Below are 111340 nucleotides of genomic sequence, written 5' to 3' on the forward strand. Positions count from 1 at the left end.
GGGTGTTCCCCAGCTCCCAGGCAGCAGCAAGGATGCCGAGGGGAGGGCTGGGGGCTTTGGAGACGTTGGCTTTTGGGGGGGCTGGCCCAGCCCACAGGCAGCACACAGGAACCACAAGGTCAGGGAGAGAAACGGGACCCAGGCCAAGAACGGCCTGAGCCCAGTCAAGGCCTGAGCCAATACAACAGTGCCTACAGGTGGGAATTGTGAACTCACACACACACACACTCACATGAAATGCAGACGTGTACACATGTAACCACACATGCACACACACACTCAGATGCAGAATTACAACGATTCTCTTCCACCCTAATTTAGGGCAAACGTTTGTTCTTGGCTGCGCATGGCTTGTCTGACAAAGGGCTCTCTGTGGGTGGTGGCTCGGGGGTGGGGGGGGGGGGGGGGGGGGTGTCTGAGAGACAGCACACGCAAGCAAGCACACCTCACGCCCCCTGCTGGAAGGGCTGGCAGACCTGCCCAGGTGTGTGTGACCGTCGCCCCCTAGTGGCTGCAGGCAGCCCTGCCACAGCCGTGGCGCCCGGAGATGCGCCAGTCTTGGGCGGTCGTGGCACCTCGTCAGAGCGGCAGGTTGGGAAGCGCGCTGCCTCCATCCTGCCTTGGGCAGTGCGTCCCCAGCACTGCGTGGTCTTGCTGAGATGGTGCCTCCTCCGCCAGACGCCCGTGTGGATTCCCCGGCCGTGGGCGATGCAACACGTGGGCCCTGCGCCGGCACCCCCAGCACTGGCCTTCGGCAGACACCACTCCTCAGCCCTCGCAGGGCTGGCTCGGTGCGGCGTGGGAGCAGAGCGGGGCGTGGAGCTGTGCCCAGGCACTGAAGGCGGGGCTGTGTTGTGAGCACCAGCGGCTGCTGCCGGAGGTGCGTGGGGGTGGGGGGTGGTGGCTGGGCCCAGCACGCCCGCGGACGCTCCCCCATGCACAGTTCTTAGGCAGCTGAGTGGGCTGCCCTCAGCCACCTCTCGGGTTATTTCTTTTTGGGAAAGAAGCTAAATCTTTTCTCTTTGTCTTTCTTGGCCAGGCTGACGTCCGTGGCGGAGCTGGAGGGCAGAGGCAGGCTCAGTGCCTTGGCTTTCACGCTTTGGGCTTCCGTTATTGCTGTGCTGAGTCCCTGCAGCCATGTGTGCAGCTCCTCCTGTCGGACAGAGACCGAGAGAGAGCGTCCCTCAGTCACCACCCCGGGACAGCGGTTTCTGAGCCTCCAGCCACCCCAGCGCTCGCCCCAAAGAGTCCCATGCCTTACGGGGGGGCAGGAGTCACTCCTGTGTCTAACCCAGCTTGTTCTCTCACCCAGCATTCCTCCCGCAGGCGGTGGCTAATGCATTATTGACGTTATCACCTCAGAGTCTGTCATAGGTTCACCCAAGCACCGGTAAACAGTAGGGCTGGAGTCTTCTGCCCAAGGGAGTTGGGCACCTGACGGCCATTGCATTTCAAAGGGATTTGGCCCACTTATTCCCATGGGCTGTTCTGAACCTCCCAGCCTCTAAGGCCCAGCTTCTCAAAGGTATTTAGACACCTAAATCAATGGGAATTGGGCACGTAAAGACCTAGGAGGATCTCACTCAGGGCTCACTGTGTCCCAAACTCCAGCACTGCCCAATGGGGCAGGGAGCGAAGGAGGACATTGTATTCTACTACATCTGCAATCCCGTGGGGGGAGGGGGGCAGTTATGGAGGCAGAAGACGGCTACCCTAAGGGGGCCAGAATGCCAGGGCTAGTCACCCCATGGCAAGAAGCCCAGCAAAGTGGAGAGATGGGCTGCTGGGCTGATCTGATGCCCCGGGACAGATGCGGGGGAGCGATCAGACCTGTTCAGAAATCGGAATGTCTGTCCCAGGGCAGAGTCCAATGTGGGGTGGTACCGAGAAAGCTGGATCAGCCCAGCTTGATGGAACGGAAAGTACAGACATGTCTGAACAGTTCCATTTGCAAGTGAGTTCCACCTTAATCTGTGTCTGGCTGAGTTGATGCAGTGCATCATGGGAGCTGTAGTTCAGGTGTCTCATGCCGACACTCTCCCCTGTGGGCTGGGCTCCCAAACCAGCTTATATATCCCATGATGCACTGTGGTCTTCTGTCTTGCTGAGCTGCCACAGTGCATTATGGGAAGCGTAGTCTGGCCTGGGAACGTGTCCCATAGGGGAGAACGAGGGTGTGAGGCAGCTGAATTACAGTTCCCACAATGCACCAAGGTGGCTCAGCCAGATGCAGATGCAGGACCCCTTTCGGCAGAATTAACATAATCCTCACGGAAAACGGTGAGTCTGCGGAGTCTCCATAGCCCCCAGAGGAATGATGGCGAGGCACGCAGGAGGCAGAGGGAGAAGGCAAGCAGCTTCCACTGCCGCTGGCTCTGCAGCTGTATAGGCAGGAGCTGGGTGAGCCAGACACTGCTGGGTTCCAAGTGAAAGTCAGGGGCAGCTCACGTGGAGCAAGCCAGTGCCGCTGCAGAGCTACGCAGCCAGGTCTGGAAATGAGATGGTGATGCAGGGGCCTTTGCTCCTCATGCCACTCACAACCTGACTGCCCCTAGCTCTCTGGAGAGACCCATCCTCAGTCCAGCTGGGGGCATGGCAGACTATCTCCCAGCATGCTTTGCCCCAGCCTAGGCCTACATCATAGCTACCCTGTAGGACTATGTCTCCAGAACACTCTCTCTGCTAGTGGTTTCCCCTTTCTTTGTGCCACCCCCAGGCCAGGAAGCTCTCGTGACAGCCTCTGTCCCCATCTATGCAGCCAGGCCTGAATCCCTGCTCACTGAGACGTTCCAGCCTCCCACGTCCTCTCCAGCCCCGAATGGCCCACACAGGCACCAACCTCGTCCTTGCCATGGAAGAGCCACTCGCTGCCATTGCCGAGCCTGGAAAGCAGAGGGGAGATTCCCGGTCATTCAGACGCCCACTTAAATATACACCTTAATTAACTGATTTAAGGCCAGCATCTAGTTGTCTCAGGGCTCCAGACGCTGTGCCCCAGGGCTTCTGACCCCCCCAGCAGCAGCTCCCCACCCCTCCTAGATCTCCCACCCCACAGCGGTCCCCGCGCCAGGCGGCCCCTCGCCAGGCAGGCCCAGCACGTACTTTTGGAAGCAGTTGCTGGGGGGTGCTCAACGTCAGCTCCACCCCAGGCTCCGCCCCCACTCCACCCCCCTCCCTCAAGCCCCCACCGCCACCCTGCCTCTTCCCACCCTGTTCTGCCCCCTGCCCTGAGCATCCCCCGCCCTCGCTCTTCCCCCTCTCTCCCAGCATCTCCTGCACACAGCTGAACAGCTGATCACTGGTGGGCAGGAGGCACTGGGGCGGGGGAGGGGGAGAGCTGATCAGCGGGGCTGCCGTGGGTGCCAAGCACCCACTATTTTCTTCCAGCCCCAGAACACCTACGAAGTCGGTGCCTATGTTTGGAAGCCAGCGTTAATTTTAAGGGGCTTATTTCTGATGCGGCCAAGCCGTGGCTGGAGCCCGAGGGGGACTCCCCGCCAGCAGGTCACCGGCAGAACACCAGGACAAAAAGCCACACTCGCCGGCTGCGGCGCGGGGGGGCAATGGGCCGTGGGCAGAGCCTGCACCAAGAGTGGGCACAGAGAAGGCAGGACCACGATCCTGATGGCAGCAAAGGGACAGGCATGAAGGGGTTAAGGTGGTGGAGGGGACTGGGTTTAGGGCTTGGCCCAGCAATTATCATGATCTCAATGTCCTCCATCCAACACTGCTTGGCTGCCCCACCTGCAGGGGGTGGCCTGGAACGCCTCCTCATTCAGTGCCGAAACAGCGCCTCCCTCTGGGCCCCCTGCCAGATGCACCGGGCACTCTGCTCCGCTGAGGTGCTCCCTGTGAACCCCATGACCTCATGGGATGGCTTAGGTGCTAGCCAATCTTGCCCCTCACGGTTGGCGTGGGTCCCCTCCCCCCACTGAGTGTGACGTGGCTATTGGGTCCCAGGTCCCAGCTGTGGGAGGTTTAGGTGCTGTGATGTACCCGGCGCTGGCTTGCGGGGGGCTCCCAGGGCAGGCTGGCTGCAGAGTCTGGCCCCAGGGCTCTGTCTGCACCTCACCTCAGCTTGAAGACGTGCTTCTTCTTCTTGTAGCCAATGGCTACATCGCAGAGGGCGTTCCTCAGCTGGAAGGGCTCCTCCCCGTGGTAAGGCACTCCCAAGGCTAAGCTCTTGGCATCCTTGTAGAAGGCCAGCTCGCTGCTCCGGAGCACGCAGTACAGCGTGTTCCAGGACCTGTGTGACAGGCGTGAGGACACACATGTTACTCCAGCTCCATAACCCAAACGCACCTCACGCACCATCAGAGCCTGGAACCTGCAAGCCCCGGTGCCTGCTACATGTTGGCTGAGGTGACTTTCCTAGCACCCAGAAGTGACTTGATTGTGGGCTGTCGGGACCTATGTGGGAGGAGATTTCGGAGAGCGGGGAGGGGCTGGTGAATCTCAATGAATTCCAATGACTGGAAGCCGACGCCCGACAAATCCAGGCTAAAGGGAAGGCCCAGTTTTTTCACACGGAGGAGAAACTAACAGCTGACCCAGCCATGGGGCGGGTTCTCCGTCACTTGGGAGTCTGTAAATCCAGCCTGGTTTCTCGTGGTAAAAACTCCGCTCCAGCTCATCCAGGAGTGACAGGGTTAATACATTGGGTGGGGCTTTCTAGTCTGGTCCCTTCTATGTGCCAGGGGTCTCGGGCAGTTGGGTTGAAATGGTTTCTTCATAGATTTCCCAGGCCAGAAGAGACCATTGTGGTCATCTCATCTGACCTCCTGCGTAATACAGGCCAGAGAACGGCCCCAAAATAATTCCTAGACCAGAGTTTGTAGCGTGATGGTGAATCAATGGCCCTGGGTAAATTGTTCCAATGGTTAATTACTCTCACTGCTAAAACTGTACGTCCTATTTCCCATCTGAATTTGTCTAGCTTCAACTTCCAGCCATTGGATCTTGTTAGGCCTTTCTCTGCTAGATTGAAGAGACCATTATTAAATGTTTGTTCCCCACTTATAGTCTGTGATCCAGTCACCCCTTAACCTTCTCTTTGTTCAGCTAACTAGACTGAGCTCCTTGAGGCTCTCTCTGTAAGGCAGGTTTTCTAATCCTTCAACCATTCTCCTGGCTCTTCTCCGACCCTCTCCAATGTGGCTATGCTGTGGGGGAGAGTTGGCTCACGGTAGTCTAAGGAACTGCACCCGCGCCTACCAGGGCTGGGTCTGACATTGTCATCAGGGCCGCTCAGAGGCGGGGGGCAAGTGGGGCAATTTGCCCCAGGCCCCACAGGGGCCCCGCAAGCCCTGGCCCAGCGGCGGTCCGGGTCTTCGGTGGCATTTCGGCGGTGGGGGGCCCTTCAGTGCTGCCAAAGAGGCAGAGCGACTGAAGGGCTCCCCGCCGCCGAAATGCCGCCAAAGACCCGGACCACCGCCAGGTGAGTACAAGCTCCACAGCTCCCCCGCTTTGCTCCAGGCCCCCTGAATCCTCTGGGCAGCCCTGGATTGTCATCCAACCCATAGAGTCGGCTAAGGACTGTTGTGCCAGCCAGAGGGGCCGTGGTTCATGGTGTCGCATCAGGCATCGGGCTGCGGTGGTAAGTCTGTACTGAAGTGCAAGTTCTGAGGCCTTTTTCTTTAGTAAGCAGCAGCAGCTACCTTAGGACAGCAGCAGCGATGGGCCAAGAAGCAGAAAGTCACATCGTCCCCTTCCATCTAAATTGCATCAAAACAGTGTAATATCAGGCTGTTAAGAAGGCTCCTGTCCTAAAGCACCCACCATCACCAGCTAAAGAAACAGATCTTCAGATCTCTAAACAAAACTTTGATCTCCACATTCTGTCTGGCAAGAAACCACTTAGCAGCAGTTGTGGTTGTGAGATCTAAAAGTCTATTGTTTTGCCTTTGTGGTCCCCACTTCTCTATTGTTTATCTGTAGGGTCTGTCTGGTTCTTTGATTGTTTCTGTCTGGTGCATACCTAATTTTGCAAGATTTACATCAACTAAGGTGGTGGGGGCTGATTGGGTAAAGAATTGTTTTGTAATGGGCTGGGATCGGTGAAAAATACCGTTTTGTAGGACTTTCGTTTCAAATGATTGGGTAAGGTACAGCTAAGCAGGACTCACGGTATAAACTGGGGTCCAAAGGGAAGTTCTTTGAAACCTAACTCCAGGACACAGCCCAGGATCAGAGCTGCCGGACCCAACACCCTGCCAACCATAATCGTGCAGAAGCTGGAGTTCCCGGACGACCTGATTCTGACTGGCCAGCAGGAAAAGTTGGTCTGCCTTATTGGGAGTGGCGAGCATTGTATGCTCCGTGTGCGCATTCGGTTTTGGTGATTGGTAATAAATAGAGGATAAGGATATGACTGTGTAAGGCTCTTTCACTGGTAAAAGGCCCCGCAAACCCGCAGAAGAGTACGCCCTGAGCCCTAGGTGCCTTTCACCTGGAGTCCTAAGAACTGGGTGCCTAAATCAACTGGGTTACGCCTTGCGCCCGTAGAAGGATAAAGGTGGGTGCCGTAGAGTGTGCGGGTAACAGATTTATGGCGTCGTGGGAGGTCGAAGTGAGGCTCCGGGGCCGGGCTGGCTCCTGGGCAGCGTGGCATGCAGTGGCCTTCTGAGGAGGGTGGCAGAGAAGCCTTCACCCATGGGTCCCTCCCACAGAATCTGTATTTCCCTGCAGGCAACCTCCACACTGCTCTGAGAGGCCCTCCGCTGGGGTCGCTCCCCAGCCCAGCTGCCTGCAACCTCTCCCCACCTGGTCTTGCTGGGGAGCTGCCAATGCCTCTATGGGCCAGGTACAGCTGACCCCAGCCGAGCCAGAGCCATTCCCTATGGGATACGCCCTGCAAGGCGCGTGCCCGCCGTCCCCGTGCACCTGTTTGAAGCCTTCTTGCTAGGAGCCTCCAGGTCGTGTTTGCGGCCCAGGTAGCCCTCCATCTGGAGGCTGTGCGAGCGGTCCAGCTGCACGGGCAGTGTGGCGGTCTCGTTGCGCTCACTCACAGGCGTCTGGAGGGCTTTGAACAGCGGGTCCATGGCGGAGGGCTCCTTGTCGTCCGCTTTCGTCTTCATCTCGGGCTGCTTGGCCTCAGTTGGCTCCGCCGGGGCCTGGGCTGGGTCTGCTTTCTCCTCTTCCACCTGCTGTGATCACGGAGCACAGCATGTTACCCGAGAACAGAGTGGATCATGAATGCTGCTGGGCTGTCATGCTGCCCCTCGTCCGCTCTAGGAGAACGGACACCACTAGCAGAGCGGGGAGACGTTTTTGGGTAGGAAACCACAGAAACCGGCCACACGGAAACGTTTCACGGATTCGTGTCAGTGTTGTTGGCTTGGGGCAAAACCAAATGTCAGCCGAATTCCGGAAAATCGGAACTGTTTCATGTTGACCGTTTTGAAAGGAAACATTTCGATTGTTTTTCTGTTCAGACAGGACCTTGCCTTTCAGACGTCCCTGTCGTTTTATTTTAAAAATGTTTAAAACTTGTCCAATTCGTCAAGGTGAAAAGTTTTATTTGACCCAAAACCATGTTTTCCCCTTTTCCACTTTGACAAAAATTTTGAAAAGTGTCAGGTCAGCCCCAAACAAACGTTTTCTCTGATTTTTCAGAATTGTCAGTGAACCGAAAATCCACTGTTCACCCAGCTCTACCGCACGGGGGGAGCACAGCTTAGTGGTGAGAGCAGGGTGCACCTGCTCTTTTATTTCTATCTCAGCCACTGACTTACTGTGGGAGTTCGGTCAGCTCTGCCCAGTGTGTGCTCTCATGCCCACCTACGTGACTCTGTGGGCCAAGTCCCATTTCTGAAAGGGACTCAGGTGCGTAGGAGCTGAAACCCTGTTGACTTTCAATGAGGCGTTGGCTCCTAAGTGCACAGGTCCCCTTTGGAAAAGGAGAGGCCCCGTGCCTCTGCTTCCCTCATGAGTAGAATGGGGCTCTCGCCCCAGAGGAGATGGGGGTTGGAAGTTGCAAGTGTGAGTGAATGGAGGGGTGTAAGGCCTGTGGAAATGCATGGCTGGAAGGTGCTAGATATACATGTAAGCGTGAAGTGCCGTGTTAGTGCTCGGAAACTTCCAAAGTATATGCAGAGTCTGCAGCACCAAACCGAGATCCGTCCACTTGTCTTCTCTTTAAGGCACCACCTGGCTTAGTCCCACACTACCTCTCATCACGCATATGCTACTGCAGATGTCGAGTCCCTCCTCTGATTGGCCACTGTAGCCTTCATCACCCACTCGGTACATTTTCACAGATTCCTAGATTCTAAGGCCAGAAGGGCCCATTGTGATCATCTCATCTGACCTCCTGGATAACACAGACCAGAGACCTGCCCCCAGATCATTCCCAGAGCAGAGCTTGTAGAAAACCATCCGATCGTGATTTAAACATTGCCAGGGATGGAGACTCCACCGCGCCGCTGGGTAAATTGTTCCAATGGTTAATGACTCTCACTGTTAAACACTGACACCTTCTTTCCCAGCTGAATTTCTCTAGCTTCAGTTTCCAGCCACGGGATCATGTTACGCCTTTGTCTGCTAGATTGAAGAGTCCCTTATTAACTACTTGTTCCTAAGGGGATACTTAGGACTGTGATCAAGTCACCCCTTAACCTTCTCTTTGTGAAGCTAGATAGTTTGAGCTCCTTGAGTCAAAGGCAGGTTTTCTAATCCTTTAATCCAGAGGTCCCCAAACTTTTGAGAGTCATGCCCCCCTGACCCCTGTCTGTGCCCCCCCTGACTCCCTGAGGCCAGGGCCAGGAGCGGAGCCGTGCCTCCTGGGGGGCGGGGTAGGCAGGCAGACACGGATGGGGTAAGGAGGCTGAGACTGGTACTACAGCTGGGGGTGGGTATGGGGCTGGGAGGGGGCCAGGGGCTGGAGCAGAGCTGCAGCTGGACTGCAGTGGGGCCCAGCAGCCAGCCCGTGACCAGGTGCAGCTCCACTCCCGGCCTGGGCCCTGGGCCGGGAATTGAGCTGCGGCCAGCGGCCAAGGCTGGGGGTTGGCGCGACGCCAGGAACAGAGCTGCGCTGAGGCTGGGGATAGGGCCAGGAAGGGGGCCGGGAGCCGGAGATGCGGCTGGGGGTGGAACCGGAGTAGAGCTGAGGGTGGGGAGGGGCTGGGTAGCACTCACTCCCCGCCCCCTATGTGGGCTCCCCCGGATGTTCCTCCACGCCCCCTGCGGGGGGGGGGGGGACACACCCCACAGTCTGGGGCCCTCTGCTTTAATCATTCTCACATCTCTTCTCTGACCCCTCTAATTTATCAACATCCTTCTTGAATTGTGGGCACCAGAACTGGACCCAGGATTCCAGCCGCGGTCGCACCAGGGCCACATCCAAAGTAAAACAACCTCTCTGCTCCTAATTGCGTTTCCCCTGCTTGTGCGTCCCAGGATCGCATTAGCCCTTCTGACCGCAGTGTCGCACTGGGAGCTCACGTTCCGCCGATTACGCACCATGACCCCTAGATCTGTTTCAGAGTCACTGCTCCCCAGGATGGAGTCCCCCATCCCCGAGGTGTGGTCGACACTCTTTGCTCCTAGGAGTAAATCTTTACATTCGGCTGTACAGACAAACAAGCGCTTTGTCCCATGCTGCCCCTCCTGGTTGGGAGGAGCTCTCTGTAACCAGCCGCAAAGTTACCCCCTCAGTCTCCTTCACAACCCTCCTTAAAACTTCCCTTTGCAGCAATGCCGTGCCAAATAAAGGAGCTGGACAATGGCCAGGCCAGTGTGGACTGAGACCCAACGCAGTGACCGGCATTGTCTCACTGTTTCCTTGTGCTGCCCCGTCTGTCTCCCTCCAGCTCTTGTCTCAGATTTGGACTGTCAGGGCAGGGACCTGACTTGTGTGTGACGGAGTGTGCCTGGAGCATGGTGCGGGCTGCATTTTGTGCTGCAGCCTCTGACTTGGATTGGGACTCGTCAGTTGGGAGCGTCGCTGGAGCTTTTTTGTTCGTCCGTCGGAAAACCGACCCTTCCCACGGGAATGTGGCGGAGCGCGGCGGCATTTAGTTACGGACGGAAAAATGCGTTCTGGTAAGGTGGAAACGTCACTTCCGGATTGTTGATATTTCATTTCTGAGCAACTTTTGGGTTCTAAGCAAAGGCGCCGGCTCCGTGGGTGCTCCGGGGCTGGAGCCCCCATGAGAAAAACATAGTGGGTGCTCAGCACCCACCGGCACCCCTGCTGATCAGTTCCTCCCCCTTCCCCCCAGCACCTCCCGCCTGCTGGTGATCAGCTGTTCAGTGGCACTGGGGATAAGAAGGAGGAGTGGGGTCAGGAAGAGGCGGAGCGAGGGTGAAGCCTTGGAGAAAGGGGTGGAGTGGGGGTGGGGTCTGGGACGGAGCAGGGGTCGAGCGCCCCCAGGGAAACCAGAAAGTCGGTGCCTCTGGTTCTAAGTATGTGCTATATTGTACATGATAACATCCCATGAGTCGCTGAAAGTCCATGCAGTGCCCCGGGGTGGCAGCTGGGCCTAGCAATCCACCACCGGTGAAGGCACCCGCAGGCAATGAAATTGTTACACACGAATTAGCTGTAGAGTGCGGATGGTGATTGGCTGAGTTATTTCTGCTATCACAAGCTCTAGGCCCCTTGGCCTGGCACAGATACGTGCCTTCCTGTAGCTCTCCACCACCTGGGTGGTGCTTCCTAAACTCTGAATGGCTGCAGAGTTAACAATTGGATGGTAACAGCCTGAACCCCAGCGATGATTGAACCCGATGCGATTCTGAACCAAAAGAGACCTCAGCCAGGCCCGTAGCTGTTTCCACCTCATCACACTGACTCACCAGCTAGTCTAGGCTTCAGAGTGACACTCAGCCAGAGTGGGGGAGGGAATATCTTGTATGGGACCAACTTCTCTCAGTGAGAGAGACCAGCATTGGAGCTTCCACAGAGCTCTTCTTCAGTAGAAGTCGGTCCAATAAAAGATACCACCTCACCCACCTTGTCTCTCTCATATCCTGGGATCAGCAACAGACCAAGTGACAGTCCTGGACTCTTACTCTACAGATAAGCTAAAAAAGCCAGAATTGGAATGCAATGCTTTGATGGACCCACACCGACCTTTTTTCAGTAAACTTTGGTTTTGGAGGAAATTTCACAAGGTGTCGGCTTTCATGCCGATCCAGAACGAGAACAATTTTCAAACGGCTGGAATTCCCACGGGAGGGAAATTCGCCCCATTAGAAACGGTGACAAAGTTCCTCCTCTATCTTGGCGGGTCCTGCGCTTATTGGCGGATTTTCTTGCCTCAGAGATTCACCACGTGGGTTGGGGAACAGCCCAGAGGCCTTCCCCTCTGGAAGAATCCACAGTCCAGGTCAATTGGGAGGTTTGGGGGGAACCCGGGCCCGCCCTCTACTCCGGGTTCCAGCCCAGGGCCCAGTGGACTGCAGCTGTCTATAGTGCCTCCTGTAACAGCTGCATGACAGCTACAACTCCCTGGGCTACTTCCCCATGGCCTCCTCCAAACACCTTCCTTATTCTCACCACAGGACCTTCCTCCTGGTGTCTGATAACGCTTGTGCTCCTCAGTCCTCCAGCAGCACACCCTCTCAGCTCCTTGCGCCTCTTGCTCCCAGCTCCTCACACTCCCACCACAAACTGAAGTGAGCTCCTTTTTAAAACCCAGGTGCCCTGATTAGCCTGCCTTAATTGATTCTAGCAGCTTCTTCTTAATTGGCTCCAGGTGTCCTAATTAGCCTGCCTGCCTTAACAGGTTCTAGCAGGTTCCTGATTACTCTAGTGCAGCCCCTGCTCTGGTCACTCAGGGAACAGAAAACTACTCATCCAGTGACCAGTATATTTGCCCTCTACCAGACTCCTGTACCCCACTGGTCTGGGTCTGTCACAAGACTTAAAGGACGTGTCTGGATTATGCAAATTCCAAGTCTGGATGCGCTCTCAGAGTAGCCAGATTAGGGGCTCGGCCCCTAGTGGCGTGACGCTGGCTGAGAAGCCATCGCAGCGTGATCAAGGGCCCTCAGCTCTGACTGCCAGGCCCCGACCGGCCCATCGCTATGGGACAACAGCTGCTACACAGAAGCCTGGCAGAGGAAAGGGGCTGGACAGGACTTTCCCAGCTGGAGCACGTGGGTGAAAAGGGACAGAAACCGTATTTAAAAAGACGGCTTCTCTGAGCAAGGGGTGGGGGGTATGGCCACTGCCACATGCCAGGAGACTGAGCTGGAGAGAGAGAGAGAAGGCAGGACACGCCCAGCACAAACCTCAGACTCACAGCTCTGTAGCTCTAGTGCTTTGTTCAGAGTCAAGTGGCCGGTTCATCAACCCCTTGGCTCAGCCCGTGTCCCTCGTTGGCCTGCCACGCCGGCCCTGAAGGGCTCCCACGGCCAGCTGGGCACCAGGATGTGAGTCTAAAGGACTGAGGAGCTGGTTCCAGGGCCCAGCTGGCCAGGCTGTGCTGCCTGTGTGCCCAGGATGGGTGGCAGACCTGGGGCCGCCCCTGGGAGTGCCCCCAAGAGGCCCAGAGCTAGGCCAGTGACCTGGCCCCAGGGGGTGAGCAGTCCATGGTAACTGGTGGTTGGGTCCCACCACACCAGCCTGGGGTCTGGCCAGAGAGTGGGGCTGGGCCAGGTCGGGGGTCCTGGTCCATAAGTGGGACTCCTAGTTGCTATGGCAATATACCCATGAGAAGGGGAGGCAATTCCCAAGCCAGCACTCAGAGACAGGCCATGCCACATCCTGCTTGAAAACCAGCAGGGCGGGCAGTTGTGCGGAGCTGCAGAGCCAGACAGCGGTGCCAGGGCTGAGGAAGGAATGCTAGAAAACATGCCTGGCACTCTGCCAGCCTGGAGACCAGCAGGCACAGCCAAGGGCATGGAGCCCCCAGCCCGTCCACCTACCCCTGGAGCGACTCCCAGGGTGTTACTTCACCCAGAGCTCCTCAGCGCCAGAGGGCTGGGATGTGCCAGCTTGTCGGGACCCCCGTTGGCATGACTGGCAAAGAGGTGTCACGCTTTCATATTCAGCTGCAGCTAAGTCCCTTACAACCCTTCCCCAAGTCCACACGCTCCCTAACCTCGGCGGGTAACAACCCCCCCGGCCAGCTCCAATGTCAGAGCACAGCCCCAGGGACCCATGTAACCGCAGTGGGAATAACCTCCAGCTCTTCGGTTCCTGTCACCTACCCCTGGAGCTAGAGAAAGACTTCCTCTGCTGCTGGCAATGAACAGCTGATATCTGTTCACCTCCCCCATCCTCATGCAGGGATGGGTGTGAAGGAAATTCAACAACAGGACCTGGGGGGTCACCAATGCAGAGCTGAACAAGAGCTCGTGGAGGTGTGAACTCTGCCATTCATCTCAGGGAGGGGTTAACTCACATGCTCAGGGACAGTCTTTTAAGGGCTTGTCCACAGGGGACGTTGTACCAGTGTGACTGTAGGGCTTTCAGTTCACACCTTGTCTTATCCTGGCGTGACTCCTGGAATGGACACGTATCCCGGTACAAGGGGGCTTATGGCCTCATAGCATTCAGAGCCAGAAGGGACCATTGGGCCTTCCCGTCTGACCTCCTGTGTAGCCCAGGCCATCGATTTCCACCCCATGAGCCCTAGAACATTGTTACATTTTAGGACTAGGTGGGACTGAGGTGCTGCCAATGCCCGAGGCCCCTGCAATGGCAGGGAATGGATTAGGCAATCCAGGCCCAGCTGATCCCAGAGGTGACCTGTGTCCCATGCTGCAGAGGAGGGAGAACCCCCCCATGGTCCCCGCTGGTCTGACCTGGGGAAAATTTCTTTCCAGCCCCCATCTGGCCCCCAAGCACACAGGCAAGAACCAGGCAGCTAAGAAAGGACTCTCTGATCCCCCGCCCGTGGCTGGGGTCCCATCTCCAGCTGTGGCCAATCCCGGGTGCTTCAGGCCAGTTGTGCATCAGGGAAAAAACTCCCTCCTATCCTGATCCCTGGGACGCTTTGGAAGCAGATTAAGCTAAACTGTAAAGAGCCACTTTGATTACAGCCTAACCTGTCCCCTGCGGCATTACAGCTGTCGGGTGTGATTACACCGGTAAAACATTAACCTTTCCTGCCTAGCCACCGCGTCACCACTGTAACTTCCCCAAGACTGGCGGGGTGGTGGGGGGAGAGGAAGGAGTTGGTGTGTGCGCATGTGGCTGTGGGGCTGTCACACACTGACACAATTTGCCATGTGGGAAGGCTCATTTTGGGGCCACGCAGAGTCAGGAGCTCCCCGCAGTTACTCCCCCCCCCCCCCGAACCAAAAAAGAGCCCAGCTGAGCCTGTTCCCGGCTCACAAGGGGGTGCCAGGCCCTAGGAGGCCAGACGCGCTCAGCTCAGGATGATGGACGTCACTGTAGGGCGAGCAGTGTCCCATTCTGGGTATGCATGGGCGGAGCTTGGAAAGGCGTCTCCGCCCCCTTTCTGCCTCCCTTCTGGCCCCATGTGCTCTCTCTCTCTAAGCAGCCTCCTCTGACAATGGGGGGGAGGGGAGAAGTTTTTCTTTCTGGTCACGAATTAATGCACTGAGCTGATCAGACTCTAGGGCTGTGAGCCATGGGGGCTTCTTAACAGGTTCAGGCCACGTTCACCACCGCGCCTAATGCCCCGTTAGAGACTTAAAGGAAGGGTCTGGATTACGCAAGCACCCAACACCTCCCACGGCACGGCTCCTTCAGCCAGGAAGAGGGCGGTGAGCCCTGGGCACTGTATTGCTGGTACAGCCCCAGAACATCACGGCTGTTTATTGCTGCCAGTGCAATCGATCTGGGGCCTCGCTAAGGAGACGTGTGAGTTTAACTCACTCTCCCAGTCATGCAGGGAACCTGGAATGAGCTTCCTCTGTCATGCAAGAAGACTGGGCCTCACAGAGACACCTCTAGAGCACCTGCTGTGTCGCAGGGCCTGGGCGAAGGGGGTGGACGGGGTGAAAAAGTGGGTTGTAAACACCCAGAAAACAGGCCTTGGAGAGACTGGGTTGAGCTGCTGGAGACAGTTTGGTCTGTGGGTCTGAAAGGAGGGGTTGTGTGTGACCCTCTGAAAGAGAGACAGCAGCTTTTTGGGCACAGGGCTGGTGTGACTGGCTGGGGATTTTGACACAGGCACATGCTGGATGTTCCCACTGCTGTCCAGGGAGGCAGGACTCTCTGTATAGTCTTGTAAATAAACAGCTGACCCCCCGACTCTGGGCTGTCCATTCCTTAGCCAAACCCCGCCTCCTGGCCCTGATAACAGCCCACGCTTGACCCTTTAAAGAAAGGAGAACCCTTCCCAGAATGCACCTTGCCCCGGCAAACCCCTCCCACAATACACCTTGGCCAATACCCCCTACAGCATGGCGGTGACGCCATCCTGGTTCATGACACGCACACCCCCTGCAAAGCATGCGGACATTGGGGTGGGTCCTTGGCTGGCAACACTGCCAGTGCAGTTTATGGCCCCTAGAAATAGCCGGCCCTGTCGCAGCGGGAGTCCTGGGCTCCCCTGAGGTGCTTGGGCTGGGCGTGTATTGGGGTTAAAGGAGCCCACCTTTCATTTCGCAGCATAGCCCTCATTTACGGGTAGGGGAATGGGCCAGGGGCCGGCCCACCCTCTCTAGTGTGTCGTGTGGGTGAGAAGGGCTGGGGAGATGCTGCCTTGAGCCCGTTGCTGCCTGGGGGCTGCCATCACACTGGAAATGCTGCCCAGTGGGGCTCAGGCGTGGTGCCAGGGAGCAGCGGGGTTCTCCAGGTAGCTGGGAGTCCCGGGGAGAAGGTCCGGAGCGGCGAGGTAGGTGGAGGGACGCTCAGCAGCTACCCAAAGCTTGCTGGAAAGCACGCCCGGAGCCCGGCGCTTTGCCACGTTGGGACGCGCCTCCTGCTCAGAGGGGATACGTGGAAACCCGCTGCCCGTCACACAGCCCGACAGCCACAGCTCGACGCCTGACCAGAGACACGGTAGGAGGCGGCCTGGGGGTCGGGACCGGTTGGGGAACCCTCCACGTGGGGCTGAACCCAGCCAGGGTGATACCCACCAGATGTTGCTGCCAACTGATGGCTCCTTGGCAGTCAGTGAGAAAGGACGGGAGAGTGGGGCTTGGTTCTGCGCCAGCTGGGCAGGGTCTCAGGGGCTGCTGGCCCAGCAGAGTGAGGCAGGGAGGGAGGGAGCACTGGGGAACGAATCCCTCCTCCCTGGGAGCTGGGCCCCCTTGTGCCGGGCCGGTGGTCACAGCAAAGCGCTCGGTCTGTAGGGGGGCCGATCTGGCACCTTTCCCCAGCACTGAACAAACTTAAAACCCAGCGGCCACCAGGGCGGGGATGACAAGCTGAGCCCAAGTGCCAAAGTCACTTTGGAAAACGGGCTTTAGGGGCTTTGAAAAATCATCCCCCACAGCTCTCAGGAGGGTTAACGCTTGACAGAGGCGAGATGAACAGGGCCAGCTTGGCGCTAGCGGGTGCTAAGCCCAGGTGGGACCTCTGCCCCCGCAACCAAGTCAGCTGGGATTGATTTTTATTTATGCAAACAGAGGACAAAGGGTTTTCTCCTGGGCGCTAGCCACCATCTGCAAGCGACACTAGGAACAACCACCCAGCTAGGGGCAGGTAACGTGGGGGGGCTCCCCCCCCGGGCCGCCTGGACTCTCTAGCGCGTGCATCTTCCCGGGCCGATGTGAGCTTTCCTCAGTGTGGCTGCTCTGTAAAATGATGCCGTTGGAGTGTGTCCGATCAGGGCGGCGGCAGAGTCACCTACACCGGCCGTGGTACTGGGCTGGTGGGAAAAATATTCCCAGGCATTTTCCAAAGGGCCCAGGCTGGACTGTAGGGCTCCAAGCTGCTGGCTGATTCGATTGTAGCTTGTATGAGAATCATAGACTCATAGACTATCAGGGTTGGAAGGGACCTCAGGAGATCATCTAGTCCCACCCCCTGCTCAAAGCAGGGCCAATCCCCAGAAGAAACTGACTCCACCATGACGCTAAGGATGAGAACCGATCAGCTGCGTAGAACGGAGCAAGCTTTCCAGCCAGACGGGACCCGCCTAGCGGGCTCTACTGCACGGGGCTTAACAAGGCAGGCCCTGGTTTGGCCACGTGTTGTCCCCGTCCCCTGTAACGGCGAGCTGTCCGGGGCCAAAGTCCGAAAAGGGGAACTCTGCCTCCTCCTGGAATTGCTGCTGCCCATTGCGCTGGGTGGGGCGGGACAGCAATGGGGCGACCCACCATCGCAGAACACCGCCGGCTGGTGCTGGGGGCACTCGGGGCTGCCCAGGCCTGGCAGGGAAAGGGCCAGCTACCTGTAGAACAGGCACATGAGGTACCCAGGAGGACTCCACATTCCCAGCCAGCCAGGGCACTTGGGGGAGCCACCCCCCAGAGCCTTGCAGAGCTGGGGGTGGAGGACGGCCACCTGCCTAGGCCCTGTCCCAGTTGCAGCTCAGAGAATGCTCCCAGGCCGGAGTTGGGGTAAAGGGGGAAGTTGTACCGACGGGCCCGAGGGATAGGGTAGGGAGGGGGTTTACACCCACAGGGTGTTGTGGGGAGGTCTGTGTGTTGCAGGCTGCAGATCCCACTGCATAGACCAGGCCGCAGGGGTTCCCAGACTGGGCATGTGAAGAGGTGCCGAGGGGGTGCTGTCACCCTGACATAAGGCTAAATGGGGAGGAAGAGGGCGTGGGGCACTTTGGGGAGTCTGTCTGCACAGCTGCTGAACACTGGCCGACATGGCGAGGTGGTTACTGTGAAACAACTGCTGTGTCGTGGGCTCCACCAGCTGAGTGGGGAAACTGAGGCAGGGAACCTCCTTTCTGGGTCTGGGTTATTGTTTTAGGCTAGAGCTGGGCATTTCTTGCATTGCTAAGTGATGGGCGGCGGTGGCTTAGAAACCTGTGTGCAGCGTGTGGGTATATCTGTGTTCGTCACACCTAGCGCGTGCCCTTGGAGCGTTCACCTGGGCATGTCTGGGACCCTGGCTGTGCGCACTGCATGGGGCTCTGGCTTACGGCTGCTGTCCGCGTGGGCGCTTTGGGGGTGCAGGAGCTGGGCTGAGCCGCCGTGCTCCTGCTGGAGTCGGTGGGAGGAGGCTGGTGGCAGAACACTGGCAGTCCGTTTGCAGGGTGCGTGTGTGTGTGTGATCTTTGGCTCTGGAACTCACGAGCCCTAGAGGGGACCCTGCCAAGTCCCCCTGCTTTGGAAGGCACCTCCAGGGGCCAGGCAACGCGACGGGGCTCCGACGTGGGTGACTGTGGGCTGAGCAGGTCTTTGCAGGGACACCCTTCTGGCTCGGAGCTATAGCTGCTCCTGCAGTGCAACGGGGCAGCACCAAGCAGGGATCAGGGCTCCGTCGCCCCAGAGCCGGTCTGTGACCTGCCGGCTTCTTCTCCAGACTCTCAGCTCTCACAGAAGGAAGAAAAGGCCCCAGCTCTCAGTGCAGTGAAGAACATTTCCAAAACAGAACCCAATGTGACCGATGCAGCGACGCTGCCTGAGTCTGCAGAGAGCCTGAGCCCGTCACTCCCAGGGGGGAGCTGCCCTGGGCGTGACTGACACAGTATTAGCTCAAAGGACCCATGATGCTCATTGGATGCCTTGCTCCAGGGCTGGGGGGGCGGGGAAGGAGCAACTTTTCCCGGGGGGGGGGGACGGGGGACCAGCTCCAGGGTGAGGGTAGCATTCCTCAAGGAAGGGACCTGCTCCAGGGTGGGGGGGGACAGCATTTCTCAGGGGGCCTGCTCTGGGGTGAGGGTAGCATTCCTCGAGGAGGGGACCTGCTCTAGGGTGGGTGGGGGGGCAGCATTTCCCAGGGGAACCCTGCTCCAAGGTGGAGGGGCAGCACAGGGAGAGGGGAAGGAGGAGGCAGAGCAGGCCCCAAGCAGGGCACTGGCCTATGGGAGAAGCTATGGCAGATGGAGAGGCTCTAGTGTCCCCTGCAGCTCAGCAGGGCCCAGAGCATGACCCAAGGCCTGCATGACAGCAGAAAGCGCACGGGAGGCCTTAATGCCCAGGACAGCGAGTGTGCCCGGGACCTGAAGCAGATGAGGAAGCAGGGGCAACGTCTCAGGGCAGCAGTCGGAGCTGGCAGAGCTGGGCAAGGGGTGTGTGAGGGGAAGATTTTAGCAGGGCCAGAGCAGAGGCACGCAGGGAACTGGGGGCGAAGTGGTGCAGAAGAAGAGACCAGCACGCCGCAGGGACTGCAGCCAGTAGAAAAGGGAGCTGGAGCTGGGTTGGCGTCTACTCCAATCACTCAAAGAAACGCCCTCTGCAAGCAGATTAGCTGGAGGAAACGAGGGGGCCAGGGAGTCCCCGAGGTGCAGCAAGCTAGCGCCCAGGAAAGGGGTGAGATAAGGGCAGCGCTGGAGAGAAGATGACCAAAGAGGAGAAGGCAGGTAGGCAAGGAGAGCTAAGAATTGGGCCTGGTGCAAGAGGAGGAAGAAGATGCAGTGAGAGGAAGAGCAGGCTGATAGGCAGGAGCTGCTGGAGGCGGCGCCGAGGCCAAGCAGCACAAAGAGCCTTTGGCAGCTGATCCAAAGGTTGCCGAGCGTCTGATGAGCCGTCCGTGTCTCCCACCGACACCGGGGCGTGCACCGGGGAGCGCCAGTTCGGGGCTCTCTGCGGGGCCTGCCTTGGATGGGGCGTCATTCTTCCAAAGAAAATAACGGCAAGAGGTTAGAATTCCTGCAGGGGAATGAGCCGGAGTCTAGGCCCACTGCGTGGGGTGTCGGGAAACAGATTACCCCGCGTTCCTCTCCTCTGCTTCGCTGGTGCTGCTACGGAGTCGAGAGGTTTCCTGCGTCCCTGGAACCCGCCGGTCCAATGGGTTGTTGTGCTAGGAGAGCTGGGAGGAACATCCAGGTCGCTAACAGGTGTCGGAGGAAGTGACCCAATGTGCAGTGAGGTCCTCAGCGCTGGAGTCACAGCTCCAGCAGGGCTGGGCAGCCCGGAAACCTGAGCCCTGGAGGTGCTGGGAAAGGTGGGCCGGTGTATCACGGATTCTCCTAGAGCTCTGCCTGGAGAGGAGGACAGCAGAGTATCTCCCCTCTGCCTGCGTGTGACCCTGTGGCGCTGGGGGTGTCCTAGACACACAGGTCAGATCCTCCGCTGGGGTAGCTGGGCAGAGTGTCCCATGACGCCAGGGGTGCTACAGACAATTGGCACCACGGGCTGCCCCATGGAGACGCGGCCCCGAGTAGCTAAGGCACAGCCCACGGCCAGCGCACAAGGAGGGGGCAGGACCTGACCCGGATGTTGGGAGGCAGCTCCAGGAGACCTGCAAGCCCCAACTGCCCAGTCCAGGATCTATCGAGGTAGCTCTCAGGCCTCCCGGCAGTGGATGGGTTTAGCTGCTCACCCTCTGTGAGGCAGGGAACGCTACCCCCAATGACAGCTGGGTGCTGAGGCCCAGGGGCGGTTGATTTGCCCAAGGGCAGCCCAGCAGAGCCAGGACTAGGAGCCACTTCTCCTGAGCCCCTGGCCAGTTCCCTGTTCCATCTTTCCAGGCCTGCCTCACCCCCGGATGCACCTGAGGCTCTGCGGTGGGGCTGCCAGGTAAGCGAACCCCCTGTCCACACTGGGAGGAGGTCTGGCCTGAACCAGTGCCCAAGCCTCCTGTGAAGGTGACAGTGCAGACCTATACGCTGAGGAGGCCACAGCCCAGCCGCCCGGAGCAGGATTCCCAGGCCGTGAGCGGGAGCAGGGGGCCCTTCTCTTGGGTGCTGGTGGGGACCCTAAAACGCCTCTGCTGAGAGCAATCTTCCATGCGGGGCTAAGGAGCGTGTCTGCTATTTGGAGGGAGGCCCGGCTTCTGGAACAGGCCTTCTCCAGAGCGCCCCGGATCCCCGGCACAGGGGGAAGAACTGGACCTTCTTACAGCTACAGAGCCCCGGCTTCTCACGCAGGCTCTCGTGGGAGGGCCTAGCTAGCGTGTGCACAGGTGAACGGCTCCCCCAGTGCGGGATGCGATGAGGGAGGCCAGGGGCACTTGCTATGGGGTGGGTCCTGCTGACGGGCGTAGAGCAGATAGGAGGTCAGACTAGATGAGCACAGTTAGTCTCTGCACACCCATAGGGAACCGAGGGCCATGTGAGGCTCCCCCCTCCCTTCACCGTCCCAGCCCCGGTTGTGTCCACGTCCTCCTTAGGTTTCACGCACCCGCCCAGCTCCTCCTGCTGCCCCGTGGGCACTGGGGTGTGAGCCATGCAGCTTGGAAAGGGGGGTGGCTGGTGTCCAGACTGCCCAGAGCGCTGACACACAAGCCAGGTCCAGATGGGGCAGAGCTGGCCTGGCAAACCCCCTAGCGGAGAACTCCAGTTCAAAGGAGTTTGTGCAGGTTCCCTGAGCAAAGGGCGTGCAGCGGCAGCAGACCCTTATGCCCATATAACTGCCCATGCGCCGGGGCTTTAGCCAGGAGAGAAACGTCACCAAGAAATCACCCCTTGTAACTGACATTCTTATGGCCAGGTCTACACCAAAACGTCAGGTGGAGCAAGCAATGCCGCTCGGGAGGGGGTGGGGGGTGGTGTGTGAAAAATCCACCCCCCTGCGCAACGTCGTTACACCATCAACCTCGCGCCCGCCTCTCAATTAGCTCCAGCAACGGGAGAGCCCCTCCTGTCGCTGTAGCAAGTGTCCACACCGACGTGCGTTTCTAGTGAAGACAGGGCCCAAGACAGCAAATCAGCCTCCAGGGAACAGCCGGCAGCTTTTTGATGAGCTGCCCACGATCCCGCAGTGAGCCAGGAGTGGAACCCAGGAGACCTGAGTCGTAGGCCCCTCCGCTAGCCGTTGGGTGTTAGTCTCGGTGTTCCTGTAGCTCTAACCTCTTCGCTGGTCCTGGCCAGTTTCAATGTGACTAGACATTGAGCTGAGCATGGGGGCCATCCGTCTCCCTCCCTGGGGTTCCCCCGGCGTATGGCCAGAGAGCATGCAGCATTCGCCGGGCGACACAAGGCCAGCAATCCCCGTCTTGTCGGCCTGGCTGGGTGGAACAGTGCAGGCTCCCCTGCGAGCAGCTGTCACTGCGCCCCCTTTCCCCACTCTACAGACCCGCCCTTCCTCCCCCTGGAACGGATGGAGTTTGGCAGACAAGGCATTTTCCGAGGGGGGCGCTGCTTCTCCGCACATGCCGGCAGCGTGGGGTCTCCCAGTGCACCCTTCCAGACCAGCTTATGCATACGGCCCTTCCCAGGGAGGAAACACCGGGTGCTTAGAGGGCGGAGGCTGGGAGCGGAAGGTAGATGTTTAACCTGCGGGGGATTAACCCTTAGGACAAGCTACCCAGGGAAGGGGGGATTGAAGACATTGAGAGATGGAGAATCCAGACCGAGGCCTTTCTGGAAGATCTGCTTTGGCCAAACACAAGCGATTGGGCTCAATACAGGGGTAACGGAGTGGAATTCTCTGGCCTGGGCTACACAGGAGGTCAGGCAGGACAATCCAATAGTCCAGCCTGCCCTTAACGTCTCTGGAGCTAAGGCTCTGTCTACATTGCAGAAAAAGACCCATGGCAAAGAGTCTCAGAGCCTGGGTCTGCTGACGTGGGCTCATGCTACTGGGCTAAAAATAGCCCTTTGCTTGGCCCGGAGCCCTCTCCGGTGAGGGGTCGGGTCTCAGAGCCCGGGCTCCAGCCAGAGCCCAAACCTCTAGGCTGATATTTTTAGCCTCACAGTGCGAACCCAGCAAGCCTGTGTCAGCTGACCCGGGTTCTGAGACTTTCAGCCGCACGCACGCAACCTCCGCTCGAGCAGGGCAATGGTGGGCAAGCGAACCCTTCCCCCAACCAAATGAGGGACAGATGTATCAGATGGAACAGATCCACCCCGCGATGAGTGAACCTGGCAAACTATGCCGTTTGCTCGTTGGGGAAAATCCCGCTGCGTTAAAAAAAATTGCATTTTCTGGGGGTGGAAAAATAGACTGTGTGAACGTGGGTATATTTTTGGGGTGAACAGTAAATTATTTGTAATGTGAACATTTATTAAACTAATTAAAGAAATGATGGATGAATGCGTGGTACAAAAACCTTTCCACCTGCTTCATTGATAGCAGAGGAGGGAAGAACTAGGGGGATGAACAAACACAAAGCAAATAGGAAAACACGAGGCTTTTGTCAGAGGGAAACATTGGCACATTGTTAACAGGCTTCGGCAGAGAGGCAACAATTTGCAAAGAGCTTTATAAAAAAAAATCCCGGGGAATCATGCAGCTGGGGGCGGGGTGGGTCCAGGAAGGAGAAAACTAAAATTGGTAACTGACCAGTGATGAGTCTTCTGTAGCAGGTTCAGAGAGGTCCTGTGAAATTACCCCTGTTTTCGTCTCTTTTTCTTCCTGAGACCTACGGCAAATAACACGCCCTTTAAAAAGAGGGAATGTTGGTCTTTTCTTTCACATACGAGGCCCATAATGGGCTGTGGGAAGGGTTTGCCCAGAATCACCAACATTATTCTGAATCCGATGCTTTTCAAACTGGGCGTTTCTCAAGCTAAGTGAGTGGCAAATGGCTGTTCGGGACCTGGCCTCTTCAGCTCTCCCCTGGGGCATGTAGATTTACAAACCACGGAACCAAGAAGCATGGCCAACGTATGGCCAGTGTGGCCAAGCGGCTGCTGCATGCATTGTGCTGGCCGCTAAATTCTGTATCCCCAAAACAGGAGCTTCCCATTCAGCTTACAGACATAGATGAGTCACTTCACCCACCGCTGAAATCTTAGCGGTTTTTAAGGTCAGGCTTGACAAAGCCCTGGCTGGGATGATTGAGTTGGTGTTGGTCCTGCTTTGAGCAGGGGGTGGGACTAGATGACCTCCTGAGGTCTCTTCCAACCCTGATAGTCTATGATTCTATGAAATGCAGCTGCCTCTGGGGTGGAACGTGGCAGCTGCTTAATGGACCACAGCAAAACTTAAGGACAGTTTAAGTAGTTAAAAAAAAAAAAAGGAATCTCTTCTGCCTTTGATGCTACCCAGAGACCTGAGCCAGCAGGCTATAATTACCCGGGCTGGGTTTTAGCGAGGGCTTTGGGGCTGCAAACCCCAGGCACCACCCCCTGCCCCCCAGCGCCAACCCTCTCTTCTGTCCCCCTGGCGCCACCTCTCTTCTACGCCCTCCTGACCCCTGGCACTGCCCCCTTCCATACCCCTGACCCCCGGCACTGTCCCCCTTTCACGCCCCTGTCCCCTGGCACTGTCCTTCCCTGCCTCCAGCACTGCCCCCCTTCCACACCCCTGATCCCCAGCACCATCCCCTTCCATGCCTCTGGCCCCCGGCACTGCCCCCCCTTCCACGCCCCTGACTACTCCCCCTGGCTCCCAGTGCAACCCTCCAACGGCACCAGGCCCAGCTGCAGGTTTGCAATCAGTGATCTGCCGGTGCAAGGCACGGGCACTAGCATGCTGGGATCCCCTGCTGGCAGTTGGCTACTAACTCACTAGCCCATCCTCCTTAGTCTCTGATACCCCCAGGACCTGGTGAGCCACCCGCTGCCTCCTCGGGTGCAGAATCACCCCCCAAAGGCCCGAAGGGAAGGTCGCAGGGTGCAGTGAAACGGGCAAGCTTGTCACTTACTCCAGAGCTTCCAAAGCCCCAGGGTCAAAGTCGTCCTGGGGGTCGATGGTCCAGGTGGCTTTGTGCTGTGTGGACGCCTCTTGGAGCTTCCGCTTCCCTAGCAACTCCAGCTGGAAAAGGATTTGGGGGAAGAAGAGGGGGAGGGGTTATTTAAAGGCTGCGGATTTGCAAATGGCAGAAGGTCCAAGTGCTTGGCAGGGAGCTGTGGGCGAAGGGTGGGAATGCCGAGAAAGGAGAGCAGAGGAGGCGGGAGGCTGAATGCAGCGCTACCACCAGTGTCATGACGGCATCCGGGGGAGAGTCCCCCTCTGCGTAGACCCGCCAGGCAGGGGTGGTCTCTGGAGGGAAGTGGGGAAGCCCTGTTCTTTGGATTACTGATAACCGGAGTGGCTAAAGCACCCGGGAATGTGCCCAGCTATGCACCAGCCGGGCAAGGGAGCTGCCCGCCGTCCCTGTGCAGCTTCTGCTTGCGATGGGGCTCTCTGACCCCCTCTAGTGGAAGCTCATGGGAGCCTGCTCCTGGCATCCAAGCTGCTGAGGTTCCCCGGTTCGATCCCCGTTGCCGACGCCCCGTCCACCCAGGCCGCGCTCACCGTGGTCAGCTTCTGCAGCGCGGCGAAGCGCTCCTCCCATGTGGTGGTGGATTTCTCAAAGGCGTTGTGCCTTTTCAGCAGCTTCTCGACGCTGTCCATGGTCTGTCCATAGTCACCGCTGGCCAGGTACGGCTCCTTGGCGATCAGCCAGGCCTCGGCCACCGAGGCGTCCCTGGAGAACTGGCACACTTCCAGCACTGCCGCGGCGAGAACAGAGGGGCGCGTTACACGCCCGCACCAGGTGGGGGGCAGCAGGGCCAGTCTCTGCGCTGGGGCTGGCTGGCTCCCCCAGCCAATGCCACCCCCCACCCCCTTCTCCCGGGATCCGCCTGTAAATGATTTGTTGCTGCAGCCGACAGGCCAGATTTCCCAGAGCTCCCATTTCACAGAGCTCGGTGTGCTGGGGCTGGGTGGGTGCAAAGCACCTGGAGGTCTGGGTGAAGTCCTAGCAGCTTCCTGGTGCCCACCAACCCTCCCCCACCACCGACATGCCCGTGTGGCACTCACACAGGCGGAGCCAGTCCCAGCGTCTGTCCCACATCTCCACCATCTCACGCCTCTTCTCCGTCAGCTGCAACAGCTTCTCCTTGATCTGGAAGGGGAGAGAGGAGAGAAATAACCACGGCGTTTTCCACTCCCGGCTCTGGCGGGTGTCTCTGTAACGGGCTCTACAGATCTGCCTCGTGCTGCTCCGGAGGGCCCTCAGGCGGGAAACCGCCATCGGATGTTGCTTTACACGGCGCACCCAGGACACGCTGGGCACGTCGCAGGCTCTGAACGAGGGATGACACCTCCGCCGCGGGGTCGGGAAATGGGGGGAGGGGCTCACCATGGAAAGTTTTGACGGAAAGAAAAAAATTCATTTTTAATGTACATTTTCCAGGGAAAATGTTGCGGTTTTGATGAAAAAAAACCCACACACCCGGAAAACCAAAATATTTCCATTCAGCAATGCTGCCGCGGTGCCTCATGGGAGTTGTAGTTCGGGTGCACCATGCTCCCATTGTCTGTGGTGGGCTGGGCTCGCCAGCCAGACTACCTCCCCCATGAGGGATCACAGGGGAGGCGCAGGTGCAGTGCACCCTGGAAGATGTAGTTGGGCTGGGCTGCCCTGCCCATAGAAGCAAATGAGAGCATGAGGCATCGTGCTCCTCACCTCGGCGCCTGCTTGGTGTCTGCGCTGCAGCAGCTTCTTCCCCAGGTCGATGCAGCTGGTGAAGCTCTTCTGCCTGGTTTCAATCTCGGACTTGATCCCCTGGTGGTATTTCATCAGCAACTCCACGGACGAGACATCTCTGCATAGGGTTTTGATCAGACAGTCCCTTTTTTAAGCCCTGTCCCTGCCGTCCCGACTTTTTTTGGCAAGAGTGGGCAGTTGGCAACAGCAAACGGGACAAATGACCACTTTCACAAAAAAAAAAAAAGTGGGGAGTGGAGGAACATGGGGGGGGGGTGAGGGGTGGTGCCAGCCCTGCACAGGGGGAGGCAGGGCTCAGTCAGGGGGCAGGCAGGGCTTGGGTGAGCAGTGACGCCAGTCCTGCGTGATGGGGGGGAGTGGTGGGAGGGACTGGGCTCAGGCGAGCGGCATGGGCCAGCCCTGTGTGGGGAGGTGGGTTCGAGTGAGCGGCTCGGGCCAGCTCCATGCACGCGGAGGAAGGGCTCAGGTTAGCCCCACATGGTGTCCCATTTTTCCTTTGGGAAATATGGTCACCCTGTCTCTACAGAACAGGAGACTTGCAAAGTTCAGGGCTGCTTCTCAGCCTCTGATGAGTGTCAGGTGAGGATTTAAAAGCTGGGAATAGAGACACCCCCGTGGCATGTCGGACCCGGTGTGGGCCATTCCCCCTCAGTGGCGATTTACCTGGGCTTCTCCTGGGTTTCGATCTGCCGGGCGATGCTCTCCATCCAAGACAGGAGGTCCCGGACCATGCTGAAGAAGCGGAATTTCTCAGCCGTGTCCACCAGCTGTGCCCGCCGCCCACTGCAGGCATCCAGCAGGGCCTTCCAGGCCCTCACCACCTCCTCCTCTTGCCTCTGGATCACGTCGGCTTTTTCCCCCGCATAGGCTGTCTGCAGCCGCGCTGCTACCTCCCGGAACTGCTGGACCTGCCGGAGAGAGCACGGGGAAACGTGGCCAAGGGGGGGAAAGCCACGACTCCTGGGCCCCATTCCCCCATCTGCCTGTAGTCCCATCCCAATTCCCGTCTGTCAGACAGGGCTGATCCCATAGAGACAGGGAAGTGGTAAATAACAACAAGGACGGGTCACTTGGTAAGCTGGGCACACGCAACCGACGTGTATTTTGATCTGGCCAAATGCAAGGTTCTATATCTAGGAACAAGGAATGCAGCCCCCACCTACAGAACCGGGAAAGCAGGGCCTCTGAAAGGGACTTGGGCATCACCCTGCATGAGCTGCCAGGGTGATGCTGTAGCCGGGAGGATGAACGTGAGACTACCGAGTAGGACTAGGCAGGCGGTATTGTGGCTGTGCACGGCATTAGCGGCACCGTTCCTGGAGACCGAGTCCAGTTCCGGCGCCCACCCTGCTCCAAGGAGGTTGAAAACCAGGGAAGGGCTCAGGAAAGAGCTCCGGGGCGATGTGATGTCTGGGAACCGGCCCTGCAGCAGGAGACTGGAGGGGCTCAGGCTGGTTAGTTTATTCAGCAGAAGGCTGAGAACTGACTCGATCCTGCTCTATGGGGCTGGGCAGGAGGTTTCTGCTAGCAGGGGGCTCTGTAATCCAGTCCAGCAGTTCTCAAACTTCACTGCACCGCGACCCCCCTTCTGACAACAAAAATTACTACACGACCCCCGGAGAGGGGACCGAAGCCTGAGCCTCGTCGCCCCTGGCGGGGGTGGAGCCCAAGGGCTTCAACCCCATGTGGGGGGGACTTGTAACCTGAGCCCCTCACCCAGGGCTGAAGCCCTCGGGCTCCGCTTCAGCCCCGGGGCCCAGCAAGTCTAACGCCAGCCCTGGTGACCCCATTAAAACAGGGTCACGACCCACTTGACGCCCCGGCCCACAGTTTGAGAACTGCTGATCTGACGCCGTCCAAGTGAGAGCCAGCGGCTGGGAGCTGAAGTCAGCCACATTCCAGCTTGAAATGAGCTGCAGATGTTTAGCAGGGAACAGATCGCCCAGGGCAGGGCAGGTTCCCTGTCCCTGGTCTGGCATCTATAAATCCAGGCTGGATGGCCCCTCTCGAAGCTCTGCTCAAACTCAGCCCGGTGTTCTGGGCTGGTCGCAGGGATCCCTGGGGGAGACCCTCTGGCTGGTTTACAGGAGCTCAGAGTGGGCTCGTCTGGCCCTGTAATCCATGCATCACCTACGAGCCACGTTCCGCAGCTGGTGGCCTACAGGTGGAAGCGGAGCGTGGCCTAGCGAACCCCAAGCAGGGCAGACACGGCCCCTCATTTCCCCCAGCTAATCACACCACAGGGAAAACACTCCCCAGCGAGCCATGGTGCTGCTGTGACAGGAGCGGCTGGCAATAAGGCAGCCCCGAGGCATTGCCGGCAGGCGCTCTATCGTGGCAGAGCGGAGTCTGATCCCAGACCCCCGGAGCTCTAGGAGCCCTGAGCTCCTGCAGCGGGAGAGCTGTACCTGCCCCTCCAGCAGGCGGATGTCGCGCTCGAAGGCCGTGTGCATGCGGTGGAAGGACTCGGCGGTGTGGGCGTCCTGGCCCAGCTCCGTGGGCAGCTCCCGCTGCTTCTCCTGGATAAGCCCCAGGATCTCCGTGCCATCGTAGAAGTACTTGTGCAGCTCGTAGGAGGTGGTCAGCAGCTGCATGCGCGTGTCAATGAGCTCCAGCAGGTCGGCCCAGCTCTCGTTCAGCCCGTCCTTCCACTCGGCCATGGTGGCGGCCTCCGAGTGGCCAGCATCGATCAGCTGCTCGATGACCAGGTTCACGTGGTCCACACGCTCCTGCCCCACGCTGCCCGTCTCCCGCGCAAAGTCCCGGAACTTCTCCCGCAGCAGCTGGCGGAGAAACAGTCCTCAGCAGGGGCGCTCTCCTCCCAGTGGCGGATTAGCCACTGGGCCAACGGGGCCGTGCCCAGGGGCCCCGGCCAACTGGGGGGCCTGGCCCCCGATCCGCTCCACCCACCTGGCACTCCTGCAGGGAAACTGAGCAAGCCCCCACGCCCTGACCCCATTTCCCCGGTAGGAGCACAGGGATGCGGGTGGTGGGGCCCCCTCTTGCTCTGGCCCAGGGCCCCACAGAACAGTAATCCACCTGTCTCCTCCATACCCCCGTCATGCCCACCTCACCATGGGCATGCTCCTCTGTACAGCCCCCCACCCCCATCCTGGGTGCGCTGCTCTGTACACCCCCCCCCCCAACCCTGGGAGCGTTCCTCCTCCCTCTGCCCCCATGGCCAGGCTGCCCTACCACCCTCTTTCCAGAAAGATGCCCCCTTCCGGCCAGGCTACAGAAAGCTCCCGCCTCACAATGCAAACACCGGGCAGGTGTCCCAAGCCAGGCCAGCCGTGCATTCAGTGAGGCGCCGTGTCCCAAGCCGTGCCCTCTGCCCTGCACGCTAACTCACCGTGACATGGTCGTAGTCCTGCCCCATCTCCTGGGAGGAGGCGGCCAGGTCGCGCTCCGCGATCCACTGCTCCAGGTCGTCCACCTCCCGCTTCAGCTGGAACAGGTGGTACATGTTCTCCAGCCTGTGCCGGCGCTTCTCCGCCAGGTCCTTCAGCCCCGCATACTGCTTATCCACCCGCCCCTGCAGCCGGATGATCTCCTCCCTGGGAGGTACAGACAGCAGGCAGGTCAGGGACCATGGCGGCCGGGAGCCCCGCCGTTCGGAAGACGTTGGCGTTCCCAATCGGAACCAAAACAAGGCTCCAAATTTCCCACAACACAAAATGTTAAAATAAAAAGTGCTTGGGGGAAACGGAACTGTCCCAATTTCAACCTTTAGAAACAACGTCTCTTATATGGTAACTTACAATACAATCCCCAAGGAACCGAGTGCTCGGGATGGCCCAGTCTGATAGGATCAAACCGGGATGTTCCCATTCTTTTTCAAAAGGAAATGTCATCCAAATCCACACATTCACAGAGAAAGTTTCAACCTTTCCAGACGACTGTCCCCATTTCAGGGGTCTGATTTGTCTTGTGTACCCCCAAGTTTCATCTCACTTAAAAGCTACTTGCTTGCAAAATCAGACATAAAAATACAAAAGTGTCACAGCCCATTATTACTGACAAATTGCTGAGTTTCTCATTACTACCATATGATTATAAAATAAATTGATTGGAATATAACTATTGTACTTACATGTCAGTGTATAGTATAGAGCAGTATAAACACATTGTCTGTATGAAATGTTAGTTTGCACTGACTTCGTTAGTGCTTTTTATAGAATCATCGAATCATAGCATATCAGGGTTGGAAGGGACCTCAGGAGGTCATCTAGTCCAACCCCCTGCTCAAAGCAGGACCAACCCCAACTAAATCATCCCAGCCAGAGCTTTGTCAAGCCTGACCTTAAAAACCTCCGAGGAAGGAGATTCCATCACCTCCCTAGGTAACCCATTCCAGTGCTTCACCATCCTCCTAGTGAAAAAGTTTTTCCTAATATCCAGCCTAAACCTCCCCCACTGCAACTTGAGACCATTACTCCTTGTTCTGTCATCTGCCACCACTGAGAACAGCTGAGCTCCAGCCCTTTTGGAACCCCCCTTCAGATAGTTGAAAGCAGCTGTCAAATCCCCCCTCACTCTTCTCTTCTGGAGACTAAACAATCCCAGTTCCCTCAGCCTCTCCTCATAAGTCATGTGCTCCAGACCCCTAATCGTTTTTGTTGCCCTCCGCTGGACTCTTCCCAATTTTTCCACATCCTTCTTGTAGCGTGGGGCCCAAAACTGGACACAGTACTCCAGATGAGGCCTCACCAATGTCGAATAGAGGGGAACGATCATGTCCCTCGATCTGCGTGCCATGCCCCAACTTATGTAGCCTGTTGTAAAACTAGGCAAATATTTAGATGAGTTGATGTACCCCCTGGAAGACCTCTACGTACCCCAGGGGTATTCATACCCCTGGTTGAGAACCACTGGTCCACATGACAGAGACTTCCCTGCTGCCCCGGATGACACCAGCGACACTAACCGAAGCACCCGTCTCCCAGCTTAGTTGCACCAACACTGGAGGTTTTGCTGGCTTTTCCCACTCTTAGCTGACATAGCTATGCCGGTAAATCTTCCTAGTGTAAACTAAGCCTCAGTTTCAACAAAATAGCAGGGCAGGGCCTGTCTTTTCCTTCCGTGTCTGCCCACCGCCTGGGCCCTGGCAGGGACTCCTCGGTGCTGCGATAATACAAATTAATAATAAAGTCCCGAGGGAAACCATGTCTGTTGGAGAATTTGTAAGCAGCTGTGTTCAGGCCAGCCAAAGGCAGCGTGGCTCAGGGGGCACGGCCCTGGGCTGGGAGTCAGGAGACCTGAATTCATAGATTCCACCTCCTAAAGGACCATGTGATCATCTCATCTGACCTCCAGTATAACACAGGCCAGAGACCGGCCCTGAATTAATTCCTGGCTGAACCAGAGCAGAGCTTGTAGAACAATATCCCATCTTGATTTAAACATTGGGAGTGATGGAGAATCCACCACCACCTTTGTGCCAATGGCTAATGACTCTCACTGTTAAACATTGACACCTTATTTCCAGTCTGAATTTGTCCAGCTTCAACTTCCAGCCACCGGCTCCTGTTAAGCCGTTCTCTGCTAGACGGAAGAGCCCATTGCTAAATATTTGTTCCCCACATCGGTACGTACAGACTGGGATCAGGTCACCCCTTAACCAGACTTCCCTTTGTTAAGCTAAATAGATTGAGCCTCTTGTGCTGCTGGGTGACTTTGGGCAAGTCCATTCCCCTCTCAGTGACTCTATTTCCCCTCCCAGCCCGGTCTGTTTAGAATGTGAGATCTTTGGGGCAGGGCCTGTCTCTCACTGTGTGTCCGTGCAGCGCCTGCCCCCCAGGGCCATGATCGCAGCTGGGGCAGGGCCTGTCTCTCACTGTGTGTCCGTGCTGCGCCTGCCCCCCAGGGCCAAGATTGCAGCTGGGGCAGGGCCTGTCTCTTGCTGTGTGTCTGTGCAGTGCCCGGCACAACAGGGCCCTGATCTCACCTGGGGCCTCTATGTGCTATTGTAATGCCAACAATAAGTCTGGCATTCCCAGCAAACAGCATCATTAAAGGGAAACTTGCTAGAACATTTAGTAACCCCCCACGTCCCAGCCAAACCTCTGCTTCAGAGCTACCCAACATGCTCCAGATTCTTAAGTGGCCCCCTCAAGGATTGAACTCACAACCCTGGGTTTAGCAGGCCAATGCTCAAACCACTGCTCGTTAGTCTGCATCCCGTCTAGCAGCTGACGGCCCAGGGATCCCAAGGAGAGTTGCTGGTCACTCTGCATAGGAAGGTGAGTCAGTGTGTGATGCATTGATGTTTTAATGAATGGCTCATCAGCTGATGCAGATTGTTACAGAACCAGCAGGCAGTTCACAGCCACGGTTTATAAGACCATCTGACATGGCCTATAGCCATCTGCAACACATCCTGCTCACGGCTGAGCAGCTATTAACCCTTTACAAATGGCACCTTAATATGATGTGGGACAGATTTGCGCTTAGCCCACACGGTAGAGGCCAGCAGCCAAAGGCCCTGGATTGGGCATCTCTGAGTGGAACGGGAGTCCTGCCCTCTGGCTGTCTCTCTGCCTGTCTGTGCAGCCGGACACTCCCGGGTAGACACCGAGGGAACTCCCAGCTCTGGTGGATTTACCCTCGCTAGCTTTGATCGAGCTAGCCCGCTACATACAGCGATATGGCCGCGATGGCATGGGCAGCAGGAGGGGCTAGCCGCCCCTAGTGCTATCCCGTCCGAGACTCAAGGTACCTACCCGGGCCACTCGCCCATCCCACTGCCGTGCTGCCAAGGCCACGCTGCTCTCTGGAGGGTGCTAGCTCGGACAGGGATAGTGCATATATATCTGCTTCTCGCTGTAATGTAGACGTACTCCAAACCTACACAGCAGAGCGGACAGGGCTGGTGCTAGCCCCTGCACGTTTACGGGCGCAAGGAGCAGGAATCGAAGCAGCTGGCGAGAGCTGGCAGGCAGGCCGCCCGCCACCCCAGTGTCCTTAGATGGGTGGGTCAGTGCTCCGGTATTAAGGGGCTCCCCTGCCCGGTTCATACGCACCCCTCCGGATGGCCCGCGGAGAGCAGCGTCTGCGCCCTGCCAGCCAGCTGCTTGATGTTTTTGCCATAATCCTCCATGGTGCGCTGCTGGCGGAGATGTCTCTTCAGCATAACGATGCTGCTCTCTTCATCCTGCAACCAGACAGGGTTAGCACCGGGAGGGGCAGGGGGGTTGCCAGAGCCCAGGCGCATCTGGGTAAACATTCCGGTTCTGATGCTCCACTGCCCCGCGCTGGCCAGACGTCGGGGCAGAACGCGGGCGATAAAGCCGGGAACTGGGCCCTCGCTTGTTCAAAGGGGCGCCTGCCATTCTGGCCTCCACGCAAACTAGTGCCAAGCGCAGGATTCCTGCCAGGCTGCCTTGTCCCAGCCATTTCCAATCATGGGGGTTGCAACCTCCCTTTGGGGTGCTCTTGCTAAGAGTGTGTGCGTCTTGCTGCATTCGGGAAGCCACGTGCAGTACATGGCCCGAGCAACCAGTGCTGCCAAACTACACAATAGTTATGGTTTTTTCTTAAATCCCCAGTTCCTGGAGTCACGTGATTACCCGGCTTTCAGGAGAGCATTTCCTAGCACCTGTGGTTATGGAGAAAAGCTGGAAATCGTGAGCCAAGTGGGACCCTCACAGCTTAGAACCAGAAGGCAACTAAAATAATAACAATGCTTCCACCCAGCTTTTATCATCAGTAGATCTCAAAGCACTGTATGAAGGAGGTTGGCATCATTATCTCCATTGCACAGAGGGGAAACTGAGGCACAGAAAGGGGCAGTCACCCTGCAGCAGAGCAAAGAATAGAATCTAGATCTCCTGAGTCCCCACCCCACATGCTGGCCACTAAGCCACCCTGCCTTCCCCTAGCCAACATTTAGCCATATTTTAAATCTCATGATATCGAGGGGCCTGGCTTATGATTGGGGTTGGCTGACACTGAACTATTCTTATTGTTCTGACAAAGCCCATGAACAAAGCCCATGCATATTATGGCGCACCATCTACTGGCACCTGATCTACTAAGTACCTAGTTACGCATCTACAGACTTCTCTGTGTTACAACGCGCCCCTGGACCAGCCATCTGGTCTCACGTGGGCCACACCCAGGCTGGGCGTTTTTCAATTGCAGTGACACACAAACAACCCCACAATGTTTGGCAAGGACAAAATCAGCCTGTTGTATGTAATGACCGGGCCTGGCTCTGAGGGAAACGGCCTAAATCTCCAAGCAGAGATCCTCACCCCTGCTCTGGCCTCTTTGCACCAGGTGAAAGGACGGAAGCAGTGCAAATGGGTTCTCAAAGCCCTGGCTTGGCGAAGGGTCTCGCGGTGGGCAGGATAAAACCTGGGACTTCTGAAGCTTAGTGTATGTGGCTCTTAGCTAAGGCTGTAGCAGACTCACCAATCTCTAGCTAGACTAGATGCAACTAGAGGGGGCAGAGTGCCATGCCCAGCTGTCCTCTGAAGAACCCCCTCACAGGCCCTGGTATAGGGAGCAGCCAGGGATGTGGCTGGGGCACACAGCGATGCGAGGGCAGCCCAGGGAGACTGTTGTAACTTAAACAGGCCCCTAGGGCTAAGTTACACCCGAGCCTCTGTGGACCCCAGGATCAGGTGGTCAGAAATGTGACTTAAAGCCACCTTTGTGCAGCCCCCTCCTGGGCCGAGTGTTCTTTGCTGATGGTTAGATTCAGGGATGTGAGAGGGGGGAAGAGGCGGCGTGGGGGCGGGGATTCAGGGGAAGGGGTAGCATGTGGGTGGGGCCTCGCGGGAAACGCAGGGGGACGGGGCCTCAGTTTGGGCGCCACTGGCCCCCCCCCACTTTTAGGGACCTTCTGCTGCTCCTGAGAGGAAAGCTCCTGTAGGGAAACAACAAGGGTGACGCTGCGGCAGCTGGGCCTAGCCTCACCTGCCCAGGACCTGGCGTACACACGCGAGCAGCTGCCGGACTCGGCTTTCTCTTCAGCTCCTGTAAATCTTTCGCCTTTTCCTGAAGACTCACTGCTCCCGTGACAGTAGCTAGCTTGCGTCTACGTGTGCTCCACCCCCCGCAGTGCAGACGTGCCCTGAGAAATACCTGGGGCCAAACCTAGCGCTGGGCTGAGCCGGGCGAGCCCCGGTGTGCTGGCCATCGCCCAGACCCCAGCGCGCTGACCGCGGCGGGACCGTGCCTGCTCTCTGCGTGTTTTATTGCTAAGCTCCAGCTGGTCTCACCTGTGGCTTCTCATCAGCCACCACGTAGAGCTCTTGCTCGCTGATCCAGGCCTCTGCCTCGCCGACGTCCAGGTAGTACTGCTGGGCCTCGTTCGCCTGCTGCAGCCGCCGCCCCCTCCTCCCCGTCTCCTCCTGCAAAGCGCTCCACGACTCCTTCAGCACCCGCCGCCGCTCCTCCACGGCGCTGCAGTCCCCGTCGGCCGCCGCCACCGTGCGCTCGGCCCTGCGCAGCACGTCCTCCACCCGCGGGGAACGGCCCGCGATCTCCTTCTGCAGTGTCTAGCGGGGGAGAGCCCGTGTCACCGCCCAGAAACACGCCCACTGCCCCGCGGGCATCGTGAAGGCCCAGCGGAGGGGACGGCAGGAGTTTTGCATTCACATGGGCACGCTCGTTGCTTCCCAGCTAACGACCCCGATTGCAGGGCAGAAGTGGCTTTTTCCTGCTCTGCTGGTGTGCGGGCAATGAACGTGTCCGGCTAGTGCCCCGGCACTGGGAACAGGGGTGGGAGGGGCTGATGTGTGTGTGAAGGGGTACGTGCCAAGGAGCGGGAGGATGGTGCTGAAGCATATGGCTAGTGATGGGGTCACACTCCACAGGGAAGGGATGAGCCAGGTGGCCGCTAGCTCCGCCCATGGCCTTGGTCTGTAGCAATGGGACCGTAACCCTCTGACTTCAGCATCGTTGACACGCTCCGGGCCTGCACGCGGGAGCAAAGAGATGTATGGTGCCCTCTGGCTCTCCTGTGCTGCCTAGGGGGTCTGGGCGCCCAACTGCCATTTGTTTTAATGGAAAATGAGTGTCCAAATCTCCTAGGGCTGAAAGCCTCAGTTTACGCGGCTCGTCAAGGTGAGTGTTACCAGACTCCTAGGGGATGCATCTGGGGCCAGGTCCTAGTCATGTCCTGAACGCCTCTGGAAAGACCCATTTAGCCTTTTGCTGCCTGGCTTTGATCTCAGTGTTGGAATGAGCAGCCAGCGATGGACAGACTCACCTGATTCTTCTTCATCAGAAGCTGCACGGTCTGGAGGTTGGCGCCGTGGTCAGTGGATCTGGCCAGGGGCAGCCTCTCCTGCACCCAGAGCTGCAAGACGGAAGCAGAGGAGAATGGAGAGGCTGCGGCCGAGGGGCGGGCAGGGTGGCGGGAGGCTGCGGCGCGGCACGGGGCGCAGTAGGCTGGCGATCTGACAGTGTGACAACCTGCCCACTCACGCCCCCCTGCCCCGCCAGTCAACAGGCTCCACTCAAGCTTCAGCGCCAGCCCCTTGCATCCAGACTCTGCCCTGCCAGGGTTCACTCTAGCCATGAGTCCCAGGCATCCCGGCCCAGTGAACCCCCGTCAGAGCGGTGACCCTGTTCCCGGGAGCTGGTCTGGGACCTTCCTTCACACTACTCACTACCGAGCAGCACCCAAAGGAGACAGAATGGAAGCTCTGCATGGCAGGGACTGTCCCTTTGTTCTGTCTCTGTACAGCGCCTAGCACATCAGAGGCGTGGTCCATGACTAGACCTCCTAGGAGCTACCGTAATACACCTAATAAATTATGTACAAGACTTTGCTGTAACACCCAGGGCACTGGAGCAGATGCTCACAAGGGGCTGGGAGGCTTGCGCGCAAGGCCCATTGGGAAGGCAAGGAGCATCGGGATCCGTAGAGGGCGCGCCTGGCCTTTCAGGGAGCTCACCGTTTCGTCTGCCAGATCCCGGTTGAGCTGGTACTTGGCTCTGGACGACTCCAGCTCCTTCCTCCTCTTCCCCAAGGGCTCCAGGAGATCCAGGAACCTCCTCTCGATGCTCTGCTGCTTGCTGTCGGCCTCGTGCACGTCCCCTCTGGGTGGAGGGGCCTGCGAGAGCAGCTCTTCCATCTCTCTCTTCCGCCTGCTCACTTGCTCATCGAGTCTCTGAAAGCAAAGGGTTGACATTCGCCACTGCCAGCCAGGCGATGGCACGTGGCCACGGCCGCAGCAACAACTACCGGCTAATCAACAGATACTTGGATAAAGCATGTTGATGCTCAAAGAATGCCAGACCCCCAAACCTCTCCTCCTTTCCCCTCCCCTCCCCAGAGCCCTCCTTTCCCGACTTATGTACGTCTTTTCCTATTTTGTTACTCTGACCCCCACCCCAACGGGTTACGTCTCTGCAGTATCGACTGGGTTTGTACTTGCAGCTTTGACAAGGTGTGAATTGCATCATTGCATAATTCCGTTGGAGATCCCGTGACGCACGCGGTATTCGGAGACGTAGGGAAGCCATAAATCGTTCACATCTTTGTACTTCTCAGTTTGTTTCCTCGTAAAAATCAAATAATCACCAAACAACATTTGGTTGTTACCTGTTTTTGGTATTTTTTTTACAGAAAGTTGGGTTTTTGACTAAACTAAATTTTTTGCAAAAAGTGTTTGCTTGCTACAAAAAACACCTGTTTTTAAATTGAAAAACGGAATGCCTTGCAAACTGAAATATATCTATTCAGAGAGCCCACTGCAGTGACTTATGGGAACTGTAGTTCATTTTCCTCATCCCCATTTTCCTCTATGGACCAGGCTGTCTGGCCAGACTACATCTTCCATGATGCACCTCAGCCAGGGAGTCCCATGATGTAACTGTCTCATGCACTATGAGGGGACACCATGATGCATCATGGGAGATGTAGTCCAACAGGGAGCCTGGCTTATAGAGGGTATTGGTGTATGAGGCACCTAGACTCAGCTCCCATGAGGCACCGAAGCTGCATTTCCCAATTGAAGATTTCAGACTTCGATTTTTCATCAAAAATTGAACTTTACTGTGGGAAAGTTTTTGACAAAAACTTTTTATTTCCTTTTCAAAGAATTTTCTGTGGAAAAAAGCCCGTTTTCTAACCAGTTCTCCCAACTCTTCATGGCTCCTAATTCCAAACATGACCCAAGCTCACCCAGTACAACTACCCATCCCCTGGTAGTGGCTGGACCATGGATAGGTTTAAGAGTCTATTACTCCCTCTGAGCTAACAGACCTGGCCTGACAGTGCCAGCTCCTGCTTTTAGATCCATAGTTCAATCCCAGAGAAGACCTTGCCACAGGGCAACGTGGTACACACATGTTGAATGTTTATACGGGGTTAGATTGAATTAAAAACCAAATAGAAAAGAGTTTTCAAATGACCAGTCCCTGCAGGATTCATCCCCTTGGAGGAAGGCTGCTCGTATTACCCAGGAGGGAGGGATTGCAAGGGACCCAGGGGATTGAACTAGAGCCTCTCAACTAAAGTATGAGCTGCTGCCTTTGTAACAGTGACTGACAGCTCCTATGCTCTGCGGATTGGCACAGATGAGGCCGGTAACAGTGAATCTGAGCTGCTGGGATCTGTGAAGCTCAGGACAGGCTGCCCCAGCCAGCGGCAGTGTCTAAACTAGGCTAACGCCGTGTGGCTGTCTGTCCCACGCTAGCGGCTGGATATCTATGGAGGTTACAAACGCTTCTTTCCTGGCAAGGACGAGCGTCTCCTCCACCAGCTGAGAAGAGAGCGGGTGGAGCAAGCCGCTGCTGGAGAATCCCTTTCCCCCGCCACCCAGGAGGCCGAATGCTTTGTCTTTGCAGCCCCAACCCCTTCAGGCCACAGGGGCAAGAGACGGGAAGGGGTGACTGCGGAGCGATCCGTCCTCTAGCACTGCCAGTCTCCAATGCACCCCCCTCCCCAGCAGGACATCTCTCCACCCCCCCGCAGTCCCAGTGCTCGTGGGAGTTCACCACCTACCATCAGCTTCTTTAGCAGCCTGTTGGTGCTTGTCAGGTCGGTGCCCTGCTCATCCGACTGCAGCTGCGTCTCCATCTCTCCTATCCACCTGTCCAGGTCGGAAAAGCTCTGTGCGTACAGATCTGAGTGGTTGGCATCGAAGAGGTGCTGGGCCTTCTCCTCTGTTGTCGACTGGAGCTTGTCCCAGAGCTGGTGCAGCTCCGTCAGCCTCTGCGAGACCACCGCCCCGAACTGGGGCTTCTCCCGGCTCAGCTGCCGCCCGTCCTGGACAGAGGTCAGGGGAAAAGAGAATCAGCAACGTGGGGCTGGAAGGGACCTCCAGCAGTCCTCTAGTCCAGCCCCAGCACTGAGGCAGAACCAGGCAAACCTAGACCATCCCTGTCCAACCTGTTCTTAAAAACCGGCCGTGCTGGAGATTCCACACCCTCCCCAGGGAACCTGTTCCAAGTTTTTCCTAATAGCCAACCTCAAACTCCCTTGCTGCACAGAGAACAATTGATCACCGCCCTGCTTGTAACATCATTGTACATATTTGATGACTGTTATCTGGTTCCCCCCTCAGCCTCCTCTTCTCTAGACTAAACCAGCCCGGTCCTTAATGCCTTCCCTCAGAGGCCAGGTTTGCTACACCGCTGGTCATTTTTGTTGATCTCCTCCTGACCCTCTCCACTTTCTCCACATCTTGCCTAAAGTGCGGTGCCCGCAACGGGACACAGTGTGCAGCTGAGATCCCACCAGTGTCCGGCAATTCCCTCCCCTGTCGTATGACACTCATGTTAAAGGAGGGGGGGCTGTGGATTGTACCATGGAGGCCGGTGAGAGAGGGGGTGGTAATGAAATCCTGTGAACACAAGGACCCAGCCGGAGGGCAGTGTAGGACCCACTCCCTTCTTCCTGCTCCGGTGCTATCTCCGTCCTGCCACCTGCTACAGCCTCACCCAATCCTGAGACAGCTCTTTAGCACGTGCTTAAAGCTAAGCATCCGCTGAAAGCCCCATTGATGTCGATGGGAGCTGGGGGCTATCTCAGCCCACGGGCTGCCTGGCCTGCGCTAGCCTTCGGGTGTGCGCTCAGCGCCAGGTGCCTGAGGCGCGGCAAGGCCTGGGAGGACGCTCCCCCAGCCCCCGTGGGAGGTCACCTACCTCATCCACCTTCTCCAGCCAGCCTTGGTGAGAGGCCAGCTCAGCCATGAAGGCCTGATGCTTCAGCCACTTGGTGTGCAGGTTCCGGGCTTCGTCATAGGACGCGTCCTGAGCCGTCAGTATCTTCTCGTCGATCCAGAGGGTGAGCTGCAAAGGCAGGGAAGGGAGCACGCGTCACAGCGCCAGCCCCACCACTGCGCGTCTCCGAGGAGCCTATGGGATTCAGGCACCTCTGGAAATCCCAGCCCGAAATCTCGGTCGGCCCCCTCCTCCACACCAGCAGAACAATGAGCGATGTTGGCTGGTGCGTATGCCTGAGGAATGGGGACGCGGATGCACTAAAACTTAGGCAGCCCCACGCCCCCCCAGGGAGACTGTCTTGCTGCTCACACTGCCCTGCCGTGGTCAGAGGCACGGCCCTTAGAGCACAGCACAGAGCGTCTGCAACATGACCCCAGCCTGTCCCAGGCTTCCTTCTAAGTCATGCTAACAGCCACAAACCTACCCTCCTCAAACCCCTTCTCCGCCACCTGCTGCTGGGCGCTATTACAAAGATGTCACCCAGCCAAGTGTCCTGTCCTGACGCAAGAGCAGCTAGCCCCAAGCGAGACAAGTTCACACACCGATGAGGCTAATCCTAACCCTCCGTGCCAAAAAAAAAAAAAAAAAAAATTCTGTCCTCAAACCAACATGCTCTAGATTCTGTGTTGAAAAGCAAGTCAATAAAAGGGAAGATTGAGGAATCTAACTTGGCTTGAAGCTTGCCTCGAATTAGTAACCGTGAATGGCAGACCTTTAAAGTCGATGGAAGATTAAATCCTTAACCCTTTCCTTCAAGGTTTTGGCAATAAAAACTGCCAATAAATGATGAAAATATTTGAGACGAAGTCGCTGCCCTTCCAGAGGATGATACGAACATAAGCAGGAAGTCAAGGGCAAGCTGATTTCTTTGAAAGTTGATTGTGCGACTGTCAAAGCTGATTCCACACACTGGCTCTTCGAGTGCAGAAGGTGGGGGCCCTCAAGGATTCTAAAAATTAATATTGGCCACTCCAGGCTTGTATTAAACTCCCAAGGTTACAGCTTTTCTCTGACCTTGGATGGGTAGATGCTGCCACCACCCAAGTGCAAAAACCACTTTTGGAACCCAGGAAGGAGCACTTGGGAATTCCTCCCTGTGGGGCACCCTCCAGCCCATTCACCCCCCCTCCGGGGAAGCACCGAGAAAGAAAACAAAGAAAATGAGCTGTTGCCACCAGCTAATTAAACAGCATGTGCACAAACCTCTTAGGGACACAAAAAGTCAATCCTGTTCTTAAAAAAGGTTAATTTTATTAAAAACAAAAAGAAAGAAAATACATTTGGAACATAGGCTTTTTGCTAGGTTTAAAAAAAAAAACAATTACAAGGATTAAGCATCAAGACAGCTTAAAGGTTACAAGCAAAACAACAGCACCTGGGGGTTAGCACAGAGGAGCCCACAAGCCATAAAGAAATAAAAGACAGAAACCTAATCGCGTCTTCCTAGACATTTCCTGATCTACTTACATATCTGGGGTTTGAAATGAGTCGTGTCTAGGTAGGATATGATGATTTTCATACCTGGCACAAACTTTTACAGCATAGCTCCAGCCCTATCCCTGCTCTCTGGGAGAACAACACAGACAGACAAAAGGGGAGTCGTGTTTCAATCTTAAAAAGTTCTGGCCTTCCCATTTGCTCTTTTGGCCAGGTGCCCATTCACTTCCTTTTACCTATGCAAAGCACTGAGACTTTTAACCCTTTACAGGTAAAGCAAGTAGAGAACAGCTACTAAGAGGGATTTTATAGCTACTGACTAGCTGGGTGTCCATAAAAGGGAGCTCCCCCCACCTTCATTTATCACAGCTACTCATCTTGCCAGGTCTGCATTAGGAGTTAATATGCAGCAGACTACAGATAGAAAATGATTCTCCACACACTTGCTATGAAGCAGATCAATTTGCAGCACACTTCTGAACACCTGAAGGCGACCATACTCGAAGGCAGAAGCTGTTCTGGGATGTCTCTGAGGCAGCTCTGTACCATTACCACTGATAATGCACCTAATGGGGCCAAATCTGTCAAGTGTATGATTGAAGATGAGGAAGAAGAGGAAAAAAGATGAACCTGATGATGAGTGTGAAAAAGAAGGGGACAATAATGAGGACTTTTGTGGAAAAGAGACACCAGGAGATGCTATTATGGTTGTGAAGAAAACTTGAAAATGTGATCCAAGTGTGATTGATGCAATGACATCTGCCTGTGTTTGCAGAGAGCCTGAGCCCATTGCTCTGTGCGGGGAGAGCTGGCCCAGGTGTGACCAATGCAGCAACGCTGCCTGAGTATGCAGTGAGCCTGAGACAGGGTCATAGAACAAGCTACGTCTTATCAGGAATAATTCTAAAGCCCTAAGATCCTCGTGTAAACTGCTTTGAAGGAAATGGACAGCCTCCTCTTCCTCACACAGACCTGCCTTTCTTGTGGCTAATAAGAATAAAAGGGGCAAAAGGCCGCCAGGGACTGAAACGAGAAGATTAGAGTTAGAATTCCCACCTCCAGGAATTTGTTTGGAAACAATGGAAATGTCAGTAGATTCCCATGGTTCAAATGAAATCTATGGAAGCCTGCTCCAATGAAGGGAGAGTCCATCCCTGCTCATCCATGGTGCAAACCTACCCCGATAAGCAGGCAACGCCATGTTCTGAACAGAGCTGTGCAGAGGACGGACATTGTGTTTCACCAAGGTGATGTTGGCATTTGGCTTTGTTCTGATTAGGAACAAAACCCTTCAATTTCAAAATTCTCAGCCAAAAAAAAAAAGGGGGGGGGGGAACCATTTCCAGCCAATTCGAACATCTTGTTTTGATTTTGCCTTCATTTTATATGAGACTATATGAGAGAGAATGTAAGCTGGGGTCTGAATGAGCTCTCTTCTGCCCCCTATTGATGAACTGGAGGAAGAAACCTCAGAAGCAGACTGTATTTGCATAGACACACCTCCTTTGCCAAAGTGAGCAACACACGGACCGGCTTTGCTAACGTGATACATTTTGGCTGTTTTAGGTTAAAGTTCACTTAAGTCTGGGATGAAGGGTAATTAAATGTTGTTATCCTGATGAGATTACTAAAAGGCAGCAGAACTGTACTTAACATGCCCTAATTGAGGCAGTCACCATCACTTGCAGAGCATGGGATAGTGAAGTGGATCCCGGTGAAAGACCAAGGACAGGGATAAATGTTGATACTTGGCAGGGTGGGCTCCATTTAAAGAGTCGTGGATGTCATTTGGCTTCTCCTCCAGTAATTAAAGACCGAGATGATCAGACTCAATAGTCTCTCTGCTTAGTAATCACTAGAGCTGAAATGGCTAATAAGCCGCTTGGGGTGGTGTGAGCTTTAGACTAGAGAGGAGAAAATGCTCTGGTGGGAATCAACGCAGAGGGGAGGGGAGGGCAGTGGGGTTCCCCACTACCCAGCGAAGTCACGTAAGAGCTGGGTTAGGTGGTGGAGTCTCGGCACATGGCATTGCAGCTTATGGCAGGGCAATAAGAGGGGCAACAGCAGCAGCAAAGCCTGTGAGAGCTGGGCTAGGGGCTGTGCCGCTGTAGGACCAGACCAGACCAAGGACACAGCAGAGGCAGTGGCAGCAAAGCCGCTGGCGGAGGCATCCAGGGGCTGTGGTGAAACCTTCCCCCCTCCCGAGCGCACCCCTCCACTCTGGGACTCCACTGACCTCTGACAACAGGCCATGAGTGGGGCGGAGCGGAGGGCAAGGGGGAGTGGTAGGAGTGGGGCGGAGCGGAGGGCAAGGGGGAGTGGTAGGAGTGGGGCAGAGCGGAGGGCAAGGGGGAGTGGTATGAGTGGGGCGGAGCGGAGGGCAAGGGGGAGTGGTAGGAGTGGGGCGGAGCGGAGGGCAAGGGGGAGTGGTATGAGTGGGGCGGAGCGGAGGGCAAGCGGGAGTGGTATGAGTGGGGCGGAGCGGAGGGCAAGGGGGAGTGGTATGAGTGGGGCGGGGCGGAGCGGAGGGCAAGCGGGAGTGGTATGAGTGGGGCGGAGCGGAGCGGAGGGCAAGGGGGAGTGGTATGAGTGGGGTGGAGCGGAGGGCAAGGGGGAGTGGTATGAGTGGGGCGGAGCGGAGGGCAAGCGGGAGTGGTAGGAGTGGGGCGGAGCGGAGGGCAAGCGGGAGTGGTAGGAGTGGGGCGGAGCGGAGGGCAAGGGGGGGTGGTTTGAGTGGGGCGGAGCGGAGGGCAAGGGGGAGTGGTAGGAGTGGGGCGGAGCGGAGGGCAAGGGGGAGTGGTAGGAGTGGGGCGGAGCGGAGGGCAAGGGGGAGTGGTTTGAGTGGGGCGGAGCGGAGGGCAAGGGGGAGTGGTATGAGTGGGGCGGAGCGGAGGGCAAGCGGGAGTGGTATGAGTGGGGCGGAGCGGAGGGCAAGCGGGAGTGGTAGGAGTGGGGCGGAGCGGAGGGCAAGGGGGAGTGGTATGAGTGGGGCGGAGCGGAGGGCAAGCGGGAGTGGTATGAGTGGGGCGGAGCGGAGGGCAAGCGGGAGTGGTACGTTAAAGCGACATTCCTCTACTGGACTTTCACAACACAAGGTGGGAAACGGAGGCAAAGGACTATTGTCCAAGATACTGTGGGGCACTGGTGTACAAACTTTTCCAGTCACGCCCCCCTTACCCATAACAGAAGCTGTCAGCGCCCCCCAACCCCCATTACTGCAACTCCGCAGTGGAGCTGGGCTGAAGGTGGAGTTGGGGGTGGAACTGGGGATGGGAGAGTAGCCAGGGCTGTGGATGGAGCTGGTCTGTGGATGGAGAGGGAATGAGGGCAGAGGTAGAGTGACTGGAACACCCAGTCGAAAAGGGATCCTAGAGGCTCCCATCAGCACCGCTGACTGGGCCGTTAACTGTCTGGCTGGCGGCACCACGCAGCGGGGCTGCCTCTTGCCCGAGCGCGCCACGTTCACCCTCCTCTTCCCTCCCTCACAGTGCTTGCCGCTGCAAAACAGTTGTTTCGCGGCGGGAAGCGCTGGGAGCTAGGGGGAGAAGCGGCGCGCTCAGGGGAGGAGGCGGAGCGGAGCAGAGGCGGAGGTGAGCTGGGGCTGGGGGGGTGGGGAGCTGCCGGTGGGAGCAGAGCACCCAGCAATTTTTCCCCGTGGGTAGCCCCAGAGCACCCACGGAGTCGGCGCCTATGCGTCCAGCAGCCTACCTCCTGGCAGTTTTGCAAGAAGCTCTGCAGGTCGTGATTGTCCTTCAGCAGATCCAGCACTTTCTTCGATTTAGCCACATTCGTCCTGGACCTGGAAAGGAGAGAGGACAAGGAGGCTGATAATTGCTGCAGCAGGTTATCTCATTGGACACCCGCTATCAGACCATAACCACCGGGGTGAAAGCTATCTGCCAGTGATGGGATTGGACAGCATAGCCAGCGGCTGGTTCCCGGGGGCCCCCTCGCTGGTAGGATGCGGTTCAATTTACCTCTCTTGGATGACCTGGGCCTTTTCATTAATTTTGTCGGCGTAAATATTCCCGTCCGCCACCAGCTTCTCGCCGCTTTCCACCGGCCCTGTTATCTTCTCCTTGTTGGCCTCCATGGTGGCCAGGAAATCCTCGTATTTCCGCAGGGCAGCTTCCGACGCTTCCAAGGTGTTCGGGGGCTCCACGTGAGCCAGGGTGTACTCCTGGGACGGAGGGCGGGGCGGGGTGCGTGGGGGAGGAGATGTGATTTAGCAGGGTCTGTAGCAGCGGGGGAGGTGATCAGAACGGGCCATGAAATCAAGGGGTCTTTGCTATTGCATCAGTACAGAAGGGTATTGCCTCGGGTCACAGGTGATGCAGCATTCTATTCTCAGGTCTTTATCGGTGCCCCGGCGCCGCTGTGCCTTGGCACCTCCCAGTCTTTACCGTGTATATCCTCAACCCCTCTCTGTGCCATAGGGCAGTTATCCCCATTTTACAGATGGGAAAGGGGCACAGAGCGGCTAAGGCCCAGATTGTTAAAGGTACTGAGGTGCTGCTGCACTGAATTTAGACTCCTAAGTGCCTAATTCCCTTTTGAAAATAAGACAGGCTCCTAAATCAGCTTGGCACAATACCTTTAAAGATCTAGGCCCAAGGGAGGTTCCCCAGGCCGCATGAGGAGTCTGGGAGAGAACAAAGAATTGAAACCAGGTCTCCCGATCATCAGACCCGTGTCCTAACCACTGGGCCATCCCACCTCACCAGGGCTTACTTGTCTCAGAATCCCCCTGATTAGCCAAACCAAGTTATCGGGCTCCTCCATACAGGGTGTGACTGACTGGGCTGGGCTATGCAGATCTAACGGGCCCTTCAAACTCTGCCAACCGGCTGACACAGAGAACGTTGCTCCCCTGGGGCTCTGTAACACGGACAGACCCCGGGCGTCGGCGGGCAGGATCAAACCTGGGACCTCTGAAGTTTAATGCATGAGACTCTAAGTGCCATGGGCACTTAAGTAAGGCTGTAGCAGACTCATCAATCTCTGGGTGGGCTTGGTGCCGCTAGAGGGGGACAGAGCACCACGCCCAACAGGCATGGGTTACATCAGCAGAGGGAAAGTGAGGTTCGATCTTCACAGATCAGGTCTATTAAATATGAGGGAACAATTATATACACCGTCTCACTTGGTAGCCTAGTGCAAGGAAGGCTGAGTGGAACTTCAGAAGCAGCAGGGCCTAATGGCTAGGGACTCGGGAGATCTGGCTTCCACTCCCGGCTCCACCATCTGCCCTTGGGCAAGTCCCATCCCCCTTCTGTGCCTCACTTTGCCCCTCCGTCTCTTCAGTGACCCTGCAGGGCAGCGGGCTCCCAGAGCATTGGGACAGTGATGCACATCATCATCATAACAGACAGATGCAGCCGCTTCCCTACCTGATTGCTCAGGATGACTTCGGCTTGTTTGCCATCCTTGAGGAACTCCTGGAAGCCCAGGCACTGGGCGAGGAACTTCTCCCGGCTGTCCCACATCTTGCACAGGGCACTCCAGCCCATCTCCACACCCTGCAGCCGTTGCTGCAGCTGCAGGTACTCCGGGTCCGTCTGCCCGTGCGTCACCCTTTCCCCCGTCTCCTTGACGTTGTGGTAATCGCCCTCGTGCTGGTCGATGTCCTCCTTGATGGCGGCGTGCTCCTGTCGGAACTGCTCCGCCTCGGCCAGGGAGCTGGGCACCTCTTCCGAAGCCACGGCCTGCTGCTCCTTGAACAGCCAGGCCTGGAAGTCATCCAGGTCTTGCAGGAACTTCTGGAGCTTGCTGGCCTCCCCGAGCGAGGCCTCCTGACTCTGCAGCGTCCTCTGAAGCTCCTGCCAGAGGCCGCTGATGGTGGTCAGCCGGCTATAGATGTCAGAGGCCAGGTCAGGGAGCTCCTCAGCCAGCCGGAGGGCCTCCTCCTGCAGCACCCCCAGCCGGGTCTGGATGGCGGCCAAGTCGCGCTCGATGCCATACAGCTTCCTCTGGATGGCGATCACGCCCGCTAGGTCTCGGCTCATCTCCTGGGTGGACTGGATCACGTTGGTTTTGTCCAGGATCCATTTGCGGGTCTCCTCGCAGTCCACGCAGTAATTGTGCAGGCTCAGCGCCAAGTCCACCGCTTTCCGCCGCTGTCCCACCTTCTCCTGGAAGACGTGCCACCTGCAGAGAACACAGCAGACGCCCCATCAAGCAGTCTTAGAGCCCCTGGTTCACGAGTGACCCCTGCCCTGTGTGAGAGCGCCAAGGAGGAGAGGCAGGGAGAGAAGGGCTTCAGACACTCTCCGGCCAGAGCAGTCAGTGTCTGCAAACCCAGACTCTGTAGGAACTCAGTTCGTGCTACTCTGCTGGGCCAGGGCTGTTCCCAAAGTGGCTGGGAAGAAAGCATGGCCAGGGATTGCAGGGGTACCCACCCACAGGCTGCTCTGCAGTCAGGCCGCCCATGCTCCTGATCTGAAAGGGCAATGCCAGACCCTAACAGAGTCTGGCAGCCCCTCACCCATCCTAGCTGGCCACGCCTCCGAGGCCTTCCTGCCCTTCTTCTGAGGCCGTGAGGGTCCTGAGCTGGGGGAGTGGAGGGGAAGGACAGGGTTGAAATGGAGAACCCTGAAAAGGGCCGATTTGCAGAGTGGGAGAGTTCAGCCCTGTGTGAAATCACTTCAGTCCCTTCTCAGGTTGGGCTCTCAAAAACAGAGGCATCAAAATCCGGACGGTTGGTTGCCTGCTATCTGCCAGGAAAATGGAGCTGGGGCTCGCTGAGATACAGGGGCTCGTGGCAGCCACGACACACTGTCCTGCCCCAAATCAGCTCTGGGTTATTACACATGGCGTCCTTCAGCTGCATCAGTCGCCGGGCTCGGCCCCACGCAAAGCACACGGCTCATATCGAGATGAAGGTGGCCACTCACACGTTCCCAGAATGCTAGACGTTTTGGTACTTCCGGGAATGGTGTGAGCCCACCCCTGCCGGCGTGATGGTGCATGCGAGGTCACACCACCTGGGGATGCCATTTTTAAGAGCCAGAGGAGGCAGAATGGCATTTCCCCCATCCAATACCGGACAAAGCCATGTCCGGTTTCGTCCCAGTTCTGAAAGGGGGACAAACCTTCCAAAAAGAGGCCTGTTCGGTTTAACACTGGATCAGTTGCCTCTCTAATCGAAACATGCACCAGCACTGGGCGGGGCCTGGTGGGCGAAGCCCCCTGGAGGACGAGGCATTTGCACTGCAGCGGCTCTGCCGTTGCTCAGGCCTGGTTCTGACCTCACTGATTTGTGCGGATCAGAGTTTGTGAGCACACAGGAAAATGCCACAAAGTCCGAGCTCCTGCAGCGGTTGTAAACGCTGGCGTTGAGTGACACAGAACGGTATTCTGTATTTAATCTAGTGGAGGAAGGTAGAAAAACCAGTGGCTGGAAGTTAAAACCAGACAGATTCTAATTAGAAATAACGCACCGATGTTCACCAGGGAGGGTGGTGACCCATGGGAACAAACTCCCAAGGGAAGGGGTGGATTCTCCATCGCTGATGTCTTCAGATCAGACTGGAGGCCTTTTAGGAAGACACGTTAGCCAAACACCAGTGACTGGCATCAATACAGGGGCAACGGGATAAAATGCTGAGCAGTAGGTCAGAGCTGGCAATCCGATGGTCACTTCTGGCTCTGAACTCAATGTGTCCAGGCCCTGTTTGACCAGGCGGCATGCTGGGAATTGCGGTCCTTGGGCAGTAAGAATTCTGCAAGCGCAGGTCAGGCTGGGGACAGCTTTCAGAAGCTGAATCCCATTTTCAGAGGTGACTAGGGCCCACTGACTTCAACGAGATTGAAGCTGCTAAGTCACTTCTGCAAATGGGGTTTCGAAAATGTTCCCTGACCCGTCTCTGGGACTGGCTGTGTCAGGAGCGGGAAACGTTTGGATTCTCAAGAAAGGAGATTATTATTTAGAATCAGAAACTGTTGGTGTCACATGAAAGCAGCTCTGAGCGGTGTCTCTCTCTGGTGCTGGGCATTGACAGCATCATATAAACATAAAATTTACACATGAAAATGGTCACACTGGGTCAGACCAATGGTCCATCTAGCCCAGTATCCTGTCTACCGACAGTGGCCAATGTCAGGTGCTCCAGAGGGAATGAACAGAACAGGTAACCATCAAGTGATCCATCCCCTGTCGCTCATTCCCAGCTTCTGGCAAACAGAGGCTAGGGACACCATCCCTGCCCAGCCTGGCTAATAGCCATTGATGGACCTGTCCTCCATGAACTTATCTAGTTCTTTTTTGAATCCAGTTATAGTCTTGCCCTTCACGACATCCCCTGGGAAAGAGTTCCTTGGGTTGATCCTGCATTGTGTGAAGAAATACTTCCTTTTGTTTGTTTTAAACCTGCTGGCTATTAATTTCATTGGGTGACCCCTGGTTCTTGTGTTATGAGAAGGAGTACATAACACTTCCTTATTTACTTTCTCCAAACCAGGCTCCCTCCTTAGTCATCTCTTTTCCAAGCTGAAAAATCCCAAATTTATTAATCTCTCCTCAGACAGAAGCCGTTCCGTAGCCCTAATCATTTTTGTTGCCCTTTTCTGAACCTTTTCCAATTCCAAAATATCTTTTTTCAGACGGGGTGACCACATCTGTGCACAGTGTGACGTTACACCCCATATATTCGTCATAGAAATATTGTTATGATATAAATATGGCATAACTAAGATATGTTTTATGCAAGATGGGTCATGTGAGGTATCATTAGAAAGGTTATGATTTTCTGAATGTGTTTATCCAAGTTGTATGCATGGATCATTTCTGTATCCAAAGTTAGGAAGACTGTGTATGTAACCATTACAACTTTATGGGTATGTGATTGGGAAACGCCCATCAGACAGCAAGCAATCAGCCTTAATGGACCATTAGGAAAAGACAATGAGTCTTCGAAGTTGTGGATCCCCATCTTCCCAGGAGTTCCTTCCTGTGGACCTTGCAAATAAATCTTGTCTCATGGTTGCCCTGACGCTGCAAGGTCATGTGATAATGTCACCTGGTACAAAACACCACCTTGGATACTGCTGGTACTTTTCCACTGGAAACAAAGGCTTCCCGCCTTCTGTACATTCTATTTAAGGCTGGGAAGGAAGGCATTCAGGACTCTCCTCCATTGCCTGCCCAGGAAGGAAGACTGCTAAAAACATCTGAAGGGAAAGGCAGGGGTGAGTCCAGGCTGTGAACATTGGTCTAGCCCAGAGGTGGCGCAACCCATTAGGCGGTCGCCTAGGGCGCTACAATTTGGGGGGCGGCAACCGCGGCGGTATTTTGGCAGCGGGACCTTCTGCCACCTCTGTGGGGGGTGGCATTTCGGGGCGGGACCTTCCGCCGCCTAGGGTGGCAGAAAAGCTGGCGGCGCTCCTGGTCTAGCCCAGGGGTGGCCAACCTGTGCTCCGGAGCCACATGCGGCTCTTCAGAAGTTAATATGCGGCTCCTTGTATAGGCACCGACTCCGGGGCTGGAGCTACAGGCGCCAACTTTCCAATGTGCCGGGGGGTGCTCACTGCTCAACCCCTGGCTCTGCCCGCACTCCATCCCTTCCTTCCCACCCACTCCCCTGAGCCTGCCGTGCCCTCGCTCCTCCTCCCCAGAGCCTCCTGCTCGCCACGAAACAGCTGATCGGGAAGTGCGGGGAGGGAGAGGGAGGCACTGATTGGCGGGGCTGCCGGTGGGTGGGAGGTGCTGGGAGTGGGGGGTGGGGAGTTGATGGGGGGGCTGCTGACGTATTACTGTGGCTCTTTGGCAATGTACATTGGTAAATTCTGGCTCCTTCTCAGCCTCAGGTTGGCCACCCCGGTCTAGCGTGTAAAGAGATATAACTGGAACTCTGAGCTGCAGAAACTCTACCAACCTGCCTAAATAACATGAGTGAGACATTACTATGTGTAACCTGTTTCTTTAGTGTATTAAGCTTACATGCTCCGTAATCTGCTTTGTTCTGTTTGCTGTCCCTTATAATCACTTACAATTTACCTTTTGTAGTTAATAAACTTATTTCTCATTGATAACAGAATCCAGTGTGTGCAATTCGTATCGGGGGGAGAAGCTGTGCATATCTCTTTCCGTATTGAGGGAGAGGACGATTTTTATGAGCTTGTGCTGTGCACATTCATCTAGACAACGCAAGACTATATTATTTTGGGTTTACTCCTCAGAGGGGGTGTGCACGTGAGGGCTGGGTAAATCCCCGAGCTGATTCCTCCCACCCAGAGCTGGTCTCAGTGTCTCTGTGTCCATTTGTAGCTGCGTGTGTCCCTACCTGTGTGTGCTGGAGAAGGCTTGAGGGCCTGGCACAGCTAGGACAGGGTGAGGAAGCCCAGGCTGGTGGAACGGGCGGAACGAATGGGACCGCAGCACATCAGTTGGCATCCCAGATGGGGGTCCAACCCGTCACACACAGTATGCAAGATGTGGGCCATGGATTTATATGGGGTAATATAGCAAGTGATCCATCCACTGTTATCCAATCCCAGTGACTGGCAGTCAGAGGCTAGGGACACTCAGAGTATAAGGTAGCATCCCTGACCACATTGGCTTATAGCCATTGATGGATCTGTCCTCCATGAACTTATCTAGTTCTTTTTTTAACCCTGTTATAGTCTTGGCCTTCACAACATACCTTGGTAACGAGTTCCACAGGTTGATTGTCTGTTGTGTGAAGAAATACTTCCTTTTGTTTGTTTTAAATCTGCTACCTGTTAATTTCATTTGGTGACCTCTAGTTCTTGTGTTACGTGAAGGGGTATATGACACTTCCTTATTCACTTTCCCCACACCATTCATGATTTTATAGATCTCCCTTAGTTGTCTCTTTAACAGAAGTCCCAGTCTTTTTAATCTCTCCTCCTCTGGAAGCTGTTCCATACCCCTCCTCTTTCCCCCCCCCCCCTTCTTTGTACCGTTTCCGATTCTAATATATCTTATTTGGTCCTTGGGATCCTAGCAAAGGGTTAATGCAGCCAGCATCAGGATGGGGGACACCCACTGTGGTTTTAGCATGAGCACACACTGAATATGCAGCTCCTGGGGATAGGATCATTGTAAAGCATCCAGTCAGCCGTATCCCCGACAGGCAGGCCTGGGACACGGCTAGTACGGCTCTCTACGCTGGCGGTGCCGCTCTCTGGGCAGCAGAGGGGTGGGGCGGTACCTGTTGTTCAGACGCTCCTGGCACTGCCTGATGCGGCTGCTGCGCGGGTGCCCGCTCTCGACGAGGCTGGCGGCTGCGTGGTTGACGCCGTCAATCTGGGAGGCCGGCGTGCTCATCTCCTGCTCCAGGATGTCAAACCTGCAATCACACAGGCAGCAATTCGCAGAGCAGCGCCGGGACTGCCCAACTCCGTAGCAGCTGTGCCTAAGGTCCCCTCCTTGGCTGAGCTGGGCACAGGCCCAGGGCACAAGGCATTCCCCGCCGCCTTCCCTCTGGTGCCAGCGTGCACCCTGGGCAAAGTGCCCAGAGCCCTGTGCCAGCACCGACGGATGGAGCAGCAGCGCTAACGCTGACGACGACACGCGATGTTTGTGAGCAGAGCTGGGGTGGGCTAGGAATGGGGCTGGGGCCGTAGCACACAAAGCAAGGCTCTGTGCCCGCTGTTGAGCACAAAAAGAAGGGAGCCAAGGGGGCTAGGAGCCACCCCCCACTTCCAAACCCTGGGCACTGACGGAAGGGGCAAAGCCTGACGCGCTGGAATAAGGAGAAGCTGCCCCTGAATTGGTCATCTGTGCTTCACAACCCCAGGTCCTACGTGTATCTAGCTAGGTGAGGGTCGCAGTCAGGGTGAGGGGGGCAGAGGGAGGGGGTACCTGGCTGTCCCTGATGGTGGTAGCCCAGGTACCTGTGCTGCACTACGTCCAAGTCCTCCAGAGTGTCTGGGATCTCCATCTGCTCCAGCCACTTCTCCTTCTCATTCATCCAGAGCTCGCAGGCGTCCGTCTCACTGAAGATCGTGTAGAGGTCCAGGGCGTCCTGGAGCTTCTGCCTGCGCACCTCAGCCAGGGACACCACCTCAGCGTAGAGGGCCTGGATGGCCGGCAGCCGGTTTTGGAACTCCGGGGCGCCCCGCAGCTCGGCCGGGAAGCTCTGGGCCTGCTGGCTCAGGCTGTCCATCACTCTCTTGTTGTCCGCCACCTCGTCCAGTAGGTTTCGGTGCTTTCTGACCAGAGCCTGCGTGGAGGACTCATCGTGGCCCACCTCATCGCTGGACACCAGGCGATGGGCATCCTGCAGCCAGGCCTTCAGGTCGTCCGCGTCCACCTGGAACTGGAAGAAGTTCTCGGCATCCTGCAGGTTCTTCTTGCGGAACGAGGCCAGCTCCTGGAGCTGAGCCCACAGCGCCTTCACCTCCTCCATCCTGCCTCGGATCTTGGAGGAGCCGAAGTGCTTCTGGGCCACCATGTCTCCCCCATCCTGGAAGGTTTGACGGAGGCGGGCGCCTAGGCCTTGCAGCTCGTCCTCAAAGGCCTTGTGCTTCCGCTGCAGGATGAGGAGGCTGGTCAGGTCTTTCCCGTAATCCAAGGTGGAATAGATTTGCTCCTTCTCCTTGATCCAGCTCTCCGCCTCGTCCAGCTCCCAGAAGAACTTCCACAGGCGCTTGGACTGCTCCAGGCGAGCCTTCCTCTCGGCGGCCATCGCCAGCAGCTCCTGGTGGCACAGCTCCAGGTGGCTGACGCGGTGGTGGATGACCTTGGGGTCGCACGGCCGATAGCCTGCGCGGGGGAGGGGACAGGATGCAGGCAGCTTTAAAGCATGAAATTCCATCACCGAGGAGGCCTCTTCTCTAGATCTCAATAGCCATCCCGTCCCTCACACCACCAGGGTGGGGCAGCGCTCTCGAGTTGGCCACCCCTCCCCACCGATTGTCATCCCCATGTCACAGCTAGGGCCCAGAGAGACTAAGGCTGTGTCTACACAGCAGCGGGGAGGGGTCATTCCCAGCTCTGGGGGCTAACAGCCGCCCCCCGCAGGGCCAGCGCGCCGACGGCCGGCCTCCTGCAGGGCCAGTGCGCTGACGGAGCTGGGGATCCCACCTCCCAGCTACAGTGTAGACGCACCCTAAGTGCCTTGCCGACGTCATGCAGCCAGCGGCAAAGCCAGGAACTGAATCCGGTCTCCCTAGTTCCAGGCCCTCTCCCACTCGCTGTGCCCCCTCTGGCCCGGCGAGTTTTCGATGCACGGGCCTGCCCTGGGGAAGTAAGAACACAGCCGGCTTTCGGCCCTGGGACCTGCACCTCCTCACCGGAGGGATGTAGACAAAAGCCGAGGCACCCAGGGAAGGGCAGAACAAGCCGAGGGCTGGCACGGGGCAGGGTTGAAGAGAAGTGAGAGTGTGATGACGGGCCAGCAGCGGGGCCCCTTTGATGGGCTCTCTCCCAGCCTCGTCCCCCACAGCCGGCCCCGCCGGCACGAGCCACATCGCTCGCCGCTTCCACGTACCGTCGCCGTTGGCAAACTCAAGGGCCTTCGCGCTGACGGCGCGCACCTTCTCCTCCTGGAGGGCCATGTCAGCTTCCAGCAGCTTGTGCTTCTGCAGCAGGTCCTCTGCTTCCAGCAGGTGCTTGCCGAACTCGGGCGACGAGAGACGGGCCTACGCAGAGCAGGGCGAGAGGGCAGGGCTAATCATTTACCCTGGTTTTGACGCCACGAAAGAGAAGCTACCCTCTCTGTTTGTCCAGGAGTCTCCTGGAATCGGGCTCGATCTCCTGGTGGCTACTGAAGCCAAACCGGAGCTTTTAGGCCGCTAAAAGTCCAGCGCCACAGCGGAGCTAAGACAGACTCAGGTCTGGAGCGACTCCTAGGCGGAGGTGCAGCAAGGGGGTCTCTGCACGCTGCCCCTGCCCCAAGCGCCGACTCTGCAGCTCCCATTGGCTGGGAACGGGGAACCACGGCCAATGGGAGCTGCAGGAGCGGTGCCTGCAAACGGGCAGTGCGCAGAACCGCCAGCCCCCTGAGCCTAGGAGCTACTGCCGCACATGCCCCCACTTCCAGGAGCCGCCTGAGATAAGCGCTGCCCACCCAGAGCCTGCACCCCGAGCCCTGTGCCCCAACCCCGTCCCACACCCAAACTCCCTCCCGGAGCCGGCAGACCACATCCCCTCCCGCACCCCAAACTGCTGCCCCAACCCTGAGCCTCTTTCCTGCACCCAAAGTCCTCCCAGAGCCCGCACCCCTCACCCCTCACCCCTTCCCGCACCCCAAACCCCAGCCCTGAGCCTCCTCCCACACCCAAGCTCCCCCACAGAGCCCACACCCTCTCCTGTACCCCAACCCCCTGCCCCTGCCCTGAGCTCCCTCCCGCACCCAAACTCCCTCCCGGAGCTCTCACCCCTCACCCCTTCCCCAACCCCCTGGCCCAGCCCCGAGCCCCATCCCACACCCAAACTCCCTCCTGGAGCCCAAACCCCAAACCCCCTCCCACATCCCAATCCGCTACCCCACACTCAGCCCAGAGCCTCCTCCCACACTCTGAACCCCTTGGCCTCACCCTCTAGCCCAGAGCCCTCACCCCCTCCCATAACCCAACCCCCTGCCCCAGCCCAGTGAAAGTGAGTGAGGGTGGGGGAGAGCAAGTGACAGAGGGAAGGGGCGGGGCCTCAGAGAAGGGGCAGGGCAGGGGTGGGGCCTTCGGGAAGGGGTGGGGCAAGGGTGTTTGGGATTGTGCAATTAGACCAGGGGTGGGCAAAGTTTTTGGCCCGAGGGCCACATCTGGGTATGGAAATTGTATGGTGGGCCATGAATGCTCATGAAATTGGGAGGTGGAGGGTGGGAGGGCTCCAGCGGGGGATGCAGGCTCTGGGATGGGGATGAGGGGTTGGGGGTGCAGGAGGGTGCTCTGGTTTGGGACCGAGGGGTTTGGAGGGCACGAGGGGGATCAGGGCTGGGGCAGGGGGTTGAGGCATGGGACGGGGTCAGGGAGGCAGGCTCAGGGCGGCGCTTACCTCAAACAGCTTCCAGAAACAGCGACATGTCCCGCCTCTGGCTCCTAAGCAGAGGTGCGGCCAGGCGGCTCTGTGTGCTGCCCTGTCCACAGGCACCGCCCCTGCAGCTCCCATTGGCTGCGGTTCCCAGCCAATGGGAGCTGCGGGAGCAGCGCTTGGGGTGGGGGCAGTGTGGTGAGCCCTCTGGCTGCCCCTATGTGTAGGAGCCGGAAGGGGGACATGTCGCTGCTTCTGGGAGCCATGTGGAGTGGGGCAAGACCTCAACCCGCTCCTCGGCTGGAGCACCAAAGCGGGGCAAGCCCTGGACGCTGCTTCCTGATGGGAGTTCGAGGGCCAGATTAAAACGTCTGGAGGGCCGAATGTGGCCCCCGGGCTGTAGTTTGCTCACCCCCGGATTAGACAGTTGGCAACCTTACCTCTGTTCCAGGACGGGTCTACAGACAGGGTAAATAAGCTACGGGCACTAAAAAACCCCAGATCCCACATCAGTGATTTCTCCTCCATTAGGAAGCCAACCTGCCTGGCCCCCACAGCTGCTGCCACTTGGCAGAGGGACAACAATATTAGGGGCTAATAAATGACTAAGAGATGCATGATAGAGACATGCCCCATAGGCATAGGCCCTGACTTTTATTTTTCCCCGGGGGGCTCCACCCTTGCTCTACCCCGAGGCCCTGCCCCCATTCTGCCCCTTCCCCCAAGGCCCTGCCTTCGCACCGCCTCTTCCTGCCCCCATTCTGCCTCCTGCCCAAGGCTCCCGCCCACCGCCAATTGCTGCTCTCCACCCTCCCCCAAGTCCCTCCCACAGTCGCCAAATAACTGACCGGCATGGTGCCACCCAACAGCTGGTCGCTGGGGCCCCGCCAAACAGCCGTGGCTGATGGGTGCTGAGCACCCACTATGTTTTTTGGAGCACCCATGGAGTCGGCACCTATGCCTGTGGGTAGCAGGCCCCAGAGAGGGCCAAAGGCAGTGTTCCCTCTAATTTTTTACGTCCATGTGCGGAATGAATTTCGTTCTGTGTACCAATATGGAGGTGATGTGTGGTGGGGGTGGGGCCGAGGGGTTCAGAGGGTGGGAGGGGGCTCAGGGCTGGGGCAGAGGGTTGAGGTGCGGGTCGGGTAAGGGCTCTGTCTGGGGGTATGGGCTCTGGGGTGGTGCTGGGGATGAAGGGTTTGGGGCATGTGAAGGGGCTCAGGGCTGGGGTAAAGGGTTGGGGTGAGGGGGGGTGAGGGTTCTGTCTGGGGGTGCAGGCTCTGAGGTGGGGTTGGGGATGAGGGGTTTGGGGTGCAAGAGGGGATGAGGGCTCTGTCTGGGGGTGCAGACTCTGGGGTGGGGCCGAGGATGAGGGGTTTGGGGTGCAGGCTGCCATGGGGCTGTGGTGGGGAGAGAGGGCTCCCCCGCAGCCCTCTCTAACTGCAGCAGCTTGGGGCCGGGTGAGAGGCACCCCTCCCTGGCAGCGGCAGCGCCGGCGGGGCTGGGTGGGGCTGGGGGAGGGGCACCTCTCCCCGCCTGCACGGCCCTTGATAGCCTACTGCACTGCTGCGTGGCTGCGAAGCTTACAGGGAACTTAGGCCACGGGCCCCATGGGTAGCAGGCTCCACTCCTGCCCTTGGCATTGCTCAGCCCCCCAGCCTCACCTTCATCTCGTCCATCCAGTTGATGCCTTGAAGCATGTTCTGGAAGAGCTGCTGCAGCGTCAGGTTCTTCTCGAGCCGCTGGCGCCGGGCGTGGAGCAGCTCCAGCAGGTAGTCCCACAGCCGCAGGATGTTGTCCTTCCGGGCCTTGATGCGCTTGATGTCATGGTAGTTCTCCGCCTCCAGCTCCCGGGCCACCTCCTCGATGGCCTGCACCCGCTCCTTGTAGGCCGCCGTGTCCGTCTCGATGGCCTCATGCTTCTTCTTGGCAGCCTCCACCGCCGGCAGGTCACAGCCGAAATTATCCTGTCCAGAGACAGCCCTGGTCAGACGCAGCCCCCAGCAGCCGCGCCACAGAGAGTGGGGCAGGGGCTTCCCAACACCATTAACGGGAACAGAGTCTCCAAACCCCACTGGTCGGGAGCCCAGGTGCCTGCATCTCTATCCAGCAGGAGCGTGAACCGGCACCAGACGCGCCACCATGCCCCATCCTTGCCCTTACATATCCGTGTGCAGTGCAGAGAGCAAGGGGGCTGTGCTCCAAGGGGGAGCAGCGTCTGGGTGGGACCCACCAGGGAGGATGTGTCACCTGCACAGCTGGGCAGACAATGGACTTCTCGTTTTGCTGGCAATTCTGAAAACTCGTCCGGGTGGGGGCGGGGAGGGAATTTTTTAGGCTGCCCTGAAAATGATGTTTTTTCTAAACATTTCGTTTTGATTTGGGCCATTTTTAAACATTTGTTATTGTTTTTAAATAAAAATTAAAGAAAATATGAAGACCAAAGGTCGTTTAGAACCAGAACATCAAAAGGTTTCAATTCTTCCAGATTTTTTTTTTTTTTAAATGTGTTGATAATTTGGCAAAACCGCCACGCCGCGGTCAAACATTTCCGCCTCGCCGAATCTGCCTTTTTCTCCCCAAAGGGCTTTGTACAAAATAATCGCCTGGCTCTAGTTCCAGGCCCCTCCCTGGGCTGGATCCACCGAGAATATGAACTGTTCCAGCCCAGTTACACTGTAGCTGCGCTTGTGGTTCGCTTCGGAGGACCCTGGGTCAGTCCCGGCCAGGACAGGCGCATGGACATGAGCAGCAGCAGCTGCAGCCAGCCCTTAGTGCAGCCGGGCGCTGCTCGCAGGACAAAGGGTGGAGGAAGGGTCGTGAGGAGAAGTGGGGTAAAGCGACGCTCTGCTTGGGAGAGCAGCTCTGCACAGATGGCCTCAGGAGCTCGTACCTGGGCCAGCAGGCGCTGGTTCTCACTCAGCCACGTCTCCCGCATGGCCGCCTTGCGGTCGAAGCGCCTGGCCAGCTGCTCCAGCTTCTCCTGCCGAATGAGCTCGTTTCTCAGGGCCAGCTCCCGCTCGTGCTCCGCCTTCTCCAGCCGTTCCCAGGCCTGCTCAGAGGCATCACGGAAAGAGTGAGGCTTCGCCGGGCACGCGAAACCAGCTGGCAGGCCCAGAAAGGGCTAATAACGGTCCTAACAGACGGCCCATTGCAGGACCAGCCGGAAAGCGTTCTGCTCCCCTGCTGTCTGCCTCCCCCAATGGCCTTTGGCCCCACGGACATCCTGCTCAGGGCCGGCTCCAGGCACCAGCTGGTGCTTGGGGCGGCCCATGGAAGGGGGCGGCACGTCCGGGTCTTTGGCGGCAATTCGGCGGCGGGTCCCTCTCGGAGGAAAGGCCTGGCTGCCGAATTGCCGCCGAAGAATCAAGAGTCGCGGTAGAGCCGCCGCCGAAGTGCCGCCGATCGCGGCATTTTTTTTTTTTCTCTTCGCCACTTGGGGCGGCAAGAAAGCGGGAGCCAGCCCTGATCCTGCTGCTTCAGCAACGTGCCAGCAGGCCCCGGGGGGCGAGATCTTCCCTCCCTTGTAGCCGCACTGAAATCTATATTGTATCTCTCTGTACTTACATGGGAAACGCTCGCTGAGCCCTAAGGAAAGCCAGGGAAGCACACGCCTAATGTTAAGGGCGTGTTTAAGTCTCCCTGGCTTCCATGTGAGCTCGCAGCGCCCGTCCTGAGCATGGGGCTAAGTGCTCTACGCCAGCTGGCCCTTCCCCCCAGCCCTTCCCCTTGGGTGTATGGCGACAACTGGGGTCAATGGGCGAGCTGCAAAACGGGCATCCAAAGCGGAGTCCAGCCAACGAGTGCGGCCAGCCGGTGAGCCCCCCCCCACCCATTCTGGACGGCGTCTCAGGGCCTGTCTACGCTGCAATCAGAGCTCACGTGTAGCTTGGATCTAGCCTGCTCGGGTGCGGGTGAAGCCACAGCAGCATGGGCTGTGTAACCTCACCTGGGCTAACCTATACTGCCGCCGCTCCGCTGCTATTTGCTAGATCGAAGCTGGCTGGGGACCGTCACCCTGAGCTGCAGTCACCCCACCCCCAAGTGACCACGTCCCCCCTCCCGCTCCCGATGCAGGTGGGAAGCAGGAGTTCCAGGTACCCGGTTGATGTCGGACACGAGTCTCCCTTCGTGAGGGGTGTACGCTTTCTGGTTGTTAGCTCGCATCCGGGACTGGATGGTGAAGAGCAGAACCTCGAGATTCCCCTTCTCCTGGAACCTGCGTGGCGAAAGGGAGAGATTACGGACAACGGGCGGACCGAGCCAGCCCCGTCGCTGAGGGACAGCGCTGTCCAAACTCTGGCATCAGTAACGGGCGGGCTGTTCAGGGCTCAGCAAGCCGGAAGCAGAACATCCGGGTGATTATGGGCTGAACTTACTCGTGTTTCCACGGGGGATAGCTAAGGTACCACTGTGCGAGGCATTGGTAGGGCCTCCCCTGGAATAGTGTGAGCAGTTCTGGTCACCCAGGCTCATGAAAGATGAATGCAAACTGGGCCAAGTGCAGAGAAGAGGTTGTAACGCCCGCAGCAGAGCCCCAAGCCCTGCCAGCCGCACAGCACAGGGGCTGCAGGAGACGTCACTATGGGGTGAGTGCCAGGCAGGACCCAAACACCAACCCTCTGGGGGGGCCAGATCTGACCCCACAGCCTCCAACCCCAGACTATTTACTGGGTCATGACAGGCCATAAACTGTTACAAGCAGATCCCGAGCCCATATTCGTTTCAGTCAAGAATCATTATTAAGAGAGGCAGTGTGGTCTAGTGGGCAGGGCACTGGTGTGGGAATCAAGTAGAGCTGGGTTTGAGTCCCAGCTCTGCCACCAATCTGTGCTGCACCCTTGGATGAGTCATGGCTGCTCCGTGCCTCGGTTTCCCCACCTGGACCCTGGAGATAAGGCTACCTCCTTTGTATGGCTCATTGAGCAGGATGGCTGAAAAGCGCCTTAAAGAGAGTGGTGAAGGCAAGTACAGCAGAGCTGGCTTCCTAACCCAGGAGCTGCTTACTTGGGGGGCTTTTCCACGGTGCGGTAGGTGCTGAAACACTGCAGCTGCTGCTGCACCCCCGTCAGGGAGTTGGCAAACGTGCGGCTGTTGAGAACGGTGATGGTTTGCTCGATCCAGGTCAGCAGGTCAGAGGCCAGCCCTCCGTACCTCTCAATCATCCTCTCCGTCTCCATCAAGTGGTCCATCACCTTCGACAAGCAGAGGAGAACAATGAACACTGCCGGCTGCTGCCACTGGCAGCGTCTGTGCTCCTGCATGGCAGGGACCCGCTCCGGGTGCATGTGCCCAGGGAGGGTATGCAAGGGAACCACAGGACCATGCTGGGCTGGGGTTGGGCCCCCCAATCCTCCACTAGAGCCCTGACCACCGGGCCACGCATGGGTGGGTTAGGGCTGGGCCTCCCACATCCCAGGCCAGAGCCCTGACCTCTGTAGCGTGATTAGGTGTCTGGTTTTCGACTGGAACACCCGGTCAAAAAGGAGTCCTGGTGGCTCCGGTCAGCACTGCTGACTGGGCCGTTGACTGTCCGGTTGGTGGCGCCCGGGAAACAGCCGACATGTCCCCCCTCCAGCTCCTACGCATAGGGACAGCCATAGACTCCACACGCTGCCCCCGCTCCACGCACCGCCCCCGCAGCCCCCATTGGCTGGGAACCATGACCAATGGGAGCTGCGGGGGTGGCGCCTGCGGACAGGGCAGCACATAGCGCTGCCTGGCTGTGCCTCCATGTAGGAGTCGGAGAGGGGACACGCCGCTGCTTCCGGGAGCTGCTTGAGGTAAATGCTGCCTGGAGCCTGCACCCCTGACCTCCTCCCAGGCCCCAACCCCCTGCCCCAGCCCTGATCCTCCTCCCACCCTCCGAACCCCTCAGTCCTAGCCCGGATCACCCTCCTGCACCCCAAACCTCTCATCCCCAGTCCCACCCCAGAACCTGCACCCCAATCCGGAGCCATCACACCCCTTTGCACCCCAACCCCCTGCCCCAGCCCTGATCCTCCTCCCACCCTCCGAACCCCTCGGTCCCACCCAAACCTCTCATCCCCAGCTCCACCCCAGAGCCCGCATACCCCAGCCAGAGCCCTCACACACTCCCCACCCCAACCCCCTGCCCCAGCCCTGATCCTCCTCCCACCCTCCGAACCCCTCAGTACCCCATCCCGTCCCTGGGTCTGTTTTTCCATTGCATAACTCCCCTTCCTGTTAAGAATTTGCACTTTCTTTCTAGCCCGGATTTATCTAAATTCCCCGCCCTGCCATGGACTCGCTTTCTGCCTTTGCCCGCTAGCGCGAGAAGCCTCTGCTGGCTTATCCAAAAGGAGATTAAGAGGCAGCTGGTACATGCGCTGTAAGTACCGATTTGTACAACCCTTAGAAGACACAAGAGCTCATGTGTACCTCACTGGCATACACTGCTTTGTATCAACGTCTTGGGCTAGACCTTCGCCTGGCGTGCACCCATTGACTCCAAAGGAGCCAATTCACACCAGCTCAGGGCCTGGCCCTTTGAATTAAGGACTAAACCAAAGAACGGACCGTGACGTGTCTCTGATCTAAATCAGAGCAGGCCCAGGAGATCCCTGCGGAGGAGGTGCTGTGATACAGCTCTCCAAGGCTATGTTTTGGAAGGGTCTGCTTGGTTTCCCTTGCTTGTGCATATTTTATATGCTTCCTGTGAACTTGAAGAATGGCGTTCGGCTCAATGAAGCCTGAAAAGAAGAAATGGAAGGTCATAGCACAAGAGAAGGCCCAAGCGCGCCGAGTCGGGGGCCAAGGGCTCCACGCTCACCTTGCCGACCCGTTTCCCTTCCACCGCCAGAACCTTCATCTTGGAGAAGTAGTGGTAAAATGCCACCACATAAGTGATGATGGATTTCTCATCGGGGTTCTCCGTGAAGACATCTGCACAGCAGAAAGGGCGAGAAAGCAGTGAAGGACGCTGGGACAAAAGTGCTGGCTTGATACCGAGGCCTAACATTAAACCGTCATCCCCAGTCATGTGTGCCGGAACATCCCATTTACCTGCTGGGATGGTGTCACCCACACGCGATGGCAGACACAGAGCGAGTTAAAACAACCGTTAGAAGATTCCATGGCACAGCGTCTGAAAGGGGCCCATTTTCAAAAGCAAAACCTCTCTCGACAACACCGCTGTAAGGTCTCTTTTCCCTGAAACCTGGGATCATGGTAAACATGAAATTCCTGCCATTGTTCTGATAAAAGATTTCACCAAAAGTGATCCTTTCTGGGAAGCCCATTGACATCGTCTTGGGTTTACACTTGTTCTAAGAAGGCCAGGCGGGAAACTTACAGCGCTCCAGCGCCCTGTGCAGGACATTCCATACAAAGATTACAAATGAATAATGGCATCTGGCTCTTGTCTAGCACGTGTCCTCTGTAAATCCCAAAGCACCTTCCAAAGCCGGGCAGGAGCATCATCCCCATTTTTTTAACAAATGGGGAAACTGAGGCACAGCAGGGCCATGACTTGCCCCAGGTCACCCACTAGAGCCAGGAATAGAACCAAAAGACTCAGTCCAGTGCTCTACCCACTAGGAAACACTTCCTCCCTAACATCATAGTGGGGGGGGGGGGGGGGGCGTGCAATTTGCACAAACCACTAAGGCATTGTTTCATTTTTAAGGTGGCCTTTAATATTTTGCACTAAGTTATGCCATGCAGCTCCGACCCTGTGCGAGGTCAGGGTGAGACAGAGCCGAGTGCATTGCAGTAACCTCAGCTGAGTGGGGTACATGTGAGCCAGGGGGCCCTTACCTTCCGGGTCGAGGAGCTGGGTGATGCCCAGCTGCCGCTCGGCCACGCTGAAGGCGTGCTCCAAGTTGTGCCGGGCGTTCGAATGCTCCAGGTTCTTAAAGTCGATCAAGTCGGGCCTGTGAATGCAGAGGAACTTTAAGATCTGCACTAGGCGAGCGGAAGGAAACGACGTGTGACAAGGCACTTTCCAAGCTGACAGCCTGGCTGCTCTCTGGGACCTTCTCCAGTCTGGCAGTATCCGGGCGCCTCACGGTCCCTAACGCATGTCTCCTTGGCAGCAGGGCAGGGCTATTATCCCCAGTGGGCAGAAGGGAAACTGAGGCATAGCACCTAAGTGACTTGCTCGAGGTCACCCAGCAAATCTGGGGCAAAGCAGGGAACTGAATCCAGGTCTCTCGAGTCCCAGTGCAGGGCACAAACCACTGGGCCATCCTAGTCCCGGAGCCCACCCTAACGACGGGGCAAGGGGTTGGTGAGGGAAGAGCGGCTAGCGAGGGTGGTGACGGGGCTCTTACCTGTGCTTGTGGATCAGGGCGTTGAAGGCCAGGCCGTCCTTCCAGCTGGAGGTGAAGTTGGTCACGTTAACGTGGGGATAGCTGCACGACAAAGAGGAAACATGGCGTCACCCTCCAGCCCAAGCGCTGCGCTGGGCGTGGCTCCTAGAAAGTCAGGTCTAGATGGCTGTTTGGCCTGGGAGACAGGGGCCAGAGCGCTGGATACATGCACGGGAATGCAGAGGAACCTACCAAAAGCAAAGGGGAGCCGGGAGCCTGAATCCCAGAGGAGGCCACTTGGGAGATCCCAGCCTTCCCATGTTTTTCAGCACTAGACACAGACACCATGTACTTCTTACATTGCCAGGAACATCGTGGAAGGCCAGATGCGCCTAGCAAGCCAGAGGGCCACTAGACTATTTGAGACATGTATACCCCACCCCCTCCGCTGGTGCTGAGGGGATTCGTGCGCCCGTTAGATTGCAGGAACTCCAGATGCTGTTCTGATTCAGCATCCTGGACTGGAAAACACTGGATCCCGTAAGCCAGACTCGTGTGGCCGGGCTGCTTCTGTCGATGCCGGGATGGGGACAGTTCTTAGCTCCTAGCATTAGCTGGATCGTACCCCGCGGTCTTCATCTGACACCAGAGCAGCAGCGCTTCCTTGGCAGAGCGCGTCTCGCGGCCTTCCGGAGTCTGCACGATGATGTCTTCGATCTGAGAGAAGCACAAAAAGCATTCCAGAAGGCCCCCGAGCCTGCTGCCCAGGACACAGCCGAGGGGCTTCCCCCAGGGGAGGCGCTGTCTAGCAGTCTTAGGTGCGTATGTGCCCAGCTACTCGGGAAGTCCTGGGATCTGAAATAGCCAGGAAAGGCCGGCGGAGGCAGGAGACTTTTGTGCCCCGAGCACCCCAGGGCTGGGAAGCCAGCTCTCCCCTCTGCCCGGCACCCCTACAAGCAGCAGTTTCTGCCGCCCGCCCGCCCTCTCTGCTCCTCAAGGGCTCTGCCCCGGGAGCAGCCCAGCAGGCAAACGAAGACTCAGCCTGTTCCCCCTGAGCGAGCAGGAGGTGAGGCCATGTGAGGAGGAGGCGGCATGGGAGTGGGGCCTTGGGGAAAGGGGTAGTGCAAGGGTGGGGCATCAGGGGAAAGGGATAGTGCAAGGGCGGGGCCTCAGGGGGAAGGGGCGGTGTGGGGCGGGGCCTCAGGGAAGGGGCAACACGAGGGTGGGGCCATGTTTCAGGCACCGGTGACCCCCCACTTTTAGGAAGCTTCTGCAGCTCCTGCCTCCCAGCTGCGCTCCCTCCCACCCATGTCCATCTACAAGGGACGGGCAGGGAGAGGCGGTTCTGCGAAGGCGGCTTCCCTCTCTGAAGCGGGGAGCTGGCACAAGGGAGTAAACGGGTGCCGAGCGCCCCTCATTCTGTGCCCCCGGCTCCCTGCACCCAGCACAGCCTGGCTGCCAAAGGCTATAGCTGGGGACGTGCCCACGGCCCCGCTCCCCAGCTGGGCTCAGAGCCAGGCCTACCTGGAAGCGGAGGATGATGGTCCAGATGAGGCCCAGCACCAGTCGGTGGTTGCCGTCCACAATGTCGTGGGAGCCCATGTTCTCCAGGTGCACATGCTTCTCCTTGAGGAACTGCAGCGCCTTGTCCACGTTCTCCAGGCAGTGGATGCGCATCCGTCCCTTGGTGGGCTTGGGCTGGGGGAGGACAGATGATGAGCCAATCACCCAGGGCACGCGCAGCCACCAGGCCTGGTGCAACGGTGCCCCCCAGCCGGCTGGAGCGCACAGACGCCAGTGTGATGCAGAGCCTACAAACTAACCCGGGTGGGCAGAGGAAACAGGCTGGCGCAGCCCTCCCTGCCCTGTTCCCGTCAGAACTCACCCTCCCCAGGCGGGCTGGGAGAATGTCTTGCGCCCACACATCGCCGCTGGCCTCGGTCACCCCCTTCCCTGCAGCCTGGAGCCCTCCCCGCCCCGCTATGCGCCTCAGACTTTGAACAAAGGGATTCGGCCCAGATCTATAGGGGCTTCTGCCTATGGACAGTGGGCCCAATCCTGGGCTGAGGAGATGCAGCCAGCCACACTGCTGCTGCAAAGCAGTCCCCGCCCCAGCCCTAAGGGAGGATCCTGGATGGGGCAGAGCACTCCACCAGAGCCCCTCCCGCCCCAGATGGTGACGTACAGGAGGGGCCTATGCCCAGGCTCCTCTGCCCTCTGGCTATTCCCACCTGGCGGCCAGAGTCAGCTCGAGCAGCCTTCGGGGCCAAACCAGCCCGGAGCCGCATGTGGGGGCCACTCCGCCACCTTCCTCTGCAGCTGCAGCGGGGACTCCAGCCCAGCGAGTTTAAAGCAGCGAGCCCGGAGCTGGAAGCTGCAGCCAGGCCAGGGCTGGGCAACCAGCTCTTCACGGAGAGGAACGCACGGCCCAGGAGGGAATGTTTTCCGGGGTCCTTTGTTTTAATGTCTGGTAGCTTGTGGGGGCAGCAAGAAGCGTCCATGTGCGAGCGAGCCCAGAGCTAGCGGCTGGGCATGTTCACACGCACAGACCCTCCTGCACTCCTGCTCGTCAGGCCTTGGCCGCTCTGCTCAGGCTGCTAGCAAGAAACCTGCTGGAGGGTGGCTTTTGTGGGGCAGGTGTTTGTCCATGGATCCCCGGGTGGAGAACCCTCCCCCCCCCCGTCTCCCAGAGGCCATGGAATGCTCCACCATTAACAGATGGAGCTGCTGGTCGCTTCCACCCGGGCTAGATTCCCATGGACAGGGACTCCCATGGGGAGACAAAGGTGCATCCTGGGGGATGAAGTCCCACCGGGGAGCCTGGTCCGTAGGAGAGAATGGGAGCGTAGGGCACCCGGACTACAACTCCCACATGGCACTGTATTTCTGCCTCTGGTTTTCCACCGAGACGTGGAAGTTCTCCGCAACAAAGCAAAGCATTTCCAGACTGGCTCTGCTGTGCCCTCTGAGATGGCCACCTTTCAACGCTGCCTCTTTCGACAACAGAGGAAAGGCTCAGCACAGTATGTGTGGCCTGTATCACGCATCCCAGCGGAGGGGAAGGAGGAACGGAACTCACCAGGGGCTCTCCCGAAAGCACTTCCAAGAGCTTGATCAGCATCCGCCCGTCTCGGAGGTCCAGGTAGAGATCGGAAATGCGGCAGGTCATGCGAGCAAGGTGTGAGTTCACCCACTTGGTGAAGGTTTTCTTCTGCACGGCTTCCCGCTCATCTGCAACAGGAGAAAGGCCCACCGCCCTGCTCCAGAGTCCTGCACCAGCACCCCGGAACAGGGAGCCGGGAAACAGCTGTTCCAAGCCCCGCGGTCCTGGGCCCTGGGTCAGGCATGAATTCCCATTCAGGAGAGCACATAGGCATGCGCTTAGCTTGAAGAATGTGCTCAAAACCTATGCATGGAGCTTGTGCTTTAATGCTTCCCTGAACTGGGGCCATAATACACCACACTTCATAGATTCCTACATTCCAAGGCCAGAAGGGACCATTGTGATCATCTCATCGGACCTCCTGGCTAACACAGGCCAGAGACCTGCTTCCAAATAATCCCTAGAGCAGAGTTTTTAGCAAAACATCCAATCTTGATTTAAACATTGCCAGTAACGGAGAATCCACCACAATCCTGGGTAAATTGTTCCAGTAAATTACCCTACCCGTTAAACTTTTACACCTTATTTCCAGTCTGAATGTGTCTGGTTTCAACTTCCAGCCACTGGCTCCTGTTAAGTCTTTGGTTGGTAAATTGAAGAGCCTATTATCACATTTCTGTTCCTCGTTTAGTTCCTTATAGGCAGTGATCAAGTCACCCCTTAACCTTAGCAAGGAAATTTTTGATTTTTCTTTAGAAATTCAAATACTGAAAAATGCTGGCTGAAAACCGAAACATTCCAATTCTGTAAATGCAGCGTGCTGCCTCCTGGGAGCAGTTGTTCAGGTACCCTGTGGGCCAGGCTACCTGCTCAGACTACATCTCCCAAGATGCACCCTGGTCTCCCCCTCTTGGAGAAGGAAGGTGGTGCATCATGGGAGTCCCTGGCCATGGTGCATCATGGGAGATGTAGTCCAGCTGGGAGCCTAGACCACAGAAGAGAATGGGGACACGAGGCACCCGAACTACAAATCCTACAAGGCACTGTTGCAATATTTCTGCATTAAAATATATCAGGTTTTCAGCATTCCGTTTTTTGATGAAAAATGAACACTCTCCTTAGAAAGCAGAACTTTTTGCAAAAAAAACCCTTTAGTCCAAAACACAAATTTCCATGAAAAAAGTATTTCTCAGTGGAAAAATTCCCATCAGCCCCAGTGTTTGTAGAGTGCCCAGTGCAATGGGACTGCAATGCTGCCTGTGGCCTGTGGGTGGCAATGCAATACAAGTTATTATTAGTAATAATAAACACTGTTAAGAATCCCCCCTCCCGTGGACCCAGCACCTGGTGCAATGCATGGCTCTTTCCTGCACTGGATACGGTTTCTCTGACGTTCCACTGCGGCTGCAGTTTAACCCAGCCAGAACCTCACGGCGAGCGTGTGCCTGTGTCTCTATCCCGCTTCCTCTCCATGCACCCCGCTGCGTTTGCACTGCGCCCAGCTCTGGGGTGTGCCAGTCACGGGGAGCGCTTTCTGGCTGCAGTGGGGCAGTGCATTTCAACAGTCTGATTGCTCCTTAGCGACAGCAATGGGCTGCAGCACTCAGCCAGGACCGGGGAGTGAGTAATAGCGGCACAGTGAGGCCGCCTGCTTTTCCTTCCATTACTGTTTCGATTAGCGCAGGGCCTGAGGCGGCTCGGGGGACCAAGCCTCCGCTCCGCTGGCTGCTGCACGAACAGACGGAAAGACACGCGAGCAGCCAGCGTTGCTGGCGGGCTCACTCCATCCTGCCCTGGTAAGAAAATGCTGTTCGGGGAGGGGGTTTTCCCCTCCTCCACTTGGCCCCACACGTTAAAAGGAAAGCGCAGCAGGGCCCTGGGCCGCGGGGACCAACGCCTCACGCACAGAGGGCATCTCTGCTGTGGGAAACCGAGTTCCACGGAGTTCCCTGGGAAAACGCTACACGCAGATGCTGTGCCAGGGTGGCCGGTTCCTTCACGGGCCAGGGGGTCTGGGGGCAGCCAGCCCTGTGCAGTTAGTCCTGCCCCACCCCTCCTGCCTTGGGGGTGGCACTTATAAGGAGCTCCTGTGGGAGCCAGTACTGGTCCAGCTGGGAGTGCTGGGCTGAGCTAACAGCTGCAGGCAGTAAAGAAACGGTGGAGCCTGGACTGCAACTTGGGGCTCCTGACTCAAGGAAAGAGACACTGAACTGGGGTGTGGCGCTTTCCCCTAAGCAAATGGGGAAACTGAGGCAGGGCACACGGGAGGGGGCCGCCCAGTGACAGGCTGCTTCTCCTGAGCCACAGCGGCAGACGGGAGCCTGGTACATTGGAAGAACAAAATTAAGCCAATAAATACTTCAGCAGTGTAAAGAATTTCCATCATGAATGGGTGTGAAGGCGGAGGCAGGGGGAGCCCTGAGCTGGGAAAAGCGTCGCGGACGTGGTTCTCATCAGCCACCATCATGGCTTCAGCGTGTCAGGCTCCCTCCAGACTGGGCCAGGAAACCAGCACACTGATCGTTTCCCACGTGTGAATTGCAGTTGGATGCAGGTTCCAGGCGGCTCCTGACGCACCTTATCTAATCGCTCTCCAGAGAGAGACACCTTGGCTCATGGCCATGTGATGGATACTCCCCTCCACAGGCTGTGTGCCACTTGCGCGGGCCTGGCAGGGAGCTGCTGCGTGGTGACGAGGTGGCAGACGGGCGCTCCGCCACACCAATTGTCCACAGGCACAGAGCCCCCTACAGGCATCCTGCCAGTGGCGTAGCTTAGAGCACCCCCTTAGCTGCTCTAAACAACTCCAGGGCCAGGCAGTGCATGAGCAGAGCGCTATGGCTGGCTGCCTGATGTCTCTCCTCCCTCCTCTGAGCCCCGGAAGAGTGGACAATTCCCTGCACAGAACTGAGGCCTTAGATTTGGGACGCGGTTTGTCATCAGGGCTCTGCATCTCTCCCTGAGACAGCAGTAGCAGGCTGCAAAGGGATTCCAGGATACACAGATGCCTGACCCGGGCTCCCAGTAGCTGAGGGAGGGGAGAAATGCTTTTCTGAGACTCTGTTTGTAAATGTACAGTGAGCGCCATTCTTGGCTCTGTTGCTTGCCTGCTGGGCAACCTTGGGCAAGTCCTTTGCCTGCTTTGTGCCTCAGTTTCCCCACCTGAGAAACAGAGATAATGATCCCAACCTCCTCTGTCAGGTGCTTTGAGATCTACTGATGAGACATGCTGGATAAAGGCTAGGTTCATTATCAGGGCACCACGTTATTCGCCCACTGCAGGCGCCCTGGACTGCTCAGCCAAGGCGCCCAGGGAAAGCCGAAGGTCAAGCAAAGGGCAGGCAGCGTTTTTCCATTGAGGCTGGTTTTCAACAGCCGCCTGGGAGCTTTGACTGAACGTTTTCCGAAAAGCATCAGCTCCCTGCAGAAAACGGCCAGGGTTTGTCCAGAGAACAGAAGCACCAAAACCAAAATGATTTGGGCCCAGAATTTGGGGGCTGCTGATGAAAGGTTGAAATAGGGATTGTATTTTTCCCGGTGAGTGTTCCACCCCTGCTCCGCCCTGAGGCCCCGCCTGCTCAATCCCTTTTCCTGAGGCCCCGCCCTCGCTCTGCCTCTGTCCACCCCGCTCCGCCCCTTTCCCTCCAAGAGCCTCCCGCCTCCCGCCATCCGCCAAACAGCTGATCGGCGGGGCTGCTGAACAGCTGTGGCTGGTGGGTGCCAAGCACCCACTTTTTTTTTTTTGCAGCACCCACGGAATTGGCACCTATGTCTGTGCTACTCCTCAGCCCCAGAGACCCAGGCAGATTCTTGGAGCCTTACAGATGGCTACACGCCACCCCAGTAAGTTTCCAGCACCCCTAGGGCAGAGTTTAGTTCAAACAGCCAGTGACTGACCATCCAACCCCGGGAGTGGCATGTGCTCCACTTATGGAAGAGCTCCCAGCCCCCCAGAGTTCTTCTACCCAAGGGAAACCCTGATTGTCCCCTGTGCTGGGCTCAGGGGGTCTGTTCTACTGCACCCCGCCCAGACCCCGTCCGCTGTGTTATTGGGGCCCCAACTCAGCAAAGCAGCCTCTCGCCAGCAAAGCGCGTGCTCAGTTTTTAAGTCAATGGGGCTGCTCAAAGTCTCCAAAGGTTCAGCAAAGAAGAGGCCCAGAAGGGCTCCATCTGGGAGGTGCTGCGCCCTCAAGGGGGGACGACGCTATCAAGCGCCCGGAGGAGGTAAGCGCGGTACCTGCCAGAGCTTTGATGCGGGATCTCTCGAAGAGCCGTGCGGAGCTGTTGTCGTTGTCCAGCTCATCGTCCGAGGCTTCCCAGCGCGCGTTGATCCGGCCGTATTGCTGCTGAATCTCCAAGTGATCGTAGTCGGGGGTGGAGGTCATGTTCCGGGCCTGCCACAGCTGCTCTGGCTTTGGTTACGGGGAAAGGGCCCCTACAGAAAAGCACATGTGAGCATCAGCATCTTCCTGGGACGCTCGGGGGAAACTGACGAGCCGCGTCCCACGCAACCGGCTCATTCCGGGGAGCCACGCGCCGTCACGGCCACTGGCACCAATTTCTGCCCCAAGCTCTGGCACGTTAGGAAATATTGCAGCAGCCCCAGCAGTCGGACAGCCCGGCCGAGCTGAAAGCTCTCGAACCACTGTGCCCAGTAGGTGGAGACGTAACTCACAAGAAGCCCTGTATGCTTGTGCCTGCAGCTCTATGCGTGTATCGCTTGTCATGCCAATAACCTGTCACTGAACTGAGTGAAAGTGAGGCAACAGTGTCTGGCCGACTGGAGAAATGAGTGTTGGGAATATTATCCAGACACTAAGGCCCTGATTCAGAAAAGCGCTTGAACACATGCTCGGGGGTTGCCGATCCTCGCCGTATATTTAGGCCACAACTTCAGGAGTCCTGGGATCAGGCAAGAATTTCACCTTGAACTTTTTTTAAAGTATATTTCTAGCTCTCCTGATTGCAGAGAAAAGCTGGAAAACGTGACCTAAAGAATTACTTGGTTAAAATCTCCAGATTTTTTAAACCCATCTCACGCTATTCCAGGCCTGATTCGTGATTTTTGAAAGCTTCAGGTTGGCGACCCCGTTGCTTCACTTCAGGTAAGTGCTTAAATTCCACTAATTTGAATAAGACAAGCATAGGTTTGATTTTAAGCCTGTGCCTAAATACCCTCTTGAATCTGGGCCTACTTCTCCCTAGCAGCACAGCTGAAAGGAGCAGCGGTAAACACCGTGCCAGCTTGGAAACACCACTGGCATTTGTACATCACTGCGTTATTCCAGCTGGCCAGAAAGCCTGGCCTCGGGGAAATTCCAATATTGTTTTGTCCTGAATCAGGAGAAAAAGTTGACATATCAAAACAATGGAAAGTTCCAAAAAAAGTTCGGTATGAAATGTTCCGTGTCTGCACTTCCGATCAGCATAGTTCGGCTTGGTTCCGTGGGAATCGGTGCCCACTGAGCTGCCGCAGTGCCTCATGGGAGATGTAGTCCAGCCAGGCCCATAGAGGAGAATGAAGACACGAGGCACCCAAACTACAACTCCCATGAGGCCCCACAGGAGCTCAGGCAGACATAGATTAATGTCGAATTGGCCCACGCTGAAATATTTTCTTTAGATTTCTTTTTTCCCCAGTGGGAAAATTTTTTTAAAAAAATTGGTAAAATTTGATAAAATTCTGAAAAAAATTGGTAAAATTCCATAAAATTTTTGTGGAAAGTGCATTTTCCTTGGAAAAAACATTTTGATGGAAGATTCCCGACCAGGATGGCAGCTCCCTTGGAAAGTCCCCGTGAAACAGAGAGAGAGTTACAGGAAACACGCTGGTGTGACGGTTCCAGTCCTGCGCCCTCCCTGAAGCCCGGCTAGATACCTGCAGAGTGGGCAGTTGTCCTACACCAAAAAGTCACTCAATCACTTGTTACCTTCCCTAACAAGCCTGCCCTGGCCAAAGGTGTTTTGTTTGCAAAGAGGAGGACTCATCGCTTTCTCTTGCAGGAAACCCAAAGGGGGAAGAGGCCAGGGTCATCCCATAGCGGGCAACAGGCAGGGTGTCCCACCCCCCAGGGCTGCACTTTGCTTTCCATGGAAATGCAGCCTCCTGTGGGGTAAAACCCGTCCGCTGTTTAACAGCGTGCAGCAACGCTTCAAAGGCAGGGAGTAAAGACCAATCCCAGGTACAGTGGAAGCTGCACCTAAAAACGAACCATCAAGCGCAAGGACACCTCCCGGCCGGTGTCAGATGGTTACGCGTGGGGCAGGACAGCCAGGTGGCAGCACGCACCTTGACTCTCCAAAACACACCACGGCGCCAGTGGAACCGGAAGCAGAAATCGCACCATTTGGGTGGCGATTTCGAACGTGTCCAACTGGCTGCCACGTCCGGCCAGGCTAGATTTTGATTAACACTGGAAGACGGCCCAGTTCTCACCGCCAACGAAACTCTGAGCCAGGAGCTGCAAAAACAAGCAGCCTGACTTTAGAAAGCAAGGGCTGCTGTATCCACAGCCCCAAACTGGGCCCGGCAGCCCAGCGAGAGCTCCGGACTAGGACGGAGGAGGCCACTGTCCTTCTGGGTGAGCCTGCAAAGTCATTTCCCTACGTCCCTCTGCCTCAGTTTCCCCATCTACCCAGGGGAGATAATGATACTTGGTAAAGTGCTTTGCGAGCAAGTGAAGACAAGTGCTAGGTAAGAGTTGATGCAGGGTCTCCCATGCCCTGAAGAGTTTCCTAACCACTGGGCTATGTGGGGGTGGGATGAGAAATGCCACTCTGCCCTGAGAAACCTTCCCAGTCCAAATGTGATCGCAACTGCTCTGTTCCCATGCAAAGTTCTGGCTTCCACAAATCAGCATCTTCCAATGAAAAAAACGCTTTGTTGAAAAAGTCCAGCCCAGCTCCACTCCCTAATTCCCACCCCCCCCAAGCATGTATGGGGACGGGCAAGGGCACAGAATGGGAGAGCTGCCCAGCTCCTCTCCCTGTGCCCCGTGTACGGGGACGGGCGAGGGCACGGAATGGGAGAGCTGCCCGGCTCCGCTCCCTGCGCCCCGCGTACGGGGACGGGCGAGGGCACGGAATGGGAGAGCTGCCCGGCTCCGCTCCCTGCGCCCCGCGTACGGGGACGGGTGATGGGAGAGAATGGGAGAGCTGCCCGGCTCCGCTCCCTGCTCCTCTCCCTGCGTACAGGGACGGGCGAGGGCACGGAATGGGAGAGCTGCCCAGTTCCTCTCCCTGTGCCCCGCGTATGGGGACGGGCGAGGGGACAGAACGGGAGAGCTGCCCGGCTCCGCTCCCTGCACCCCGCGTACGGGGACGGGCGAGGGCACAGAACGGGAGAGCTGCTATCCAAGGAGCAGTCTCTCTCCAGGGCACCCCACCCAAGGAAAGCCCCTGGCATGCGTCTCTCATGGCCCCTTCGGGCAGAGAGTGGACGGATTGATGGAGTTGGTTGGGCAAGCTCTCTCCATTAGAGCCGGTGGAGTTGCGCCAGCAGCGAGCTCAGCCGGAGGGGTGTGAATGGGGAGAGTCCATGTTTAATCTACTAAGGAGGATTTGGTGTCTCATGCAGCTTTGAAAGAGCTCATCTGGCGCTAGCTCGTTGGGAGCGTGGCCGAGCCTCCGAGGGCACATCTGAGCCGCCGTCTCTGGTGTTTACGGGAAAAGATGAAGATATCAGCCTTGGGGGAGAGGTGGCTCCCAGACAGGAAGCCGCCAGGCACCACGGTTCCCACTGTGTATGGATCCACTACCCCAGACTTCAGGGTCCCCTGTGTGCAATGCCCATTTCATAGCTGCTACCAGGCTCCGCCCTGCCCGTTTGCCCGGGATCCCCTGTGTTGTTCTCTGGGGTATGGCACGACCGTGCTGCTGTTTTGCTTCCCCTCACAAGAGGAGATCCTGCCTGAGCTGTCCCAGCGCTGCGCTCCCACCCCTGGCCAGAGCCGCCCGAGTGCCGTGGCAGGAGACATGGGCAGCTTGCCGCAGGATGCACACATGGGAAAGAGGCAGGGCTGATGGGGGGTACCCAGCCGCTCGGGTTTCAGTACAGGCTGGGGCTGGCTTTTGATGGGCACCTTGGTACAGATGGCGTTGTGCCTTTGGGGCGTCTGTGGCCCCAACCTGCTGCCAGTTCCCTGGAGGGGCAACCCCAGCAGAACGCCCTGGGGGATCCCCGCCAGGTTCCCCGGCTCACACACCCAGCTGCAGGGCAGCCCACACTCCGGTGCTAACTGACTCCAGCACAGCGGCTCCCTGCCCGATGGTTCTCACCATAATGCGAGGCTAACGGTGGGTTTGCTGAGCTGAGGGAAGAGCCGGAGCGGAAGGATCTCACGGGGGGGCGAGGATTGCCTAAGCAGGTCTGGATTTCAGTGGCTTTCCAACCCTTCTGAGGTTCAGCCTATCGCTAGTTACCAGGTCAAACCACCATGGCCTGTAGCTCTGTTTTCTATGCTGGACCACTTCCCTGGCCCCACCCACCTGCCCCATGTGCAGCCATTGATAGCAGCGCAGCTTGTGTAACACGCACCATGCACAATACTGTTAGTAATTATTAGCATTACAATAGCACCTAAGAGCCCCAAGGCAGATCAGGGCCGCGTTGTAGCAGGTGCTGCCCAGACACACAACGAGAGACAGGCCCTGCCCCAGCTGAGATCAGGGCCCCGTGGTGCCAGGCGCTGCACAGACACACAGTGAGAGACAATCTCTGCTCTGAAGAGTTTGCAGTCTAAGTACACAGGGAAAGGAAACATTCAAGTCACACAGCAGGTGGGTGGCACAGCCAGGAACCATACTCAGGTCCCCAGACTCCCAGCCCAGAGGCCTGCCCAGGAGAACACACTCCCTCCCTGACTGCACTGTGGGACATTCCATTTCCTTAACACCAAGCAGCTGGGCTCCCCATGGGCCCAGACCTGCATTGCTGTAGCATGGCCGGGTCCCAGCAGACCTGCAGCAAAGTTTTAATGGAGGCTTCTCTGTGACGGGATTTCTTTTGGGAAGGAAGTACACCCGCCTGGCTCCATGGGCAAATCCCCCCTTCCTGGGAGCAGCCACCTCACCTCCTTTCCAGGAGGTGTTTGCCTCTCCCATGCTGGCCTGGCTGCCGGCTGCCATGGGATGGAATGCCGAGACAGCGCGCAGCTGACCCCGGAGCGCGGCGTGGTGCCGCGATCTCACTCCCGTTCCACGCGAGGCAGAGGGGAAGGGAAGGATGAGCAGGCCCTCTTACCCAGAACTAGGGTTGCCATATTTAAAAATTAAAAAAAGAGGACAATCCACGGGGCCCTGGCCCCGCTCCCGCCCCAACTCCGCCCCCTCCCCTGAGCACCCGCATTCCCCCTCCTCCCTCCCAGCCACGTGAAACAGCTGCCCGAGTGCTACCGGCTTTGGGCAGCCCCCAGACCTCCAGACCCTGCGCCCCCGGAGCGGAAGTGCCCGGCTGGCAGCGCAGGGTCCGGAGGCATGGGGGCTGCCCGAAGCCGGTAGCGCTCGGGCAGCTCGGCTCTTACAGAGCTGAGGAGTCAGGGAGCACAGCAGCCCCGGCGCCCGCTCTAAGGTAAGCCAGGGATGCCGGAAGCTGGGAGTATTTTTCCTGGACATGTTCGGCTTTTTGGAAATTCCCCCTGGACGGGGGTTTGATTACCAAAAAGCCGGACATGTCCGGGAAAAACCGAATGTATGGTAACCCTACCCAGAACGCCTTTGGGGCGTGTCATGAAAGCAACCCCCTCTAGCTCACTGATCTGCAGTCCCGATACCGTCCCCCCACCCACTAGGAAGGGCCCCTAAGAGCTTGTCTGCCCTTCAGTTTGTCGTGGGTCAAACCGAGGTGTTTTGTGTCCACAAACAAAATATCTCCTTGCCGCTCGCCTGGCTCAGATGACGGGCTCAAACCAGAGGAACCATGGGAATTATAGAGGCTGATCCTGAGTCTCCATAATTCCATGGCCTTCTGGTAGGAACGCATCCCCCAGTGCACAGCACGGACAGTCCCCGAATGCATACAGACCAGCAGCTGAGCAATGCACCATGGGATGTCTGCTTAGTGCTCATTCTGGCAGAGGGGAGGCAACATGAAACTTGATGGCGGGAGTGCAATGCAGCGTGTACAAACTGATTGTTGCGGGTCACTTAACGTGGGCGGGGAGGGGAGACCTTGCACCAAGTTAAAAGCGTAGACGTGCCGGCTTTGCCAGTTAACGTACTGGAGGGCAGCTAGGAGGGAGAGGGGCCGATCGCAGATGGCACTGGCTGTGGACGAGCCTTCTCGGTGCAATGGAAGATTCAGGATGGGAACCCAAGCACTCCTCCGGTTCCCTTTTGGAAGCTGGCAGGCTGTTGAAAGCTGAAGCGGAGAGCGAAAGAGCCATTTGCGGGTGTGGCGCTGGAGCCGGCCTGGCACCGCGCTCCCAAGGCGTGGCTTGATAGCATTATCATCCCGCGCACCGAATAGCGCAAGTGGCGGTATCACCCGGAACAGCTGGAGCCAACCCGCCGCTATTCTGAGCACACGAAGCAGGCTCCCCAGGCGGCCTCCTCCTCCTCCTCGGCCGGGAATGAGGAAGAGCGCTTCTCAGCGTGCCTGGTGTAGAAATTCCCCTCTAAAAGTAGCATGGCTCCAAATAGCTTGGCATGGGCGATATCAGCCCCAGCTGTCCCGGGCGGGGGGAGGCGCCGCATGCCCATGCGGGTCATTTGAAAGATTTAGGTCTGAACGGTTACTATCTATAACTGTCTGGAAGCAATTGTCAATTCAGAAAGGGTCGGGTGTCTCTAGCAGTGCCAGTGCTCATGGGCCCAGCAAGCCCCACCCGGGAGATTTAGGAAGATTAAAGTTCTTCTTGCTAGGAAGAAAAGCCATTCCAGGGGGAGAGAATCAGGCAGTTCTCGCCATTTGGGGAAACAGCTGATGTCAAAGAATGTTCAGACTCCCAGCAGACAGAGGAACCGCAGGGGAAAGGGAGCCTGGCATTTTAATTTCCACTCAGCAAAGCCCTGTTTTCCAGCTTTGGCCAGCAAGTATTTTCTAGTGGGGAGGGCAGAGGGGGAGCAGTACTCCATAGATCTTATGGGCAGAAAGGACCAGTGTGATCATATAGTTTGGACTCCCCCATAGCACAGAACCGTCCCACACTCTTCTCCGCTACGAGTTCCAGGCCCGATGAGACCACGTCTGCAATACTGAGTCCAGTTCTGGTCCCCCACGGTTGAGGCAGATGAACTCCAATGGGAAGACGTGCAGAGAAGAGCTAGTAGGGTGATCAGGGAAACGGAGGGCCGACAATAGGGGCGGAGACTGCAAGACCTGGGCTTGTTTTGCCTGGCAAGTGCAGGAAGAGAGGCTCCGATTGCTGGGGGACACCAGGGAGGGTGAAGAGCTATTAAAGTTAATGGACAAAGTTGGAACAAGTAGAAATGGCGACAGACTGGCCAGCAGTGATCTGGGGCTGGGAATGAGAAGAAGGTTTCCACCCATCAGAGGAGGGAGGTCCAAGAACAGCCCCTCAAGAGGAGCGGTGGGGGCAAAGACCCTGAAGATGGGGCTGGAGCGGTTTATTTAGAGGATTTTAGGGCAGGGGTGACCTGCAACAGCCGAGAGGGGACGCGATGACCCAGGAGGGCCCTATGTCCGGTCGCACCAACACTTCCTGCCAATCCGCAGGGACCGGAGGCCTAGCATTTAGCCTTGGCTGGAGAAGCGAAGCACAGAGAGAGCCACTGCTCTTCACCTCCCCATCAGAGCTGCCAGAGCGCTCAGCCATCCCGAGGAATTAGACACGGACAGCCCAGGCCGCTCGCTGCGCGCCCCTGGCACAGATATGCTAGCCTACGCTGCCAACAGCCAGGCCGGGACAAGGCACCGGAGGAGCACTGCTCAGAGCTGCACCCGCACCGAGCCCCGAGCCTTAGCTGGCGATGTGAAACGTAAATCCAACGTCTCCTGTGGTTCAGACATTCCCTGCCAGGTCCTCAGCCGGCACAAATCGGCAAGAGACGCCCATGGAGCAACACTAATTCCCACCAACTGGGCGCACTGTCTCCAATGCAGCTGTGCTGATTTATACCAGCTGGGGACCTGGCCCCATTGGCTGCAACGGAGCTATGGCCAATTGGCACCAGCTGGAGATCGGCTTAATTAACTCCAATGGAGCGAGGGCCAACAGCAGCTGGAGATCTGGTCCCCCTGGCTCCAATGAAGCTACGACTGACTGACATCAGCTGGGGATGTGTCCCGGCACCCAGGTCCCTTCTGCCGGTCTCTGGAGCGCCGTCTGGGGGATGTTACAGAACCCCACGCCCTTTTCGAACGGAGTCAGGGATGGTCTCACTGGCCATGCCGTGCATGGACTATTGCTTTAAGGACAGCGCCCATGCCCGTGTCTTTGGCTCAAGTTTGCAGGGGGCACCAGCAGGCTGTCCAGCACCCCATTCACATTGTTTCATTGGTGGGATAACTTGACTGCCTGGATGGGAGCTACATGGTAGACCCTGCTGCCTAGTACACGCAAGACCCCACGTGGCAGCCCACTACGTAGGCCTGTTTGCCATTCCATTCACCTCTTATTCATTGATTTATGCAGCCCACTGCACAAGCCTCAAGGTGCTTTGCTGCATTACAAGGTGTATCAATATTACAGGCAAAGACCCTCCCCTCCCAGCGCGAATGCAATCTGACCTCTGCCAGATCTGGTACTCAAAAGTCAGGGACCGGCAAGAGTTAAAGGTGCTTCTCCCGACCATATCCGAGACATTAACGCTTCGAATGGGAGCTGCACGCCACCCTGAACAGACTAGATTTGACCTTCAGAGTGGCCCTTAGCAGCTCCCAGCGAGACACGACGCCACGGCCATCTGGGAGGCGACTAGGGATCCAGGTGAAACTGCCAGGGAAAGGGAGGCCGGCAGCAGATATTTACCAGTGCTGGGACTGGGCCAGGCCCGTCGAGTTCACACGCTTACTCCTTAGGAGAGTGCCACGGGATTTCGAACGACAAGTGGTGAGGGTCTCGCTGTTCATCCGACCCAAAAGACAGCAGCCCCAACCCCACCCAGGAGCACTGGATTTCCCCTGGATTCCTCCCTCTAAATACCGGTCAGGGCTGGCCCCGCTGAAGGGCGTGGCTTGGATCGGAGTGGGTCTGGCGTAGCATGCTTGTTGTCAGGCCACATGCCGTTCTCTCTTGGCAGCTATCAGCTGTCAGTGCAAACGTCCCCTGCTAGCCTAGCACACATGACGCTATCCGCTCTTGACGTGTCCACGAACGCTGCTGGCCTTACAGCATGTGCCTTGTAGCACCCTTGCGTGCGGTCAGGCTGTGCACACTATGTACACAGGTGTGTACGCACCTGTCTGCTGTGGGAGTGTGTTCACAACACAGGCATTTAGCCTAGACACGCTAGTCGCTAACCTAGTGCAGCGGGACCTGGCATTGTAGGGTATGTGCCTTCACGCTGTCCACTCCCCACACTATTGCCACACGCACCCTGCCCATTCTTGTGCCCACCTGCTGTCAGAGCGGGCACCCACGGAAGCTCTGTGCCATCACCGGGTGCTTTGTGACTACTCGCTCTCTGCTGGCATTAAGTGCACATGCAGAGACTCCTCTTTCTCACTGCCTGGCCGGTGGGGCTTGCTCCAAATGGTCAGGGTCATGCTGATCACCAGATTCGGGTCAGATCAACTGGGACCTGAGGGAGGTGTTTCTCCTTCCTCTGCAGCATGGGGAGCGGTTCGCCTGCTGGGATTGGCTGGCCCTCTCTCACCTAATGAGTCCGCCGCCATTGCCTGGGTGACACCTCAGTCCCCCCTGGTCTCTGCAGGTGGCTCGCAACAGGTTAGGCGCCTGAGGGCTGAAATGCTTCAAGGCGTTGGGTAGCTGGGTGGTGCGGGTGGCCTGTACCAGATCAGAGTGGAATGATCTGATGGTCCCTTCTGGCCTTAAACTGCAGAAACTGCTAGCAGGAGAAATGTGATATCGGACCAAACTTCCGCAGCTCTGTGATGGGGCCGATCACCAGTGGGTGGGGATTGTCCTAGCTCCCGCTGATGATCTGCCCCTGGGAGGACGGGTGACCCACGGCTCCCTGTGTGCTAGGTGGCCCCCTCTGAGCCTCAGATACTCTGAATCTATTACAGCTTCCCCAGAGGGGAAGTGAGCCTGTCGCTCCAGCTGTCCTGCCTTTGCCTTGTGAGGTGGGAATCAGGACACCTGGGTTCTAGTCCCAACTCTGTGAGCCTAGACAAATTGCTTCCCCTCCATGCCTCAGTTTCTCTCTCTCTCTGTTGAGACTGTAAGCTCTTTGAGGTGGGGCCTGTCCCTCGCTGTGGGGCTGGCACTCAGCATAACGCGGCCCTGATATCAGTTGGGGTCGTTAAGCGCAACTGTAATACAAATTAGAAACAATGACCGAGGGGCTTATCTGTTCTCCTTTGGCAAGATTTAGACGAGCCCTGTCGCAGAACCAGCCTCCGGAGAAGAACAATAGCGTTGAATGTCGTTAGGGCGGGGGATCAAATCGAGCTGACAGCAGTCATTTAAAGAGTGGCTACTCTCAAACCTTTTAAGTCCTTTTCCATCGCGGTGCCTGAGCAATCCCATCTGACAGAGAAGGGCCATGGGCAAGGGCCTTTGTGTAGTGACGGATTCTCTTGGCTCCTGTGCTAAAAGCAACCAGGCCCTGACTCCCTACGGGACGGCTCAGAAGAGGGCAGCATTAGGTCCAGGGGTAGGCGGGATAGGCAGCCACCCTCGAGCCTGGCCTGCCACCTTTGCCCCCACCCTGTCACTTGCAAGCCAAGCAAAACGTGACGAGACCTTCCCCGGCCCTCCTGAGCTTGTCAGTTGCTCTGGTGGTACAAGGAGCAGAGCACAATCCAGGGAGCAGGGCGTGAACTTGTGGCCTCTTGATCCACACACTAAACCATGCAGCTCTGGTAGGCGAGACTGTAGCCGCCCCATCAGTTGCTAGCCGTGGCCCAGCCACCACTAATGGGGACAGGGTGCTGCCAGGAGGGGCTTACCGAGGCCAGCCTTTCACCCTGATTAGCTCTTTCCCATGCATCCCGGTGAGCCTGCGTTCCGGAGCCATGAGCATGCTGGGGGGGTATGGGGCTCTCAGCAATGCATGCATTTTGGGGGGGGGTCTCCTGTGGCCTGGACTCTAACCACACGGGCCAAGAGGAGTGACGCTAGAGGAGTGACGCTTTTCCTGTTAACCCCATGGCAACCATCTCCCCAGTGATTTAGACTATCATAGAATCATAGAATATCAGGGTTGGAAGGGACCTCAGGAGGTCATCTAGTCCAACCCCCTGCTCAAAGCAGGACCAGTCCCCAACTAAATCATCCCAGCCAGGGCTTTGTCAAACCGGGCCTTAAAAACCTCTAAGGAAGGAGATTCCACCACCTCCCTAGGAAACCCATTCCAGTGCTTCACCACCCTCCTAGTGAAAAAGTTTTTCCCAATATCCAACCTAGACCGCCCCCACTGCAACTTGAGACCGTTCCTCCTTGTTCTGTCATCTGCCACCACTGAGAACAGCCCAGCTCCATCCTCTTTGGAACCCCCCTTCAGGTAGTTGAAGGCTGCTATCAAATCCCCCCTCACTCTTCTCTTCTACAGGCTAAACAAGCCCAGTTCCCTCAGCCTCTCCTCATAAGTCATATGCCTGAGCCCCCTGATAATTTTCGCTGCCCTCCGCTGGACTCTCTCCAATTTGTCCACATCCCTTCTGTAGTGTGGGGCCCAAAACTGGACACAATACTCCAGATGTGGCCTCACCAGTGCCGAATAGAGGGGAATAATCACTTCCTCCGATCTGCTGGCAACACCCCTACTTATGCCCAATATGCCGTTAGCCTTCTTGGCAACAAGGACACACTGCTGACTCATATCCAGCTTCTCATCCATTGTAATCCTCAGGTCCTTTTCTGCAGAACTGCTGCTTAGCCTGTCTGTCCCCAGCCTGTAGTGGTGCATGGGATTCTTCTGTCCTAAGTGCAGGACTCTGCACTTGTCCTTGTTGAACCTCATCAGATTTCTTTTGGCCCAATCCTCCAATTTGTCTAGGTCACTCTGGACCCTATCCCTACTCTCCAGTGTATCAACCTCTCCCCCCAGCTTAGTGTCATCTGCGAACTTGCTGAGGGTGCAATTTATCCCATCATCTAGATCATTAATAAAGATGTTGAACAAAACCGGCCCCAGGACTGACCCCTGGGGCATTCCGCTTGATACCGGCTGCAAACTAGACATTGAGCTGTTAATCACTACCCATTGAGCCCGACAATCTAGCCAGCTTTCTATCCACCTTATAGTCCATTCATCCAATCCATAATTTTTTGACTTGCTGGCAAGAATACTATGGGAGACCGTATCAAAAGCTTTGCTAAAGTCAAGATATATCACGTCCACTGCTTTCCCCAAATCCACAGTGCCAATTATCTCATCCTAGAAGGCAATCAGGTTGGTCAGGCATGACTTGCCCTTGGTGAATGCATGCTGACTGTTCCTGATCACCTTCCTCTCCTCCATGTGCTTCAAAATGGTTTCCTTGAGGATCTTCTCCATGATTTTTCCAGGGACTGAAATGAGGCTGACCGGTCTGTTGTTCCCTAGATTCTCCTTCTTCCCCTTTTTAAAGACTAGGCCTCCCTGGAACTCCCTGTAGAGTCTATTGCTCGCACAGACTCCAAACCTAGGCTCTGCAGGGGTGAGAGAACGTGCCGGCCAGCTGCCTCGCAGCCTCTGTTGTGTTGGCTGGGGGAGGGGGGCGGGGGGGAAGCCTGCAGCAGCTCCGCTTTCTCCTGCTGCCCTTTCACCTTCTCTTGGGTTTCTTTAGATTGGGTAATTCGATGATGACTTTTACTTCATTCTTCAGCAAACAGCGGAATCAGCTAACTTAATAGAGGACTAGTTACAGCCATCTCCAGCATCGTGCAAACCTAGGAGTGGTGTGCCGGGGGAAAATCAGAGAATTTATCTATAATATTTATCTGCCCCCATCACAACAGTAGCCCAGGCCCACTTCAGCGCTGATATATTGAACCTCACGCACCCCAGTGCAGGGGTATGATCCCCATTTTTCAAATGGGGATAAGAGAGGCCAAGTGACTTGCCCAAGGTCACACGGGAAGTCTGTAGCAGAGCAGGGATTTGAACACAGGTCACCGGCTAGCACCCTAACCACAAGGCCATCCTTCCTTTCATCCTGTATTGCTGATGGAGGGGACAACTGATTAGCAAGTCCAATGGTGCAGCCCCCGACCCTGCCTGGGTTTTGTTCAGTGGCCCGCGGGAGCCCTGCAGCTCAGGAGGCAGCGGAAGCACGACCCGTCCTCGGGAAAGCAACTGCAGAGGGGAACCAGGTGGGCGCGTTTTGCAGTCGCTCGACAAAGTCCTGCGTTTTCCGTGTGCGCTGGTTCGGAACCCACTCCCGCAGGTCTGGGAAAGCAAAGCGCTCGCAGCGTTCCAAACAGCTGGAAAATGGGGTTGGCACCTCGCGGGACGGCCCAAGATTTCAAACATCGGCTTCAGCCTCAGATCGAGACAAAAAGGCAAATTCTTGGAATTTTTGCAAGATGAAACATTCTGAAATATTTCATTCACGGCCTTATCGACGCGTGTCTTTTGCACTGAGACTTTTAGATTATATCCTATTACACTGTGGTTTCTATTATGCCAGTCTAACCATTTTGATTTTATAAGACAATATAATGATCATGTATTGTTATTTGTATTCATGTCGCATCTCGGAGCCACAATCATGGCCCCATTGTGCTAGGCGCTGCAGCCCCACAGAGCTTCCCAACTAGTTTAAAATAACAGAAGAGGTGAAACGCTAAAGCTGGAACACAAGGTTTTGAAGCTCTCCTGTGAGGGCGTCGATGAAATTGATATGTTCTCACCAAGCATTGCGGTTTTGTCCAAGCAGCGTTTTCTGTCGGAAGGTTTCCCACCTGCTCTCGTTTTCAGTGGATATGCGCTAAGACTGGCCCTCGTAGCAAGGGACTTTGTCCAACAATGTAATCCAGGGCATGCTGCTTTTGGAAACGTCTCGCCAGGCTTTCCGAGTATTTGTATCCTACTGCTTCCCACGGATGTTTAGAGCGTTTCTGCCTTGCACTACAACAGAGTCGCTATATTATAATGGGACGCCAGCCCGAGCAACTGGCCACACTGAATCCGAGAGGCTCATTTGCTTTTGTTTTATGAGCTCCATCTGCCATCCCTGAAGCACAGGCTGGGTAGGAACCGCAGCCCGCCTGCAGCCACCCTGGTTATAGGCCTCAGCAGTGCAAAGGAGCTCCCACAGGTGCTCCATGCCCTGTGGGTCTATACAGTGCCAGGGGCGTCGGAACGGGAGGGGGAGCAGGGGGCCATGGCTATGCCCTCCCACTTTTTACAGGGCAAGGGCAAGCAATGGGGGGGGCGGAGAGGAGTGAGCAGGGGGCGGGACCTTGGGGGGAAGAAGAGGCAGTGTGAGGGAAGGGCCTTGGGGAGAAGGGGCAGCGCAGGGAGGCGGGGCCACGGTTCGGATGCTGGTGTCCCCCCCACCCCTTTTCAGGGAACTTCCGCCGCTCCTGTACAGTGCTAGATGGAGAAAATCCCACTGATCCATTCGCTGCTGGTAAGATGCGGTGACTCCGAGAGGCGGATTTGTTCTGAATACCAAGAAGGGACCGTTTAGTCTAACCAGAGGCAGACCCAAGGAACTGAGATACTTTGAGCATCCAGTGCTGCTTGATTTCTCGTTATGCGAGATTTTAAACCCAACCTTGCCAACCAGCAGCCATTTTAACAGTGGCAGCACCTCCACCTCTTTCCTCCAGCAAAGGAGACGGGCCCCAGATGAAACGCACATTCCCAGGTTTGTACACTTCCTCACCTGGCGACACGGGCGTGCCAGGGGCTCACCGCAGACAGAATGTGCTTTGGGGGCCGATCACCCCAGAACCGCAGCAAGCAAGACTGGCAGCTTCCCTGACTATTTTTCCAAGCATACCACTACTCGCAGAAAAGCTGCTGCCGAAATTAACGCGGTCAGGGGCTGCCACTGACTGAGATCCCACCGTGCCCCACGCAGAATGTCAAAGCTGGGCAAAGGAGGCATCTCAGAAGGGCAGACCCGGCCTTGTAACAGTCTCCCGCCCGCCCGTCTGCCTGCTAACTATAAACGAGTTCGGGGCACTAGTTACAGCGTGGCTGCCTGCCACAACACGGTAGAAGTTTAGATACTTTAAGGCCAGACGGGACCATTCTGATCATCCTGTCTGACCTCCTGAATAACCCGGGCCAGGCACCCTCACCCAGGGATCCCTGCACTGAGGCCAGAACTGCTGGCACAGCAGAGCTGCCAGATGATGGCGAATCTGCTCCATCCCGGGGTCAGCTAATTCCCCTGCCTGTTAACATACGAGCCTTGCCTCCAGTTGGAAATTGTCTAGCTGCCAGCCATTGGCTCTCATGCAGACTTGGTCTGCTCGAACCTTCTGCTGTCAGACACCTCCCCTCTTTACCTTCTCGTGAATCCTTTGGCTGTGACGACACAAAGTCTTTACTCCTCGGGGAATTTTGCGCCACTGCGTGTGCGCAGAATTCATCTCCCCCGCAGATTTATTTGCTTCCCTGCAGAAAAATGACTTTCTTACCGGAAAGCAAAGGGATGCTGTAAGAGCGGTCATGCACCCCTCCCTAGCAGCACAGGTACATCGTTTCAGGCACCCGGAGCAGTCGGCGGAGAGGTAAATCACTGCAGGGCTGGGGACACCCCAACCGGTGGCTCCTACCCTGCGCCGGGATCAGATGCTACTCTCGGCTGAGCTGGAGGCAGGAGAGGACAGGGCTTCCTCTTCCCCTGCAAGGAGTGGCTGGGGCTGTGTCAGATCCACCCCCAGAAACCTCCCCCAGCTGCAGGAAACTCATCAGCCTCCCCTCCTTCCAGCCCCTATCGCTCCGCAGCCGCGGGGAGAGGGGTCACTGTACGAGGAGCTGCTCCCCCATCCACCCAACCTCTGTGCATCCGGACATCCCGTACCCAGACCCCTCCACCAAACCTCACTCTGTACATCCAGATCCCCCCCCCACAGCCCTCCATACCCGAACCCCACCCCATTGAACCTCAACCCCTGCATCTGGAGCCCCCCTGTAATCATACCCCCTGCCTCCAGACCCCCACCTCTGCACCCAGACCACTCCCCACTGAGCTTCCTGCACTCAACCCCCACCCTTATGAGCCCCACCCCCTTGCACCACCCTGAGCCCCCACATCCAGACCCCCACCCCACTCACCCCCAACTAGCTGCACCCAGACCCCCAAGCCCCACTCCCCCGGCACCCAGGGGATGTCATGAAGGCCAAAACTACAACTGAGTTCAAAAAAGAATGAGATCAGTTCATGGAGGATAGGTCAGTCAATGGCTATTAGCCAAGATGGTCAGGAACACAACCCCAGACTCTGGGTGTCCTTAAACTTCTGACTGCCAGAGGCTGGGACTGGATGACAGGGAACAGATCGCGGATAAATTGTCCCGTTCTGTTCATTCCTTATGACGCATCTGGCACTGGCCACTGTCAGAAGACAGGATACTGGGCTAGATGGACCATTGGTCTGACCCAGTATGGTCATTCTTATGTTATGTTTAGAAATTTATGGCCATCAGAGTTAAGGACAATAAAAAGGAATTTTTTTAAGGTAATAGGAGCAAAAATAATCCTAATAATGGTATCGGTCCATTACTAGATGGAAATAGTAGACTCATAAATAATAATGCAGAAAAGGCAGAAGTGTTCAATAAATATTTATATTTGGGGAAAAAACATCACCTGATGAGGATGACATTTTTTCCCATTCCACTAGTATCTCAGGAGGATGTTAAACAGTGGCTACAAAAGTTAACCGTTTTAAAATCAGCAGGTCCAGAGAACTTGCACCCAAGAGTTGTAAAAGAGCTGGCTGAGGAGCTGTAAGTGTTGATTTTCAATAAGGCTTGGAATGCTGGGGAGGTTCGAAAAGTCTGGAAGAAAGCGAATGTTCTGCTAATGTTTAAAAAGGATAAATAGCATGATCATTTTGCTGTAATTTTCCACAGTGAGAACAAAGAGGTCTTCTTACACCTGGAAAAAACTATATAAGGCTGATGCCATCTTGTCTTCAATCCTGCTTCTTACCTCTGGAGGGACTTCGCTACAATCAGAAGCTCTATACCAAGGACTGAGGACCCATCCCAGCTGGGGATGCACTCCAGAGACTTGATTTGAACCTGCAGTTTATTCTATCTCTGCTGCAAGCCTGAACCAAGAACTTTGCCATTACTGTATGTAATTGATTCCATTTAACCAATTCTAACTCTCATCTCTATCTTTTTCCTTTTATGAATGAACCTTTAGATTTTAGATTCTAAAGGATTGGCAACAGCGTGATTTGTGGGTAAGATCTAACTTGTATATTGACCTGGATCTGGGGCTTGGTCCTTTGGGATCAGAAGAACCGTTTTTCTTTTATTGGGGTATTGGTTTTCATAACCATTTGTCCCCATAACGAGTGGTACTGGTGGTGATACTGGGAAACTGGAGTGTCTAAGGGAATTGCTTGTGAGACTTGTGGTTAGCCAGTGGGGTGAGACGGAAGTCCTCTTAGTCTGGCTGGTTTGGTTTGCCTTAGAGGTGGAAAAACCCCGGCCTTGGGCTGTAACTGCCCTGTTTGAGCAATTTGTCCTGAGTTGGCACTCTCAGTTGGGTTCTGCCAGAACCGCATCGTCACACAGCAATAGACTCAAGAAGCTCCATCGATTAGCTTAACAAAGAGAAAGTTAAGGGCTGACATGATCACAGGCTACAAGTACCCGCATGGGGAAGAAATATTTGATAATCTAGCAGAGAAGGTCTGACAGGATCCAGTGGCTGGAAGCTGAAGTTAAACAAATTCAGACTGAAAATAAGGTGTACAGTGAAGGTAATTAACCATTGGAACAACTTACCAAGTGTTGTGGTAGATTCTCTATCGCTGGCTATATTTAAATCAAGCCTGGATGTTTTTCTACAAGCTGCTCTAGGGATTACTTGGGGGCAGGTCTCTGGCCCGTGTTACACTAGACTAGATCAGGGGTGGGCAAACTACGGCCCACGGGCCATTTTAAGCCAGCCCGCGGGTCGCACCACGCGGCTCGGCCCTGCTCCGGCCGTGGCGCTGGGTTGGGGCTGCACCATGCTTGAGGTAAGCGCCGCTCGGAATCTGCACCCCTGAGCCTCTCCCCACGTCCCAACCCCCTGCCCCAGCCCTGATCCCCCTCCTGCTCTCCAAACCCCTCAATCCCAGCCCGGAGCACCCTCCTGCACCTCAAACCCCTCATTCCCATCCCCACCCCAAAGCCCGCACCCTCAGCCAGAACCTGCACCCCTTCCCGCACCCCTGCCCCAGCCCTGATCCCTCTCCCGCCCTCCAAACCTCTTGGTCCCAGCCCAGAGCACCCTACTACACCCCAAACTCCTCATCCCCAGCCCCACCCCAGAGCCCTCACCCCCTCCCGCACCCCAACCCCAATGTTGTGAGCATTCATAGCCCACCATATAATTTCTATTCCCCGATGTGGCCCTCGGGCCAAAAAGTTTGCCCACCCCTGGGCCAGATTATCACAATGGTCCCTTCTGACCTTGGAATGTATGAAATTGCAAAACAAACCAGCTAGCAAAAAAGGGAGCATTTGTCTCCACAGACAGTGTCTCCTCCCCCAGCCATGGGACTGTACGTTGGGTGGCTTGAAAGAGTGCGAGCCGCCCTGAGATCCCACGGGTGTGGTGGCACAATGCCCAGCACAATGAGGCTCTGGTGCCAATCAGGACAGTGGGTATAACTGATAGAAACACCCAGGGAACGTAGGCGTCCCGACCCCATTGAAAGCCAATGGGCCTCCACGGTGGCCAGTGGGGAGTGTCTGGAATTAGCCCCCAGCCCAGTCCCACACGGTTATAAGACACACTCAGCCTGGTTTTGTCTGCGCTTGGCCTACGGCTGGGGAACCATAAGTGTCTCTTGGCTCCACAGCAGCTGGGTGTCTTATTTTGGGAGTTGGCAGCCTCAGCCAGTGCCCTGGCCTCAACACAAGCCTGTGCCAGCAGAGACGCTGTGACAGGGAGGAGAAACGAAGGGTAACTTAACAGCCCCAGCAAAGTCATTTTCCCCACAGCCACGGCTCTGCCCACCTCCCCCAGTAGCACGCTCCGAGCGGCCGGAGGCCCAAGTGCTGCAGAGATGCGGCAGTGCTGGGAGCGGGGCAAGGGCAGGCGCAGGGGAGCCGACGACAGCTTTCTGCTGCCACTGTCTCTGCTCCCTCCGCCCCGCGGAGGCCGGAGACGTTCCAGGGCAGGAGCTGCCGCCCGCTGCTCTCCACAAAGCAAGTCTGGGGGCCCACAGTGCCAGCACTTTGCCCGATGGCGCGGCCTGCCCAGCGTGGTCCTCTGGCTGGGCTCCAGCTTTCCACACTCAAGGAAGTTATAGGAAAGGAAACACACACACACACACGCATTGCAGACCCTTCCACGGACTTGGTCTGGGTCTGATCCACACTGAGTCAGCCAGGCCTGGAACAGAGGGGGGCGGAAATCAGGGAATGCAGAGCTGAGATAGGAAACAATGAGAGGTCATGTAGCAGGCAGGCCCCAGGGGAAACCAGCTCCCACTGGGAATGGATGACACACACACACACACACACAGACACGCGTCTCTCTCACACACACGCACAAACACACAAAAGTCTCATGCACACACAAGTGTCTCTCACACACACACACGTGTCTTTCTCTCACACACACGAGCCTCACATGAGTGTCTCGCTCACACACACACACACGAGTGTCTCTCTCACACACACACATGCGAGTGTCACACACACATATACATGAGTCACACATGAGTGTCACACACACACGTCTCTCACACACACACACACGAGATAATCTCTCACACACCTAGACGCACACACACATACATGAGAGTCATACACACACAAGTGTCTCTCACACACACACACACGAGTATCTCACACACACACACAAGAGAAGCTCTCTCTCACACACACGCGCACACACACACACGAGAGAATCTCTCACACACACAGACACACACACACACACACAGGAGAGTCTCACACACATGTAACCAGGATCTTGCCAGAACATGGGGTGCGGGAGGGTGTTGGGGGGGTGTCCAGGGTAGGGGATGGGCCCACACATGTGCTAGCTACTGCTGGGTTCTGGCTCTCACGGGATATTGCTGCCCGCCACAGGCTGCCCTGGGTGTGAGCATGTGGGGCTGGGGCTGTGGGCCAGGGTCATGGCGGAGCGGAGCGGGGTCAGGCGCTCAGGCCTGAAGCCCTGCACATGTGCCTGGCTCGCGCTGCCTGCTGCAGGAGCAGGGAGAAAAGGTGGGCAACTTCTCACAGCTCTTCCCACGCCCCCCTCCCCCCAGGCTGGCACACACTGTCCAGGGGAGGGAGGGGGGCGGTGGGGACAGGGGCTGTGCTCTCCAGAGTGCTGGGACGGACCCGCTGGTAAAGGGCTGGAGATCCCAGCCGCTGCTCTCCCCATAATGACCGGGCTGGATTTCAGCTGCTACCCCCCTCCACAGGGTGTGCTCCCAGCTGCTGCATGGGGAGCGACGGTCCCCATGGCACAGCCCATCCCAAGGATGGCAAATGCCAGTGACGCTGGCCCCCAGGGGTGGCAGTGGTGAGGGAGCACCAGGCATGGTGATCTTCACCGCCAGCACGCGGACACATGCATCCCGTCGGCACGGGCCCAACTGCGCTTCCACGCGACAGCCTCAAGGTCGGCCCGAGGGCCGGTGGGAACAAGCGATAAGAGTGAGTGTGAGCTGACGGGCGGTGCCGCTCCTTCTCCAGCCGCCGCGGCCCGGCACCCCGGGTGGGGGCAGAGAATCGGGAAAGGCGAGTGGCAAAGCGCTACCCCCGTTCAGTGCTGCTGGAAGTTGCACGATCCTCAGCAGAGAAGAGCCCTGTTGTAACCGGCAGAGCCCGTCTCCGTGTCCCCAGGCTCAGCGTCCCGCCTATGGATAAGGGGAGCAAGGGACCACTGCATCGTTCAACCACTGGGACGCGTCTCCGCCGATGTAAGTAGCATCAGCGGCTCCTCCAAGAGGGCAGCCGCGGCCGTCCCTCTCCCACCACGCACTGACTCTGTCCTAGCGCTCTAGGAACCAACCAGGCTTCCGGCTGTCCAGCTCTCACTGTGCCCAAGGGGACTCGATCCGGCTGCCAGCCCATCCCCACAATCCACAGGCCTCTGCCCAGACAGCAGCCCAGCCCAGCCCAGAAGCACGGGACGGCAGAGTCTGTGGGATCTAGCTTTCTTCTTTGGGAGGGTGCTGGGCGGGGAAGCAAATAAAGAAACAACCCTTTTCCAGACACCTCACGTTTCCCCAGAAGTCAACGCCCAAAGGTGTCCTGGCCCGGCCGACTAGCCAACACTGGGCACATCCTGAGAGCAGGGACTGGCTGCAGTGAGCCTGCCCCATGTCAATTAATCCACAGGATGTATGCACACGCTGACACTCCACAGGCTAAAAATAGAGCTCAGTGACATAAACCAGAGTATAATCTCTGCTCCCTTCGGAGAAGTGTCCCCCTGCCACAGACCTTCCCTGCCTTGCCAAGCCTCACCGGTTAGGGATCAGCAAGCAGGCTCCCCCCCAAATACAATCCTCTTTAAAATCATCTGATTTTCTCCCCCAAACAACCCACGAGGTTCCCTTTCTTTGCCTTCTAAGTTTCAGAGCCTCAAGGGGCTAGCTTTTCAAGCTTTTCTCTGCAACCACGTGGGCTAGACTTACTGTTTTCAAAGAAGGAAAGATTCTCACCTGACTCCAGCAGCTGGCGCTTTACAACAATACCAAATATTGTGAGAGTCATGGAAAAAACCCCATACGAGCTGGCAGCACTGTAGCCCACTCTTAGACTTGCCTTTTCCAAGGCAGTGGTTCAGGCACTAGCCCAGGACTTGAGACCTCAGTTCAAGTCCCTACTCTGCCACAAAGTTCCTGTGTAACCTTGGCCAGGCCACTTAGCCTCTCCGTGCCTCAGTTTCCCATCTGTATTACCATTATTTGTATTACCACAGCACTTAGGAGCCCAGGTCTGAGCCAGGACCCCATTGTGCCAGGTGCTGGACAAACAAGATGGACCCTGCTCCAAGGCGCTTACAATCTATGTGAAATCCAGTCAAGGGGTCTACTCACTGCACGAGCACATCCCCATAGCCAGAGGTGGCACAGCAGGGGTATCCCTGGATGGTCCCCCTGCCCACAGTCACTCCATCACTGCAGTGGTCTCTCTTCCTGCCACTCGGCCCTCCAGTCTGGTCACACTTTAGTCCACACCTTCCGGGATAACAAAGAGTTCAACCCAGCTATAGTCCTGGGGTCTTGCAGCAGGTCTTCCCTCCATCTCTGGGCTCTGTGGTCCTCACACCCCTTATCTCAGGGGCTTCACCCCACCTTCCTCAGTGGCTGGGAGGGGAACGCAGGCCCTTTCTCTACTCTGGGCTTCAGCCCGGGGGGCTGGCAGCTAAGATCTGCTCCCTCAGACTCCTCGCTGCCCCTCTGGACCCCCTCCCACCTCTGCTGCAAACTTCCCGGCTTTATCACCACCCAGCTCCTCCCCAGCTGGGCCCCACCCTCAGTGAAGCCTGGACTTAACAGGCCTCTCAGGCCCCTATTAACCCCTTCAGGGCCTGTGTGGGTACACCTCCCCTCCCCAGGTGTTGTGAGGTGTGACCAAGAGGGAGTTGTTTGTAGCGTTTGAATGATGCTGATGCTTGCCTCCGTTTCCTCCTACACCTTGCATGGCTACCCAGTGTGGGGGGAAAGGATGAGATCTGCTCTCAGGCAGAACAAGAGGCGAAGGCGGGCAGGTGTCACCTCCCTGTCTGGCCCATTAAAGAAGACAAATCAAGAACCTGACAAAGAGACGCCCTAAGGTCTGAGCAATCCACTGAAACCCGGGGCAGGTGGGATGTGGGACCTGGAAAACAAGGGGAAAGGAGTCAGGTGATGGGGAGAGGGGCTGCCCCTGGGGACTCTCCTGTGTGGACAAAGGGACAAGAGAAGGAGCCAGAGATGAGGTCCTGGCTCTCCAGGGTACTGGTTTGGGGGAAGGGCTAATAGCTATGACTCAAGGGTTGCCTTGTTATGCAAAGGCTGTGAGTGTCTCTGTCAATACATACTCAGGGGAGCTTTGTGCCTGAAGGGACATGGTACACACCTCCTGCAGAGAGCTGGATTCGGTGCAGGGAGCCCCGGAGAGAGTCAGGGATTGCTGGTGCTGACGGCCCAGAGTCGGAGGGGTGGAGGCCCTGGGCCTGCCCCTGCGGAGCTGTGTGGGGCCTGGTACACTAAAGGGTCACTCCCAGGGGACTGGTGACCGGCTGGGGCATAGACCAGACCCTGTGACTCCGTGACACCAGGCTAAATCCATTAACACAGATACTCCAGCAATGGGGGCCATATAAACACCTACGCTAGATAGACCAGCCTGCCCAAAGTAACAGGGTAGAACAACAAGAACCAGAAATCATGCTGGTGCCTGAGATCACGCTAAAGAAACACTTTAAACTTTGGGGAACGGCACAACGCTTCAGAGCACCAGAGCGACGGGAGAATCCGGGCCTGTTTTCAACACAGAAGTGAAGCGCGGACGGTGGGAAATCAAGGCAGGGTCTGAGAGATGGTGTCTGAGGGTGGGAGGGGGAGGCAGAGTATGACATGTGACTGCTCTTCCGTTCGGAGCATTGCCAGCGCGTTGGGTATGTGTCTTAACGCAGCGCATGAGGTGTAAGGGGAGGAATTCTCCATGGTAATCGACACTCGGCCGGGCTGGCTGAACAGCAAGGTATCCGGCCTAGTAACCAGAGAGTCGACACTTATGGGCAGATCAGACTCACTGCAACCGTTGGGACAGACCCTGGCTCAGAAAAAGTCAGAGCGCTTTCAAGTCTGGACATAACTGAGACACCTGCTTCTGAGAACAACAATGGAAGAGCGCGCCTCCATTAGGTACAGCAAGCGTCCATGCCCACCTGGTCACCGAGCCACTTGGGTGACTTTCATCAGGCTAATCACAGATTGTTATACAGGAAAACCAAATTTCCTGATCACCCAGTTTACTAAAGGGCGCTCAAAAACATAGCCAACACAGAGCTCACGCTGTGTCTGATTGCTGTGAATTTCAGACCACCCCACAGGGTGCAGGAAACGTACCCTGTCACTCTTGTGTCCCCTCCATCTCTCACAGTGCTGGGTCTGGGGGAGGGGAGTCTCCTTTTAATTAACGGGTGTCAACTGCTGATGTGAGAGGCTGCCCCGTGAAAACAACATTATAGGAATCAAGAAGCTAATCCCCCACCATTCGCTCAGGGCCGCCCCAGGATCAGGGAGTGTCTGGAAATCCCTTTGAAGATTAACATGCTGGAGAGGTGCAAAGCGGGCAGATAAACCATCTGTAGCAAGTGAAAAGGCAGGTCTGTTTGGGCAAAACTCTGCATGTTCACTTTAGCATCTAACTTCTAAAGCCTCTAAGAATTTGAGGGTCAGTGCATCTGATGCCATCTTTCTACTTTCTGCAGCTTCGCTGACTTCTTTAAGAACCAGGGAAGCTCTGGGGAAGTTAGGCCCGGAGGAGAGGGGAAGTCAGCACTGAAACAGCCCAGATGCCCCTCCATGCTGTAGAAGCACCCGCCAGCAGCTGCTGTCTCAATTTCCAGAATCTCTGTTTCATTTAAAAACAAAGTCAGTCTTTAGCCATTATGGTTGTGAAAACAAATCTCTCAGAAAGGTGTCTGGGCGTAACCAGCCCGGAGTCCGCAGAGAGCCTGGGACCATCGCTCGCAGAGGTGTGAACTGCCCTGTTCTTCGTGGTGAGGGGACGTCGTCACTGTCAACCATAGCACGGCGCCTGTCGCAACGGAAGGGGAGGGGCTGCAGCTCTGCACGGCTCACTGCGCGCCGCGGCTCCTGGGTGCCGAACGTGCATGGCCTTCGGGACGCGCCAGCAGTGGGGTTTTTTTGCCAGTCAGGGAGCCCAGGATCATCCCAGCTTCAGAGAGAGGGAGCCCAGCAGCAACACGACCCTGTCCTGACTCATGGGAGTGGGGCCCCTTTTGTGGGCAGAGCTCAGAAGAGCCCAACCACCACCTTCCTCTCCCGCATCTGACTGGGGCTAGGAACCGGGTTGCTGGTTGGTTGGGCATCTGGGGTCAGAGAAGTAACTTTGTTCCTCTCACCACAGCACCCAGAGGCTCCAGTCAGGATTGGAAGGAAGCTCAGGTATCCGGCCTTGTAATTAAAGAGCCGGCAGGTAGATCTGACTCACGGCCACCGCTGGGCCACCCAGAAACAGACAGACCCTGCACCCAAAGAGCTGACATTACACTGCAAGGTGGGATGGCGAGGTGTAGAACACAAGAGGAGACGCTGAGACAAGAGTAATAGAAATACTGGGTCACCTCTCAGCTAACGCTATGGCTACGCCCATGGCGGTGTGTAGAGCACACGCTGCAGGGAAAGGCTCCGGCAAGGGGTGGCAGTGGGGAAAGGCTCCAACAATACGGAGCTGACGGAGCCTTTGTTTGCTCCCTCCCGCCCCAGTGCCGGAGCCTTTCACCGCGGTGGGGAAACACCCTGGCAGTGGAGAGGCACCGGGCTACCACGCTGCTAAAGATGTGAGTGTAGCTGGGGGTGGCACTGCTTGGGCATGGTGCTGGGAGTGTAGACGTAGCCTTCGTGTGCAAATTGGAGGCTTCCTAGTGGTTTGCTTTCAGTAAGCAGAGATATTAATACGGCAGCAACAGGCTGTGGGCGGGGTGCTTCTTGGAAAGGTTTAGTGGCAGGGTCAATGCAGATGGGACCCCTGGGAGGCCCAGAAGCTGGGATAGGGTAAACAATAATACTAGCTCGCTCTTACATGGCGCTTGCTGTCAGGGGATCTCAAAGTGTTTCACAAAGGAGCATTCTGCCTCTTTTACAGATGGGGAAACTGAGGCAAAGGGAGATGAAATGACTTGCTCAAGGCCACCCCGCAGGGCAGTGACAGAACTGGGACTAGAACCCAGGTCTCCTGAACCCCATCCCCATGCTATATCCACTAGGCAACACTGCCTGCCCTAGGCAAGGGTACTAGCTGAGAGGGGTGGGGCAGTATGGACAGGTTACGGCCGTCCAGACTTTCAGATCATGCAAAGAGCGTAACCAAAGAACGCAGCCAGAACTGTAGTAGGGTGATGCCAGGCCAGTCTGGGACACTTTGCTGAAGGACCAGCAGGTAAACAGCTAGTAACAGCACAACACACACAGCCATTGCCACCACAGCTGGGGCGCTAGGCCCCCGGGCTCTCTTTCTCTCTCACCGTGTGCTGGTAGCGCCTAGGTGCCCCAGCCGCAGCCCAGGTCCCCATTGGACAAGGCACCGCACACACAGAACACAAGAGGGCCTTTGCCTCGAAACGCTCACTGGCTCCATAAGTGACACGGTCCCCATCCCCATAGTGTCTGAGCAGCTCCCAATCTCTGTGTGCTTCTCTTCACCCACCTCCGTGCCGGGAACAGAGAGACAAGCTGACCTCACACCGGGAGTTGGCAGAGAAGCAGAAAGCTGGATCCAGGTTGTCCCATGCCCAAGCTGAGTGCCCCGAACTACGGGCTCACCCGGCCTTTCTCGCAAAGTCTACAAAACCACCGCACACGGAGCGGACCTCCCCCTCCAGCGCTGCCCAGACATTCTGAAGCCGTAACTCAGGGAGGACACAATGTCAGATTTTTTCTTTTCGAGCTCTGAACCTTGGCAGCCCTCTCGGGCACAGACGATGCGCAGGGCAGGCCCAGGGAACTGCATCGGCACATTTTGACAACATCCAGAAGAGTGACAGAGCTGACCACTCGCTTGGATCATACACTTAGCGACGAAAATGCATCAGGAGGACAACCCCCATCAAACTCAATGTCAGGACGGCTGTCCGAAGCCAAGCCGTGACATCAAGCCTTCCGCCGGAGGGTTTGCATGTCGTATTTCTAGACATTCACCGCGGAAAGGAAGCCAATGCTGGGGCTGGGATCGGAGGTGCTCAGGGACCGAGATGTGATCGCTGTGTGCAATGTGGGCCGAGTTAGCATTGCTTCAGGAAGCAGAACTTTTGCATTCCTGACTCTGGGTCTGTAGATGCTCCGTCACGCGATGAACAGACTGGAGGGCGGGGGGGGGGGGGAGGGGCTCTCTGGCTCACACCTGCACATGCAGGAAGGCGCAATCTGAGGTGCTGCTACATTTGAAATGACGGGGGCAGCCAGCCAGCCCCTTCTGGCTCCTGTCAGTTTCAGGCCCCACACTGGCAGCGTACTAGGGTGACCAGATGTCCTGATTTTACAGGGACAGCCCTGATTTTTTGGGGCTTCTTCTTATAGAGGTACCTATTACCCCCCACTTCCTGTCCCGATTTTTCACACTTGCTATCTGGTCATCCTAGAGCGTACAGAGCTTGAGAGACAAAACCCCAGCGATGTGAATCGAATGGGGCCCTGCAGAAGAGAACTCGGGCTGGTGGGAGGACTAAACGGTGGGCTAATGTACAGGAAGGATGGGCCAAGGCTAGTGGGGAAGCCAGTCTCAGCTGGGTGAAGGCAGATTTCTCTGCCCAGGGTTCTGACCAGACACGGCCCACGCAACACAGGCAGTTTCGCTCATTTTCAAAGGGCAAGGAGCTGGATGGACTGAGAGCACCAGACAACAATACTGCCATCATGGGGGCCACCAAACGGCCCCCGCCGCGCCACAGCCCTGGGGGAAGTGCCACTTCTAAGGCCAAGAGGAAGCTTCTTCTCAGTCACTGGCTTTCCCCGGGGAAAGGCAGAAGCTCCCATCACTTGAGACTCACAAAAGTTGGGAGCAAGCGCCAGGATAGACGCCATAACGAACCATCCTGCGCTGACAGGGAGCTGCTAGAGGTGCCAGCGGTGGAGGGTTGGCTTGGGCTCTAGGCACCTGAACCCAGACCCGCTCATGTCACATCAGAGGATGGCAGTGGCTCCTTAACAACAAACACAGGCTGGATTCAAGCCAGAGACCCCCAGAGGAAACCCCCCAACCCGCCCCTTTTATCCAGTTTGACCTTATGCTGCAACTACAGACAGGGGATCTGGACCCGTTGGCTGTTCACAAGGCTGGCCATCACCCTGGCATCCGGACGCCTGCCCCCACCCACTTTTCCTCTCCTCGTTTATTCTTTGCACTGTGGTAGGGCCCAGGAGCCCTGGTCATGGACTTGGCTTGGCCCCGTTGCTGTAGTGTTGAACAAACACGGGACAAACTGGACAGTCGCTGCCTCAAAGGACTTGCCATCTAAATACTAAATCCCACCGACACACAGACCCGAACTTTGCTCTTTCTGTACCAGATCTTTCCAGAGACACTGCTGCCACTTGGGGCTGTGCTGGGAGAGAATCCCTGACCCCAGCACACAGAGACACACCGGGAATTGGCTTCTTAGCGCCCCAGTAGGGTAAGGAAAAAGGGACCCTCATCCAACTCCCCTCAGGAGTCCCTGCGGCAGGGCTGGGGGACCAGCCGGGAGGGGCATGGAGGGATTGAAACAACCCCCCCCCCCACCCCGCACACCTTCCAGAGGCTTGCCAGGAAACTGTCTCCAAGTCCACGTTATAAATAGACTTCTCCAGGGCGCATCATTCCACGCAGCGCCCGGGCTCCATGCGGCACAGCAGCCCCGCCAGCGCAGAGGGCTGGGCCGGTGTCCGGAGAGGGGTGTGTGTGTGTGGGGAGTCTGTCCCGTCTGTGCGCCCCGGCTCCGTCCCTCTCTGCGCCCCTGCAGCCTCCTCCCTTGCATCCCGCCCCCCTGCGTGCGTGCGCCCTGGATCCGGACCCCTTCCTCTCGTGCGCCCTGGATCCGGACCCTTTCCCCTCCGTGCGCCCCGGATCCGGACCCTGTCCCTTCCCTTTCCCCGGATCCGGACACTTTCTCCCTCCGTGCGCCCTGGATCTGGACCCCTTCCCCTCCCTGCGGCCCGGATCCGGACCCCTTCCCCCCTGCGGCCCGGAGCCGGCCACTTTCTCCCTCCGTGCGCCCCAAATCCAGACCCCTTCCCCCCTGCGGCCCGGATCCGGACACTTTCTCCCTCCGTGCGCCCTGGATCCGGACCCCTTCCCCTCCGTACGCCCGGATCCGGACATTTCTCCCTCCGTGCGCCCTGGATCCGGACCCCTTCCCCTCCGTGCGCCTCAGATACGGACACTTTCCTGCGCCCCGAATCCAGACCCCTTCCCCTTCCTGCGGCCCGGATCCGGACCCCTTCCCCCCTGCGGCCCGGATCGGGACACTTTCTCCCCCCGTGCGCCCCGGATCCGGACACTTTCTCCCTCCGTGCGCCCCGGATCCGGACACTTTCTCCCTCCGAGCGCCCCGGATCCGGACCCCTTCCTCTCCGTGCGCCCCGGCCCCATCCCCGCGCAACTCAGGGCCGGCGCGGACTCACCTGTCCAGGGCAGCGGCAGCAGCGCGGAGTCCTGGGCAGCGGCGAGGCAGAGGCAGAGGCGCGGCGGGGCTGGGGCAGCGCGGGGAGCGCCGAGCGGAGCCGCCCAGCCCTGCGATATAAATAACATTATCTGGGCGAGCAGGGGCATTCCTGCCCGAGGACAGCGCTGCTGCCCGGCCCAGATAGTCCCGCTGCCTCCAGGGGAGGGCGGGGGAGGAGGCGCCCGCCCCGCAATGCAGCACAGCGGGCCCCCAGGCCAGCGCCAGCAGCGGGCACCCGGCGATGCCCAGCAGCGGCGCCGGGACCAGCAGGCCCGCACCAGGGCTCGGCCACACCCAGCGCGGTGCGGCGGGGCTGGCCCTGCGGGGAAGGGGGGGAGGGAGACGATGCTGGTGCCGCCGCTGCTTGCAGGCTGGGTGGAACCGGGAGCCGCCTCTGCGCTCTGCCGTGGAAGCACCCGGCTGGGCCCCCCAGCCACAGAGGGCCCCCCAGGTAGGCCAGAGCCTACAGGGGGATCTCACCTAGGGAACCCCACCCCCAGCTTGGCTGGCACAGGGGAGCTGGAATGGCCAAGTGGCGCCTGGCAGCTGTGCCACCTCTGGGCACTAGGAGTGAGGGGGGTTAATCAACCTCCGCTTGGCCCCTGCATCCAGGCTTTCCCCAGGCGAGTCTGCATGCCAGCCTCCCTGGCTCTGACGAAGACTACGGGGTGGGGAGATTGGCCACCAGGAGGATGCATCCATTCGCCCGAGGCTTTTACCAAAACCTACCTCTTTGAGCCGAAATCGACCCTGTGTCTCTTTAAATCCAGGCTGAGCCGGACCGGCACATCCCCACATTGGCTGTCCGGCTGCTAAAGAGAACTGGGTCCTTTGCCTCCAGCCCTGCCTGCCTACAGAAGGGCCGAACCAACCCGATACAACACAGGCTGGAAGCGAGAGTTGAGTCCAAAGCACTTGAAAAGCCTCCCAAGCCACTTGTTTTTAAGAAGGGCCAGACATCTGGAACGGCTGCAAATCTACAAACATTTGGGGACAGGGTCCATGGATAACTAGGGCCAGGATTTTCAAAAGGCACCAAGATCTAGCCGCTCGGGAAAGCCCAGCATGTCACGTGCTGAGCCCTTGGAAATCTGGCCCTGAGCTGGATGGAAAGTTTGGCCCTACATGTCTGTGCAGTGTCTAGCACCCAGGGGCCGGAACTTGGCTAAGGCCTGGAGGTGCTGTATGAATAACTGTTGATTCCAGTTTGCTCACCCCCGTTAAAGGGCTGGGCCATTCGCTGCGCAGGCTAGGCCCGCAAGGGTGCAATACAAAGTAACAGCATCCAACAATGGACAAACTAGAGCACAAATGATAAACTGCAGCGAGATCGGCGCAGAACACAAAGCCTCCGCCCGAGGCTGGGGACAGTTCAGATAACGGCCTATCTCGGCTAAACCATGGCAGGGCCAAGCAAGCGGAGTGATTCCCCCTACACCCAGCTGCAAACACTCAGTCTTCGGTATCACTAATAGCAGTGACTCCCCAACCACCCTCCACAGCTGGTTCGCTGATAACGCATTCGGAGGGGAAGCTCCTTAGCTGGTGTGAATTGTCCCAACTCTCTTCATGGCTCTTCCCCTTAGAGACTTGGGGCCAGATCCCCAGCTGGCATAAACCAGTGCTGGCTCTTTGCAGCAGCATTCAATTGCTGCTCTTCCAATTGGCACCCACTCTAGGGACCCACAAGTCTTGAACCCAGGGCCTTGGCAGCCCTCACACTCCAGCAGCACCCAGCACTATTGGAAGCGAGAGGCTAGCATAACTCTGCCTCCTCCCAGAGCCCCCACCCACTAGGGGACGATGACTGGCCCCTTTGATTGGCCCAACCATCCTATTTAAGCCAGAAGGAGGCACAGGAAGTTGTCTGAGCAATTGGGTGACTTCCTGACTGGCTGCTGTACTGCACCTAACCTATGCCTTGATCCCTGGTTCCTGATTCCGGCTCTGACGCCTGGCCTGGTTCCTGATTCTGGCTCTGACGCCTGGCCTGGTTCCTGATTCCGGCTCTGACGCCTGGCCTGGTTCCTGGTTCCTGATGCCGGCTCTGACGCCAGGCCTGGTTCCTGATGCTGGCTCTGATGCCTGGCCTGGTTCCTGATTCCGGCTCTGATGCCTGGCCTGGTTCCTGATGCCGGCTCTGACGCCTGGCCTGGTTCCTGATTCCGGCTCTGACGCCTGGCCTGGTTCCTGATGCCGGCTCTGACGCCTGGCCTGGTTCCTGATTCCGGCTCTGACGCCAGGCCTGGTTCCTGATTCCGGCTCTGACGCCAGGCCTGGTTCCTGATTCCTGCTCTGACGCCAGGCCTGGTTCCTGATGCCGGCTCTGACGCCTGGCCTGGTTCCTGATGCCGGCTCTGACGCCTGGCCTGGTTTCTGATTCCGGCTCTGACGCCTGGCCTGGTTTCTGATTCCGGCTCTGACGCCTGGCCTGGTTTCTGATTCCGGCTCTGACGCCTGGCCTGGTTCCTGATGCCGGCTCTGACGCCTGGCCTGGTTCCTGATGCCGGCTCTGACGCCAGGCCTGGTTCCTGATTCCTGCTCTGACGCCAGGCCTGGTTCCTGATTCCTGCTCTGACGCCAGGCCTGGTTCCTGATTCCTGCTCTGACGCCTGGCCTGGTTCCTGATTCCTGCTCTGACGCCTGGCCTGGTTCCTGATTCCTGCTCTGACGCCTGGCCTGGTTTCTGATTCCGGCTCTGACGCCTGGCCTGGTTTCTGATGCCGGCTCTGACGCCTGGCCTGGTTTCTGATGCCGGCTCTGACGCCTGGCCTGGTTCCTGATGCCGGCTCTGACGCCAGGCCTGGTTCCTGATTCCGGCTCTGACGCCTGGCCTGGTTCCTGATTCCGGCTCTGATGCCTGGCCTGGTTCCTGATTCCGGCTCTGACGCCTGGCCTGGTTCCTGATGCCGGCTCTGACGCCTGGCCTGGTTCCTGATTCCGGCTCTGACGCCTGGCCTGGTTCCTGATGCCGGCTCTGACGCCTGGCCTGGTTCCTGATGCCGGCTCTGACGCCTGGCCTGGTTCCTGATGCCGGCTCTGACGCCAGGCCTGGTTTCTGATTCCGGCTCTGACGCCTGGCCTGGTTCCTGATGCCGGCTCTGACTGCTAGGCTAGACAGCCCATGTCCCAGTTCTGATACCAGTTGAGGATCTCATCGATGAAGATGTTTTCTAATGTAAGCCTGGCTTTAACTAATATCACACCTCAATTGTCCCTGCGACTAGAATAACCCACTACTGCCAGGATAACGTTCCCCTGCCCTCCTGAGACCATCCTGTTACATATCTCTAGAGAGCTGTCATCACTTCCCTCCCTCTGATTCGCTGTCCCTTTCTGAGTGACAGTCGTCCAGGAGAAAAAATCAGGCCGGTATGTAACTATCAGCGCTATTTTATTTCAACTGCTGAGTCAAACTGCCCCTAAGAAACAAGCACTGCGACTCACTACATAGATGGGAGTTAAAAAACCCAGTGTTTTAATTTGCTTGATTTGATTTTGCTTAATTAACATCTGGCAGTGGCTGCGTATTATCAGCGCTCCGTTGGCACCAACAGCAGCCGGGCAGCGGCTCTGGCTTTGGTGCTGCCATTGCTCCGGGGGGAACAGTGCAACAAAGTAAAATGCAAATGGCGTGTGGGGGAAAGGTAATTAAAATTAAGCAAGTTCTCCGGAGGAAGCCGTCACAGTGAGGGAAACTGTCAGGTCACTGAAGCAGAGGGAACCAACAAGGGTGTGATGCTCAAAGATGGGAAGGCAACTCGTATTTGGGAGGGAAAGGCCTGTGGAATAACATATGGAGACCAAAGTCACCCCCCAGCTTGCAGTTAGCCCAACTATGGTTTCTATGCCAAGAAACAACAGAAGGCGATGGAAGGCTTGCAGATGAGCACGTGTTAACTTAGCTCATTAACAGCACCCAGGCACCCTGGTGAGGAGGCCTGTTTGTTGGCAGTTCCAACAATTGTGGGGGGGAATGTTTTGGGTCAAACCAAAACCAATTTTTAAAAAAAAATGTGCCGCTAATTTAGCTGTTACCACTCAAGAGAGAGAGCTCGGAGTCGTTGTGGATAGTTCCCTGAAAACCTCCGCTTAATGTGCAGCGGCAGGAGTCAGAAAAGCGAACCATGTTAGGAAACATCAGGAAAGGGATGGATTAGGGGTGGGCAATAATTTTTGCAGGGGGGCCACTCATGAATTTTGGTACATCGTCCCAGGCCGCACATTTCTACTATATTAATAGAGGGGGTGTGGGGTCTGGGAGGGAGTTTGGGTGCAGGAGGGGCAGGGCCGGCTCTGGCTTTTTTGCCGTCCCAAGCAAAAAAAAAAAAAAATCAGGATGGCCGGAACGACAAAGCAAAAAAAAAAAAAAAAAAAAACCTGCGGGGTGGCCGGAGCCAGGGTGCAGGGGGACTCCCTGCGCTGCAGACGTGCCCCGGCTAGCTGGGGGAGAGAAGAGGGGTGGCCAGGGCTTCAGCGGGGTTAGATCGGCGGGGAGGGAAGGAAGCGGGTGTGACGTTATTGGCATAATCTGGGACCATCTAGAACATGGTTGCAACCAAAGTCCTGTAGTGGCACCAAATCTTGTATAAAGGGGGTCAAATGAGGCGTCTAAGACAAGGTTATGGTTTACTGGTTATGATTATGCTGTCTATATGTGTGTATCAGTTTTGTAGTTGAAGTTATGAATATTGGCTCTGTACTGTCTGTATGGCAAAGTTATGCTATGCTTCTGGGAAACATCCCAGACAAGTTGGTGTTAGCTCTGCCTAGCCTGCTTGATGGGCCACTAAGGACCATGAGCTATACAATTGACCCATTGAAAGAAGGCAGATACGCCTTGTGACTCTCAGCAAAGTATGCAGGAACTGGCCCATGTGACTCCAGACTCCATTTTGCTGTAATTTTCCACAGTAAGAACAAAGAGGTGTTCTTACACCTGGAAAAGACTATATAAGGCTGATGCCTCATCTCCATTTTGTCTTCAATCCTGCTTCTTACCTCTGGAGGGACTTTGCTACAACTGAAGCTCTGAACAAAGGACTGATGACCCATCCCAGCAGGAGATGTATTCCAGAGACTTGATTTGAACTTGCTGTTTATTCCATCACTGCTACAAGCCTGAACCAAGAATTTTGCCATTACTGTATGTAATTGATTCCATTTAACCAACTCTAGCTCTCATCTCTATCTTTTTCCCTTTATGAATAAATCTTTAGATTTTAGATTCTAAAGGATTGGCAACAGCGTGATTTGTGGGTAATATCTGATTTGTATATTGACCTGGGTCTGGGGCTTGGTCCTTTGGGATCAGGAGAACCTTTTTTCTTTTACTGGGGTATTGGTTTTCATAACCATTTGTCCCCATAACGAGCGGCACTGGTGGTGATAGTGGGAAACTGGAGTGTCTAAGGGAATTGCTTGTGTGACTTGTGGTTAGCCCATGGGGTGAGACCGAAGTCCTCTTAGTCTGGCTGGTTTGGTTTGCCTTAGAGGCGGAAAACCCCAGCCTTGGGCTGTGACTGCCCTGTTTTAAGCAATTTATCCTGAATTGATACTCTCAGTTGGATCCCGCCAGAACAGCATCGTTACAGCGGGCTGCCCTGCCGGGCTTGCTACAAACCTGGCACCGGCTGGGGCAGACGGAGCGCGCAGCCCATTCCCAGCAGGGCACTCCCCTCCTCCGTGCCACCAGCCCCTACAGGGCGGCTGGATCGGCGAACAAAACAAAAAACAAACAAAGAAAAAAAGCGGCCGTGCCGTCCTAGGATTGGGCAGAATGCCGCCCCGTAGAATCTGCCACCCCAAGCACGAGCTTGCTCGGCTGGTGCCTGGAGCCGGCCCTGGCTGCTGCTGGCACGTCTCTGCTCCGCGCACTGTCCCCGCCCCTGGCACCATCCTCATAGCAGCCAATGGGATCTGCAGAGGTGGTGCTTGCGGGCGCAGGCAGCTCATGAAGACCCACTGCCCCATCTCTTCCGAAGGGACATGCAGAGACGTGACAGCAGCAGCAGGCCCCAGCCGCTTCTGGGAGCGGCGTGGGGCCAGGGCAAGCAGGCAGCCTGCCTGAGCCCTGCTGTACCGCCAGCCGGGAGCTGCCTGTGGTAAGCGCCTCCCGGCCAGAGCCTGCACCTCACACCCCCTCCCGCACCCCAACCCCCTGCCCCAGGTCAGAACCCCCTCCGGCACCCAAACTCCCTCCCAGACCCTGCATCCCCTCCTGCACCCCAACCCCCTGCCCCAGGTCAGAACCCCCTCCGGCACCCAAACTCCCTCCCAGACCCTGCATCCCCTCCTGCATCCCAACCCCCTGTCCCAGGTCAGAACCCCCTCCGGCACCCAAACTCCCTCCCAGACCCTGCATCTCCTCCTGCACCCCAATCCCCTGCCCCAGCCTGGAGCCCTATTTTGCCTACCCCTGGGATAGATAATAAGAGAGTAAATATCATAATGCAGCTATATAAATCTATGATATGCCCACACCTTGAATATGGGTTGTCCCATCTCAAAAAACATATATTGGAAAAGGTACAAATGATTAGGGGTATGGACCAGCTTCCATATGAGGAGAGATTAATAAGACGGGGACAGTTCAACTTGGAAAAGAGACAGCTAAGTGGGAGATATCATAGAGGTCTATAAAATCATGACTGGTGTACAGAAAATAAATAAGGAAATGTTATTTACCCCTTCACATAACACAAGAACTATGGGTCACCCAATGAAATTAATAGGCAGCAGGTTTAAAACAAACACAAGGAAATACTTCACAGAACGCACAGTCAACCTGTGGAACTCATTGCCAGGGGATGTTGTGAAGGCCAAAACTATAGCAGGGTTAAAAAAAAAACTAGATAAGTTCATGGAGGATTGGTCCATCAATGGCTATTAGCCAAGAAAGATGATCAGGGATGCAACCCATGCTGTGGATGTATCTCGCCTCTGACTGCCAGACTCTGGGAATGAGCGACAGGGGATGGATCGCTTGATGATGACCTGTTCTGTTCATTCCCTCTGGGGCACCTGACACTGGCCAGTGTCAGAAGACAGGATACTGGGCTAGATGGATCATTGCTTTGACCTAGTATGGCCATTCTTATGCTCCTATGTTCTTATGCATCTAACTGAAAATTGTTTTGAGTCAAACCAAACATTTCATTTCAATTTTGATCATTTTTACATGTTTTTGATGGTTTTAAAATAAAATTAAAGGAGGTTTTGAAATATCAGACTCAGAATGTTTCATTCTGAAAATGTCAAACAAAATGTTCCAGTTTTTTCAGACTCCCTTTGTTCAGGATTTTTTTTGACTGAAACAAGTGGGCGACACTGATGTGAATTCACAGAACGCGTCAGTGTCACCTATTCTTCAGTTTTTGCTGGAAAAAAGTTTTGGATGAAAAATTTTGCCTGGCACTACTAGCCATGAGGGCAGCCAGCTCTCTTCACACCCGAGTCCTCAATGGAACAGCTCCCCTTAGGAAGTGCTACGGAACATGGGGGGGCTGAAATGTAATTAGAAGGAGCCCTCTGATTCTGTCATCTCTGAGCATCAAACTGTCGCCTGAACCTTTCTAAAAACACATACTGTCAGAGACAGTAGTGACAGGGTAGGGACCCCACTAACTTCATCATGGTCATCCTAGAAATCCTAGCAAAGAGCAGCTCTGACTGACCACGCACTGGTCATCACATCTTGCAGCAGCCAGGAACTGGTACTAGTTAAGGTGGGTGTTTTTTCCCAAGAAGAATTGGTGGGATTATTTCAGGGGGAGGGATAGCTCAGTGGTTTGAGCATTGGCCTGCTCAACCCAAGGTTGTGAGTTCAATCCCTGAGGGGGCCATTTGGGGCAAAAATCTGTCTGGAGATTGGTCCTGCTTTGAGCAGGGGGTTGGACTAGATGATCTTCTGAGGTCCCTTCCACCCCTGATATTCTATTATTCTAGTGCATGGAGACATAAAGTACACATGAACTCTGTCCCACAAGCTTAACTCTGCCCCCTGAGGCACAAAAGTGATTTAGCCAGGGCTGCCCTAGAATTGGGGGTTCTGTTTTGGGGGGGGTATTCATTTCATTTGGGGGAGGTCAGCAAGTTCTGAGTTCTATGTAGATGTCCAAAAATCAGGGGAGGATTTGTTTTGGGGTGGGGGCAATTTTCTCTTTGATTCTTTAACAAGAAGATTTTTATCAGGTACTTCCCAAAACTCTTGCCTAAACAGGATCTATTTAAATTTGTATTCCATATATAAAAATAACAAACATGTTATTTGAAGCTTTGTATCTTTGTTATCAAACGCTTGGTTTAGCGTTCATTGCCTTTGTTCCCTAGTGTGTTTTCACAGTATTGTTTCAAACAGCACTATGTTAAAGTGCACTAGGGAACCTTTAGTGTGCACCAGCAGGGTCTACACACACCAACTAATGCACAGCACCTTGTGCTTTAAAAATCACACCCCTGTAGTCCGCATTTATTGGCTAAACACCAATTCCATTTTTTTGGTATCTGGGGTGTCTGATGAGTGTTTCTTGGGTAAAATCACAAGGCCTACATACGGAAGGACAAAGTAAATGTGCCATCTGATGAGTTGTGTATTCTCTCATTGCTCTGCGCGCCCTTCACGGTGTAAGAGACAGCTGTATGGACTGGTGCAGAGATTAATTAGGGTAGGTTGCCCCAGCCCACTCTGCAACCTGAGAGGTGCATCTGCAGCCAAAGGGATCACGAACCCCTCGTTTCTGTGCAGAGCTACGTGGATTGTGCGAACAGAGGAGCACAATGCTTTCTTCCTGCCACTGGGGTTTGTAGCAGATATCACAGTGCACTACTGGGCAGATTTCGATCAGATCTCTGGACCGAGTTCCTCTGGGCCATGTCCACTGGCTCCTTACATGACTTTGAGGGGCACTGGGCGCTGCCAGGGGTTCTCTGCTCAGGTCCCCCTCCGGCTCCCTCATTATTAACCTCATTTGAGGCCTGGGTCTAATGCAGGGGTGGGCAATAATTTTCACAGGGGGGCCACTCCACAAAGTTTGGCCACACATTTCTACTATATTAATGGAGGGGGTGTGGGGTCTGGGAGAGAGTTTGGTGCAGGAGGGAGCTCCGGGCTGGGACAGGGGGTTGGGGTGCTGGAGGGGGTGCGAGGTGCAGGCTCTGGCCGGGAGGCGCTTACCACAGGTGGCTCCAGGCCAGCGGCACAGCAGGGCTCAGGCAGGCTGCCTACATGCCATGGCCCCACACTGCTCCCAGAAATGGCTGCGGCTGGCTGCTGCTGTCACCTCTCTGCGCGCCCCTTGGGGGGGAGGCAGGTAGTAGGTCTCCGCATGCTGCCCACGCCCGCAAGCACCGCCCCCGTAGCTCCCATTGGCTGGTTTCTGGTCAATGGGAGCTGTGCCGATGGTGCTGGGGGCGGGCACAGTGCGCAGAGCTGCCTCCCCACCCCGCCAGGGGCACGCAGAGATGTGCCAGCAGCAGCCGTCCACTTCCAGGAGTGG

General features: G+C 56.7%; 1 protein-coding gene across 3 annotated transcripts; it reads right to left on the reverse strand.

Annotated features, from left to right (window-relative positions):
- Positions 1-398: 398 nt before the first annotated feature.
- On the reverse strand, positions 399-102113 carry SPTB (spectrin beta, erythrocytic). 3 transcript variants are annotated; one of them, XM_054028044.1, is made up of 36 exons: positions 101803-102113; positions 72481-72678; positions 68220-68371; positions 66665-66838; positions 65766-65857; positions 65162-65242; positions 64647-64762; positions 63661-63773; positions 61875-62062; positions 60969-61086; positions 59761-59919; positions 58532-58834; positions 55390-55540; positions 53792-54662; positions 53107-53244; positions 47326-48082; positions 45913-46115; positions 45644-45734; positions 40418-40564; positions 39276-39539; positions 37222-37437; positions 36531-36620; positions 35539-35817; positions 33334-33464; positions 29664-29868; positions 28720-29094; positions 26975-27219; positions 26270-26408; positions 25621-25705; positions 25114-25310; positions 24521-24630; positions 23215-23293; positions 6883-7142; positions 4073-4246; positions 2840-2882; positions 399-1153 (listed from the first exon to the last, which is right to left on the reverse strand). In XM_054028044.1, exons 2-36 carry the CDS (start codon positions 72626-72628, stop codon positions 986-988), a joined length of 7062 nt encoding a protein of 2353 aa, XP_053884019.1. In that variant the 5' UTR covers positions 72629-72678; positions 101803-102113; the 3' UTR covers positions 399-985. The 3 variants fall into 3 exon arrangements, with proteins under 3 accessions (XP_053884019.1, XP_053884017.1, XP_053884018.1); XM_054028042.1 differs by having other exon boundaries at positions 6883-7145; XM_054028043.1 differs by lacking the exon at positions 101803-102113 and adding an exon at positions 81173-81258 and having other exon boundaries at positions 6883-7145.
- Between the last annotated feature and the right edge of the window lie 9227 nt (positions 102114-111340).

The sequence above is a fragment of the Malaclemys terrapin genome, chromosome 4 (assembly GCF_027887155.1).
Source record: "Malaclemys terrapin pileata isolate rMalTer1 chromosome 4, rMalTer1.hap1, whole genome shotgun sequence".
In the NCBI taxonomy this organism is placed as follows: domain Eukaryota; kingdom Metazoa; phylum Chordata; order Testudines; family Emydidae; genus Malaclemys; species Malaclemys terrapin.

Excerpts from the sequence above, each read along its gene's own strand:
- SPTB (XM_054028042.1), bottom strand. The coding sequence starts at position 72,628 with ATGACCTCCACCCCCGACTACGATCACTTGGAGATTCAGCAGCAATAC. Across the intron at positions 54,663-55,389 it reads TGAGTTTGCCAACGGCGACG|GCTATCGGCCGTGCGACCCC; the intron begins GTACGTGGAAGC and ends TCCCCCGCGCAG. Across the intron at positions 2,883-4,072 it reads AAGCACGTCTTCAAGCTGAG|GCTCGGCAATGGCAGCGAGT; the intron begins GTGAGGTGCAGA and ends TCTGCTTTCCAG.